The 144,179-nt window shown below is 41.3% G+C and overlaps 1 protein-coding gene and 1 long non-coding RNA gene across 4 annotated transcripts; both read left to right on the top strand.

Annotated features, from left to right (window-relative positions):
* The first annotated feature begins 57,166 nt into the window (after positions 1-57,166).
* LOC126256990 (probable elongation factor 1-delta) lies at positions 57,167-134,995 on the top strand. 3 transcript variants are annotated; one of them, XM_049955526.1, is made up of 10 exons: positions 57,167-57,254; positions 57,852-57,943; positions 76,394-76,741; positions 79,021-79,104; positions 82,411-82,504; positions 101,683-101,852; positions 127,074-127,143; positions 130,479-130,604; positions 131,566-131,681; positions 134,737-134,995. In XM_049955526.1, exons 1-10 carry the CDS (start codon positions 57,215-57,217, stop codon positions 134,773-134,775), a joined length of 1,179 nt encoding a protein of 392 aa, XP_049811483.1. In that variant the 5' UTR covers positions 57,167-57,214; the 3' UTR covers positions 134,776-134,995. The 3 variants fall into 3 exon arrangements, with proteins under 3 accessions (XP_049811483.1, XP_049811484.1, XP_049811485.1); XM_049955527.1 differs by lacking the exon at positions 76,394-76,741 and having other exon boundaries at positions 57,180-57,254; XM_049955528.1 differs by lacking the exons at positions 76,394-76,741; positions 79,021-79,104 and having other exon boundaries at positions 57,180-57,254.
* A 2,188-nt stretch (positions 134,996-137,183) lies between these two features.
* Positions 137,184-139,889, top strand: LOC126257053 (uncharacterized). Its single transcript, XR_007546467.1, has 2 exons — positions 137,184-138,226; positions 139,631-139,889. It is a non-coding gene; the product is annotated as an uncharacterized LOC126257053 (long non-coding RNA).
* Positions 139,890-144,179: the final 4,290 nt, after the last annotated feature.

Genomic DNA, 144,179 nt, shown 5'->3' with positions numbered 1-144,179 from the left:
CAAAATGAACAGTGTAATCAGAGTACGACAGATTTAGTTATTTCCGGTGTAGTGACCAACAATGCACATCCGATTGGCAAACCTTTTTGTAAATTACAGAATAACCAAATGGTTACACAAAACGTGACAATTGCAGGTACGTCATCAAACAGCACAGAGAGTAGAGCCGGCAATATTGACTTGGAACAAATTATGGCAAGATTGCTACAACAACAAAGTGAAAATCTCAAACAACACTTTAATGAAAGACAAGACAACAATCACAAACAACTTAGTGAACAGATCAAACAACTTAATGAAAATCAAGACAACCTTAATGAAAATTTCAAACAACTTAATGAAAAACATGACAACCTTAATGAAAAATTAGACAACAATTCCAGACAGCTTAGTGAACAGATTAGAGTCGTTGCCGTGCAGTGTCATGATACTAAGGTACAATTACATGAGGAAATTGAGACTTGTGCTAGGAAAAGTAGTGAGGAAATTAGATCTGTTGCTCAAGAATTAAGGGATATGCAAACAGCTGCAACAGAAACACTTAGAGACGAAATTAGTGCAGTCGGTAAACAATGCTCTGAGAAGGCAACACAATTACGCGACAAGTTTAAGTTAATGACAGCAGAACTTTCGCGCACAATGGACGCAAAGATAGACGCGAAATTTGAACAACAGAACAGTCAAATTGACGGACGTTTTAATCTTCACCTACAAAACAGTGATACGCGTTTCCGTAAATTTATACAGGAACAAAATAAAGTAAAGCGACAAGTCATGGAAACAATTACTGCACAGAGACAAGAAGATAAACACAAATTGTTTGCGAAAGCAAAAACATACATAGACAACAATATTGCTACAGTATCGGACAAAATTAATACCATTGAACAGTTGAACACCGAATTACGTGATTAAATTTCCGATCTTAGATCAAAAACAGATACACACACAGCAGATTTTCAAACACTGACCGACAGACTCGAACAATTAGAACTAACACAGGATTCCGATGTCATTAAAGCCGACGTTAAAAAATTGAACGAAAACACACGTAAATTACAAAAACAGATTAATGCTTCTGACACTAAAAACGATGATCAAGTAAAAATACTGACTGAAAAATATGATGAATTGGCCAGTCGTATTGACGTTATTGAAAGTAATAATGACAGCAAATCAGACGATACTGCACCGATTTTGTTTAACCAAACACCTGAATTCCAAAATTTACAGCAGACGATCAGTGAGATAGATTCGTCTAATAACACATTACGTAGAAAATTGTCAAGTTTACAGCAAGAGGTAATAGAGATAAAAAATATTTCAGTTAATAACACGTCACAGCAGACGCCACTTTGCGAACATTTATCAGATTCACGCAGCGTGTATAATTTGGGTAATTTACAGAGGGTATGCGACTTAGATTCCGAACAGTCACAGACAAATAGATTTTCATTCAATCCTGAACCGGTTCTGACATACGGAGACGATAATTTTGATTACAAACATTTTCTATCAGTGAGAAAATTTAAAGTATTTAAAAATGACAGAACACAGATTCACCCCCTGGATTGGATACAACAATTTAGCTTTGCTTTTCCACCGACTTGGCCTGTAACACATAAACTTGAATTTATTTGCAGTTTTTTGGAAGCCGAACCGGTAACTCGTATGAGACCGATCGCGAGACAATGTTATTCGGTAGAAGAATTTCAGAATGCTTTTCTGTCAGCGTATTGGTCGAAGACGACACAGCGCGGAATTAAGGATCAACTAATTAGTTTACCAAATTATGAGAACTCAAATTTTCCCAGTGTCACACAATTTTTTGAGCATATGGTCCAACAAAACCAGTACCTAAATGAACCATACAGTGAATCTGCACTTATTCAATTATGTATCTCTAAATTACCACGGTCATTAAGAGTGTCACTTTTAACAGGTCAGCAGAAGGAAAATATTTCGGCATTTAGAGATCTGTTACAGCTTTTGGAAGTGCAGCAATCGGATTATTCCTTTGTAAACAAAAACTTTTAGAATAACAACCAAGGCCAACAAACGCACATTAATTACGACCAGCCACGCAATTACAATAGCAAAGCTAATAGACGCTTCAGGAACGACAACCACCAGAATTCTAATAACAGGCAAAATTTTAATTATCAGTATCGACAAAATTATCAGCAAGAAGAACCACATTTTAGTAACAATAGACGTTTTTCTCCGCAACAGCATCAAAGCCAGCCAGTTAGCATACCTAACCAACAATGTAATGCACAAGGTCAACCAAGCTTTAATGTTTTGCCGCATGCACGAATGGTCTCAGCCCCAACAAATAATAACGCACGGCAGCAAGGAAATAACTACGTACAGAGAACAGAGTATTTCAATTCCTATCGCAATGCACCGTATAGGAATGACTATCACGACAGACGTAAAAATAATGAGCACAATTATCAACATACGTTTAATAACAGTCGGTCTTACCAGCAGCAAAATGATCAGCAACAACATATTATAATGAATGAACCAGATAGTAGGTATCATCCAGAACGTAATACGTCTGGAAGAAGTAACAGAACAGTTCAAATAGTCGAAATGCCACAGCATCTTGCCGAAAATAATAACACGTCAGATAGGATTTGACTAGATACAGTACAGGTCGCATCTTCCAGTAACACAAGCACTACTTTAGACACGCAGAATGTTGTTCACGAAAATGTAATTCCTTTGACGACATCCGAGACACTCTTTTGCAGGAAAGACCAGTTGTTCAGAAAACCATTTCACATCCTGTCATCAAAATTAAAATTGGTTCATCGAAATTTTCAGCAGTAATCGATTCTGGATCACCTATGTCAGTTATAAATGAAGAAACTTTCAACGAGTGTAACAAAGAGAATACCTATCCTACATTACCATTAGGCAAAACGAAAGTGAAATGAGCAGTATCGAGTAAAGGAGTAGACGTTAAATTACAGACACATTTATCATTTTGCATTGCAGGTCACACATTTCACTCAAATTTTTGGATTGTTCCTTTATTAACAACAGACGTTATTTTAGGTACTAATTTTCTGGTACAACACGACGCAGTTATTGATTTTCAAAATTCCTATTTAATGTTGAAGGATGAAAATGTGCAATTGGCTTTAGAATTTCAGCACTCATTATCTGCAGAAGAACAAACAATTAATCGGACAGAGGTCATTTCCGTATCACGTAGCATAGACTGTAATTCCACATTGTTCACAGATACGTACGTACATAACTATAATACTCCAGACGAAGCTGACTATGACATTATGCAAATGATTTCTGATAAAGCTAAACAGAGCAGTGCAAATACAGACGACGAACGCACGCAACTACACAAAATTCTTTTACAGCAAGCTCCAGTTTTCGACAACATTCCTGGTACTACGTACGGTTTTATGTATGAATTTCAAGTCAAACAGCATGACACATTTAAAGCAAAGCATTATCCCATTCCGTCTGTTATACTGAAAAACGTTGAAACACCTAACAAAAATTAAAGAATTAGTAACATTTCCTACATCTCGTCGACTACGACACCATGAAATAATTGGCATTGCGCTGAACAACGTCAAACGTGCCGCAGAACGCCGGAGAAGACAACAAAAACAGGTTTGTATACGCCGTGACTTTCACGTTGGACAGAAGATATTAGTACGTACACACTATTTATCCAACAAAATAAAAGGTACGTGCAGTAAATTTGAACTTCTATACGCAGGTCCATATTGGATTCGCAGCATTCCTCACCCCAATGTTGTACACGTCGAAACTTTGAGAACCAGAAAATCGAAAGGAAACCACCACGTGTCGAACGTCAAACCTTTTATTGAATGAAAATACTTTATGATTTATCACACTGTAATGCCATTTCCTAATTTTTTTATGACCACTTATGCAATTATATTCACATGAACACCTACTGATGATTATCGCATTTTTTGTTGGCAAGTGCCCGGCAAGGTAAGGTTAGCAGGTCGCTTTTCTTGTCGTTGCACATCAGACCGTGCACATTTTCCATTTTTTATGTATGTATGATTGTTTTCCTATTTGTTTGTATGCATTATGAAATAGTTAAGATATAGCTAACACCAGTTGACTTTGACATTTTTGCCCTACGATATCTGAACACTGTGACTGTTTTACATTTTTTGCTGCTGCATTATGATATTCTGTGTACATTTTTGCATCTGAACACTGTCTATATTTTTTGACATATTACGTTTTCTGTCATGCTATGCAGTATGCTTAATTATATCACTATAAACCAGTTTTTATCTAATGGGTATATTAATTAAATGCAAGACATTAATCTTTGTTCATCATTTTCAGAAAGAAATAACGTGTAAAGGAAATAAATTAAACAGAAATGGGAATTTCACCTTCGGAATGAACGAAAGAAGATGCAAAAACCTTATGAGGAAGAGTAAATGGATCAGGATTAATAAGCATTAACAAGAATATATTATACACATCGTAGAATAGCAGTCTTAACTAATTTTTTCTTTCAGAGTACGAAGCGATTGATGCAGGCTGTCAGACAGAACTTCACATCTTAGTTTTAGTGAGGAAATATGCTAGAAATAAGGAATAGTTGTGTAATGAATAATGAAGTGATTTTTTTTGCAGATGATAATGAATGGTGATGAATAATGATGAAGAATATGCAGCTATGAATAATGAAGTTTTTCTTTACAGGTGATGATAATAATGGAGTTATGATAATGAAGTGATGGATAATGAAGTTTTTTCTTTACAGATGAGGATGATGTTGAAGTTTATGTATTTATGCTCTGTAGTTATTTAAGTATTTGTTGCAGTTCGTTTTGACAGTATGTGTTGTATTGCATAGTATGATGACTGAAGGTTTTGGAAAGGACAGCTATGGAACACATTTTATACATATTTCACTACTGTTAATTCGAAGTTCACTACTTTAAAGCATAAAATGCGTTTCTTCTTTCAGTCTAATAATCCATTTTTGTATATTTGGCAGGAGAAATTATTCATGAAATTAATGTACTATAAGCAGTTGTTCATTAAACCCATGTCATTTATGAATGTGATTACATATACCCTACTTGTTTTATAATCTTGATACAGCTGACTCATGACAAATGACGTTACACATCTTCGTTTGCAGCAATAACTCAAAAGCAAATATTGTTATTAATTATCGATCCCAACGCAATGCATTGCTAGCACAAAAAAAATGCTTTGTAACTGGCAAATGAATTCCACTGATTAATGTAATAAGATGAACTATGAGGACAATGTTTACTATAATTAGATTAATTATGCCATTTATTAACTCATTTTCAATGATGACTTCTGATGGTTTGTAATTAGGCAATGAGTGCCAATGTTCTCTGTAAATGACTTCTGATGGTTTGTAACTAGGCAATGAATGCCAATGTTTTCTGTAAATGATTTCTGATGGTAATTAGGCAATGAGTGCCAATATTCTCTGTAAATTACTTCTGATGGTTTGTAATTAGGCAATGAGTGCCAGTGTTCTCTATAAATGACTTCTGATGGTTTGTAATTAGGCAATGAGTGCCAATGTTCTCTGTAAATGATTTCTGATGGTAATTAGGCAATGAGTGCCAATGTTCTCTGTAAATGACTTCTGATGGTTTGTAATTAGGCAATGAGTGCCAACGTTCTCTGTAAAGTTACTCATGAACATTATTCTGTAATACTACGTACATGGTACAGAAATGTTGAATGGCTGGGCAATGAGTGCCACCCATTACTAGTGTAATTCTCAATGAAGACTAGTATGTGACTTAATGTCCTTCACCTTCTAACCTAATTACCTGGAATTACTGCAATATCCGTTTGTCCTGTATATCCTCATGATAATGGAGCACTATATTTGGTTTTTGCACTAATTCTACGTTGCTGTAACAGACAAGAACGTGGTGTTGACACGACATGCTGTCCACCACAATGAGCGATGAGATGCTATTATAGTCCCACTGTTTGGTGTACCTAATGTACTACCAAAAGGATAACATGGAATATTACTACGGCATTTCAGTGTCTTGGCTACGCTGATTAATACTTCTGGGAAAAGAACTTTAGATTGCCTCACTTGGTGTTGTGCTTCTGTAGAAAGATATGGACTTTCAGTACAGCTGCGTGCAACCTAAAGTGCTACAACCATGACGCAATCCTTCCCTTTCCTATCCTAATTCTTGTAACATATTAAAAATCATTTTGTTATCATGATTTGTATTCATGGCCTATACATTTTGTGATTTGCTGGTATGTTCTGAACTACAGCGCATGTGCACTTTTGTCATTTTGTTAACATGTTTTCTACTCATTGCATATACATTTTTTGTGATTTGCTGATATATTCTGTACTTCTGTGCGTGTGCACTTTTGCCATTTGTGAATATGTTTTGTACTCATTGTATATATTTTGCTTTGCCTGATATGTTCTGTACTCAGTGCATGTGCACTATATTTACTTCATGTTCTACACCTATATACACTCCTGGAAATGGAAAAAAGAACACATTGACACCGGTGTGTCAGACCCACCATACTTGCTCCGGACACTGCGAGAGGGCTGTACAAGCAATGATCACACGCACGGCACAGCGGACACACCAGGAACCGCGGTGTTGGCCGTCGAATGGCGCTAGCTGCGCAGCATTTGTGCACCGCCGCCGTCAGTGTCAGCCAGTTTGCCGTGGCATACGGAGCTCCATCGCAGTCTTTAACACTGGTAGCATGCCGCGACAGCGTGGACGTGAACCGTATGTGCAGTTGACGGACTTTGAGCGAGGGCGTATAGTGGGCATGCGGGAGGCCGGGTGGACGTACCGCCGAATTGCTCAACACGTGGGGCGTGAGGTCTCCACAGTACATCGATGTTGTCGCCAGTGGTCGGCGGAAGGTGCACGTGCCCATCGACCTGGGACCGGACCGCAGCGACGCACGGATGCACGCCAAGACCGTAGGATCCTACGCAGTGCCGTAGGGGACCGCACCGCCACTTCCCAGCAAATTAGGGACACTGTTGCTCCTGGGGTATCGGCGAGGACCATTCGCAACCGTCTCCATGAAGCTGGGCTACGGTCCCGCACACCGTTAGGCCGTCTTCCGCTCACGCCCCAACATCGTGCAGCCCGCCTCCAGTGGTGTCGCGACAGGCGTGAATGGAGGGACGAATGGAGACGTGTCGTCTTCAGCGATGAGAGTCGCTTCTGCCTTGGTGCCAATGATGGTCGTATGCGTGTTTGGCGCCGTGCAGGTGAGCGCCACAATCAGGACTGCATATGACCGAGGCACACAGGGCCAACACCCGGCATCATGGTGTGGGGAGCGATCTCCTACGCTGGCCGTACACCACTGGTGATCGTCGAGGGGACACTGAATAGTGCACGGTACATCCAAACCTTCATCGAACCCATCGTTCTACCATTCCTAGACCGGCAAGGGAACTTGCTGTTCCAACAGGACAATGCACGTCCGCATGTATCCCGTGCCACCCAACGTGCTCTAGAAGGTGTAAGTCAACTACCCTGGCCAGCAAGATCTCCGGATCTGTCCCCCATTGAGCATGTTTGGGACTGGATGAAGCGTCGTCTCACGCGGTCTGCACGTCCAGCACGAACGCTGGTCCAACTGAGGCGCCAGGTGGAAATGGCATGGCAAGCCGTTCCACAGGACTACATCCAGCATCTCTACGATCGTCTCCATGGGAGAATAGCAGCCTGCATTGCTGCCAAAGGTGGATATACACTGTACTAGTGCCGACATCGTGCATGCTCTGTTGCCTGTGTCTATGTGCCTGTGGTTCTGTCAGTGTGATCATGTGATGTATCTGACCCCAGGAATGTGTCAATAAAGTTTCCCCTTCCTGGGAAAATGAATTCACGGTGTTCTTATTTCAATTTCCAGGAGTGTATATCTGTATATATTCTGTAATTGTAAAGTTAATTGGTTAAGAAAAAATTTGTTGCTCATGGCAAGTCCAAATGACTCACCATCGCTGCCAAATTTTTGCCACCCCCAGTGGAGGGTTATGAAACGCGTACGTTTCATATCTATTCATTACCAGCGATGGCGAGGCATGACAGAATCTCTGACCAGAGAGTTATTTATCGTTGCTAGTCTGCGCTTGACCGCGCGAGAGTTCCGTTGCGAGTCGTACTCTGTCTGTAGTAGAAGTCGGATACAGTTGCGTGTAGCGAGTGGACGGTTGTACTGTACGGGCGTCGGCATGTGTCGACGGCGTGCTGTTCTTCCGAATCTTGTCAAGATTGTGGTGGACGATGTGTAATATTTTAGAAGGTAATGAAGCAGCATTGCGCTCAGCTAATAATGTATGTTAATTGTAATTAATTTGTTCAAAAAAATGCCCCAATAATAACCTTTTTTAAAGTAACTAATTTAAAGAAAAAGATTCATTTCAATTTAAAGAATATTTCTTATGCATTTCCTCCAAGAATCAAAATTAAATACGGGCCAGCATTGCACGGAGCTGTGCCGAAAAATAAGAGCAGATATAGATGCAGTTTTACTGAGGTAAGAAATTATCAGATTTAATTATTTCACAGGGCCGAAGGTCAGCGCTGCTGCCCTTATAAAATGTATCAGGTTTAATTATTTGTGTTGAGATGTTACATACAGTTCATGGTTCATTATTTAATTAACATTATTGTGGGTTTAATGATCAATTATCATTCCTTAACGTTAATTTTGTGGGGAGTTTACATTTGCGCAATTTTGATTCTTTAATTTTGCAAGGAGGTTACACTTGGCTCATTTTTATTATTCAGTTTTGTGGGAAGACAACATTTCACTTAACATTGACTTTCATATTATTTCTGGGAGGTTACAATTTCACTATTATTGACTTATAAAATTTATTGCGGGGAGGTTACACATGAACAATAAATTATAGTCACATCATTCTTCATCAGCACCTGGAAATGTCTTACAGTTTAAAATCTGATTTCAAAAAACTCTATTCAAAATATGGCTCCTTCTTTCATCATGCTCGTAATGATTAAAGTATGCTCTATGCAAACTTCTATCAGGAGAGTTCATCTTTCATCCCTTCTACTGAGGCCATATTCTCCTATGATGTTGCTATCTTTACTAACCAATCAGTCTCTCATCACGTTTAAAAATTTTGTCTCTCTTAATTACCTGAATAATTTATTTTATCTTATCATAGATTCTTCCACTCTGCTCATCATCTGTGGTACAGGTGGGCATGTAAACTTGTAACACTGTGGTGTGCATGTTGGATTTATGTTTCCCTTGGTTATGATAATGTTAATGTCAGATTAGAGATGGAGCTGAATATTGTAATACTACTTCATTGATTGTTTCAATACCTAACATTCACAGAGTTGTTACAATATATCATCTTAATATAGACAGTACTGAGGATCAACTGCCAGATATTTTCAGTTATAAATAAACGCCCACCTCATAATAGGTAGTGTACTATCATTAATGCAGTAAACTGCATTTAGGTACTGCAATTTGCAACACTAAAGGCTGTTATGAGAGATACAGCAAGTTTTGTTATGTGCCGAACAGTTTTCTAAATGTTCAAAAAGATTTCGGGCTTGCAGCCGGTCGTCGTAAACTTCATTGCACGATATTTCGGCTGGACAACTGCCAGCCATCTTCAGCTGAGCCGAACGAGGACTGACGAAGACCTTCTCCGCTCCAGCTTATGTAGTGCGCTTATAGTACTGCCGTGCATGCGTTGCAATTGCGGAGACAGAAGGGCCACACCGCCTAGCGGCAGCGCCCTCGCTGGTGGAACTGCAGTACTCAGCTGCCGTCGGTATTGTCGCTGGCCGCAGCTGTCGAAGTCTTCTGTCGTCTTCGTCTCGAGCAAATTTCGGAGATGACGGGATTCCACGCGTTCTTCAATTGGTAACCACTGTCACGGTTCATTAGATTTCCCCCAATGCGTATTTCAACTGATTCTTTGATAATGGAGTCCCAAAAAGTTGTTGCAGTGGCCAAAATCGAAGTTTTGTCGTACTCCATTGAATGTCCGTTAGAAATACAATGTTCCGCAACTGCAGACTTACTGGGTTGCAGTAGGCGAGTGCAACGTTGATGTTCTGTGCAACGCTCTTCCACTGTACGCGTTGTCTGCCCTATATAGGCCATACCACACTGACACGGTATTTTGTAAATTCCCGCCTTCCGCAGTAACAAATCATCCTTCACCGATCTCAGCAAAACCGAAATCTTAGAAGGCGGACGAAATACCACTTTCACATTAAAATGATTAAGAATTCTTGCTATCTTGAAGGAGATATTTCCGACAAAGGGAAGAAAAGCTAGGGACTATCTGGCGCGTCCTCTCATCGACGTATCTCCAAAAAATAGTTGGTTTACAGACCGCTGATTCAAGTGCTCTCTCCTCAAAATCCTCCATAAAGAGGTTAGCCACCAGAGGAGACAGAGGGCTGCCATGGCGACACCATCAGACTGTTCAAAATATTCCTGGTTAAACATAAAATGCAACTAAAGCCAGAAACTGGAAAGTGGACAAATGAATTTAAATTTGGTCGGGAGTGCTTAGATGATGATCAGCGCAGTGGCCGGTCAAGATGTGTCAGTACTCCATAAATTATTGAGAAAGTGCACAAAATGGTCATGGATGATCTCCGACTGAAAATGTGTGAAATTGCTCATGCTTGCCAGATGTTATCTGAAAGGGTGCATCACATTTTAACTGAAGAATTAGAAATGAAAAAATTATATGCAAGATGGGTGCCGCGACTCTTGACGCTGGATAAAAAATGCATGTGCCGTCGCCATGGCAAAATTACACGAACTAAGGTATCAGTATAAAATTGTCCCTTTTGGTATTAATACATTTGTTTCGATATTTATCAGGGCTTTAGATTCAGCACTGGAACAGCAACTAATAGCTAGATTCACAATATATGTAGACGACTTATTGATTGCCACAGAAGAGTGGCAAGAGCACTGTGAATTGATAAACAAAGTCTTCCCTGCTCTTGAAGCAGGAGAGATGACATTAAAACTGAAAAAAATTGAATTTGTTAAAAGAGAAATAGAGCCCACAGGACATATCATTACCGCTTCTGGTATTAGTAAGGACCCAGAAAAATTAAATGCTATTGAAAAATGCCCTCCTCCCAGGAACAAAAAGCTACTTAAAACCTTCCTTGGACTTAGCAGATTTTACTGCAATATTTTATTTGGGCTAAAGAAAATCAGGATGACTTCGAAAAATTAAAAAGTGAACTAAGTAGGAATAACGTTTGACACCACCCAGTATTAACGGAAAAGTAGCTATCCATATTGTCTTGAAGCAAAGCAAATGGAGCATTTAAACTTTCTGGTAAACAACTGTAAATCCCGAACAAATTTTAAACAATGATTATGTAAAATATAATATTTTCTCCCTTGTATTAATGTATTATGTGTTCTCTTATATATGTCTCATTATCTTATTGGTATGCTCATTGTTACTCAGCGTTCTATGCAACACAGAATTTCTTCTCTACAGTGAAATATTGTGTAAAATGGAACTAATGTTGTACTTATATGAATGAGATGAAATGATATTCTTTGTCTTTGTATTGCTGCTTATGTAGATTGAATACTGTTGTGATGTATTTGTAAATTTTTCTTTCACCCAACAAAAGATGCAATTACTTCATAACTATTTCAATAGTGGCAACTCCCTATAATTAAACTGACAAAAGTACCTCTTAGCACCTCTTGTACAAGTCGGCAGTGCTCCACCATTAGTAATCATTTACCTATAATTATCATTATTGTACCACTGTAATGAAGAGATCGTAAATGTTATTGTGAGCCAGTTGCTGCACAAAGTATTAATAGACCTCCTGTGTAGTTCAAGTCAAATCAGTGGTACATTACTTGCTAAATTGTGTTGCTCTCTTGTGTCTTATCAGCAAAACGGAAGTTTAGTATCAAGGAAAGTCAGTCCCAATAGATAACATGCTAGTACTTGGTACAAATTTGTCTAATTAGACTGGCTACCATTTTCTTTTACGTAATTACAGTTTACCTGATTACTTATAGAACCTTGGCTCAAGTCACGTTTGTCATGCTACTGCTTCCTTTCAGTAGAAATCTTTAGGGAAACAAAATTAGTCTGATATCTTTCCATTGCGGACTATCACAGTCAAAGAAGTATCTTTTCACAGGAATAACGTTATCGGCATATTATTGATTTAATATTAGCGGGTAGTGTTATAAGGGGAGTTGAAAGGTGAGCTCTATATCGCTTCTGTGTTGTCGGCAAGCATATTACAACCTCTCACATACGTCTCGCAAAGTGACTGCAGTAAGAAAATCAGGACCTGATACGAAGGTTTTTATAGACAGACAATTAGCAGCAGAAGTCCCTTGTTTTGTTTTCTCGATAAATAAGAGACAACATTCTTCCACGAGTTATGTGTGCTCATAAATTGGTGGAATGACGTCTTAACAGGTCGACCAAATTTACATGTAAGTCCATACTTCGCAAGCCATTGTATGGTACGCGACGGAGGGTATCCTGTACCACTACTGGTCATTTCCTTTCCTAATCCACTTGCAAATAGAGCGATGGAAGAAAGACAGTCTACATGCCTCCGCATAAGCGCTAATTTCTCGTATCTTATCTTCATGGTTCTTAGGCAAAATGTATGTTGGCTGCAGTGGAATCCTTCTGCAGTCAGCTTCAAAAGTCGATTCTCTAAATTCCCTCAATAGAGTTCCTCGCAAAGAATATCGCCTTTCCTCAAGTAATTACCATTTGAGTTCTTGAAGCATCCAACCACTAATTTGATGGGAGCCAATAGGAACGATTCTACAGGGCTGTACTCTGAAGGGAACCCCGGTCTTTATGTTTGGTTCAAAAATGGTTCAAATGGCTCTGAGCACTATGGGACTCAACTGCTGTGGTCATCAGTCCCCTAGAACTTAGAACTACTTAAACCTAACTAACCTAAGGACATCACACACATCCATGCCCGAGGCAGGATTCGAACCTGCGACCGTAGCAGTCGCACGGTTCCGGACTGCGCGCCTAGAACCGCGAGACCACCGCGGCCGGCCTTTATGTTTGGGACAGGGTGATTAGCAGACAGGTATTTTGCTGTTGTTCACTGGGTCAGCCTTTTCAGGGTATTTCGAAAACACGTCTCAGAACGTTTGCGTTTGCAGGTGGGTGGAAGGGAAACATATTGTTTGATATCCTGATGTTCACCCCAATTAAATTTAAACGCCCAGTCCTTGTGAGAAGAATAGGACAAATTTTTCGAGTCTGGAATCATTAACAGCTGCCCAGCACGGTGAGCAGTGGCTTGTCGGCTGGGAGTGGTACAGCGCTGACATGGGGGAGGAGGTTCGCGACCTGGGGTATTGGATTAGGGCGGAGATGTCATAGGGGTGGAGAAGAGACGGAAACACTCTACTGCCCCCATAGACTTACACTCTCAGTAGGATTAGTTCGAGAGCAGTATACCAGTAACTTACTTGCACTGGCACAACAAGGCAACCAACAGACTGAATGTAATTAGCGTTCGATGTCTTCGGCTGCCTTACAATAGTTACCGGCCATTTGGTATCAGAGGAAGTGACTACCTAGCCTGTGGGAAATCCCCAGAGACGTCAAAGAAGCGTGACAAGTGTAAACCGACTGCAGGAAAAAAATTACCTACCATGAAAAGAGACATTCATGATCAATTTAATTAATTAGTCAATCAATTTGACATCAATGACGTAACGCTGGGCGGGTAGAAGTAAGGGCGAAAGTGCCACTAATACGATTCGTGAGTTGGAGCGCTAATCAGTTTTCGTTGCGACGAGATCTTTTAACGAAATTTCAATCTCCCACTTGCAGAGGAAGAGATGATTATCATAATAAAATCATTATAAAGTGACGAGTTGTATTAACCTGATATTTACAACTCCTCTGTACTCCCTTTTGACTAGCTTAAGGCCTTTGATTACCTTAAGAGACTTCGATAGTGAGAGGCCATCCTGTGACCGAGGTAGAGCTGGTTTTTAGCACTCTTTTATGAGCCCAAAATGAGTTTAATATTTTAGTCCTGTGATGCAGGACGTTGCAGACATTAAGCTAATAAGAAGAAATTTTTTCACCGAATGAGAGAATACTTAGAGGAAATATAGCCTATGCCATACTTTTGTTCAGGATTTTCAAGCTAAGAACGATACTTTAGCGTGTGAAAAAGCGTGTACCCTCAGATTTCTTCTGTCTTCGACAATAATGCATGTAAAAGGGGGGAGTCTACATTTTGCGTGACAAATTCGAGATGTGTGGACAACAACAACCCTATTTTGGAATGGGTAAAGTGGGTTTTATGAGCTAGGGAATCTATGTCAGTGGGTGGAATTGCAGTTACAACTCCACATCCAAAAGATGTCTGCTTGTCTCGCACTGTCCGAAGCCAGTGGCAAGTGCAGTGACAACGTGTCGACCGGCCGGAAGCCGAATTCCTCTGATCTCAGGGCCCCAAACAATGTATTAGATGGCGGTATCCTTTTGAACTTTGGTACTTGGGAAATTCATGTTTGTGTGGCATATCGGAACACTCGCTAAAGTATCGTTCTTAGTGTGAAAATCCTGGCATAGTCTATATCCACTCTAAGCATTCTCTCGTTCCATAAAGAAAAATCTCTTCTTATCAGCTTAATGCACTGTCTCAGATGGTTACTTCCTGTCATTGACAGCACAGGATGGCGACGTCTCTCTGGAACCTTCCTTTGTACCTGCCGACAATGACTGGAAGTAACCACCTGAGACAGTGCACATGTTCTGAATGCCACACAAACATGAATTTCCCAGGTATCAAATTTCAAAGGGATGCCGCCATCTAATACATTGTTTGGGACCTTGAGATCAGAGGAAGCCGACATCCTCGGCGGGATTAAGTCGTGGGCTGGCCAAGTATGCGTTCACAAAAAATTTAGCTGGGTGCCTGTACTGTCAACTACTACTCAGTATGCAATGGGCTGCCTTCACGTCTGTGTGTGTGGTGTGGGTTATGGTCAGCATGTGAAGGAACGTGCTTTTGTTCTCAAACGTCAGTGCATACTAGACCTCAGATATATTTAGCCCTATAGCGAGTGCTTTATTTTCGAATTTTAATTACTTGATTTCCAAAATGTATGTGTGATTCTCACACATATTTTGCATTATGATCTGTTCTTTACGAGTGGTGTTTTTTTTCACAATTTTAACGTGTAATTAGAGCAGTGAAGCATTTTCTGTCACTTGTGGTAGCGTGTATTGAAGCATGATCTATGTGTTTGAAGCACCAGGACTGTAGGGTAAATGTCAGTTCGGTTTCGAGAGCTATGTGATTTTTTTTAAATTTGTGATCTGCAAGCTTTTCCTGCCACCTACTGGTGGTGAAACCATCTTCAGACATATTGGGAGTGGATTCACCTTCGAGGCCTATTCCAGATATAACACGTGGTGGACCCACCTCTGAACCATATGCTGACCATAACGCATGGTCGATCCACTTTCGAACACTATTCTTGCTGTAACGCGTGGAAGATCCACCTCTGAACCCTATCCGCACCATAACATGTGCCGGATACACCCCTGTCCCTGTCGTAACACGTAGTGGATTCACCTAAGAGATCTATGTGTTTGAAGCACCAGGACTGTAGGGTAAATGTCAGAAGTTCGATCTTCTGTTTTCTCGATAAATAAGAGACAACATTTTTCCATAAGTTTTGTGTGCCTATAAATGGATGGAGTGACATCTTAATAGGTAGACAAAATTTACCTTTACATCTATATGCTTACTTTGCAAGTCATTGAAGGGTGTGTGGCAAAGGGTACCCTGAACCACTACTAGTCATTCCCTTCCTATTCCACTCTCAAATGGAGTGAGGGAATAAGACTACCTATATGCCTCCTTATGAGCGCTAATTGCTTGTATCTTATCATCGCAGTTCCTATGAGAAATCTATGTTGGTGGCAGAAGGAATCCTTTACGGTCCGTTTCAAATGTTGGCTCTCAACAGTGTTTCACAAAGAGAACATTGTCTTCCGTCCAGCGATTCCCATTTGAGCTAATTGGCAAGTGTAATATGTCTGTTGGAAGAAACCACTAGCCACACAAAGTGACTCTTATGATCAATTTATTTAATTAACATATCAATTTGATATTAATGACGTGCCGCCGAACAGGTGGAAGAGACAGCTAGAGTACCACAGATATGATTCGGGAGTTGGAGTAATAATCAGCAGATTTTTTTGCTGTGGCGATATCTTGTAACGAAATTTCAAACTCCCCATCATAATAATAAAATCAGCTATATTACCGAGTTTATAAAGTGATACACAGAGTAAACCTCACATTTACAACTTCTCTGTGCTGTTACCCTAAGAAACTTCGTATGTGAAGAAGTATTTGGTTACTTTACGAGAGGAAGCATTGTAACAGAGGTACATCTTAGCACTCCATAATGAGCCAAAAATGAGTTTAATATTCTAGTCCTGTGATGCAGGACGTAAAAGACATTAAGCTGATTAGAACTTTTTTTTCCTGATGAGAGAATACTGAGGGGACTTATAGCATGTGCCGTAGTGTTGCAGGATTTTCACAACAATTAACGTTACTTTAGCGAAGTGAAAACACTTGTATGCTCCGATTTCTTCTGTCTTCGAAAATGACTCGTATGAAAGGGAGAAATCTACATTTCGCGTGAGAAATTCGTGTGTAGTCGTCAACATCCCTGTCTCATGTTTGGTAAAGTGGACTTTTCAAACTGCGGAGAGTTTATGTAGGGGTGGAACTGCAATAACAACTATACATACAAGCTGTGCCTGCTTGTCTCGCAGTTTGCAGCGTCAGGCGGCACGAGTGGGCACGAGGCTTCGGTCGACTGGATGTCGCGCGTTAGTGAGCCTGTGACGGGTGATTAGTTACTAAGAATGCTGTGACATGTCAGCTCTTGCCCGCGGCTGCGAGGATAAGTCCTGGCGGCGGCGCTCTCTGGATGGCTGACTAGCGAAGTCAGTCACCCTGGACGATTATTCCACCCATTTAAACAGCTCGGTTGGCTGCTTGGTTACATTCTTTCCGATCAGTGAGATTCGCCCATTTTACATTTAACATGGCCAGCGTGTGGTTGCAGGGGACGAAGGAGCAGCTGCCGATGCGTGTGCAAATCTCTCCCGACTGGCGCCCATGCGATGATGCAATGCCTCGGCTGGCGACTAGAGATGGGTAGTTCGCGAACGAACGGGTGCAAACGAACGGTTCACCAAGATGAACGAAAGCACCGAGGAACGAATTCCAAGGAACGATCTGTTCATAGTTCACTTCGGTCGCGGCGGTCTACTTATAGTTCCCGGGAACGAGGAACTATCGGTTCATAGTTCACTTCGGTCGCGGCGGTCTACTTATAGTTCCCGGGAACGAGGAACTATCGGTTCATAGTTCACTTCGGTCGCGGCGGTCTACTTATAGTTCCCGGGAACGAGGAACGATCGGTTCATAGTTCACTAGTTCACTTCGGTCGCGGCTGTCACTTCGGCAGTTCTCGTTCCAGCCTTGGTCGCGTGCTCGTCTGTCTCTGTCTCTCTCGGCCGCACTCGTCGTTCTTCGCATGACCACCTGTCCACTTCCGACTGCTCCTAGTTAGTTCAGTATCCAGTTGTTCGTTTCATTCACTGCGCTCGCCCATTTTACATGTGTTCCAAACTGTTCTTGCACTTTGCTCTGGCTATTCAGCGTCCACGACCGGTAATCAAAAAGTATTTTATAGTTACGTAAATTACATAAAAATTACGTTGTATGTAATAGGTACGTCTTTTCAGGTAACAAAAGGGCATATCAGCTCACTTCATTATATCGATGAACAGCAGAAGACATGCTTATAACAAGGCAAGTTTTTTTTGTTATTCATATATTTTTTGGTTTCATCGACTTGATTTAGCAACTAACTAATTTGCTTAATTTTTAGTGTAAGAAATTTCATATAAAACGATTTTCGTGTCTTTCATACTCTTTCATATACAAAACGTTACGTTTAGGAAGGCTCTAATTATTTTTAAGTTTGGTTGTTTCCAAATTGCATTACCTGCTAGTTTGGTTTCTTTGAAGAAATAAAAAATGGTGTGTTGTGGGTCATTTTGGCTCAGTAGGAAAAGCGGTGCCTCTCCATTTGAAAAGACATAGATTGCCATAAAATCGTATTTACTTATTATCTCAAAAACATTTGTTCACAAGGAGCTTTCAAACCAAAAACTTAATTACTGCGAACTTAATTATTATTATTATTGCTGCATTAACCTTAATATTGCAACATGAAAACCTAATTTTTACTAAGCGTGTGACGCAAGTATGATGAGAAAACCACATTTTATTTTATGCTTCCATGAAGTCTCTACTTCGCCTACGAACTCAGAGACAACGTGAAGTATATATAGGGTGTAAACGATTATTGTTTACAACGTAGCATAGCTATGCAGTGGAAGTCGAAACGAAAAATTTTATACAAGACACTTGTGGTCTATTAAGTTGGGAAACAGCCACCAACAGGTTTACAAGACTACATGAGCCATAGCCCATGCGCGTCGCATGAGATTTGCATGTTCTCTTCTCCAGCTCTCTATACATCGTCATCGATTGTTTCGCAATTGTTGCTTGCATTAGCTTGTTATTTCTTCACTTCCTAAATATTACATGTTTGTCTGTTTGTTGTATCTACTCGTAACGGGCAACACATCGTCCGTAATTGGCGAGCAGTCTGTACTCGGGGCCGGTTTTCCGTGCGCCACCCTATATTATTTCCCTGCGATCAGCCACACAACGCTACAGTTGGCTAAACGAGAGGTTCTGCAGAATCACAGAAATTACATCTAAAAGTGTGTAAGAATACTGTAATGAATAAAAACTCTATACTCCACGGGGGGAGGCAAGTGCCCCCTCTAGGTGCCCTCCATCCTTCAGTCACCTACACTACTAGTTTTCAGTTTTTCATAAGAACCGTATACCAAGCACAAATGAATGGTGAACGAGTAAAAATGAACGGTTCCCTAAAAAGTACGATCAGCAGTGAACTAGTTCCCAAGGATGAACGAGTTCGCCCATCTCGGCCGGCGACGCAGTGAGGCTGGGAGCCTGGCGATGGAGGGTGCTTGGTGCTGCCCAGAGAATGGCGGACATCGCGCTCTGCGTGATCGCGAGTCTATGTGATTGGTAGGATTCATTCACCAGATGTGTTTAGTGGAAACATTGCGGTGGAGAAGGGCGCTTGTGTTTTCGAATGTTCGTGCATACAAGACCTCACAAATATTTAGCGTTACAACCTATTTGTGGTAGCAATTTGATTTCTTGATTTGCATAATGTTTGCATGCGTTACTCAAATGTTGAAAATACGTTTTATTATGAAGAAGGATCATCATAAGGTGGTGATGAGTGTTTTAAGTGATATGTTGCAAATGGACTACTTCCCTCTGTTTTTGATATCGAAACTGCGTCAGCTCTCAGTTAGCCCTCAGAATTAGTCAGCAGAAACGTATTATTCTGAGTAGAGATGAAAACCTCCATCTGTGTGTTTTCAGACATTGGTCACACACAGACAGGAAGTAGCCAGTTGGGAGAGAGAGAGAGAGAGAGAGTGAGAGAGAGAGAGATCAGTATCAAGAGTTGCTGCCATCTGATGCTTTGTTCGACAGAAAGTAATTAACGGAGTGACAGGGAGGGAGGAGTAGATTGGAGGGACAGGGGTGGAGAGGTTGCTTCTTTCTGAACATTCTGCTGGTGTTATTGTGAACTATCTCAGTCAGTATCTGCATAGCAGGGCAAACACATAGAGCAACTGCTTCCATTTACCTGGTATGGAAGGTGTGTATTTGGGAGGAAAACAGGTAATGAAAACGGGTATTTGGGAGGAAAACAGGTAATGAAAACGGGTATTTGGGAGGAAAACAGGTAAGGAAAACAGGGGCACAGATGCCTGATGCTTTGTTCATGAATTGAGTAGCAGGCGACTGGGGCTCCTGCTGACAGTGGCCCTGCACTATCGCTGTCGCTGTCCGGTGTTCAACGTGCATGAGGTCACACGACCCCATCAACAACTGGTTCTCTGCAGAAATTTGTCAATTTGACGAGATATTTCCTGCTAAACATGCAAATGAGCTGTAGTGATGAAACAAGTCAAGCCTATCACTCAAAAGTGTGTCAATATTTGCAGAAGTGGGTGGCGAACTAAGGGGTTGTTGATCAAGCAGTTAAGGATTTTGACCCAATTGCAACAGTATCCACCAATAGGTAAGAATGGATGTACCACAACTGAGCTATTTCTCACCAATTTTTTTATATCAAAAGTGCCACAGTTTTTCCAGGTGGGTAGGGGAGGGGTGGGGAGGGATGTAGGCTAAGGGATTTCACAGAGGGAAAATTGGCTCAGAACTAAATTGTGGAAGGAATGTCAAAAAAAAAATTGTCCTAGGATCAGCATCACATTTCCCAGAGGGGTGTGGGAGGAGGAGTGGGGAAGGGAGGGTTGGCGGTTTCTCAGAAGGATGGGTTATCTGCAGGGAGTCCGCAGAAATAATTTTCCCCTGAATATTTGCTTGCTTGTGGATGGACGCAACCTGCACAAACAAAATGCTCCAGAATCAACATTATGTCACTTCTGTTCACCACTCACACAGTACATGTTAATGGAGAGCTGAATGTGCCAGCGGATGCTCTCCTTCATATTGAAGCAATAACTGACACAGTTGATTTTGAAGCTCTTGCTGCAGCACTTCGAACAGACAACTAGCTGCGACACAACGGCGAAGTCACTGATGACAGTGCCACTAAAGCAGAGTTATTAAACACGGTTTTCCGAAATTCCTTCACCAAAGAAGACGAAGTAAATATTCCCGAATTCCAATCAAGAGTAACTGCCAAGATGAGAAACATAGAAGTAGATATCCTCGGTGTAACAAAGCAGCGTAAATCACTTAATAAAGGCAAGGCCTCCGGTCCAGATTGTATACCAGTCAGGTTCCTCTCAGGGTATGCTGATAAAATACCTCCATATTTAGCAATTATATACAACCACTCGCTCACAGAAAGATACGTACGTAAAGACTGTAAAATTGCTCAAGTCACACCAATACCCAAAAAGGGAAGTAGGAGGTACTATGCCGTCCAACGAGAAAAATAGTGTATTTGCGCGTGGTGTTTACAGCTGTACTACGTTTAAAAGCATTTTTGGAATACGGAGCGAAAAGTGATGTCATGATGGCATGGGCAGAAGTGACATAAAATTGAAAAATAAGGAAAAATGATGGAAAATACGTATAAATTGAGGGAAAATACGCCGAAATGCGGAGAAATTTAGGGAGTAACTGCAGGTTTTCTGCTTGCTACAGGACAACTCTTGTACGTGGCAACGAGTATGCGACAGTAAGAGGAATACGAGAAAAAGTAGGCATGCAAACACTGGGAACCAGGGCAACAGTCATTTTTCGTCGACAGGGATAAGACGGTTGAAATAGATTTATGTATGTTGGACCACAACGTCAGGTGTGACCCCTAAATTATTGACAATTGTCTTATAAATTTTTATAAACTGTCCTTAGCTAAAGAGTGTTGTATTACCAGCTGGAGTGACTGCAATATACAACTACAGAATGGGTCACGTGTTGGACCCTGTGCACGACTGTTTAGGTGTTTGAAACCCTAATAAACAGTAATAACAATGTGCTTCTCAGTACTCTCCGCCAGTCACAACCTTGCAGTCAGCTAAAAAACAATAGCAGTATCGTTTTTTTAACAACATTCTACTGTACGTCTATTGAGGTAATAGTGGTACGTGCAAGTTGACTGCTGTCTTTGATGATTTTCTGGAAAAAAGAGAGCCATCTGCCTCTCAACTTATATGGATCTGCGTAGAAAATAGATTAAGTGATCGGTTGAGAGGGAGACGGGGATGTTGCTGCAGGTCAAGCATTTAACCATTTTGTTTTCATTGTTGTCTCGTCGTGTACCAGTTGTGTGGTATAATCTGCGATTGACTCATATACAATAGCGTGTTCTGTGTGTGATTTACACCACACACTACCTGGAGTCGTTAACAGCAAACCTCTAAATACCACAGTCACCAGAGGACTTCGACCTCATGTATGATGAAACAAATCTTTCGATGGAAAATCTGTTTTGGTACCCTCCTCTAGACGAACGGAGATGTATGCCAAGTAGGCAATTTCTCTGCCACATCTCGGTCGTAAATCTAATCTTGAGTTTCATGTAGATACGAAGTTACTGTTACTATACTCTTCATATTCGTCCTATCCTAAATGCATGCATGTGGATCATCGGGGAGCAGGCAAGTCTTAGGATTTTTTTAATAAGGTGGTGTGTAAGATGCGCAAATATTTTCGTAGACAATCAAACAGCACATAGGTATGTCAGCATCATGGCCATATAACGGCCTGGTGCTTCCTGTCGGAAGATTAAAGTGGCATCTTGGAGACTTTTTCGCTGTTGGCTCAGAAGTCCGATGCAAGGGCCGACTTGGCGCCCACAAGCGAGTCAAATATGTGTCGCTGCAGCAGGAGGGTTAGTCATAAGCTCATGTCTGCACGATCGTTCTGCAGCTAAGTTGTTAAGCCATACGTCGTCGTGCATCTTGCTTCCGTCTGCAGTCGGTTTCCTTCATTTGCTGCGATCGTCAGCGAGGTGCTTCCACTTGTCACTGTCAATATTAAATGCGCACATGTCAAGCTTGACACAATCTCTAAAGCGTAGTGAAGGTCTTCCACGATGTCTCTTTGTTCCTGCTATTTCACTGAGTAACGTGCGCCGGGGCAGACGGGAGTGGACCATACGATGCAGCTGTCCGAACGACCGCAGGCGATGTTGCTTGAGCGTGGCAGTGATACTCTGTTGTTTTGCAGTTTTCAGAACCATATCATTTGTCACATGATCCTTCCATGATATTCCCAAGATGCTCCGTAAGCATCGCAGGTGAAAGGTGCTGAGCTTTCGTCCCTGTTTGGCATACGACGTCCAGGTCTGAGCTCCATACAGGGGAGTACTCAGCACACATGATTGATATACAAGTATTTTTGTCGACTATGTAAGATGCTTGTTGTCCCATGCTCGTGTGCGGAACTTCCTGAAAGTGCTGGCAGCCTTTCCTATTCGTGCATTTATCTCGTCATTCAGGGAGAGATCTTTTGTCATTTTGAACCAATAGAGCAGAATTTATCGACTACCTTCAACAAGGAGCCGTCCAGTTTGATGACAGGAGGATCTATGTATCCTTGTGCCATATCAACCGTTTCCTTACATTTATAGACATGGAGAAGAGCTTGCATCCAGTAGAGAATTTATCCACAAGCTCTTGCAGACCGTCTTAATTATGCACTACAAATAGTCAGCAAATCAAAGGCTATTTACTAGCAAGTCTTCTCGGCAGCGCTTGGATCTGAGTAGAGAAATGTTGTAGAGCTTCCCATCAGCTCTGGTGTGCAGATTAATGCCCAGGTTAGTTTCACCAAAAGCCACTTTGAGGAGTGCTGAGAAAAAAATATTGAACAGAGTGGGAGCCAATACACAGCCTTGGCGAACCCCTCTTTTCACAGCAAACGAGTCGGATGTGATTCCGTCGAAGACCACAGCACGTACCATAGCTTCGTGAAAAGCCTTGATCATCTTTAGAGCATTGGACGACACCCTATCTTCAAAAGTACTGCATACAGTCCTTCTCTGCTGACTGTGTCGAAAGCCTTGTTTAGGTCGATAAAGGCAATGAACAGAGGGGTTATCTGCTCGCGGCCGTTTCCTGAATTTGCCAGAGTGTGAAGATCATATCAACTGTAGATAGTTGGGGACGAAACCCACTTTGTTCCTCAGGGTATATGCGCTCGGCAAGCTTCTGAAGTCTGCCCAGCATCACACGGGCAAATGTTTTTCCAGGTACATTCAGAAGTGAGATTCCACGGTGACAGTTGCAATCGCCGCGATCACCTTACATGTAACTATATTGACATCGCGCATGTCTTGCGGCAGAGTACCCTCAACCCAACATTTCAGTAAGACGTTGAAAAGTTGCGGAAAAAAACTGGCTTAAGTTTTACAATCTCTGTGGAGATGTTGTCTTTGCCAGGGCACTTCCCACATTTGAGATGTGCAATTGCTCTCTGAAGCTCCTCCATAGTAGGCATGACATCCAAGTCGTAGTATGGTGTCATCTGAGGAAATTCATCCATTCCGTTTGGACTAGTGTTCATGGGATGTGAATAGAGGCTGGAATAATGTTCTACCCAACGGTGAAGTTGACGATTTCGATCTGTGATGACTTTTGGCTCAAATGGGTCTGAGCACTATGGGCATCAACATCTGAGGTCATCAGTCACCTAGAACTTAGAACTACTTAAACCTAACTAACCTAAAGACATTACACACAACTATGTCCGAGGCAGGATTCGAACCTGCGACCGTAGCGGTCGCGCGGTTCCAGACTGAAGCGCCTAGAACCGCTTGACCACTCCGGCCGGCTGTGATGACTTTTCCATCTATTTTCTTGAGTGGTACGCTCTTCTTTGGAATGGATCCAATGGCCCGTTTGATGCCCGAGTACACACCACCGATGCCGCCAGCATTCAAACACTCCTGTATGCCAGTGCCCAGTGCAAAGTTGCTCCCAATAGGAATTGATGCAGTTGCGGACAGTGCGTTGAACAGCCGCCTTTACTTTGCTTAGCTCCCTACGTGTAGAACTGCATGTGTTTTTATGCCAGATGTCAGTGGCCTGACGCTTATCCTCAAGGAGAGGTTTCAGCACATCTACGTTCTCAATGAACCAATCCTGGGATTTTGCTTCTAGATTACAGAACACATTTCCAGCCGTAACGCTAAGAAGCGATTTGATTTTCTGCCAGTCTTCAGAAATAGGAGCGGCTGGGTCCCAGGGATCCACCTCTTCTTGTATCTCTTCTACTGCAGCAGTGTTTCTTGTTTGGCGAAGATTAATTTTTGTTTTGCAAGGTATTCTGGAAGAGTGAATTTTTTTAGTCACGAAGCGCACTTTTCTCGCTACTAGTGAATGATCCGTGTCACAGTCTGCACTAAGGAAAGAACGGGTATGAAGAAAGTAATGCAGATCTTGCCTTAGAGTTAGTAGCATGACCATATACATATGGAACTCTGTGAAAAAAATATGGAAGATGACACAAAATTGATAAAATTCGAGAAGATCCTGGTATAAACACGAAAGAATTAATGTGAGATACGTAATCATTGACGGAAAAATAGTTTGAAATAAGTAAAAATCGCAGCAACCTTGTAAAATTATGGAAATTGACGGAGAATACATAAAATTAGAGACAAATACCATGAAAAGAGTACTAAACAAAATCAATGAATCTGCGTCTTCTGGAGGAGGAGAGTGGACTGATAGTACATACACTCCTGGAAATGGAAAAAAAGAACACATTGACACCGGTGTGTCAGACCCACCATACTTGCTCCGGACACTGCGAGAGGGCTGTACAAGCAATGATCACACGCACGGCACAGCGGACACACCAGGAACCGCGGTGTTGGCCGTCGAATGGCGCTAACTGCGCAGCATTTGTGCACCGCCGCCGTCAGTGTCAGCCAGTTTGTCGTGGCATACGGAGCTCCATCGCAGTCTTTAACACTGGTAGCATGCCGCGACAGCGTGGACGTGAACCGTATGTGCAGTTGACGGACTTTGAGCGAGGGCGTATAGTGGGCATGCGGGAGGCCGGGTGGACGTACCGCCGAATTGCTCAACACGTGGGGCGTGAGGTCTCCACAGTACATCGATGTTGTCGCCAGTGGTCGGCGGAAGGTGCACGTGCCCGTCGACCTGGGACCGGACCGCAGCGACGCACGGATGCACGCCAAGACCGTAGGATCCTACGCAGTGCCGTAGGGGACCGCACCGCCACTTCCCAGCAAATTAGGGACACTGTTGCTCCTGGGGTATCGGCGAGGACCATTCGCAACCGTCTCCATGAAGCTGGGCTACGGTCCCGCACACCGTTAGGCCGTCTTCCGCTCACGCCCCAACATCGTGCAGCCCGCCTCCAGTGGTGTCGCGACAGGCGTGAATGGAGGGACGAATGGAGACGTGTCGTCTTCAGCGATGAGAGTCGCTTCTGCCTTGGTGCCAATGATGGTCGTATGCGTGTTTGGCGCCGTGCAGGTGAGCGCCACAATCAGGACTGCATACGACCGAGGCACACAGGGCCAACACCCGGCATCATGGTGTGGGGAGCGATCTCCTACGCTGGCCGTACACCACTGGTGATCGTCGAGGGGACACTGAATAGTGCACGGTACATCCAAACCGTCATCGAACCCATCGTTCTACCATTCCTAGACCGGCAAGGGAACTTGCTGTTCCAACAGGACAATGCACGTCCGCATGTATCCCGTGCCACCCAACGTGCTCTAGAAGGTGTAAGTCAACTACCCTGGCCAGCAAGATCTCCGGATCTGTCCCCCATTGAGCATGTTTGGGACTGGATGAAGCGTCGTCTCACGCGGTCTGCACGTCCAGCACGAACGCTGGTCCAACTGAGGCGCCAGGTGGAAATGGCATGGCAAGCCGTTCCACAGGACTACATCCAGCATCTCTACGATCGTCTCCATGGGAGAATAGCAGCCTGCATTGCTGCGAAAGGTGGATATACACTGTACTAGTGCCGACATTGTGCATGCTCTGTTGCCTGTGTCTATGTGCCTGTGGTTCTGTCAGTGTGATCATGTGATGTATCTGACCCCAGGAATGTGTCAATAAAGTTTCCCCTTCCTGGGACAATGAATTCACGGTGTTCTTATTTCAATTTCCAGGAGTGTATTTACACCTTGATAGTGGAGAGAGGAGGCATTCTAGAGACATGATGTCAAGGCGAAACGGCAATAGTATCCCACACCTGAGCAAGACAGCCTAACATCGGACTATGACTAGTGTGTGCAAGAGGAGGGTTACCAGGGGCGGTGGTAAATTGCGGTGATACTGTTAAATCTCCTATGGTTATTGATCGCACTGTTTATTTCCTTGTAAGATGTTACTGTTCTTCGTGTGCATTTTCGGCCGTCGACGATCTTTTTATAGGGCTGTTACAAACCGTAATCGGACTTGGACTTCGTAAACAGCAGGCGTCATATACTTCTGGAAACCTATGTAGCGTTTGTGTTACAAATAATTGATGTTTTCTTTGGTGTGCAAGTTAGTAGTTTTATCACTTTAAAATTTATCACCCTAGTTTATCGTGGAGAAACTTGCGTAGAGAACGTATGTCATGCGCTGGGTATATATTTCTTACATTGGAATATTAACAGCACTGTAGCCGGCCGGTGTGGCCGTGCGGTTCTAGGCGCTTCAGTCTGGAACCGCGTGACCGCTACGGTCGCAGGTTCGAATCCTGCCTTGGGCATGGATGTGTGTGATGTCCTTAGGTTAGTTAGGTTGAAGTAGTTCTAAGTTCTAGGGGACTGATGACCACAGATGTTAAGTCCCATAGTGCTCAGAACCATTTGAACCATTTGAACAGCACTGTATTCCGCACGAGTAATAGGTCGAAAGCCGCACCGCTCTAACATTATAGCGTGTTTTAAGTGCAGGACCGTATAGCATTACGAATGCATTTGTTTATGTCCCACGATCAGTATCTTCTTAGTACTGCCTCAAGACACTGGAACAATACGTCTGAGTTGTCAGCGCAGTTGTAAAATGATTCCAACTACGTCCGTCTTGGAACTCCATCATGCATAAACGCGTTTCTTCTTCATAACAATCTGTTATATCATCACAACGCTCTAATATCTGCTGTACGCCGATAAGAGTTGCTAACGGCCTCTACATGCGCGCATCATTTGAGATCTTGTACACTCGAATGGGCACCGTGACAGTGTTGCAGGAAGGTTCGTCAAAGACAATGCGGGAAAATCTTTCAATCTCCAACTTTATCCTAAGAATGCGAAAATGTCCTGCGGCTCCCATTCACATAGGGAAAGATCGGCAATCGCAATCGTAAATTGCGCACTATAATGGAAGTGATGGAGGTATTTAGATCGGAATGGGACACTGTCTGCTATACTTAGGTATATACACTCCTGGAAATTGAAATAAGAACACCGTGAATTCATTGTCCCAGGAAGGGGAAACTTTATTGACACATTCCTGGGGTCAGATACATCACATGATCACACTGACAGAACCACAGGCACATAGACACAGGCAACAGAGCATGCACAATGTCGGCACTAGTACAGTGTATATCCACCTTTCGCAGCAATGCAGGCTGCTATTCTCCCATGGAGACGATCGTAGAGATGCTGGATGTAGTCCTGTGGAACGGCTTGCCATGCCATTTCCACCTGGCGCCTCAGTTGGACCAGCGTTCGTGCTGGACGTGCAGACCGCGTGAGACGACACTTCATCCAGTCCCAAACATGCTCAATGGGGGACAGATCCGGAGATCTTGCTGGCCAGGGTAGTTGACTTACACCTTCTAGAGCACGTGGGGTGGCACGGGATACATGCGGACGTGCATTGTCCTGTTGGAACAGCAAGTTCCCTTGCCGGTCTAGGAATGGTAGAACGATGGGTTCGATGACGGTTTGGATGTACCGTGCACTATTCAGTGTCCCCTCGACGATCACCAGTGGTGTACGGCCAGTGTAGGAGATCGCTCCCCACACCATGATGCCGGGTGTTGGCCCTGTGTGCCTCGGTCGTATGCAGTCCTGATTGTGGCGCTCACCTGCACGGCGCCAAACACGCATACGACCATCATTGGCACCAAGGCAGAAGCGACTCTCATCGCTGAAGACGACACGTCTCCATTCGTCCCTCCATTCACGCCTGTCGCGACACCACTGGAGGCGGGCTGCACGATGTTGGGGCGTGAGCGGAAGACGGCCTAACGGTGTGCGGGACCGTAGCCCAGCTTCATGGAGATGGTTGCGAATGGTCCTCGCCGATACCCCAGGAGCAACAGTGTCCCTAATTTGCTGGGAAGTGGCGGTGCGGTCCCCTACGGCACTGCGTAGGATCCTACGGTCTTGGCGTGCATCCGTGCGTCGCTGCGGTCCGGTCCCAGGTCGACGGGCACGTGCACCTTCCGCCGACCACTGGCGACAACATCGATGTACTGTGGAGACCTCACGCCCCACGTGTTGAGCAATTCGGCGGTACGTCCACCCGGCCTCCCGCATGCCCACTATACGCCCTCGCTCAAAGTCCGTCAACTGCACATACGGTTCACGTCCACGCTGTCGCGGCATGCTACCAATGTTAAAGACTGCGATGGAGCTCCGTATGCCACGGCAAACTGGCTGACACTGACGGCGGCGGTGCACAAATGCTGCGCAGCTAGCGCCATTCGACGGCCAACACCGCGGTTCCTGGTGTGTCCGCTGTGCCGTGCGTGTGATCATTGCTTGTACAGCCCTCTCGCAGTGTCCGGAGCAAGTATGGTGGGTCTGACACACCGGTGTCAATGTGTTCTTTTTTCCATTTCCAGGAGTGTATATGTTCTAGAATTAACAATGAATGGACATACTGCACAGTTACATATCTCCATTCGCCGTCTACTATACGGTACTCACAAACTAGTGGAGGTTGGTATAGCGATATATAGAAACTAGGAAGCGTGCTGCCTTGTCATTGACCAGTGTTGAAATTACGAAGAAACTGGTAAAACCGAGCGAGGTGGCGCAGTGGTTAGACACTGGACTCGCATTCGGGAGGACGATGGTTCAATCCCACGTCCGGCCATTCTAATTTAGGTTTTCCGTGATTTCCCTTAATCACTCCAGGCAAATGCCGGGATGGTTCCTCTGAAAGGGCACGGCCGACTTCCTTCCCCATTCTTCCCCAATCCGATGAGACCGATGACCTCGCTGTCTGGTCTCCTTCCCCAAACAACCCAACCGCCAAACTGGTAAAATTGCTAAAATTGATCACACTATCAACTGTTGCTTATTACAGTACATCGATTGTATCTTTCCCATCCCATATGTCCACTGGTATGTTGCTGATTACCACATAATGACTGACAGATATCACGTGTTTGAGTTGGAGCCAGAGTCTTAGAGGGAGCACACCCTCTGAGGATGGCCTGCATCGAAATAGTGATCACGTACATGACTGCAATACGAGGGATCAATCAAAACGGGACACCTAGACATCTGCTACCACGTCACTGTGAAAGATGACCCTAAATGTAGAGGTTATCAATCACCCTCAAACAATTGTTTGTATACGTCCCAAAATACCGCAAAACTCTACCAGTTTCCATATACCACGATATCTTCCACACTTTTTTGTCAATAAGAAACACTGTCACTGTGTGTGTGTGTGTGTGTGTGTGTGTGTGTGTGTGTGTGTGTGTGTGTGTGTGTGGAAGCAGCAGCATAATTTAGACTTTTCGTTGTTCAGTTTTCTGTGAGAGCCGATTAATTGAGATGTGTTTATGTCCTTCGAGCCCCTGACACAGACGTAGAAGTCGTGGTGGAAAAAACAAAATGCTGGCGGAGTATGTAGCTGTTGTCATACGCGGCTCGGATGTGTTACGGTAGAAAGAAAAAAGCAATGTATCAAACAACAAGACAGGGACACTCTCTTGCATGTGATGGTCTGTGGCCTGTGGGATATGGACCTCCTACAGTACAAGTGACGAAGTTTTACACTGGTCTGTGGAAGCGGCTTCAGTCACAAGCCACCTGTTCCAATGAACCAATACCTGTGTGTTTAATAGGGTCACCGCATATGGTCAATTCCGGCATGCAGACGGTATTTGTTTTGGACATATTGGGAAACAGTGATGCAGTAATATCTTATCGAGCTCTCTATCGAATGACGTTACTGAAGTTTTTATAGTTCGTAGTTTATCTCTATTGGATGGTACAAGATCACGATGATAGAGAGAATGTTTGGGTAACAGACGTGAATGCACCCAGGGACGCAGATCTTCTTCGGTCTGCAGTACCTGTATGCAGTTTGGAGATACTTTGCAATGCAGTAACAAAATCCTTGTCTTTCTTCCAGTCCTCATAACTGCCTGTATTGCATTTTTCTACTACCTCGTGTGGCAGCAGAAAGCTTCGTTTGATGTTGCCCTTTAGCATCGTATACTGTTGGCAGAGCTAAGACAGACTGTTCCCATTTCCGCTGAGGGGTCAAAACAGACTGTGCTCTTGCATTAACTCAGCTCACCCTGTTTCTCCAAGGATTACAGAAGGTCTTAGATATAGCGCTCTCCGACTTCCGTTCAGTTGCGACTTAAAATTAGGTAGATTACATGGACGAAGCTACAGGGAGTGCAGGGCAGAGACTGAGGAGCAGTTACAAGATGTGGAGGGACTGTCCAAAAAACCGTGCTGGAGTTTCTTCTGTATTTGATCCTTGGCAGATAGGTTCGAAAAAGGTAACTCTTTTGGAGAGATGAGTATTGCACAAATATGAGTCACCAGTGGCTGTAATGATTAAAAGATGTCTCCATAGGATCCAACGCAAGTATGTGGTTAAATGGAGAGACTTGATTCCAAATCGCAGAGCGTATTTCTACCAGAAAGCATAACGCTATTAGCGACTCTTGTGTGTGCCTATAAAACCAAGACCACTTTTTATGCAGGGTGACAGTAACATAGTCGTTGTGATCGTGTTTTTAATAACGTGGTCTTTACGCGAAATGTAGGCCTATGGCCGGCCGCTGGTGGCCGAGCGGTTCTGGCGCTACAGTCTGGAACCGCGCGACCGCTACGGTCGCAGGTTCGAATCCTGCCTCGGGCATGGATGTGTGTGTTGTCCTTAGGTTAGTTAGGTTTATGTAGTTCTAAGGTCTAGGGGACTTATGACAGCAGTTGAGTCCCATAGTGCTCAGAGCCATTTGAACCATTTGTAGGCCTATGTTGGCGGCGATAGGATCCTTATGCGGTCAGCATCAAATGTCGGTTCTCAATAACGTTCGTCGAAAAGAACATCATCTTTTAATCGCCATGCAAAGTGACTCTCATGATCAGTGTAACTAATTAGCCTATCAATTTCATACCAATGACGTGCCGCCTGGAAGGTGGAAGCCATGGCTAGGGCTCCACGGAAATGGTTCTGAACTTGGAGCAGTAAGCAGCTCTACTTTTTCGTTGCGGCAATATCTTTTAACGATGTGTCAATCTCACACCTATGCGGGGAGAAACAACCATCGTAATAAAATCAGATGTACTACACAATTTACAAAGTGATACATAGTATAAACCTGGTATTTACAACTTCTCTGTGCTGTACCTTAAGAAACTCCATATGGTACTAGACGTTTGAATACCTTATTCCCGCGCCCGGGTTCCCGGGTTCGATTCCCGGCGGGGTCAGAGATTTTCTATGCCTCGTGATGACTGGGTGTTGTGTGATGTCCTTAGGTTAGTTAGGTTTAAGTAGTTCTAAGTTCTAGGGGACTGATGACCATAGATGTTAAGTCCCATAGTGCTCAGAGCCATTTGAACCATTTTTTGAATACCTTAAGAGAGTTCGAAAGCGAGAATGCGTCCTGTGATAGCACTCCATCACGAGCCAAAAATGAGTTTAATATTCTAAACCTGTGATACATTACATAACAGATAAGAAAAGACTTTTTTCTACATGATGAGAAAATACTTAGAGGAAATGTAGCTTTTGCCATACTGTATCAGGAGTATTTCACAACAACTAACGATACATCAGCGATATGAAAAAGCCTGTATGCCTCGGTTTCTTCTCTCTTCGAAAATAACTTGTATAAAAGGAGATAATCTACATTTGACGTGAGAAATTCGAGATGTATTGTCAACAACATCTACATCTACGTGATTACTCTGCTATTCACAATAAAGTGCCTGGCAGAGGGTTCAATAAACCACCTTCATGCTGTCTCTCTACCGATCCACTCTCGAACGGCACGCGGGAAAAACGAACACTTAAATTTTTCTGTGCGAGCCCTGATTTCTCATATTTTATCGTGATGATCATTTCTCCCTATGTAAGTGGGTGCCAAAAGAATGTTTTCGCAATGGGAGGAGAAAACTGGTGACTGAAATTTCATGAGAAGATCCCTTCGGACGAAAAACGCCTTTGTTTTAATGATTGCCACTCCAATTCACGTATCATGTCTGTGACACTATCTCCCCTATTTCGCGATAATACAAAACGAGCTGCCCTTCTCTGCACTTTTTCGATGTCATGCGTCATCATGCGTCATCACCGCACAGCAGTACTCCAGAATGTGGCGGATAAGCGTGGTGTAAGCAGTCTCTTTAGTAGCCCTGTTGCACCTTCTAAGTGTTCTGCCAATGAAACGCAGTCTTTGGTTTGCTCTACCCACAATATTATCTATGTGATCGTTCCAATTTAGGTTATTTGTAATTGTAATCCCTAAGTATTTAGCTGAGTTTACAGTATTCAGATTCGTGAAATCTTCTCGGGTGATCAGCCGAGTAAAGGCGTCGTCTTCTCGCAACGTTTCGAAGGGTTTCGTACCCATCATCTTCAAGCGAAGTGTCGAGATGCTGCTGCTGCTCACATCTATTACTTTCCCCTCTTTGGGGAAGTGTGAGGGGGAGTTTGTAGCCTTGCGGCTTTTACTCCCCTGTGTGCTTGTGTGTGTGATTATTTCTGTACTTTTTGGATGTCCACCTCCATGGTGGAAGAAAACGGAAGCTTGCCCTTCCTTGACATTCTAATCAAGAGGCACCCTGATGGCACCTTGGGTCACGCTGTGTATAGGAAGAAGACACATACGGATTTATACCTTCATGCACAGAGTTGCCACCACCCAGCACAACGCAACTCAGTGCTTAACACACTTGTGCACAGGGCCAAGTCTATCTGTGATGATGACAGCCTACCTGCAGAGTTACAACACCTAAGGAAGACCTTCCGCAGCAACGGTTATAATGAGACGCAAATCTCGCGCGCCCTACACAAGAGCAGGAAGGTAGACACACCAGAAGGAGAAGATGAGACCAGATGCCTGGCATTTCTACCATACGCGGGACCGCCAACAGCCAAGATTGCCCGCATTCTGGAGAAACACAACATTAAGACAATTTTTCATGCCCCAAGTAAAATTAAGGACATACTTGGCTCAGTCAAAGACCACCTAGGACTGCAGACTCCGGGCGTATACAGTATTGAATGTGAATGTGGTACGAAATACATCGGACAAACGCAGCGCTGCATCACGCAGAGGCGCTCGGAACACATTAGAAATGTACGCCTTGGTCAGACAGAAAAATGGCGGTAGCGGAACATAGCCTTAACGAAGGACACACCTTCCTCTTTGAGGGTACGAAGAAGCTGTGTGACGCTAAAGGATTTTGGGATTCAGTTTTCAAAGAGGCTGTAGAAATTCGGCTGAACAGCAACCTGATCAATCGAGACACTGGTTTCCAACTTAGTACAGCGTGGAATCCCGCAATAACTAAAATTAGAAGAGAACGCTCCGGCACGAAGACGGTAGCGGCCACAGACGTTTTAGGAACCGACAGGGACTCGACGCCCGGTCCGCGCCGCGAACCCCCCACCACTGGCGCGGCGGCCGATTCCGCAGGTACCTGATTGGTCGGCGCCCGGAATCAGTCACTGGTCCAGGAGCCTTTATAGGACCGCGCAACACAGCAGGCAAAGGGCGCAAAGGCCGCCCCCCACACACGTAAACAAAACACGACAAACCCAACCAGTCACACAAGAAAACAAAATACAACAACACACACAGACAAGGCCTGGGTAAAACCAAGGCCGGACACACCGAGGGCGACATATGCGGAAGTGGTCTCTCCCCCGAGGAACCATGAAAGCGTGGCCCAATCATCACAACACCAGACACTATCACGAGAACAACACCGGGAAACACACAGCATCAACGACCAGGTCCACCATGATGGAGGAAGCTCTAGGGAACCCCACACACACTCCCCCCCCATGGATCAGTTGTTAGGCGTAATGGTGCAGACCATGAACCTCGTCATGGAAATGATGAAGGAATTCAGGGAAGCCCAGAAGCAGAACACACAGATCCTCGTCGCCCTTCAGGCAACAGTCCAGCAGTCGCTCCCCTCTGCGACTTCCGCAGCAGTTTCAAAACCCCATCATGGATAGACGACCAAACATCCATGGCCTGACAATGTGCGTCTTTAACGCAGACGGCATTGTTAACCAAGAGGTCGAGTTCAGAGAACTCATGAAGGAGTTCTCCATCGACATATGCATGATGGGGGAAACCCACTTAAAACAGGGAACAAAAGCGACAGTCCCCAACTATGTTAGCTATCGCAAAGACAGGCCAACCCATGGCGGTGGAGTGGCCATATACATAAAAAGAGGGATCCCCCACCACCAGGTATTCTTACCAGCTACCAATAAAATCGAAGCAGTGGCAGTGGAAGTAGCCACTGCCACTGGACCCCTAACAATCGTTGCAATCTACCGACCCCCACAAGACCAGATAGATGAGGAAGACATAGCTACTCTAGGGCAAATTGAAGGCAAACTCATAATAGGGGGCGACTTCAATGCCAAACATCCTGATTGGAATTCTAGAGTAACCTCCAGAGCAGGCGCCAGATTGCAACAACTAGCGCGCAACCACCATTTCGAAACATGGGGTCCAGTCGAGCCCACACATTTTCCAAAAAATGGAGGCAGGCCCGACGTGTTAGACATAGCTCTCACTAGGAGGATTACGGGGTTTGTGACCGCGAGGACGATCAACAGAATGTCCTCCGACCACAACCCAGTGATCCTAGAGGTCGACGTGGGAGAATGGGTAGCACTCCCACGGTACCAGACGTCTTACAAACGTACAAACTGGGAGCGATACCGAGAAACTGTCGCCTCTGATATCGCTCGCGCTCCGCCACCTACTGCCGAAACAGTAGAACAAGCGCTACAAGACCTAACAGGTACCATTCTGCAGGCAGCAGAAGAGGCCACCCCCCCACAAAGGGATGGCCCGCCGCCGCAAATACAGCTCCCGGAACACTTGCTAGCTCAAATTCGACATAAGAACAGAGTGGCAAAAGAGTGGAAGATAACCAGAAACCAGGCCACAAGGAGGCTGCTCAATCGTCTACAGAGAGAATTGAAGGTAGCGCTCAATGAGCACAGAAACCAGCAATGGCAAAACCGCCTCACAACCCTCAAAGTAGACGATCACACACTTTGGCAAGCAACCAAACAATTCACAAAAAGACGCGCTAGAATGCCGCCACTGCACGGCGAGCGGGGTATGGCCTACAGCCATGCTGAAAAGGCCAACGCCCTCGCCGACACTTTCGAGAAGCAGTTTCAAGCGGCTGATCCCCAGGATGATGAGCATGAAAGAGTGGTCCGTCGTCAACTGGCTGTCTTCCTCAATGCTGAGGAGGACCCAGAAGACGAACCCACAATTTTTGCCCCTGAAGACGAGGCAAAAGTAATTAGGTCCCTCCCCTCCAAAAGGGCGCCAGGACATGACAAAGTCACCAACCAGTTGGTCAAAAACCTCCCACCCACGGCGATCGAACACCTCGCGAACGTCTTCAACGAGATTACTCGTACCCGCGAGTTCCCAGCTTGCTGGAAACATGCGGAATTGGTCGCAATACACAAACCAGGGAAAGACCCTCTATTCCCGCAGCACTACAGGCCGATTAGCCTCTTGCCAACTCTCAGCAAGATCTATGAGCGCCTCATGCTAAGACCCATACAAGAACATATTACCAGAGAGCAAATTCTGCCGGATTTCCAATTCGGATTCCGGCAGAACCACTCTGCCCCACAACAGATCATGAGAGTGGTTGAAGCGGCCACAGAGGGCTTCAACCACAGAGGCTACTGCGGGATAGTGCTACTAGACGTAGCCAAAGCCTTTGATTCAGTATGGCATAGAGGGCTACTCTACAAGTTGTACACACAAGGGTTTCCCGGGAGTATAGTTCAGCTGATCAAGAGCTACCTCACCAATAGGACTTTCTCCGTCAAAGTAGAAACTGCCACCTCCACCAGAAGGCGTATTCGTGCTGGGGTGCCACAGGGATCGGTCCTGGGGCCCGTATTGTACAGTTTGTACACTGCAGACACTCCAACGGCCCCCCTGGTGCACACTGCACAGTACGCTGACGATACAGCCTTCTACACGAGAAACGCGAACAAGGACCTGGTCATTCGTAGGCTACAAAGGGTTTTAGATGACACAGAAACTTGGGCCCGTCGCTGGCGAATCACCATCAATTCTGAAAAGACGCAGGCAATGCTGATTACCCGTAGGCTCGGAAGGCGCGAACCTCCTCAACGCCCCCCCCCCCCCCCTCCACCTTCACCTAAACGGAACCCAACTCCCCTGGCGCAGAACCGCCAAGTATCTTGGAGTAACCTTGGACTCTCGTCTTACGTGGAAACCCCACATAGACGAGGTCCATAGGAAGGTCTGCGCCAGAATGTCCATCCTGTACCCAATCCTCAACTCATCCAGCTCCCTATCCTGCTCAGTAGGAGTGAACATATACCAGGCCCTGATTCGGCCAGTAATGGAATACGCGTGTCCTGTCTGGGGATACGCGGCGAAGCAGCACCTGGACACTCTCCAGAGGCTGCAGAACCGCGCCCTCAGGAGGGCACTGCGTTTACCCCTTGGATTCCCTATTGACGACTTGCATGCCGCTGCGGAAATCCCACTCCTGAGAGAGCGTTTCCAAGACCTGGCAAGGGCCTTCTATGAAGGTACTTCCAGGTCGGGAAACGCCCTCATCCACTCCCTAGGTCGGTATGACATGTCCCGCGATAAACACAATCGCCCCATGACGATCTTTGACGACTAAGTCGAAGAGAAAAATCCCAATACCCATTCCTAAATCCTGCTCCTACCCCAAATACTACAAATATCTCGCCAAACCTCAGGCAAGTACCAGACTCACACAGAACAAACATCACAATCTCACAGACATCCAAAAAGTACAGAAATAATCACACACACAAGCACACAGGGGAGTAAAAGCCGCAAGGCTACAAACTCCCCCTCACACTTCCCCAAGGAGGGGAAAGTAATAGATGTGAGCAGCAGCATCTCGACACTTCGCTTGAAGATGATGGGTACGAAACCCTTCGAAACGTTGCGAGAAGACGACGCCTTTACTCGGCTGATCACCCGAGAAGATTTCACGAATGGAATACGCCGAGAAAGTCTCAAATCACATTTAGTATTCAGATTTGTGTGACTTATCGCGTAATCGAAATTTAGAGGATTTCTTTTAATACTCATGTGAATAACTCCACACTTTTCTTTATTCAGGGTCAACTGCCACTTTTCGCACCATACAGATATCTTATCTAAATCATTTTGCAAGTCGTTTTGATCATCTGATGACTTTACAAGACGGTAAATGACAGCATAATCTGCAAACAATCTACTGAGATTGTCTGGCCGGCCGAAGTGGCCGTGCGGTTCTAGGCGCTTCAGTCTGGAACCGAGCGACCGCTACGGTCGCAGGTTCGAATCCTGCCTCGGGCATGGATGTGTGTGATGTCCTTAGGTTAGTTAGGTTTATTTAGTTCTAAGTTCTAGGCGACTGATGACCTTAGAAGTTAAGTCGCATAGTACTCAGAGCCATTTGAACCATTTTTTTTGAGATTGTCTCCTATGTTGTTAATATAGATCAGGAGCAATAGAGGGCCTATAACACTTCCTTGGGTACGCCGTATATTACTTTTGTTTTACTCGATGACTTTCGTCTATTTCTACGAACTGTGACCTTTCTGACAGGAAATCACAGATCCAGTCACATAACTGAGGCGATACTCCGTAGGCACGCATTTTGGTTAGAAGATGCTTGTGAGGAACGGTGTCGAAAGCCTTCTGGAAATCTAAAAATATGGAATCAATTTGATATCCCCTGTCAATAGTACTTATTACTTCATGAGTATAAAGAGCTAGTTGTGTTTCACAAGAACGATATTTTCTGAATCCGTGCTGACTATATGTCAATAAATCGTTTTGTTCGAGGTACTACGTAATGTTCGAATACAGTATATGTTCTAAAACCCTACTGCAAATCGACGTTAGTGATATAGGCCTGTAATTCAGCGGATTACTCCTATTTCCCTTTTTGGGTATTGGTGTGACTTGAGCAATTTTACAGTCTTTAGGTATGTATCTTTCTGTGAGAAAATGGTTGTATATAATTGCTAAATAGGGAGCTATTTTATCAGCACACTCTGAGAGGAACCTGACAGGATACCATCTGGACCGGAGGCCTTGCCTTTATTAAGTTATTTAAGTTGCTTTGTTACACCGAGGATATCTACTTCTATGTTTCTCATGTTGGCAGTGGTTCTTGATTGGAATTCAGGAATATTTACTTCGTCTTCTTTGGTGAAGGAATTTCTGAAAACCGTGTTTAATAACTCTGCTTTAGTGGCACTGTCATCAGTGACTTCACCGTTGTTATCGCGCAGTGAAGGTATTGATTGCGTCTTGCCACTGGTGTGCTTTATGTATGACCAGAATCTCTTTGGGTTTTCTGCCAGATTTCGAGACAGAATTTCGTTGTTGATTATTAAAAGCATCTCGCATTGAAGTATGCGCTATATTTCGAACTTCTGTAAAACTTTGCCAATCTTGGGGATTTTGCGTTCTTTTAAATTTGGCATGATTTTTACGTTGCTTCTGCAACAACGATCTGACCCGTTTTGTGCACCGTGGGGGATCAGTACCATCACTTATTAATTTATGTGGTATATATCTCTCAATTGCTGTTGATACTATCTCTTTGAAAACATCCCACAACTTTTCTACACTTACATGATCAGATCGGAAGGAGTGAAGAGTGTCTCTTCAAAAGGCGTCAAGAACATTTTTATCAGCTTTTTTAAATAGATATACTTTGCGTTTCTTTTTGATGGTTGTAGGTGTTACGCTATTCAGCTTAGCAGCAACCGCAAAGCAAACTACAGCTCTCTCTCTCTCTTTCTTTGTATGCAGCGATCTTTTTTAAAGTGTATTTCGAATCAGTCTGCTACTAGCTCTGTGACATAGTCAATTTGTGTGTGTGAAAAAGCTACTGTGTCCGCCTTATATCCCCTACATCACGATCATGTGACCGGAAATTAATTATTTACCCACTTCAGCTGTATTTCTGGATCGATTCCCAGTCACGCATTTGCTTTGTAAGAATGGTGTCTCGCAAGTGCTCGTATCCGACATGTTGGTTCACGCATACATACCACTTGGGATGGCTGTGGACGCCGACAGGAAGTGTATTTTTATTGTGGGAGGGTTTCGCTCGTTGCTACTTGTAGTAGCCAGAAAGGACACCGGCGGTTCCAAGTCCCTGGCGCATAGTAAGCAAGACTGCACTGCTGCCAAGGCCTGCACAGTGAGGCAGCCGACAACTGTCGTGGCTCTTGGGTGTGTGGCTGGGGCAGCCATCATGGGTGGGGAGACGCAAGAAAGTTTTTCAGATATGTGTAAACTATCTGTTATGGTGTAATTACATGTTTCTTTACACGAGTGGAATGAAAAACAAAACGCCACAATTGTTTAAATATTCTACACACTGCAATCTATTTCCCGACAAAGTCTTTAAATAAATTGTACATCAACTTGTGTACCATAAATTATTAAAGAAACAATATTCTACACATTGTCTAAGTTGTTTAAACAATATTACATACACTGCAATTGATCAGTCAATGTTTCCAGAAGGGAGGGGCAAGGAAAACTGAAGGATATCGATATAACTAATAAATTACTTAGTCCATGAATTTGATACAGTCGTAGGGAGGGGTATTCAAATAACCTGAAACGGCTTGTGAATACCGAAAGTGGCGCAACTGAACTATTTCCAGCATTTTTTTCAATCAATTTAATTAATTAATCACTTAATTTGACATCAGAAGTTGTGCTGGGTTTCTGAGAGGACGAGGAGGGGCAGGGGTGCATGGGAAACCACTTATGACCAATAGGTTAATGACCTGTCAATCAATCTGCTTTGGACCTCGAATTCCCCTTTTCTAATGGCCATTTCTTGTTGTTCTGATTTCGAAGAGAACAAGAAAGACTTTCACTTTTCCATGTCTGTTTCGTCTTTTTGCTCTTGAATTTAAATCCCGTGAACTCTGTAGCTGTTTACCTGAACAATAGTTGCAGACTGGTCTTTATCAGTTTCATTTGTTTGATCGTTGTCTGAGTTCTTGTGTACTTCATTTGTTGCTAGTCTCTTCTTCAAGGGTGGGAATCCCTCTTAAGCTAAACTAGGGGATAAGCCAGCGAATTCCATGTGAGTATTCTCGGTGTTGCCCGTTGCACTCGAAGAAATTAGTTCTTGTGCCTCCAATCTTGGCTGTTGTAGCGGATTATTTCGTGGAATAAACAAACGCCAGTTGCAACACTTGATAATGACATAAGGCGGAAACCTAGATCATGTAATAAAGCATATCATACAGTCAGATGGCGGTTATATCATTCCGAAAATTTCACAGATTTAGGCACTCAGGTTGCCACGTAATAGTGACTTACTTAGTTTCGTTATCGTAAAAAGGTCTTTCACACACATGCGCTGATACAAATATTGTAGCACTTTTGCAGCCTCATTATGGAGACAATTGGCTGCTCCACCTGAGGAAAACAATGTAGACGTTCTGGACAGTTTTAACGCAAAAGGATTTGTCTTTAAAACGGAAATTAGATTGCAGATCAATCAGCTATATTTGCATATGCACAGGAGGGCTTTCAACGAAGCGGCAAAGGCCCTTGAAAACAGATGAAAGATTAGTAGTGGCCTGAAAACATTTAGAAAACTATCCTCGTAATTCTTTCAAGGCCGCAATTAATTCTTCAAACCTCGCTGTTTTTTAGCGCCAGTGAGCTTAGAGAACTGACAGTTTTTTTGTAGAATTGGTCCTTCTAGAATGCGATTTTCTTTTTAAATGCCTCCCCAGCGAATCAGAAATAATTTGTTTCTCACCTTGCAAAGTCTAATTGTGGGCAGTAAAGTCAAAATGCAAGGTCTACAGTCCTTTCTGGATGTTTTAATTTTCGTTCCTGCATTCCTTTTCATATTCCAACAGCCTTGCTGCAGTGGTAATACCGGTCCCTGTCAGACCACCGAAGCTCTGTTGGCAAGCGGGGAGCACTCAGCTCTCGTGAAATAAATCGAGGAGCTACTTGTTTGAGAAGTAGCGGCTCCAGTCACGAAAACTGACAACAATTGGGAGAGTAGTGTGCCGATCCTATACCTGTTCACATCCGCATCCAGAGATGTCAATAGGTGACATCTCAGGTCAGTACCGTTAGGATCTTCCAAGACCTGCTCGGGAGTTTAGTTTAGTTTTACTTCTTTTCGTTTACAAATTCGAAAATAGCGGGCCTCAAATCGAAAAATTGTTCTGGGCGTGTCTCTTAACTTAACCAATGTACTTTATAATAATATATTAAGTCTGCATACCCCTCGTTCAGTTACATCGAAAACTGTTGCAACAGACAGTGGAATAATGTGTGCAACTTCAGAAAATTTACCATTCGTACTAGCAATTTCATCACATGCCTCATGCCTGCAAATTTAGCATAAAATGCTTCTTAATATACAGAGCAATGAATATACTCTCTCGATTGTTGTAATTTTTTGCTCTTTCGTTATCAACTAAATCTTTAAATTCGTTCTACATGGTACCATAACGTCATTTCATAGCAAATTTACAGTACCTGTTAATTATGCGACTGCAGTACACTCGTAGATATTGGGCATCCACTCGACCTGTGAATGTCCTTTACATCACGAATAAATAGCGTAGCGTAAACAGCAATTCTCTGTCGAGCTGAACAGAGTTGTGCCGACCAAAAAAATGGCACATCGCAGTAATCAATAAAATGTCTCACTGTACCGTGTAGTAAGAAGAACCACCTAAACCGATACAGGCCGAGCTCTGGCTCCACAGAACACCACATCTCGCATGCAGCTCACACTTCCAGCCCACGCTCGGTCTAGCACGCTGGGACGTCTTGTTCTTGACAGTCATGCTTTATAGAAGCTGTATGAAAGATGACAGGAGCTGTCTAGTGACTTTCGTGATCGTTTTGTACATGTCTCTCTCCCATGTTGAATACATCTCATCTGCGCTTTCTTAGAGTTCGTTTGTTTTGTATTGCTTCACTTTGGTTTGTTCTCTTTTCAACAAGTGTCAATTTGAGGAAATAGTGAAGAAGTGTCTGAAGGATTTCAGTGTCAGCTACAAAGGCCAGTTTTGTGGCATTTTCACATCTCAATATGAAATCGAGGATCTTTCCTCCAAGTTCTGACCACATGAATGTAGAACTTCAACATTTATAAACAACAAAACTTAGAGTTTAATGTATCCTGCAGTAAAGGAAAGGCATAACCGCCAGCTCACTCTGAGACAAATGACAGGACAGTTCACACTAGACGATATGATGTTGCAGTGCCTATGTTGTTCAGAAGTACGATGCAATGTTTCTTCGGACATGCATTCACTGCAGCGACGACATCTATTATGAAATACATGAGCCACCAGACGGTATGTGAATTGGTATAATAATGTCTTCCACTAAGGTCCCAAGGAGTGGCAGTCGTAGTCTGCAGATTGTAGTTCGCGAAGATGCCTGTCCACCGGATGGCTAATAAACATTTAAACGTCAGATAAATTCTAAGGGCAGTTCATCAGGGCCCGGAGACTTATTTGCCGCCCCTGTACTAGTGCTGTCAATCACTTCCTCTTCCGAAACTTCTTACAGCAAAGTCGCGCCTCCTTTGTCGGAGTTGTGGTGCCGTAAATCGTCTGAGAAACATCTGTCAATGCCGTCGGATCATGGTTCTGAACTGAATAAAGCTGGGGATAATGGTCATGGAATGTTGTGTTGTAAGGAGAGGCGACGAACGTCCTCTGTGCCGACTGAGTGTATCAGCACTCTTCAGCGTCGATGACGTTCACGAAGTACAGAACATAGACGGGCGTTCACTTGCTATCCTATATTGCGTCCTTGAGCGATCACCATCCCCATCGCGTGTGAGCGATGATCTGAGCCTTAGCATGGTGAGACGTCGTTTGTTATTCTGGAGATTGCGTCATAGTATCACATTCTCATAGTACTTTTAGTAGAAATCAAGCATATGGCTGCGCCACGCTGCGCGATCTCGACCAGTTAATCAACGTCCGTAGCATGGCCGATTTGGTATAGTCTAACCACCGGCGAGTTGTCATAGTATATGCATGGAGGCGGATTTCACACAATTGCCCGATATCCTCAATGGTTTTGCGACAATTCGGGTAAGCCAGGTGAGCGAAGTTTAACTACCAGTACGCAACTGAAGTAACCCTAGAACATTAAACGGTCGTGGAGGCCTTGGAAGTGCAGCACGACTTCTTCCACATAGAATCGTGAATGTTCACGATGTCTGTCCATACCAGAAGGTGCACAGGAATTGATAAGTCTTATACCCAACCCTGTGAATGCCATTCATCGAACACCAGGAAAATAGTAAATGTCGTCCACCACTATTCCTTCCCATAGAAGTATAGTGACTCCGCTGAGTGTGAGAGAGGCATGGGACATTGTAACCCCTTGTTAAATATGTGGTCTTTCTTGAAACTAAAATGTATTCGAACTGGCCATGAACAATTCTCATATTTCATATAAAATCATGGATTCCCGTTTTAAAGTAGAGAAAATTATATAAAAGAATAATAAGAGCAAATTGAACAGAGTATTATTTGCGAAGTAGCAAGGGGCTTTATTCATAGAGTTTCTAAGGAATGTCCTTTTGCTTACACAACTATTATACAAACCCAATGCATGTAGTGTAAACGTTTTCAGCGTCTGGAAGTCTTTAGTGTTTGGGAGTCTTTGGCATCTGAGAGTCTTTGTATTCGCGATTTGAGTATCTGAGCTCTTAGCGTTTGAGTCCTGAGTATTCGCGACTCTTTAAGTTCATGCGCCACTGTGTGAAATAATGAACTTCGTTGGAAGCCAAGCTAATTAAGAGTAAACCTCTATTCGTTTAATTTATTGTCAAAAGTACGAAAACCGAGATAACATCCACGGAACATCTCAATAAATAAAAGATCGATATCATTAATTCCAGTTTAAGAATACCGCAACTTGACTTTCGATTATAGACCCTGTTTGCAATTTTACTATCGAGCTAAAGTATGACCATTCATAGTAGTGAATTATATCAAAGAAACTGTGTCAGTAAAAACTGAGTTAAGCAAAAAGGATAGTGTCCTACGTTTTCGAACAGAGTATCAGGAGAAGTGAACCATGTATTGGACTATCTCTGGACAATAATAATAATAATAGTTTATTCCGCATTAATATGAAAGGGAATAATTTTCAATGGACATAACATCATGCTGTGTTAAATGAACGCTGCGTCTTTTGAAGGAATTAATTCGGTATACATGTGCTACGCTGCTCAAAGATATCAGATCATTTTGAAAGGCGAATCGGCCGCCTAGTAACTGTTAATGAGCATCTTCGGTGGCAATCGCTGAACAACACAGCTAGCCGATAGTAATAATTTGAATCTAAACTTATTAACGAAAGAGACTCTAAAAGATTTGTGTAGCCCCGAATATAGACTCTGTGCAAAAAGCTATGTTGTCAACAAATATTGACTGCAGTAACAGATAGTGTTGTGTCGCCACACTTTAATGTATCTCAATGAGGTTAAGAGTACTGGTTGTGCATAGGAAAAGGACATTACACTTTTGCTGATTGTGGAGGTGCCAGTAGGCAGCAGTAGGAGGCGTCAAAACATGCTTGTGATATAGCCAAACATGCCTGGGAAGTAATCAACTTTTACTTTCTGGAGAAAGGCTGTATTGATGGTAGCAGCGTTCAGCATGTCCTGAAGCAACAATAACTTAGTGGGCATCTGTATAGTGTTGACGTTGACAGTCACATCATGATAAGTTTGTAGTCTATCCATTGCACCCACGTTGGTCATCAGCACCACCATAGGCAATGTGGGCTCATCACATCAGGGTGTTTCATCGTGGTCACCAATAGTGGAAAGGGATCAATAGGGATCGGGTGAAATTGCTTGCATAGTGTCTCACAGTGGGTGCTGAGCCTTCTTCACAATCGTCTACCCGGCCACCATGAGATACCATTGACTGTTGATGGATTATCTCAGCTGCAGAGACTCTGCCATCACTACAAGCTGATAATCTGCGGCGGGTATCTTCATGCAACATGCATGCAATCACATTTCACGAGGGAACCGACTTTCAATTGAAATGTCTTCCCTGCACAGTACTATAGACACTGGATGTACAAGTGCAGGCTATAGACACACAGTTGGTAACATGTGGGAATTTGGGTCTTACTGTGAAGCATACTCAGATAGCATAATGGTAAGGCAACCCCTCACGATAAGTGGGAAATCAGGGTTTCAATCATGGTCTGGCACAAATTTTCATTAGCGTCATTCCATTAAACAGCAGATAGTTGTTCATATTCACAACTGCAAATACATTTAATGTGTTAACACTAGATATCAGTACTCCAGAACAGACTGTCAAGTCATGCCGTTGGCTAGTGGTGGATGGTTCACACTAGACAGAGCTTCAACACAATGTTAATTCACTTAGCCAGTATCAAACAGTGAAATTGAGGATATGAGGTACCATCCATGATACAAAAAGTTGGAGTATAATATCAGAATTGAAAAAGTAACAATGATAAAGTTTATTAATGGCCAAAGCAAACAACACAAAAGATTTTCTTGATCAGTTTTGCATGGTAAATTGCAGATAAGTGAAATAATATTTCAAAACTAGGGCAGTTATTTGTTAGTGAAAATGTATACATACAAAAACATCAAATAACATTTGTAAGGGAATATATAACGGTTGTTTACCTTATCCACTACGTTTATTTTCGTATGTAGCAAATAACACCATGAACAACTATATTTTTCTCCTTCAATAAAACTGACTTCTTCACTTAATAGTTTGTTACCTAGTGAACATAGCTTCATCAACTTAAGTTCTTATTTATGTGCGGTGTACATATCAGGTCTGTTCTGCTCTCGTACAAACCAAAATGACTTTTTGCTTTCAAATACCTGGCCTTGCTCATGGAAGAACACTCTAAGGAAAAGATGTTCTGACTTAGTGCTACCCCTCCACCCTCTCAGATTAACATCAGCATCTGAATGACATACCAGGATAATTCTAGTAAATTTTCCAGAAGCACTATCTCACTAGTACTTCGTTTTTGATTCATAGTGAAAAAGACAAATCTAACTTTTGGTAAATTTTCAAACTAATCAAATCATACCTCAGTAAAAGACAGCAGTTTGTGTATTCAGGACGTCAGCTGTCAAATACACTTGAGGTCCAGCATGGAGTAACACAGGTGTGACACCCACCCACACATATACACCTCACATGTAGCAATTACCACCCATCCTGTACTCAGATGTAGCAGTGAAAGGATTAAACTGTACTGCTTTAAACTTCAGCAAATAGTTACTTATCACCAGAATTTGTCAAGAGGTTATGGTCCCACACAACACAAGTAGGAAATTGAATATGTAACTATCCACCAGTTTTTGTAAAGGAGCACACAAACAAGTCAGTGACGCATTACAGATCAGCCAACTGTCAGTAGCATCAGTCAGAAAGTTAATGTCAATAAATGAAAGTCACAGAACTATTTTGATAATCATCAGTGATGGTATAGAAGTAATGTAAGTTGTGCTTAACTTCGTGGAGAGTAGATTTTTGTATGTTATTAATAGAGTTGATTAAGTCACAATTAGAACTTCTGTTAGAGAATCAGTTACATTGCTTGGCGATTTAATCTAGACTTAACATTAAAATTTAAAAAGTTTGCCTTCAATAGCAACAATGTAGGAAATTAAATGGACAGCAGGAGAAACTGAACCATGTGTCATGTATTAGATTGAGAAAGATAATAAGGCACAAATTTTATAGATTTGAATATCAGCAGGAAACATAGCTAGAAAAATAGAAAGTTCAAGTCTGCCAGTCAAATGCTTTACAGCTTAGAAACGGTCTATTCTTCATATTTAACAACTGAATGTTTGGAGAGAAATTTCATCAGTTACAAATACAATATGATACTAGGTAGTAAGTTAGCTATTCAAAACTATATGCAGACACAAGAATGGAGAGTTAACAGAAGAAACAGAAGCTGTGAAAGAGAGTTGGATTATGTCACATATTCTTTGGCTGACCACCAAAACACCATCACTTGCATTCTGCATGGGATAATATAACAGTATTCGGCAAAAATTTCGACACATTTTCTGAATGTTTGCGTCTGGATAGGTTAAACGAACTAGAATCGTCAAACATGTTCCTAAACACTTTTATCTCAAAACAAAATATGCTCTTTATTAAAGCAAGTCAGCAGGAAAAATCTCAGTATTTTAAATGTGGCATGTAAAGAAACATTGTAGAAATAAACTTGAGTGTAGCATTTAGCCTATTCTAGAGAAAGTTATTTATCCAACAACTTCAAATAAAAGGGTCATTTTGCCAAAGAATATCCAAATGCAGCAGTAGACAGCAATAAGGATAACGAAAAACCCAACAATAGGGAATCAAAAGGTTTGAAATACAAAGAGAGTAATCACAGTTGGATTATCTATAACCAATATAAAAGAAATGAATTTGCAATCTGATCGAGAAAATGTTTGGTACCAAGATAGTGGTGTCACACAATTCATGACATTCAGAAAGGAGTGGCTAATAAATTAAGCAAAATTAAATCAATGTACAAAAGTGGTGATTGGCGACATTACTGAATTAGAAGGAATGGAGTGGAATACATTAAATTAGAGGCCTTCGATTGGAGAACAGTGATATGATATAGTTCTAGAGAATGTTTCATATCTACCAAATATAAACTTTTATTTTCTATTACTCAGATCTTACATAAAGCCTAGGATCAGATGCGAGTGACAGCTGTGCACAATGTTGTTTAGTAGAAAAGATTCTAATAAATGTATGACAAAAATCTCAATTAAAATATGGCATAAAAGGAAAGCACATCGATGTCACACATGTCAGAGATGTACTAAAAAGAAATAACACTGATTATATTGATGACAAGAATGAGTATATATGTATTGGTTGTATCTATGGCAAACAGTGTCATAAACCTCATGTGACAAATACGAATGTTGCTGAAAATACTTTGGATCTAATACATGTTGATTTGTGTGTAGTGAATCCCTTGTCATTAGGAGGAGTAAGATATTTTTTTGTTTTTTAAAGATGATGTTTCCCATTTCTTATGCCTTCATTTCTGAAGAAAAAATATGAAGCTGTTTCTGAATAAGAAACTATCATGAGAATGGTAGAAAATCAGTTTGGGAAGAAAGCAAAATTTTTAAAGTCAGACGACAGGGCCAAAATCAAGAATACTCCCACTAAAAAGATTCTAGATGAACTGTGTGTTCTCCATATCCAGACCAACACATACACACCTCAACAAAACTGAAAAACCGAAAGAGAAATGCAACAGTTGTTCAGTCAGCACGATCAACAATACATGTACGTAACCTAAATGAGAATCAGTGGGATGAAGCGATATGTTATGCAGTCTTTACGCTAAATCAAGTTGGAAGAAGTTCTGTAAAATGCAGAAGTCCTGATGAACTGTGGTTTGGACGAAAAATAGATCTTACTACATTCAGAAGTTCAGGACTTGACTGCTATGCTCTGAATGGAGATCACAGACGAAGAAAAATTAAAAAGATATCACAAAAAGAAACCTTTGTCAGGTATGATTTGAATTCGTCCTGCTACAGAATCTATTTATTTGATGAAAAGTGCACCTCATCTCTGGTAATACTATATTTAATGAAAGAAGAGAAGATAAAGAAGAAACTGTCATAGTTAAGACTTTCACAAGAGAAAAGAAGAATGAAACTGATGATCCAGAAGAAAGCCAAATATCTGATGAACCACTCTGTGATATCTCTGAAGATTGTCAGGTATGATTTGAATTCATCCTGCTACAGAATCTACTTATTTGATGAAAAGTGCAACTCATCTCTGGTAATACTATATTTAATGAAAGAAGAGAAGATAAAGAAACTGTCATAGTTAAAACTTTCACAAGAGAAAAGAAGAATGAAATTGATGATCCAGAAGAAAGCCAGATATATGATGAACCACTCTGTGATATCTCTGAAGATTGCAGGATGTCATCTGGTTACCTAACACAAAATAGAGACTTAACACTAAACCTATGTGACAGACGATACATTTGGCAGCCTGTCACTTTTACTGACTATGAAATGAATCCTGTGCAACACAATAATGAAGACATTTGTAGTTCTAATTATCTGAAAGACAAAAACTGGTTTAGAGCAATGTCTGATTAATACAAATAGTTAATAAATTTGAAAACTTAGAATCTTGCAGAACTTCTAAAGCATATGAAACCTTAAACCAGGGTATTGTGTAAAAAGCAAGACAGACATTATAAAACCAGACAAGTTGCACCTGGTTTTGAGCAAGAGGAAAGACTAGACTATTCAGAAGCCTTTAGCTCTGTAGCATGGTACGAATCAATTTTCCTTCTTAGTTTCTTCTTAGTCTTGTGGCTACAAATAAAATGAAAATAACAACTTTTGATGTAAAGATATCATTTCCACATAGCCATCTGTCAGTGGAGGTTTACGTGAATCAACCCAATGGATTCACTGCTGGTACGAATAAAGTCCAGAAGCTGAATAGGAGTTTATGTAGCCTAAAAAAGCTCCATAAAAATGGAATGAGGTATTCTGAAATTCTCTGATGATATTAGGGTTTGTTGATAATGACAATGTTTCATGTGTCTATAATAATTATGAAAGAATTGTTATAGTAATGAAGCATGTGCTTTTGTTTCTTTTTAATCTTTATTTTGTTAGTGTGCTTTGTTTTCTTGGCAGTTGCAAATGTTCTGTGGCGACTTGCATACTTTTTTCCATTGAGTGTTATTTCACAAGCTGGATCAGATATTTCTAAGGGGAAAATTATTTAGGTTTTACAATAAATGAAAAGAGCTGATCAAGAAGTTTGCTTTGGCCATCAATTAACTTCACCGTTGTTCGTTTTTCAGTTCAGGTACTACACTTCGACGTTTTGTGCCACAGATGGTGATTCATAATCTCACACACACAATTTATTTATTTATTTCATGTTTCGTAGATCTCGTATTCTGAGCACGTCACATGAGATGTGGAACGAGTCAAACATACAAAACAACAAACACACAAAAAGATACAAAACAGTATTCATTAAATATATAAAAAATGTTCTACATAACTGCATATAGTTAATACAAAGTTTAGAGGAAAAACAGATATTGTACATATAAAAGCAGATTTCTTTGAGTGTTAATACAAGATTTCATGTTTTAATTTGGAGAAAAATTGCAAGCACATTTCTTTGTTAACGAGATGGATAATTTTATCTAAATGCTACTTCCCTTTTTGCTTCATAAAACTCTTCTAATGTATAAACATTCATATTTAACAAATATTCCTTTAGTTTTGCTTTAAAAAGAGATTACTTTTCTCTTAAACATTTTATCTGGTCAGGGAGATGGTTAAAAAATTTTGTTCCTGACCATTTGACACCTCTCTGAAGAACTGTCAGGTTCTTAAGTTCACAATGAGGATTTTCTTTCCCTCTTGTATTATATTTGTGATAGTTCTTATTTGATGGAAATTGTGCAGGGTTCTTAATTACAAACCACATCAGTGAATATATGTACTGGAATACAGTGGTCATTATTTGCAGCTTTTTGAAAAGGTTACGGCATGATGTCCTAGGGGGTACTCTGCACATAATTCGAATAGACCTTTTCTGGGCCACAAAAATTTTCTTTGCCAAAGCTAAATTTCCTCAGAAGATAATTCCATAACACATAACAGAGTGAAAATACCCATAGTATGCGGACTTCATAGTGGTTAAATCTCCAATGGAAGACATCATTCTGATAGCATACACAGCCGAGCTCAATTTTTTTTTTTGGGTCTGTTGTATATGGAAGGACCAGTTCATTTCGCTATCAATATGTACTCCGAGAAATTTAGACACATCCATTCTTTCTATTGGTTGATTTCCACATGTTACATTTATTTCTCTCACTTTTTTTTGTTTTTGTATGGAACTGGATAACATTTTTCTTACTTGAGTTTAGAGAGGGACCATTAACACTGAACCAGTTACTCACTTCAGAGAGTATGAACAACTGACTCCTCGAAATTAACATCTGATTTTCCACTCATGAAGATGGTGGTATCGTCAGCAAAAAGAGTAAATTTGCAATTCAGGCTTGCACACAATGGTAAATCATTTATAAACATCAAAAACAACAGTGGTCCCAGAATTGAGCCTTGAGGCACACCACAACTAATAGAAGTCCATTCAGACTGAGTGGAGGTATCCCTTGACTCACCTGAGCTTTTTAAAATTACTTTCTGTTTTCTTTCCTGAAGATAAGATTGCAGCCAGTTACCTGCGACACCCCTTATTCCAAGCAGTTTGGCTTTCTGCATGAGAATGTGGTGATCTACACAATCAAATGCCTTTGATAAGTCACAGAAAACACCAACTCCTATCATTTTTTGATTTAGACATTCAAGTACTTCATTTGTAAGTGCATACACTGCATCCTCAGTTGAACAGCCCCTTTGAAAGCCAAACTGGCTCTTGTTGATAAGTCTGTTCATTATGAGGTGTTCAGTAATTTTGTTGTGCATTAATTTTTCTAGAATTTTAGAGAAGGCTGTTAACAGTGAAATAGGGCCATAGTTAGTGAGCTCAACTCTATCACCCTTCTTGTGAAGGGGCTTCACAATGGCATACTTGAGTCTTTCAGGAAAAATGCCTTGATGAAATGAAGCATCAAAAATATGGCACAGAATATCACTAATCCATATACATGAAAATTTAAATAAATTATTGGATACATTATCTACTCCTGTAGAGTTCTTAGACTTTAAAGACCATATGACTGTTTGAATTTCCTGTACAGTGATAAGATTAATGTACATTTCTAGTATTATAATGGAGTATGCATCCTGAGATAAAGTCATAGCTTCCTCAACAGAGGGCCTGCAGCCAATTTGTTGGGTTACTGACAGGAAATGTTTGTTAAAAATTTCAGCCACACTTTTTTGATTTTCTATTAAGTTACCCCCATGCCTGATTTTTAGGACATCTGTGTCGCTCGTTTTTGTCTTTGTCTCATTTTTTATAATGTTCCAAATTGTTTTCATTTTATTATTAGATTTATCTGTTTTCTCCTTATAGAAAAGGGCTTTTGACTTCTGTATTACTCTCTTTAAAATTTTGCAGTACAATCTATAATGATTCCATTTTTGTGTATCATTGGTTGTTCTGATTTTAGCATAAATTTCTCTCTTAGTTCTGCATGACTGTTTACTACCTTCTGTGATCCAAGGCTTACTTACGGAATTTGGATTAATGTTTCTGACCCATTTCTTTGGAAAAGATTCTTCGAATAGGGCAGAAAAATCATTTATAAAATAGTTAAATTTGTCATTAGCATTATCAATGTTTTAAATAAAGGACCAGTCCATTAGCTGCAACTTACAGTTGAAGGATTCTTTTGCCTCTTTGTTCATTATTCTTATACATTTCCACTGGGGAGATAGTTTAACAAGAGGGTTAATACTGTAAAGAGTGATTAATTGACCATCATGGTCTGTGAGACCATTTATAACCTGGTTTACATTAGTGTTCTGGTATCTACTTACATTTAAAAATACAGTGTCTGTCATAGTTTGGGAATCTGGTGTGATTCTAGTGGGAAAATTGATTACTGAATTCAGATTATAAGTGGACATCACATTCTGGAAGTTACTTCTATTGTTATTATCAGTCAGACAGTCTACATTGAAATCACCTAAAGCTCCAATATCCTTTGTTTTTGAAAATAAAACTGACAATACCGGTCCATGAGACTAAAAAACATTTTTATATTTCCTGATGGTGCCCTGTAAACAGCCAGGACTATTAATGAATTGAGATTAGTTTTTATTTAACCCTAGGATGCCTGGTGCCGAAAACACACATGAATGCATATGCAGGGCCTCCAAGGCCCTGTCCTAATTTAAAATTTTCCTCTTTTCATATAATCATTCTTTGCACTTAAATTTATTTCTGTCAAATTTATTGTCATATTGAAAGATTCCTAAGATACAGTACCAGGATCTGGTGGGCCTGATTAACATCTTATTAATTTTTTTAAAAAACTCTAAGAGTGAATTTTTCTTAGTTTCATCCATTTACATACAACATATACAAATAATTTTATTAATTCACTTATAAGCCGCAGTTTACATTTTATAACATTTATTACAAGCAATTTCTTCAATTAAAACATACTCATTATTCACAATATTATGTATATAGGCAGTATTTTGACAAAAGATATTATTCATTGCTCACATAAAATTGCATTTTTCTTAGTTTTCAACATGTGACAAACAAGAAGCAGAAAGAACGCCACTATGTTCCTTACAAATGTTGGTTTTACATTTAATGGATGTCATAGCACTTTTCCTGTGTTTATTATATGGACAATAATTGCATCTTCTAATTTTTCCTGAAAAATGGAGTTGGTTCGGCAATATGACATCTTTTTGAACACCACATCTTTGCATGGCATCAATGATTTTATTTGGAAGATTAGGGATCTGAATACGAAGTTCCATTAGTGGTCTTACCATTTCCTCTGCTCAATCTCTTAGGAACAAACGCCTTTTATCACTTCTTCCACTATGGTATGTCAGATGTTGGGTTGAAAATAAAATTTCACTGTTCATTTCTGAGACGTCCATCATATTCATCCATAATGCACATGGATATCTTCTTGTTTGTCTCTTGCAAGTGTAATAACGAATTTTCTGGTCCATTTGATCTACTCCACCCTTCGTAGAGTTATAGAACTTTATTATATATGGTTTCTTTTTTGCATGAGTTTCATCAATGTTTCTGTCATGATGCATTGTGCTAATGAGAACTACAGACTTTTTCTTTTTGGGAACATAACTCACCATTGTAATGTCACCTCTAAATGCAAGCAAAGGGGGAATGAACCGCTCTTGAGGCAGATGGTTTCATCTCATTAGGAATTTCTGGTTTATTTTATTCGATTGTTCCCACCACTGTAATTTGCTTCTGAAGCATCTCTTCTGCCAGCTGCACACTAGTAAAGAAGTTGTCAACAGCAATATTTTTTGATGATCCTTCAATGCTTTTAGCAAGACCTTTCACCACATTCAATCCAAGATTTTTCTGAATAGGTTCATGGGGCTTCCTTCCCGTGTCAACAATTCCGTCTACAGCATATGCAGATGTAGCATCACATAACCAAAATATTTTTGTGCCATACTTGGCTGGTTTAGAGGGCATATACTGTGTGAAGCTGCATCTTCCACGGAATGGGACTAGCTTTTCGTCAACTGTGAGCGAATCATTGGGAATCGTTCTATATCTACACTTGTCAAGAAATAGTTCCCATACATAGCGAACAGCTGCAAGTTTGTCATCTGCAGATCGAGCTTCACAGGTACGCCTGTCATCAAATCTAATCATTCTCCTTATATCTTCGAATCTATTTACTGACATGGTGGCCTTACGTGTAGCATTTGCCTTTTCATCCAAGAATAATTCTCTAATACGGACATCCCAACTCTTCTCAACACCAGAAAGCAGCAAAGGACCAAGAAAACCCTCCATTTCAGCAAGTGAAACGTTTTTCCGCGTTTTACCACGTAAAGCAGCCTCTCGTCTGCCTTCAATATTTGTGCAGTTGGTGATTTCCTCTAGTATTTCCTTGGAGATGAAATAGTCCCAGGCATCCTTAGGTTTACAGGTTTTCAAACCACGGGCTGGACCAGGTGCCTTCTTTACGATATTATGGACAGGCGTACGAAAGGTTGCAGGAGGATCTAATTTCCAAATCGTTCCATTCCAACTAATGTATGTGTGATCTTCTGTACCTTTTTGTCGTGGTTCTTCATTTTCAGACTCTGATGAAATATTATTATCGGAAGGACTGTCATCTGCCTCAATATTCACATCTGCAGGTTCATTGGCTGATTCTTCACTACTTGTATCTTCAAAAATATTTCCTTCCTCGCGAGAATCATCTCCTCAAACCACTGGGCCACAACACTTTCAAAATTAGCTGCATTCGCACGTACTGACTCTCTTGCTTTGCGTGTCGAAGCCATAGCAAAAGGCGTGTCTCTCTAACAGCAGCTTGTGCAGCACTAAACGAGTCATACTCGTAACAATATGGGCCTTGCAGCAACAAACAAACTACAATAACAATGAGGCTGCCAACAGCAGCACATGATAACATTACTATGCAATAATAAAACATTTGATAGCAAAAAGATAAATAATACACCGACATCGCCAATATGTGAAAGTAGTGTGTATTATTTTTTAGTTATACTATTACTACTACAGCTACTGCTGCTGTTGGCAATGTTGTTGCTGGAAATAACACTACAGTTATTGTTGAATTAATAACTGCTCCCAAACAAATGTTGAAGACAATATAGGCTAAAGAACATTTATAAAAGTGTGAGGGCTTCTGAAGCCCTGCTTATGCATTCACTGTGTATGGGTAAACGTATTGAATTATACAAAAAACTTAAAAAGGTATCTCGTTCAGAATTGATAGGAGGAATGCCACAGTGTTAGTGAAAGAGTACTGGAAAGCAGTTTGAAATCAAACAAGAAATTACAGAATTTTTTTAAAAAAATGAAGACATACAAGGGCCTCGGAGGCCCTGTATATGCATCCTAGGTTTAAGTAGCACATGCTTCAAAATGTTGGTCCATACAGTATTTTGTAATGGTACTGGGTTAAGCGAATTAACATGGCTGACGTAAGGGAAGATGGGAAGTAGCCGTTTCGTGACGTGACGTGACGTGACGTACGGGCAGTATGATTTAACTTTAATTGGAATCTGATCGATATTATGGAGAGATTCATGTGCGATTTTCCATTGCCTCTGTGGATGCAGCATATCTTTCGCCTAAGTGGCGTTCACAGTTTTGTAGGAGTGTTCTCTTTGCCCTAAGATCCATGACAACAGCCGGTCTTTGCCGTCAGTGGTCGGACGTATGGTAGTTGTTTCTGGCAACGTGTTGATTGTTAAGAAAGGTATGAGGAGTGAGGAATTTGTTTAATGTTAAATTATGTACACTATGCTACTTGTGTTACTGCTGCTCATTCCGGCAAGAGTTAATTTGGGTGATATGTGCGGAATTCATTTAAGAACCGTCGGTGTTGTTGCATAGTGTTTTTGTCGTTAACATAAGCTTTCTGTCTAAACGAAGTAAAATATTTTCCGGGATCAGAAGTGAAACGAGGTGTCATTTGTGTTCAGAAAATGCAATCGCAGAACAATGAGCTTTCATATCGATGAAACGTGTCGCATATTCAGTGTGTTATTCTGCAGTCCATTTCTGTCACCTGTATTCTGATAAGTTTATTTCATTAGTATAAAGCATTTTAAGTGTTATTTCACGACAAAAGTTTTTCCGCCACATTTTCTCATCTCCAGTGTAGCCGCAGCTTGTAACAAAAGTTGTATCCCTTATTTGTAGACACATTTTTGAAGTCAGTATTTAGCTTAAAGAATGAAGATTGTAAGACCATAATTACCGTAGTTCATATGTCAGTATGAATGACCATTCGATACATTTCACACCTAAAATATTATCAGCATGTTTTAACGCATTATTTTTTATTCACCAGACATGACTTCACCGTTAGTGCACGAGAAAATATGGTTCGAAAAATTCAGATATGACGAAGCAGAGCGACAGTACTTTGAGAAACTGTCAAAGGTAAGCAACCTGTCTTGCATTACAGTAACTAGGACACCACCTCATGTGTAAATAACTGCTCTCACTTTTTCATGAACGTTGTAAGACCAAAAGCAGAAAGATTTTAAAGTATATCCAGTTACTAATCTGTTATGGTGTTTACCTGCCGGCATTGGTGGCCGAGTGGTTCTAGGCGCTACAGTCTGAGACCGCTATGGTCGCAGGTTCGAATCCTGCATCGGGCATGGATGTGTCATGTCCTTAGGTTAGTTAAGTAGTTCTAAGTTTTAGAGGACTGATGACATCAGAAGTTAAGTCCCGTAGTGCTCAGAGCCATTTTTGGTGTTTACTGGGTGGAATGACAGATTCAACAAGACAAATAGTGTTAACCTTCTTACATGCACACTGGTCAGTTTGGAGTGCTGTAAACTGGTCATCAGCTTTTGCCCTTTCTTCATTTCGTGAGTACACTGTGGTCACTTGAACCCTCAGAGATAACATCCATGTTCACAGGACTTGACCAATTTGCAGTTCGTGGTCTAGTGCGTTTTGTTGCTGCCACTGGATCACGGGATCCTGGGTCTGATTCCAGGCCAGGTTGGGGATTTTCTCTGCCCGGGGACTGGGTGTTCGTGTTGTCCTCATTTCCTCATCATTCGTGCCAGTGGCCAGATTGAACTGTGTTCAAAAAATTGGGCTGTGTAAGAATTGGAACTTCGTACATGCACTGATGACCATGCAGTTGAGTGCCCCAGAAACCAAATATCAGGACTTGCTCATCTATGTCTCTAGATTTATGAACACAGTAGTAACATATTGTAACACTCCTGGCGCACTAGATCACCATGTCTTGATGGTGCAGAGACTGTCAACTACATGCAATAGCAGATGTAGCATTCAACAGCTTTGCAGTTCCAAAATATAGTAATCAGTGAGTTTCTGGAATACTTTGGAAGCAATGCATGGACCCTGTCCCTCATTGAATTGAGCCCATTATCAAAGCTGGAAGCGGTGTTAAATGGAATTAGTGTAATGTCTCTTGGGGATGATTAAGCTTTCGGAGGTCTTGAATTATGTATAATAGTACAATGATTTTCCAACATTACTGTTAGATAGCTCAGTACATTGGTAAAACAAAGGGAACTCCTTGTTTCTGAATTTGTGGTGACAACTGTTTACTGGTGTAGTCTTATTGAAGTTGACAATCTTTTTACCAGTACAGCAGAAAATAGTATGGAAATTCCAAGCTTCCATTATCACATTGCTGGAGTATCTGTTTAATGATCTCAGATGGCCTCCTTTCCCAGATAAACATTGGCTACTGTTTTCCCTGCAGTATTTGAAGCAGCAGAGAAAAAAAATTTACAAGTGAATCTTTTTAGTGATATACCATCAACTGACGTACTGTTCTGTGTTTGTTATGGTTAAATATCACGTTTAATCAAAAGATATAATGAAAAGCAGGGTTCCGTATTATTTTTAACAAAGTTAGTACATTTTAAAAATAGTGTGCAAATTCAGGACAAATGAGTAAATCAGCACTTTATAGAATTGCCATCAGTATACTTAACTTTTTCACATAATCTACTGCATAACAGATGAAATGCTAACAGCAGTATTGCATATATGATTGGACTTTAAATATAAACAAAAATTTCACACATATTGCATTGAACATGATGTGGAGATAAGCTCTAAAAGTTTATTTTCATTAAGTGTCAATTTTTACAATTTTATCATTGCCTTAGCTTTTGTTTCTAACTTGTCTGGTTTTTTTCATCTGTATATGTTGTTTCAACAGGTGATTTAGGACCTGGCATGGCTAATGAATTTATTTATTTTACTGACTCAGTTGGTTTCTTATACCAGTCCAACAATTTACCTTCACAGTGTTAAATTACTCAGAAGTACTCATCAGTTATCCCTCATCTGCAATGAAGTTCGTGGCACTAGATTTTACAAGCCTGGTGGTTTTATATTGGGCGACCTACAACACTGGTTAAAGAGGTTCCATAAATGATTCACAAATATATCCAATGCATATATCAAAGAAAGCTATGTTGATGGTGTTAAAATGAACAAGTGTCACTAGTTGCTCACTTTCCAACACTTGTAACTAATTCACACCAGGTGTCTAAAATTGTACAGTTATATATAATCATCTGCAACTTCAAATACAGCTAAGTTTTCTGTTCAGTGCATAGAATAAGTAACTAGCTTTTTTGCTGTAATGGTACTCTTTAATGATAAGATTTTTGAAAAAGAAGTTCTTCATGATGGGTGGGCACTTGTCAGAGGAGAAGTAAGATTTTAGTGTTTGGAAAACATCACTGACTCAACACCTGATAGAAGAGAGAAACATTTAATTTTACAATGACCTAGAAGTTTCATTTAAGAGGATTTCCAGGAAAACAGGGACATTCCAATGAAAATATATTTGAGATCTAGTTGCTAAAATTGGGCAAAATAAAGCTAAAAGTACATATTTTATCATGTAATTATCATTTTACAAAACTTTCAATGTAGAACACGTAAATTTTTCCATTCGTTATTGCCTTTTTTCTCTTGAACAAAAACACTGGAACAGTGCATTATTGCAGCCTTGTTTGTAGTCCAGTGGGCCATTCTTGAGAGCATGACTCAGAAAAGCAAGTCAGAAAGAAGTAGAATTGTGCCAGAATGAGAGCTTCTGTGAAGTCTGGAATGTAGGAGACGAGGTACTGGTGGAAGTAAAGCTGTGGGGATGGGGCGAGAGTCGTGCTTGGGTAGCTCAGATGGTAGAGCACTTGCTTGCGAAAGGCAAAGGTCCAGAGTTCAAGTCTCGGTCTGGCACACAGTTTTAATGTGCCAGGAAGTTTCATATCAGTGTACACTCTGCTGCAGAGTGAAAATATCATTCTGGTAATATGGACTTACTATGCAGAGAAGAAGCAGAAATATTAGACTGAATATGAAACTGTCTACCTGTAATATTTAAGTGAAGGGAGATAACAATTGTGTTGACTAAATAAGTGTTTTCCAGACCGCATATCTAATTGGGCTAGCAAACCTGCTTCAGACCTTAACATGTAAACAGTGCAGTGAACAACAGTTACCACAATTCAGTTTTTGTCTTTCGGAAGATGTCGCATGTATATGTAGTGAGTGAGATTCGTGTGTTAAGAGTTCGGCATCACACACTGCATTCTGTACAATGTCTGATGCTGTCAGAAAATTGGTGGAGAGGGATATTGTTTTAGAATGAAGGTACATGTTTTGGGCACTTATTTTGCCAAATAGCATAATAAGACATTTTTAAAACTAAATTTCAGATAACAATACATAGCAATAAAAGCTTCAAAGACTAGAGTCCAAAAGTTTAAGGAAAAGTTGAACAATGAGGAAACATATCAACTACATTTAGAAAAAGGGAAGTCTGATAAGCCAGTCAGTAGAACAACAAAAGCATTACGTGAGAGACCCAATACAAGAAGGGTTGTGGTGAAGAAGTTATCAGAATAACCAGAAATCGTAGCTTCTTGGTCTTCTTCCAGAATGGAAATACCATTGTACGGGAATACAGTTTATACACTTGTTTCATAAGTCCAAAATTTTTTTCTCTAAAGATGACCTCTCAAGAAATCTTCCAGGAAAGAGATTGTATGGTTGTTGGAGATACAATTACCAAAGAATAAAGTAATGCGCAGAAGAGAATCACGTTGACAATAGTTATGGAAGCATATGAAATTTCAAATGTGTCTTTCTGTATACAGCTGTGGTGAATAAATAAATTTTTTGATCTTAGACCAACTCATGTTTTTCAGACATGTAAAATGCCACATAATGTCTGAATACCGTGCAAATATGGAGTTTCTTGTAAAATGTTTAAGTGATGAATTTCAAGATTTCCCAAATAATATCAACATGTTGGTTCCTAAATTAGTTTGTAGTACAGACAACGAAAAGTGCAGGGCACAAAATTGTGGAAATGTAAGTTCAAGCCAGTGATCCCAGACCTATTAATCTAATAGATGACATTGACATGTATGAGAAAGTACGTGGGAAGGAATGGAAAGGAGTAGTGGTACGGGTTTGTGGGGAAGTCTATAAAGAGAGCTGTCTGGAACAGGGTGAAATTAGTTTCAGTGCACAAATTGCAGAGAATTTTAATGATTGTGCCAGGCACTGCATGAAGTCAAATAGTGCTCTGTTCCCAAGGAAAGAATTGCAGAAAATGTTGAAATGCTGGAACAGAGATTGTCTGCAGTCTGTCCTATTCCGAAATGCAGCCATTACATTATTTTTATTCTGTCAAAGTATGCTTAAAGTTGGGTCAACAGCATAATCAGTTGTCTGTTGTTACTTTTCCAGGATTAAAACAAGAAATTGATAAGGTGAACATCAGTGGAGATTTTGTGTAAGCTGTTCTTCCGGTGACGGACAAAATCTCTTGTGACTGTCATACATGGCAGAAGGCATGTAGATTTTAAAAGTGTGCCGTTACTTTACATGAAAAAAGTTGAAAATTTTTTATTTGGCCTGCAGTGAAGTATGAGTCTATTAAAGACAAGTCTGAACTGAAGAGAGAGTTGTGCTTTGATGAATAACAGGGGACAATCCTCGTTTGACTAGATTTTTCTAAGTCTGTTTGAGTTTACTGTAAGTGCTTATGCTTTCTTCATATTGGAGTGTAGCTTAAATAGTACGTATTTAGTCACACTATGTACTGCTACTTAATATTCTATGTAATTCATACATCACACAATTTTTCCCACCTGGAGCTATGGCAGATCATATATAGTGTCATGCATTGGTGCAACTTAGTAATTTTCTCATAGCTGCATTTTTAATAGAAGAATGTAAGTTCCATTTGGATGTGTTTTGACTGAATTGTGGCCACTAATAGAGCAGAATTATTTTTTGCCATCAGAATTGTTCAGTTTCGTGACAGTTTCTTGTCCCACCAGTAATATTGGTTTTATTATGTTGCAGACAGTTCAATATTCATAACGAAACACTGTATATTTCAGAATTAAGACTTGATTATGTAAAACAGTAACTTTACTTCAAATAACTTATGGTTACTAAATGTAAAATGCAAAAATACTAGTACAAATGTGCTGCCCCCCCCCCCTTCCCAACCCCAAAATGCTGGAATTGCTCATGCCTAATTCAGAGAGATCACAGTATGATTTAAGTTTTTCAACACATGCATCATAAGTATGGAAATGTTCGTAGATTTTACAAATTAAGAGCCGCAAGTCAGTGGGTAAGCCATTTTTGCCAGTTGGGACGGTGTTTTGCACAATACGAGCAAGACGTCCTACACCTATTAAATTGTTTTGTCTCTTCTTCTAACTTTAAATAAAGATCATTTTTACCTTTTCTTTTCTCGATAATTGGTATGTGTTCAGTGGAAATTGCTACAATTTTTCCAATATGTCTAAGACATAATAAAGTCAAATGCTCTACAGTTTTAACACCAAAGTTCACCAATGCTAATACATTCATTATGATGCATTTTTGCTGGCTGGTAAAACCTAATTACTAAAGCAACAAGCTTGAAGTCATTGTTGCTGGAAGAATCTATCACTGAAAGTAGTAGTTCTTTTTTCAGTTCCATCATTGTTCCATAGCAAGTGGTGCAATTATATTCATAATAATGGATTTAGTTTTGTAAGCACGAGAACATCTTGTTGGTCAGTGACTTAATTTTGTCAGTAGCACTCTCCATAGATCTGAAACTCCAGTTGTACATCACTGTGTGGTATGCATATGTTGTTGTGCCAAATGTTACTTATCCCTGTCTGAAACAACCTTTCCAATATAGTTAAACTAAATTGCAACTTTGTTTGTAGGTCTTAATGTGAATTGCTTTATCGATGTGTGTAATGATACTTTTACACCACAAACTATGCTCAGCATTCTCATTTTATCGTTTGATAACTAAAAATTCTTGCTGTATCTTTGTTCAGTTTGCACTTTAATTTTCCCATGATTAATACAGGTAATATCAAGATAAAGTTTATCAAAGATTGCCACAAGCACTGGAAAAGCTAAACTACAGTAAAACACACCAAAGCTAGAATAAATGCAGTTGAAACTTTCTGGCAGATTAAAACTGTGTGCCGGACCAAGACTCGAACTCAGGACCTTTGCCTTTTGCGGGCAAGTGCTCTAACATTTGAGCTACCCAAGCATGACTCACACCCTGTCCTCACAGCTTTACTTCCGCCAGTACCTCGTCTCCTACTTTCCAAACTTCACAGAAGCTCTCCTGCTAACCTTGCAGAACTAGCACTCCTGGAAGAAAGGATATTGTGGAGACATGGCTTAGCCACAGTCTGGGGGATGTTTCCAGAATGAGAGATGAAATAAATGCAGTTGTTTGCAGAATGTGGTATCATTGAGTTTCCGAAAGAACAACTTTATTGTATTGAATTTGACAAACCGTACAGTTCAGTTCTTTGTGCAGATGAAGCATAATGCCAACGTCCCAAAGCTTCAGATGTCAAAATGTATCAGGACAGTTGATTGGTTTAGAAAGAAAAGTCATGCTACATACAACAAATATCTGGAGTATTTTGTTAAAATTAGGACTTTCCCAGAAAAAAATGGGAAACCTACATGGTCATTTTGTTTGTAGTAGGGAAACTGAATTTTCATTTGAGCTTTGAACAAATGTGAAATCTAGTGATTGTCGAATGTATAAGAATGCAACCCACATTTTGCTTTAAGTCGTAGGGTAGCTTTAAGTCGTAGGGTATAAGTAATTTATAATTGAGTGTTGCGCTGATTTTTCCAGAATCCATTAACAGCTGAAATCTTGAGGGGAAGTAAGGAACAAAGGCTGCTACTCTTGTGATTGTGTATTTAATATGTTCAAGTTTATCCATGTTCATATTTCTTTAGTGCCCTGTTGGCATATTGGCTGCCACATGGTGTAAGTCACAAACATTGAAAAATGGACTGGCACCACTTACTAGACTGGTTATCTTTGTACCCAACAAATGGCATGGATCTTAGTCAAGTAGGTTGCTCACACAGAGCAGTGACTCTTAAAACACTGAACAAAACTGCTGAATACATGACAGTTAATCGGTGTACATCCAAGTATTCATGGCAGCCAGGACTGCTAGCCTGATAATGAATAAGTTTGTGGTTTCTGAAATGGAAATCAAACGTTCAGATTCTCTGACAATTAGACTTCCAAGAGTGTGTCATGGAGGGAAGACTGTGGCTGGAAATGAAAGCAACTGGTTGAAAATGTCGTATCAGCTAAGAATTTTTTATAAATAAAATGTGAATGACTAGTTTGAATTCCAGCAGCTTGAGAAAGTCCAGCTTCTGGAAGCAGCGGTGGGCTCCCATCAATGAGCTTTACTCTGCAACTACTTTGAATACCTTACCCCGATAGAATATTTGTTGTAGATGCAAAGACAAAATATGGCAGTCCTATTGAACTTCATGCTTCTTTGCGAGCACAATTTCTTCCTGCATTTACAATGTTCTCAAGTGTACATATCAACCAGTGATGAACAATTTGATGAAACCATAACATCAAAATAATATTGTCCAAATTTTGCTTCTTAGTTTTCATTTTCCTTTTGTATCTCATGACTGTAAGAGCTATGTTTGTGTAGGTAGTTAAGTTTTATTTAAGCTGATTTCCCTTCCCCTTTTTAACATGGTTCTGTAAGTTTTAATTTTGAGTTAATTAAAATATTTCAACATTTACATTTACAAATTATTGCTGTTATACATTTCATGCAAGATATGTATATAATTTAGAATTTACATTGAGCTGCAAGCTTTAAATTCGCTTTCCTGAGAAATTTGATTTCTAGATTTTTCCTCACTTGGCAGTGACAGCCTGTATGTTACTGACACTATCACACTTATTAGAAATGATAGACCTATAGATACGATCTTCTGCGTTGACCCAGGATATTATCTAAATATTTGGACATACACTTCTCATCAAAATCCAATATGCATAAGACTGCTGCAAAACAATAATTATAATTATTCAGTTGACATTATGTTTGTGGCTGAATGACAGTCTACACCATAGTGGCTCAGTGGTAAAGTGCAAGGCTACAGACACTAAAGTCTAGAGTAAGAACCGCACCCAGTCTTAGGATTTTAGTCACTTTTCACTTCTTTAACTTTGGGCAAAGTTTCGTAATGTGAAAAATGCCAATTAGCTCTTTGATTTGGAGCCAGTGTTAAATTGTAGGTCCATCTGTGACTGTATAAGTCAGTTCAAAGGTTGAAGAAAGGCAACAGCATACTATCTCCGTAAAACCATGCCTAGGAAAGCACTGCAATGTTCAAACCAATCATCTGGTCAAAGAACTTCACTTACCTTCTTACTAAAAGCATTACATTTTTTTCTTCATTTCAACTTTCTAATTCATATTGAAGAAACTGGTTGAACAGTACTTGTTTTCATGACATACAGCTGCTATTACAAGAAACTGGTAAGGTATAATTTGTGGCATACAACACTTTTGCTAGAGGAAAAGTTGTTGAATTAGTGAAAAGGGTCATGCCTTTCAGAATATGGAACCACGTTAAGAGGCACATTATAGTTGTAAGGAGGGAAGTAGGAAGACCTTGGCAGATGTGTCAATGAAGTAAGCTAAAATTTGCCTATTTCCATAGACTATACAAGGGGCCATGTCACCAATCACTTTTTACATGGTTTTTATATTTCCATGTTTGATTTCATTAAGAGTTGGTAATGTTGTGCTTTTTCAGAGTCATACCATGATTATTCAGCATTCCATTAAAAATCAATCCCTGCTGGGAGAATTTACAGAAGTAGTGATGTAACTTTTCAGTTACTACCAAAAATGCATTGTTGTAAATAATTTAAAAAATATTGAACTGTATGGTATTGGTGTCAACTTTGGCCCATAATGTCAGAAAAATGGCTAACACAAGTGATTTGTGTAAATATAATATAGTGGCTGACCTGTCCCCCTCCTTCCCCTCCATAATCTCGTGCATACTCACATGAGAAACATGGTGATAAGTTTCCAACAACGGAATTATTCAAAATAATTAAAACTCCAATATCTGACAGGATGCATGTGGGACACTTTCGTTGGAGTGGTGACAAAATGCTGAAATCCACTGTAAAAAAGAAAACTTCTAAATAACATGTATCACTCTTTTCAGTTAACCAAAATAGGTTAACTGAACTCCCTGAGCCCCATAATATAGATACTTATAAGCATCTCAAGAACAACAAATTGTGGCATGTAATTAACGAGTCAAGTGCCAAAAAATGAAAATTTGAGTTAGTTGAAATTCCTCTGTAACTGCCAATGACATATATTCTGATAAAAGTGCCAGAACAGCACAAAACAGTATTTACAGCTGTCACAAGATGGCACTCGTGTCTACCACCAACATTGATGTTCAAATAATGAGTCATGTGCCCTCTGTTCTGTTGTCTTGGTGCATTCTTGTGTAAATTGTTGACAGCTCTGTGGTATGTTTGCAATGATAGGACACTGCTGAAGTAATTATTACAGATACATAATACACAATATTGAAAAATTGAAAGGAAAACTGCACCAAAACAGAGGAAGAGAGGTGAAATAATTTCGCAGTGAAGGAAAGGAGCATACTTGAAAAGATAGCACTGTGGTTCCAGTTAAAGAGGCTCCCAAGCATCAGATAGTCCTTGATTGCTGTTGTAATTTTTTTTGCAAGGGTTGGAATCTGTTTTGTTCCAGTATTTTAATGCATTTAATTTGTTATTGAACAAATTTCATATGGACAAAAATCATTGTTGTTATCGTGATTTTATAGTTAACTACTTCAATGAAATCATTTACTTACCTTCAAATACCTAGGCATGTTGATTGAAACATATTATATATATACTGCTTCACTCTTTCAGGTCTCCTGTAAATGTCAGTTTAACTGCAGGCACCTTCCATATGACCAGAAACTCAAGTTTCAGGAATTCTACTCACTAAACAATAAGTGAAGCAAAATAACTATGCAATGTCTCACATAAATGTTTGCAAAGTGAAGCTGCAGAGGTTAAAAGTAATGAAACTGCTCAGCTGTCTACTGAGAAATGTGCAGGACAACTGGTCATACCAAAGGAAAAAATATGTTACGCATTGCTTGATGGTGAGGGAGATGTAATAAGAGTGTGTAAAAGAAAATTTATTGAGGTTCTCGCTTTGACCAAAAGAATAGTTCAGACATTAACACAGTTGAAGCAAAGTGGTGAGATTGTGTATAAAGAAAAGTGAGGAAATAAGACAAAACACTGGAAATATACAGAAGAAGATGAAAATCTGGTTGTTCATATTAATGCCATACCAAGACAAGAAAGCCAATACCAAAGGGAAAAATTGGGTGGTAAACAATACTTAAGTGAAGACCTCACTGTTTAAGGAATTTCAAAGGAAACATGAAGACACTAACATCACATACCACTTCTAAGCAAAAGTCTTTAAAGACAAATTCCCCAAGCTAGAATTTCATCATTTGTCAAATGACACTTGTTATACAAGTGACCTTCTTAAAGCCAAATTGAGGTGTGATCCCAATAATAAAGGCAATAAACTGCAGCTAAAACGCCATTGCCGAAAACAAAGAAAGCTATGGATTCCATAGAAGCTGACACAATCGAGAGTCAAGGGCCTAACTCGGAAGTATGTACAGCTGCGATGGATTTGCAAAAAGTGATTTCTCTTCCTTCATTAAGGCACAGTGGAAATATACTATTTACGACAGCTCTCAAATTACAGCTTCTGCATTCATGTTAGTGATTATCAAACTGGTCATGTTTCTCTGGCGTGAGGCCGTATGTGGCAGGGGTGGGAATGAAATTGCTTTCTGTATGTGCAAAGATTTTACTTCGACACTTACTTGTAAAACGAAACTAATAATGTGGAGTGTGGGCAGAACAAAAACAAGATGTTTCTGTGGGTTTACCTTAGAGCAAAGTTCTAATTTACAGAAATAGAACCCAAGTTTTTGGTGAAAGGACACACTATGTCTTGTGATCGTTATTTTGCTCACATTGAGAAACAAAAGGCTAACTGTGTGTGAAGTTCCAAAAGATTTAGTTCGCCTCATCACTGAACTACACACACACACACACACACACACACACACACATAGTGACTCTTATGCAAGAAACAGATTTTTATGACTTCAATTCAGCTGCTGAAAAATATATGAATGTCACCAATGTGCGTATTTCAAGAGCACAGTGGGTCAGACTGACTGCTGAATGGCCTGGGGTACTGCAAGTTTGGTCAACTCTTCGTGAAATTGAAGAGTTCAAGGAATATTAAATCTTGAAGAGAAACGTGAAGCCTTCTGATCTTAAAAAAGTGCAGCTGGAAACACTACACCGTGAATGTAGGCTGTCTGAAAAAAAGAGAAGGGATTTAGCTAAAGTGATACCTTTTGTGAGATAGGAGAATAAGTGGTTTTACAAGAAACTTGTGAAATGAGTGAAAATGGACATTATGGAACTTGTATCGTTATTTCTGTTAAACCCATTGCAAACAGAACATGTCATTTTCTTCAAATTTTGTATCATTTTGTTCTTAAATCCACTAACATTGAATAAAAACACACGTGACAAGAAACCTGCATAGTTCTTGTGTTTGTATAGTGATCCCAAACTTTTATACTGCTTTTGTTGAAGTGCCATGCACATTTTGTTGATTATCTCTAAATCAGTTTTGGTGCTTGGCCCATTAATTACTTACATGTCACAATTAAGAAAAGGAGATGTACATTCAGTTCACTTTATGAAAGATGTGTCAGTAACCACTCAGAATTTCTTGTTTGACACAAGATCATTAATAACAATTTCAGCGTAGGAAAAAGTGCAAAAATACTAATTTTGACATGAGGCAAATATGACAATACTTAAGCAAGGCCATTAACAAAATGTGATCAGTGTGTACAGGGTTTACATAAAGTCTGGGAACCCTTTCCATTATTTATTGCACAAGAACCAAACATTGTACAGATATCATACATATGTCATTTTTAAGAGAAACCCTGCAAGTTTTTTCATATATACCGCCACAGTGTAGTTTGGTAATTTGCCGATAGTCAGTGCTAGTCGCAAACATGGCAAATTCAGGTGCAGAGTGAGCTTTCTGTGTGTTGGAGTGTGACAAAAACAAGAGTGCTACAGCTGTTCAACGGATGTTTAGACCCAAGCATGGTAAGAAGCCACCAACAAGGAAGGCTATGTACCACTGGCACAACAAATTTGTAAAGACGGGTTGCTTGTGCCTGGCCAAGAGAAGCGGATGTCTCAGTGTGAGTGAAGTGAATGTGGAGCGCGTACGAAAGATATTTGTAAGGAGTCCAAAGAATTCCTACTTGGACGTGTTGCAGCAATGGGTGATGCTTTAAATGCAGTCGGACTCTCCATTCATCTTTCAGCAGGATGAGGTTCCACTCCATTTTCATCGTGAAGTTCGTGGATACCTGAACACGGTACTACTGCATCGATGGATCGGCCGTGCCACAGAAGGGGATAGCTGTTTCATGAAATGGCCTTCCAAATCACCAGCTCTCACTCCATGTGAATTTTTTCTGTGGGGGCACATTAAAGGTCTGGTGTGTGTACTGCCTCTACCACTTGATGTAGCAGAGCTCTGGGAGAGAATATGGGAAGTAACTGCTACAGTCGATGATGCCATGATGGGATGGGTGTGGCAAGAATTTAGTTGTTAGTCTTACATGGATGTGTACTGATACAAAATTTTGTGAACTAGAGGGTGATGACTGGAAGAAACAAGGAAAATAACCTCCACGCACTAATCTCATAAAAGTGTATGTTGGAATCCCTGTCATGAGCAGTTGTGGAAAGTTAAAGATGGTGGAATAGCTGATTTGTATGGTCAGTGACATACCTATGATTTCATCTCAGCTGTGGGTCCCCCATGAACCATGGAACTTGCCGTTGGTGGGGAGGCTTGCGTGCCTCGGCGATACAGATGGCCGTACCGTAGGTGCAACCACAACGGAGGGGTATCTGTTGAGAGGCCAGACAAACATGTGGTTCCTGAAGAGGGGCAGCAGCCTTTTCAGTAGTTGCAGGGGCAACAGTCTGGATGATTGACTGATCTGGCCTTGTAACATTAACCAAAACGGCCTTGCTGTGCTGGTACTGCGAACGGCTGAAAGCAAGGGGAAACTACAGCCGTAATTTTTCCCGAGGACATGCAGCTTTACTGTATGATTAAATGATGATGGCGTCCTCTTGGGTAAAATATTCCGGAGGTAAAATAGTCCCCCATTCGGATCTCCGGGCGGGGACTACTCAAGAGGACGTCGTTATCAGGAGAAAGAAAACTGGCATTCTACGGATCGGAGCGTGGAATGTCAGATCCCTTAATCGGGCAGGTAGGTTAGAAAATTTAAAAAGGGAAATGGATAGGTTAAAGTTAGATATAGTGGGAATTAGTGAAGTTCGGTGGCAGGAGGAACAAGACTTTTGGTCAGGTGATTACCGGGTTATAAATACAAAATCAAATATGGGTAATGCAGGAGTAGGTTTAATAATGAATTAAAAAAAAATAGGAGTGCGGGTTAGCTACTACAAACAGCATAGTGAACGCATTATTGTGGCCAAGATAGACACAAAGCCCATGCCTACTACAGTAGTACAAGTTTATATGGCAACTAGCTCTGCAGATGATGAAGAAATTGATGAAATGTATGACGAGGTAAAAGAAATTATTCAGGTAGTGAAGGGAGACGAAAATTTAATAGTCATGGGTGACTGGAATTCGTCAGTAGGAAAAGGGAGAGAAGGAAACATAGTAGGTGAATATGGATTGGGGGAAGAAATGAAAGAGGAAGCCGCCTTGTAGAATTTTGCACAGAGCATAACTTACTCATAGCTAACACTTGGTTCAAGAATCATAAAAGAAGGTTGTATACCTGGAACAATCCTGGAGATACTAATAGGTATCAGATAGATTATATAATGGTAAGACAGAGATTTAGGAACCAGGTTTTAAATTGTAAGACATTTCCAGGGGCAGATGTGGATTCTGACCACAATCTATTGGTTATGAACTGCAGATTGAAACTGAAGAAACTGCAAAAAGGTGGGAATTTAAGGAGATGGGACCTGGATAAACTGAAAGAACCAGAGGTTGTAGAGAGTTTCAGGGAGAGCATAAGGGAACAATTGACAGGAATGGGGGAAAGAAATACAGTAGAAGAAGAATGGGTAGCTCTGAGGGATGAAGTAGTGAAGGCAGCAGAGGATCAAGTAGGTAAAAAGACGAGGGCTAATAGAAATCCTTGGGTAACAGAAGAAAGATTGAATTTAATTGATGAAAGGAGAAAATATAAAAATGCTGTAAATGAAGCAGGCAAAAAGGAATACAAACGTCTCAAAAATGTGATCGACAGAAAGTGCAAAATGGCTAAGCAGGGATGGCTAGAGGACAAATGTAAGGAGGTAGAGGCTTGTCTCACTAGGGGTAAGATAGATACTGCCTACAGGAAAATTAAAGAGACCTTCGGAGAGAAGAGAACCACTTGTATGAATATCAAGAGCTCAGATGGCAACCCAGTTCTAAGCAAAGAAGGGAAGGCAGAAAGGTGGAAGGAGTATATAGAGGGTTTATACAAGGGCGATGTACTGGAGGACAGTATTATGGAAATGGAAGAGGATGTAGATGAAGATGAAATGGGAGATAAGATACTGCGTGAAGAGTTTGACAGAGCACTGAAAGACCTGAGTCGAAACAAGGCCCCAGGAGTAGACAACATTCCATTAGAACTACTGATGGCCTTGGGAGAGCCAGTCATGACAAAACTCTACCATCTGGTGAGCAAGATGTATGAGACAGGCGAAATACCCACAGACTTCAAGAAGAATATAATAATTCCAATACCAAAGAAAGCAGGTGTTGACAGATGTGAAAATTACCGAACTATCAGTTTAATAAGTCACAGCTGCAAAATACTAACGCGAATTCTTTACAGACGAATGGAAAAACTGGTAGAAGCGGACCTCGGGGAAGATCAGTTTGGATTCCGTAGAAATGTTGGAACACGTGAGGCAATACTAACCTTACGACTTATCTTAGAAGAAAGGTTAAGAAAAGGCAAACCTATGTTTCTAGCATTTGTAGACTTGGAGAAAGCTTTTGACAATGTTGACTGGAATACTCTCTTTCAAATTCTGAAGGTGGCAGGGGTAAAATACAGGGAGCGAAAGGCTATTTACAATTTGTACAGAAACCAGATGGGAGTTATAAGAGTCGAGGGACATGAAAGGGAAGCAGTGGTTGGGAAAGGAGTGAGACAGGGTTGTAGCCTCTCCCCGATGTTATTCAATCTGTATATTGAGGAAACAAAATAAAAATTCGGAGTAGGTATTAAAATTCATGGAGAAAATGTAAAAACTTTGAGGTTCGCCGATGACATTGTAATTCTGTCAGAGACAGCAAAGGACTTGGAAGAGCAGTTGAACGGAATGGACAGTGTCTCGAAAGGAGGATATAAGATGAACATCAACAAAAGCAAAACGAGGATAATGGAATGTAGTCAAATTAAATCGGGTGATGCTGAGGGGATTAGATTAGGAAATGAGACACTTAAAGTAGTAAAGGAGTTTTGCTATTTAGGGAGTAAAATAACTGATGATGGTTGAAGTAGAGAGGATATAAAATGTAGACTGGCAATGGCAAGGAAATTGTTTCTGAAGAAGAGAAATTTGTAACATCTAGTATAGATTTAAGTGTCAGGAAGTCGTTTCTGAAAGTATTTGTATGGAGTGTAGCCACGTATGGAAGTGAAACATGGACGATAACCAGTTTGGACAAGAAGAGAATAGAAGCTTTCGAAATGTGGTGCTACAGAAGAATGCTGAAGATTAGGTGGGTAGATCATGTAACTAATGAGGAGGTATTGAATAGGATTGGGGAGAAGAGAAGTTTGTGGCACAACTTGACTAGAAGAAGGGATCGGTTGGTAGGACATGTTTTGAGGCATCAAGGGATCACAAATTTAGCATTGGAGGGCAGCGTGGAGGGTAAAAATCGTAGAGGGAGACCAAGAGATGAATACACTAAGCAGATTCAGAAGGATGTAGGTTGCAGTAGGTACTGGGAGATGAAGAAGCTTGCATGGAGAGCTGCATCAAACCAGTCTCAGGACTGAAGACCACAACAACAACAACAACAACAACAACATGGGAGAAATAAGTATTTAACAACATCCAAGGAGCTAGTGTGGCGATACTGAATTTACTGAGAACTAACTTCATTTGCAGGGGCAGATGCACACAACATATAGTAATTTAACAGTGAGTTTTCATTTTATTTTCTGGTGCATTTGGTGTTTTTTGTATGCAAGTAAAAACAATGAAAAATAACTATGAACTGCTCTGCCAATATACATCTCTGGCTATGCTGGAGATCAATGATCAATCTGCCACCACAACCTAGCTTCCACATTTGAGATGCAATCATTAATAATATTTCAACATAGTGGAGTAAAGCAGTAACCGACCAAATGTGGTTTTGAACACCATAATTCTTGTCTAGGCATGGTCTTGTTGGAATTGGTATGCTGTTGCTTCCTCTGACCTCACTGACTTACCCAGCTTGTTATAAGGCTACCTACAGTTTAATGTGGATTCCGAACCACTGTACAGCTCAGCATTTTTCACTGCAACAAATATTGCAAGAGGTGAAAAAATTGATGAGTGACAGATAAATACCAAGATCAAACCCAAGACCTATGGATTTGTAGTCTGCCACTTTACCACCAACCTGCAAGTGCCAAAAGAAGGAAATGATGAAAGGGCCATGCACACAGTGTGAGTAATTCATATTTTGTCACCACAGCTAAGATTCGTATAAACGATATCTTTAATAGCATTTAAACATAAAGTGTGCAGATAGGAGAGCACAATACATATTACAGAAATGTCAGTATTTGATAAAAGTGTACTTTGGAGGAGATGCCATCCACTAAATGTGATCAATCATTATGTTAGATGCATAGACATCCATTGATTCACCCACTGTCTTCCCATATGCTGTCCACAAGTTCACATGAATCACACTGCCAGCATATGCTCTATAGCACAAACAAGTGAAGGATGTTGATGGTTTTTTGTAAAGTTTAGCCAGGTCAGGATAGGAGAAGGAAATGGATTATTTGAAATTTTGGAATTGATGGAGCAAATGATACCTGAAAAAAATGACTGTTTGTAAGGCTATTAAATTTCCAGTGTTAGTCATCTCTTTATACTGCAAAAATATAAGTTTTAATTTCTTAAACTTTCAGTGGTGGTAAAGAAAAATTTGTGTGCGCATTTGACTATGCTAGTTGGTCTTCTTTAACAGTGTATTATTAGTTACGGTGACACACCAACTAATTGTTTATACAACATGGTAACTTGAGAATTGAAGTGTATCCTTATATTATTTTGACTGAAGAAATATATTGTTCACTTCAGTACATGGGATATTTCATATTTGCAGTGTGAGGAAAATGAGTGGAAAAATAAGGAAGTATCTTGTGGAGAAAATATTCTCACCCCCCACCCTCAGGTGGATGTGTTCACCAATATATGAAATATTTTAATTATTTCGTTATTGCTCTTTTAGTGGTGTTCCCATTAGATTTAATGGTGACTAGGTTCATACGTTAGTGAAAATGGTAAAATACAAATATTTAAGAGTTTTATAGGTGTCCTGTCTGTTCAAATCACAATGGTTATCACATACCTGAGTCATTCTCAAGTGATACATGAAATAATTTCATAGTATAATATCCATACATTTTGAGCTCTTCTCAACTGATTATACTTAAATAGTTGTGTGTTAGTTTTTGACAGGTTATGTAATGGTAATGAGAGTAATGGTTTGAAAATGAATGAATACATTCAGAACTAGTCACCAATAACTCGAATGAACAAGTATAAGAAAGAAAAATAATGAAGTCAAAAGTCAGAGGTGTTGCAGTGTTGGGAGGTGGTAATAGGTAGATGCATAACTATTTTTTGTTCATAAATGTGGGCTTATTAGCAGGAGTGCCATAAGAATGTAAAAGTATATGCAGATTGGGTGCTCCATTAATTCTTTTGGGCATGTGATTTCATTAAGCTGTCACTTTGAAAGAAAATTTTTGAAATTTTACACAAAATTCTGCTTGAAATATAGTCAAAAGTGATTAATTTATAAACTGAGTAAGGAATTCATCCTTACTCTCATTTTAGGGCAAAAAATACCGTTGTAAGCTAAGACAGTGCGAAAATTAATACCTCTGACCTGTGTGTGAGGTTGTTTGTTGAGAGCCCTTTTGTCTTTGTGTTTGCCCCACTGATTTTTATACACACACTTGTAGCACTGTCATATGGTTTTTCTTCTGTAATGGGATTGGCATTGTGTGTTGCATTGAAGTAATCATTCTGGAAATATTATTACATGTTGTTTTTTCTATTTTTGCAAGCTGCGTGTAAGTAATGGGATACAAGTAACAGTGTCCATACCTAAAGTCGGGCATGTTCTCTCACATTCACTGCAGAATGTGAAGCCTGCTGAAAATGAGCTTATTAAAGAAGCAAATTTAATTAACAGTATTGTACTGTCCAATGAGAAACTTCGCAAAGGTTGCACTAACATAGAGAATACAACTAATTCATCTATTTCTGGAGAGATTTCTATTGAATGTATTGGTAATGTATCCACCCCACATCAGAACAAAGAGGAGAAAAGATTCAAGCAAAAAGAAACAAAGGAGAAAAGAAATAAATTAGATAAGAAGTCGCGCGAAAGAAGAATATTAAATGATGCAAAGGTAAATTTTATCTTGCTGTCATGTTGCATGCAGTAAAACCTACAATTGAACATAGTTTTCACAAGTGCTGCATGAGGATTTTGTGCAGGAAGCAATTTCACATTTTTCCCGTCTTTTGCACATTTTGAGCAGTTGTAGCACAAAACATTCACTTTTACAAAATAATTTGTTTGGCACTTTCGTATGAGTTTTTAATTAAATTCTTATTTGGCACAAGCCACTTAAGATAGATAGAAAGTTATAGAATGACAAAATTGTAGTATGACTTCTGTTTTATGGGTAGTCAGCTTTTTATGTGATTTCATTTGTCCAACAACTTCTTGTAATATTTTCTTATTTGGCTCTTTGAGAGGCATTTAGTAATTCATTGTCTGCATGTTAGTTTTGTTCTTGATTGCTTACACTCTTTCAGTAGTTAAAGAAGTTAAAAATAATTAAAATCAAATGTAATAAGCAACACTGCAAATTATTTTATATTTGGCTATGTACAAACAACTAATTTTTGTCAAATCTACATTTAATGATATGGGTGGTTAATGTTGCCAGTGTGGCAGATGTCAATCATGAGGACAGAGTTGCACGTTTTCACATGGCGTACTATGCGCTCATTCGACTCAGTGAAACATCAATCACGAATTTATATTAATCAAAGTATAATACAGTACATTGTTCTGCACAGGCCAGGTACTAAATGCTCTTCAGAATTAAATACATATGTAGTAGCATATGTTCTGAAGGAAATCATTGGTTTGGATGGCAGTTTAATAAGTCTAAGGATTTGTATCTGAGGTAAACTAAGAGTTAACAAGAGACTGTATGATTTAGGGGGCAAGTAAGTTCGCATACTTCAGCTCAGCATTTGGGTGTCAGTCTTAAAAATGAAAGGAAGACTGTCATTCAACCCCACAAAGAAAACAATGACCACCATTATACAGTCCCATTTACAAACATCAGTTGGTCGGTTTCTCAAGAGCACACCGGGTTGTGTGTGTGTTTTTGCAATGATGGGAAAGATTCTCAGGTCCCTCTCGTGTTCATTTTTTCATCCCTGTACACCTCAGTTTGAGAGTAGTTGTCACAGGAGATCTTTCGGTTTAATTTTCCTGTCTTTCTGTTGGCATCGTGTTAAACTCTCCCTCACCCTCCTTCCCCATTGCCATGGACAAAAGGATTGCGGGTAAGTTGTCAACAGGAAAACAACTGCATGTGGTTTTTTTGTTATAATGATACTTGTTGAAATATTGTATTACTTTCCATATTTATTACTACTTCTGTTTTAATTTGTTTGGACTTTACTTTATAGATGGTCATGTAACAAAATACCTACTGCTGGAAGCAAGGTGTCCAGTGTTACATGTGAATCCTAAAGTTCATCAGAAATTCAAAGCTTTTTGCATAACTTATCAGGCAGTATTTGGAAAAAACAATGTCTTTATTCATTTGTTTTGGTGATCTAAAGTAGCCATGTTCGTAGACATCATTTCTTTAACTAAAGAGGATAGGTTGTTGTATTTTAATAGCGTTCCTTTCTTCAGTTTTTGTGTAGCTCATTATAAAGGATCTTCAGAACAACAGATATTATACATAAGTCATTTTAAACATGAGTATTTTTATAACAGCCTGTGACAATTTAAAAATTAAATTTAAAATAAAGGTTTCTTCTCTTAAGTGAACAATGAACTCCATAACTAATTAGATACATTATTATGAAAAGGAAAGTTGCTACTCACCATATACTGGAAGTGCTGAGACGCAGATAGGCACAACAAAAAGACTCTTTGTATGGTGAGTAGGAACTATCATTTTCATAATATTGTTACATTTCATCCTGGATTTTTCATTGCTTAATTAAATACACTTCTGCATCATAAATTATCTTCATTAGTATGTGGCTGAGTAGTGACCTACAGGAAAAATGTAGGTTTAAATTAATGCTTCTACACTAAGTTGTTATAAATTTAGGATTCAGTGTGCTGCTATTTATTTTTTAAGTCTGGGTAATTGAATTTAGTTTTGCATGTAATTAATTTATTCTTTTAACGCATTTCTTCAAAATACGTATGTTGAATATATTAGAAATATGCTATTTCATTCTTGTTCTCAGTATTTTGTTTCTGTTTCTTTACATTGATATTGTTAACTGAGAGGTGAGACACTGTCATATGGGTAAATTATAGTGTATAAGTTTGCATGCAACCTAAGATATTTTTACACATAACTATAACATATTGATGACTGGTGTGCTTTTTTTAACACTGTTATTTTCTCTTTTGGTGTAGGGATCTTCTAACACTCCCTTAAAAAGCTCTTTGGCAGGAGAAGTAGCAAAGGCTCGACAGCATATAAAAAATTCTTTAGAATGTGTGAGTAACTTGCATGATATTATCTAGTTCTGTTTTTAATGTCAATTAGTTATTTTTAAGATTATTCATAATACATTCACAGATTATTTATTTGAAAAAATTAATTTTCTTCATTGAATTGTACTTAAAATTTTTTGTGGCTCTACATTTCTTAACTGGAGCGTGTGTTAATGGTACACTGAGTTAATAAACTCATTTCTTACAGACTGTTCTGTGCATTTAGTATCGATATGAAAAGATAGACATGAGTGATACAACTCTTCCAGTTTTTATTTACTTAAATGTAAATGTTATTTTGTAAGAAATCATTTTTAAAAGTTAAATCACTCTTGCACTGCATACTCAGCCTTTAGGTCACAACGTGGATAATATTATTACTGGCTTCAGTTGTGTGTAGCCATCATCTTCTTGATGTTCAAAGATTCATATGTAATGTCAGTTAATAAACAGCATACCTATCCTCTCGCTCACACCAAGCTCTTAGTCAGGCTTCTGCAAAGTCTTTATAAGAGGAGAATGGAAGGATTAAGCCCCACAGAGCCTGTAGAAGGCCACTGTGGAATGAATGTTGCAGGGAAACTAAATCTTCCTACCTAATGATAAAGTGCTGTCACTACACTTTTGTAGCTAGCTTAATTTATAAATAGAAGTAAAGAATGAAAGAATGTTTCGGGAGATCATCTTAATTGTTTGTCATTTGTAACAATTTTGGTTACTTTTACAAATTTCACATCAGTTCTCAAGAGCAGTATATGTGGACATTGTTTGTTGTTCACATTGCTTCACTTCATATTAGAACAAAATTTTTTCATGGATGCTCATTGTAACTTTATTGGCATGGGGAAATAGGTGATGGTCTTGTGAATTATTTAATTGTATTTTTCAGCCTTAGGTTACAGATTGTATCATATCCTGTTTAAACTTATTGCACAAGTCAAAACCAGTGACTCCACTGAGTGAGTGAACCAATGCTGAAAAATAAAATTAAAGAAAGGGGGAAATTGTTTCTTCTGTCAGTTGTTTGTAGGTCCTGTAATATACCTGGAGTTTGCTTAATCACACAGTTTGAAACAACCCTGGTGGCACAATCACATAGCTCACATCATGTGAGATAATATTAAACACAGTCAGGTGTTCTAAAACTGTCAATTAAAACACAAGTAAGACAAGAGGAAATTTAAATAGAATCACAGGGAAATATGATGGATAAATCTGTCATATTGGCAGTGGTTGAACAAAAAACACTAGCAACTGGAGACCCTCAACTTTTGCTGATTCAGAAGTAGAGGGGCCAGTGACAAGAAAAATTTTACAAATAGTAATCGGCTTGGATAAGCATGTGCTATGCTTATGTAGGTAGGGACAGGAGGCTATAGGATTACATATCTGATAATGGGTTCATCTAGTTAACACTGCTCATAATACGGTGTTTTGTTGCATTGTAGACACTAATGAAACAATAACACAATACGTGGAAAGGAACTGCATTCTGCCCCAGCTGATCGTAGTGGATATAGTGTAAATGTTAAGTTTCTCTTGAATTAAATTCAATGTTTCTAATCAATCTGCTTTTTTTTTTTTTTTTTCCTGCTTGTAGTAGATTGCAGCTGTGGTTCAGAAAGAGGTTATTAATGGACAATTGCTTTAAAAGTGTTGCTTGTAAATTATTTAATTCTAAAAATGGGATATAAACTTAAGATTTTTGTAGGTTGATTGAAGATTTTCAATAAAGGGCATTTGTAAGTGCCATTCATAATAAACACTGCAGTCATACAGGTGGGAGTAATTTAGGACCTGATTCAGAAATATGCAACAAATAAGTAAAATTACAGTATTTTCCAATGATTTGTTAAGAGTTTCTATTCATAAAATATGTGTGCATGAACGTGATGTCTAGGCTGAGCATCATTAGGATTAAATTGCAGTGATCTCAACTTACAATCTTAAAGTACTAGTGTGATACACCATTGTGTGATATGATACAACCACTTCATGGTCACAGCTCTGGTGCCATTGCTTTGCATGCACATTAACTGAAGTGTTACATATTGGTTTGCCAACTCTCAACCAACCTAACCTAGACCTCAGGCTAAGTTACAACCAGTCTACATGCCAACAACAAATATAGATGGAAGAGGAATAATATCAGTAGTATGCTCTTTTTGTTCGTATCACACATAATGATTGTATTAAGAGACAAAGCAGACATCCATATTGGTAGCAGAACAAAGGTGCTTTTCCTAGGACTCCATAGTAAGGGCAGTCTCAACCATTCAGAACTATACACGAGGATAGTACCGCACACAATACGTGTCTTAAACTTTCTTACACAGATGCACATGATACCATTTGATCTGTTGAAGGTATTGTGATTTCTGAGAGTAAGGATATAAATAAAAAAAATAATGTACTCTCTGTAGGTCATATTTGACTTTGTCTCCAGTTTGTCATGATTTTTAATGAAACAGAACTTACATGTGTGATAGTGCTTCACAGAATATAGCAACTGGTAAGAATTGCAGAGAATGTTGTTAATTTCATACTATGGCTTTATGGGGGAGACCAAGAATTTGGGAAATAAAAGCTGCAATATCATAAAAGAAAGGAAAATTGCTTAATCTGTAAGGAAATTAAAAACTAATGTCATTGAGAGAAATTGTTTATTAAAAATCTGGGCATAGATTGGAGTGGTTTTCCAAGGTGCTGGGAGTTCGACTTCTGTTTATCACTGTCTGCCTATTTGCTTTTCGTATCATTTGACGCAGCATTTCCATACAATTCCTTCAATTCTCATATTGTCATGATCAGCACTTAATTATAATGTTCAGATGGATCTAACATAAAAATAACATTCCACATGAGACACTGTTCTGAGGATCCATTTCAGTTGGGCATTTTACAGTTTTCAAATAGTGAACTGATAGCTGTGTTTTTCACTTCAGTTCTTCATGCATTGTAAAGAAATGTCTTTTTTTTTTGTTGTTGTTGTTTCTTTAAACTACTGGTGTGGAAAGTGTAAAATGTTGTGAAAATGTATTACGTTCATCTGCTATTGATAAAAATTTTACAGAAAACATTTTTTTTTTTTTTCCTGTCATTGTGCTGTACAATGTCATCACTTCCACACCAGGAGTTGTGGTGTAAGTTCTCTGTAATTAAAATACAAATTAAAATCATTGCATAAAGGTGTTTCTTGATGCTGAAAACAGAATTGGTCGTGTAAATTTGGTTGTAAGGTATTTAATTTTTTATTTATTTGAATTTGATACAATTTATACTGTCATAAACTCGCATCATTCTTTATAGATGGATGGTATAGCGGCCTTGGCAACAAATGTAAATGTTGAACTTGTTAACAGACTGAATTCCTTGGAGAAGAGCAACACTGAACTCAACAGCCGTAAGTGATGTATAGTATATTGTATTAAGTTTGTTAATAAATAGCCTTGTGAACGGACTGTTGCTCTATGGCAATGCAATTGCTAAAGCTTCCAAGCACTAAAGTTTATTAATTATTAAATTATCACCCATTTAGAATGTAAAACATTGTTAGATGGTTGAAATATCATCAGAGACAAATAGCTGCCACCTCTGGCACATTGAACAAAAGGAGCAATCTGCAGGAGGTGGGGAAGGTGAAGGGATGGCAGAATATAGGTGGGTGGGGGAGAGAAGAGTGCTGTCTGGTGGAGTGTGCAGGGACTGGATGGATGCATAAGACTGCCACCAGGTGCAGCATTGAGAGGGCTGTGGGTTAGGGAGGTGGGGGAGGGGGAGGAATGAGGAGCTGAAAACGAGAGGAGTAGGGAAGGGGAAAAGTGACTGAGTATGAAGGCAGAGGATGATACAATGAGGGTAAGGTAAGATGAACAGGAAGGAGGTAGTAAAGGCAAGAACAGAAAGTGTTGGGTGTAATGTGTGGGTACAGTATGTTACCATTGATGCTGGCATAGTTTTTTCAGGCCCCTTCATAAGAACAGATTTCCAGCAGAAAAAAGAACAGCCATACATAACCTCAAAACAAAAGCTGACCTGATGATCCTACCTACAGACAAAGTTGGCGCCACTGTCATTATGAATCAAAATGACTCTGATGGAAGGCTTCTGCCAATTTTCTGACTCCTTCACCCATAAACTCTGCCAGAGTAATCCCATCCCAGAAGACCATCATAACCTCCAGTCCCTGCTTAAAGCCTTAGGCCCTTCCCAGAACCTCATCCCTGAACCCATTTCCCCCCTCAACCATAGCACACCCTGCACACCCACCTTCTGCATGCTCTCTGCAATCCACAAACCCAACAATCCTGGATGTCTGGTTTTTGCGCCCCCATTCAACCCTCATTGACCAACATCTCCCTCCAATTAGCCATTATTTAACCTCTCAAACAAGCTTTCTTTCATAGACTGTCCATCTCTACCTCTTTACCTCCTGCATACCTGCTTGTCATTGTTGATGCCACATCCCTTACGCCCCTGGTCTTGCTGGTATTGAACACTACTTTTCCCAACATCCTTCAGACACCAAATTCACTGCCTCATTCATCATACACCGTACTAATTTTATCCTGACTCACAACTGCTTCTCCTTTGAAGGGGAGGTATACAAACAAATCTGCGGCACAGACATGAGCACCGACATGGCTTTCTTTTATACCAACCTGTTCACAGGCCATCTGGAGGAGACCTTCCTAGCCTCCCAAAATGCCAAACCCCTAGTCTGGTTTAGTTTCATTGATGATATCTTTGTGTTCTGGACTCAGGGCCAAGACATGCTTTCCTCATTCCTTCACAACCTTAATACCTTCACTTCCATCCACTACACTTGGTCCTCCTCAACCCAATGTACCATCTTCCTGGGAATTGATCTTCTGCTATGTAATAGCTCCATCCATATCTCTGTCCACATTAAATCCACCAACCATCAACAGTACTTGCATTTCGACTGCTGCAATAACTTCCACACCTCCCCCTGTGGGTCCGGGGTAAGAATAGGTCCGAGGTATTTCCTGCCTGTCGTAAGAGGCGACTAAAAGGAGTTTAAACTGTTTCGGCCTTCCATGTGATAGTCCCCCTTGGGGTTTGACCTGCATTTTTCAAAATTCTACAGAAGTACGAGCCTTTTGGGGAAGGACGCCTTACGTGGTGTATCACCGGTCCTCCGTGCACTAAGACCTTGGCATTCAGCATTGTAACGGTGTTGTAACCATACCCACTATTCCTCAAATTAGGCCTAAACGCCTGATGGGTTGTACAAGTTACGCCCATAGTGCGTCCCCATCTGCACCTACGATCATGATGGACTTTCCATGGCACCCAAAATCCAGCACGGTAGCCAGCCCGTTGTGGTGGGGTCATCATGTACCCTCTAGGTTGTAGCCCCCTGACAACACAGGGATCGTACTGCCGATACCTGAGCTGCACCCTCCCCACGTCGGCCAAGGAGTAGATGCCAGTCTCCTTAGGGCATCAGGACTCGCGGCAACGGTCATCCTGCCAGGTGGCCCTTGCTGAGGCTGGGTGGCACCCGTGGGGAGAGCCCCTGGTCGGAGTGGGTGGTATTGGGGCGGACGTTTCGCAGATGAAACGTCAACATGTATCAGGTCGCTCTGCGGCCGAGTCTTTTAAAAAGAAAGGTACTGTCTCTGGTTCTGGTTCTCCTGCCCTTTCCCCCTTGGCCACTCCCTGGTAGGAAGGACAGGCCCGCCGGCTTGGGGCGAAGTACTTCCCCCGCTATTTGGTCTGTTCTCGGACCGATGGCGGACGTTCGCCACCTCCAAGCCCATGTTCTTTGTTCAGCACATCGAGGACATCTTCGGGGAAATCGAGGCTCGCAGTAAAATGCATTCGGGGTCCGTTCTTATAAAGACCACCTCCGCCACACAGTCGGTGGCGCTCCAGGCGTGCGACCGACTAGGGGACATCCCAGTGTCCATTGTCCCGCATCTGGCACTGAATAGGACGCAGGGGGTTATTTTTCATCGGGACCTCCTGCTGCAATCTGTTGATGAGCTCAGGGCCAACCTGGAGCGCCGAGGTGTGCATTTCGTCCGGTGAGTCCAGCGCGGCCCCAAAGACCGTCGCATTGACACCGGAGCCTTTATCCTCGCCTTCGAGGGGGACGTTCTCCCGGAGAAGGTAAAGGTGATGTGATACCGGTGCGACGTGCGACCTTACGTCCCGCCTCCTATGAGCTGCTTTCGGTGTTTGCGCTTTGGGCACATGTCGTCACGGTGTGAGGCTGAGCCCCTTTGTGGCGATTGTGGATGTCCTCTTCGTGAGGAACATACATGCACCCCACCACCTCGGTGCGTTAATTGTCCTGGCATCCACTCGCCTAGATCTTTAGACTGCCCCGCGTATCAGAAGGAGAAGAAGATTCAAGAACTCAAAACTTTGGATCGCCTCTCTTATTCTGAGGCCAGGAAGAAGTATGACCGCCTCCATCCCGTGACGTTGACAACTACGTTTGCCTCAGTCGTGTCCACTCCTTCCACAGTATCCTCACCCCTATCCTGTCCCCCCTCCACCTCCTCCCCCCATCTGGGGTCTATGCCTCTGCCTCCCAAATCCCTCCCTTCCAAATCCTCCTCCCCCGCAGCCCCCGCACCTTTGCCCCAGGGGCCACCCTCCCCCCCCATCCCCCCCCCCCTCCGCCTGAGAAGCGATCCTATTGTCAGGCGTCCATCGGGGAAATGTACCGGACCCCGGCTTCCGAGGTCCGGCGTTCCAAAACGGACCCCGCACGTGAGGACCTTCTTCGGGTCCAGCCCACCATTCCTGTGCCTCCTCGGACTTCCAAGAAGGCCTCCAAGAAGAAGTCTCTATCCCCCTCTCCACCCCAGCGCGTTTTGTCTGATGCTCCATCCGTGAGTCGCTGCTCCCGGCCATCCTCAGTTTCGCCGGGACGCTCTGCTGCCAGGCGCTCAGCTGGCCTCTCGTCGGCAAATGATGCTGCCCCTCCTACCCAACCCGGGACAGCGGCCGCAGCTGGCGACGACTTGATGGAACAGGATCTGCCTCCCACCGGTTGTAGCGTTGTTCCCTCGAAACCTGGCCCTCCGCGGCCGTCGAGGTGACCAGCTCTTCCCCTGTCTCGTTCCCCCCTTTTTTCTGACTAGCGATGGCCTTGTTACATTGGAACATAAGAGGTATTCAATCTAATCGGGAGGAATTACAACTGCTCCTCCGCCTGCACTGTCCACTCGTCCTTGGTCTCCAGGAAACCAAGTTGCGCCCAACTGACCGTATTGCCTTTACCCACACTATACCTCGGAGCGGTATGACCTCACCCCTGTGGACGGTATTCCAGCTCATGGTGGGGTCATGTTTCTCGTTCGGGACGATGTCTATTACCATCCCATCCCATTGACCACCCCCACTCCAAGCAATAGCTGTCCGTATTACTCTTTGTGCCTTTACTTTTTCAGTTTGTACCGTCTACACTCCATCGTCATCCGCAGTTAGTCGGGCTGACATGATGCACCTGATTGTTCAGCTTCCTCCGCCATTTTTATTGTTTGGCGACTTCAATGCCCATCATCCCCTTTGGGGCTCTCCTGCATCCTGTCAAAGAGGCTCCCTCTTGGCGGATGTCTTCAACCATCTCAATCTTGTCTGCCTAAATACTGGCGCCCCAACTTTCCTCTCGGACTCTACTCATACCTACTCCCACTTGGACCTTTCGATCTGTTCTACCACTCTTGCCCGTCGGTTCGAGTGGTATGTCCTTTCTGACACCTATTCGAGCGACCACTTCCCCTGTGTCGTTCGTCTCCTGCACCACACCCCATCCCCACGTCCTTCGAGCTGGAACATACCGAAAGCTGACTGGGGACTTTACTCCTCCCTGGCGACCTTTCCGGACCATGATTTTCTCAGTTGTGACAGTCAGGTCGAATACCTCACGGCTGTCATCAATGCTGCCGAACGTTCCATTCCTCATGCTACCTCTTCTTCACGTCGCGTTTCCGTCCCCTGGTGGAATGAGGCTTGTAGAGACGCTATCTGTGCTCGACGACGTGCTTTACGCACCTTTCGCCGCCATCCTACGTTGGCGAATTGTATTGGATACAAACGACTCTGAGTGCAATGCCGTAGAGTCATCAAAGACAGCAAAAAAGCTTGTTGGCCCTATTTCACCAGCTCCTTTAACAGTTTTACTCCCTCTTCTGTCGTTTGGGGTGGCCTGTGCTGGCTGTCGGGCATTAAGGCCCACTCCTCGGTACCTGGCCTGACCTCGGGTAATGAGGTCCTTGTTGATCCTGTGGCTGTCTCCAACACCTTCGGCCGCTTTTTCGCGGAGGTTTCAAGCTCCGCCCATTAGCACCCTGCCTTCCTTCCCAGGAAAGAGGCAGAAGAGGCTTGGCGACTTTCCTTCCACTCGCTGAATCTGGAAACTTATAATGCCCCCTTTACTATGCGGGAACTCGAACGTGCGCTTGCACTGTCCTGGTCCTCTGCTCCGGGGCCAGATGCCATTCACATTCAGATGCTGGCACACCTTTCTCCGGCGGGCAAAAGCTTCCTTCTTCGTACCTACAATCGCGTCTGGACCGAAAGTCAGGTCCCCATGCGTTGGCGTGACGCCGTTGTTGTTCCTATACCCAAACCTGGGAAGGATAGACACCTTCCTTCTAGTTACTGCCCCATTTCTCTTACAAGCTGTGTCTGTAAGGTGATGGAGCGCATGGTTAACGCTAGGTTAGTCTGGATTCTTGAATCTCGACGGCTACTTACCAATGTTCAATGCAGCTTTTGTCGCCACCGCTCCGCTGTTGACCACCTTGTGACCTTGTCGACATTCATCATGAACAACTTTTTGCGAAAGCGCCAAACGGTAGCCGTGTTCTTCGATTTGGAGAAGGCTTATGATACCTGTTGGAGAGGAGGTATCCTCCGCACTCTGCACAGGTGGGGTCTACGCGGTCGCCAGCCCCTTTTTATTGATTCCTTTTTAACAGATCGAAAGTTTAGGGTACGTGTGGGTTCCATATTGTCCGACGTCTTCCTCCAGGAGAACGGAGTGCCTCAGGGCTCCGTCTTGAGCGTAGCCCTTTTTGCCATCGCGATCAATCCAATTATGGATTGCATTCCACCTAATGTCTCAGGCTCTCTCTTTGTTGATGACTTCGCGATCTACTGCAGTGCCCAGAGAACATGCCTCCTGGAGCGCTGCCTTCAGCGTTGTCTAGACAGCCTATACTCATGGAGCGTGGCAAATGGCTTCCGGTTCTCTGAAGAGAAGATGGTTTGTATCAACTTTTGGCGATATAAAGCGTTCCTTCTGCCATCCTTACATCTCGGTCCCGTTGTTCTCCCATTCACGGAAACAACTAAGTTTCTAGGGCTCATATTGGACAGGAAACTTTGTTGGTCTCCGCACGTCTCTTATTTGGCGGCCCGTTGTACACGTTCCCTTAATGTCCTCAGAGTTCTTAGTGGTTCATCTTGGGGAGCAGATCGCACTGTCCTGCTTCTCTTGTATCGGTCCATAGTCCGATCGAAGCTGGATTATGGGAGCTTCGTCTGCTCGGCCATCCCTCTTACGCCGTCTCAACTCCATCCATCATCAGGGGTTACGTCTTGTGACCGGAGCCTTCTACACTAGTCCCGTCGAGAGTCTTTATGCTGAAGCTGCCGAATTACCATTGACCTACCGGCGCGACGTACTGGTGTGTCGGTATGCCTGCCGGCTGTTGTCAATGCCCGACCACCCCTCTTATCAGTCCTTCGCTGATTCTCTCGACCATCAGTACAGGTTGTATGTGTCTGCCCTGCTGCCCCCTGGAGTCCGCTTCCGTCGCCTGCTTCGACAATTGGATTTTGCCCTCCCTACCACCTTCAGAGAGGGTGAGAGCCCGACACCACCTTGGCTCCAGGCTCCAGTTAATATTTATCTCGACCTCAGCTCGCTCCCGAAGGAGGGTACTCCGGCCGCAGTGTATTGCTCACGGTTTGTCAACTTCGTGCGCGACTTGCCAGTCACACCTGATGGCTCCAAAACTGATGATGGTGTCGGCTGTGCCTTTGTCGTCGGGGCAGTCACCTTTAAATACCGGCTCCTCGACCAATGTTCCAGCTTTACGGCCGAGCTTTTTGCTCTCCATCAGGCCGTTCAGTATGCCTGCTGCCACCGCCATTCATCGTATGTACTCTGCTCTGATTCACTCAGTGCTCTTCAGAGCCTTGGAGCTCCCTATCCGGTCCATCCCTTGGTGCAACGGATCCAGCAGTCCCTCCATTCTTCCGCTGATGATGGCTCTCCTGTCAGCTTTCTGTTGGTTCCCGGACATGTAGGAGTGCCTGGGAATGAGGCTGCTGATGCTGCAGCCAAGGCTGCAGTCCTCCTGCCTCGGCCAGCCTCCCATTGTGTCCCGTCATCTGACGTTAGTGGGGTTCTTTGTAAGAGGATTGTGTCGTTGTGGTGGGATACTTGGTCATCCCTTCAAGGAAACAAGCTCCGGGCAGTAAAACCGTTCCCAACTGCTTGGACAACCTCCTCCCGACCATCTCGGCGAGAAGAGGTCCTTCTGACCAGGTTGCGGATTGGGCATTGCCGGTTTAGCCACCGCTACCTGCTCTCCGGTGACCCAGCCCCGCAGTGCCCTTGTGGTCAGGCATTAACAGTGCGCCATGTTTTATTGTCATGTCCCCGCTTTAGTCACTCTCGTGTTGTCCTGTCCCTGCCATCTACTTTACCGGATATTTTAGCTGATGACGCTCGAGCAGCTGCTCGTGTTCTGTGTTTTATAACTTTGACTGGCTTGTCCAAAGACATCTAACTCTTTTACCTATTTTATCTGCATCTTTGTAAGGACTTTCTGGTGTCCCCCCCCCCCTCCCCTTGAGTTTTACTAGATTCTATGTGCTCTAACAATTGTGACTGGGCGCTAATGACCTCAGTAGTTGAGTGCCATTAAACCCAAAAAAAAACTTCCACACCAAAAAATTCCCCTTCAGATGGTGTATCTGCAGTGCCAATAGCTTCCTTGTCCACTATGCTGAAGGTCTCACCAAGGCCCTCATAGACAGGCACTATTCCTCAGATCTAATTTGCAAGCAGATCTCCTGTCCCATCTCCTCACAAACCACAACGCTCACACCACCACCAAGAACCAGCTATTAAGAAGCACCTCCATCTCCAAATACCACCCTGAACTGAAACGACTGCATCCTTCATCAGGGCTTTACCTATCATGTCCTGAAATTAGGGACCTCCTACACAAGATCCTTCCCACCCCTCCTAAAATGGTGTTCCATCATCTGCCCAATCTCCACAACATCCTAGTCCATTCCTGTGCCACTCTGAATACCAACTCCTTGCCATTGGATAACCCAGGTACAAGATCTGCCCAGTACACCCAACCAGTGCCTCCTATTCCAATCCTGTAACAGAGACCAGACTACCCGTGAAAGCAGCTGAGCTGTATACCATCTCTACTGCAATCATCACACAGCATCTTATATTGGTATGACTACCAGCCAGCTGACCACCAGGATGAACAGCTACTGCCAGACTTACGGCCAAAGGCAAAGTAGACCACCCTGTGGCACAACATGCAGCTAAAATGACATGCTTGATATCAGTGGCCGCTCACATCACCGTCTGGATCCTCCCCTCCATGAATAGCTTTTCTGAACTACTTGCCGTATATTCATTCCTGAAATTATCCCCTCAGCTTATGGTAAGTTAAAATCTCCACACCCTTCACCCAACAATTTCTGCCCTGTCATACCACCTCTTCCCTACTAACATCCCTTCAACCTCATTTTATTCCACCCTTTGCCGACAAACCAGCCCTTTTTTCCCCTTCCTTACTCATTACATTTTTAGATCCCCATCCCTCCCCCCCTGCCCCCCCCCCCACTCATTCCCACTTGCCATTTCCCCCTTTGCACCCTATTTCCCCCTCCCCACCTCTCTACCCCTGTGCCCCCCAATACTGCACGTGGTGGCAATCTTGCTGTCTCTCCATCTAGTCCCTGCACACTCCACCAGACTGTGCTATTCTCTGCCCTGCTATCCCTTCCCTGTCCCTTCCAGATCATTCCACTCGTTCAGTCCCCCCTGCGGGTTCGGGGGTTAGAATAGGCCCACGGTATTCCTGCCTGTCGTATGAGGCGACTAAAAGGAGTCTCTCACGTTTCGGCGTTACGTGATGGTCCCCTGTTGGGTTTGACCTCCATCTCTCAAAATTTTCCGAAGAGCGAGCCGATTGGGGAAGGGCGCCTTACTTGATGCATTGTGTCCATCTTGCGATCAGACCTTTCGCCAGCTTATTCGCCGTTGAATTGCAGTCCTGCCCGCTCTCCATCTCTTGGGCATGACTACGTTCCTTCGTGCTGATTACACTTTGCACTGTGCAGTGCCTCTTTCTGCACTGACTGCAACCATGGACCACATGTTACCTAACATCCAGCACGTTAGCCAGTCCGTTGTGGTGGGGCCGCCATGTACCCTGTTGGTTGTAGCCCCCTGACAACACAGGGATTGCTCTACTGATGCCTGCGCCGTTAACTCCCCACGTATGCCAAGGAGTAGATGCCCATCTCCCTTGGGCATCGGGACTCCCGGCAATGGCCATCCTGCCAGGTGGCCTTTGCTGTGGCTGGGTGGCACCCGTGGGGAGGGCCCTTGGTCGGAGTAGGTGGCATCAGGCCGGATGACCCGCAATGAAGCGTGGTACATCGTCTCTCACTGGTGGCCAGCCGCCAGCAGTCTCTAAGTGTTCTCGGGCTCAATTTAACGCTCAGAAGTACGATCCGAAAACGTTCCCTTCCCTGGCCACACCGTGGGAGGAACGTAAGTCTCAGGATGGCAGTAGCAGTTATTCGCCCCGATTCTTAGTTTGTACGAGAGACGATGGGGAGTCTTTTCTCTCCACAAAGCCTCAGTTCTTCGTGGAGCATTTAGAGGACAAGTTTGGGGAGGTGGAGGGCTTGTCCAAAATGCGCTCTGGATCGGACCTGATACAAACGGCATCCTCTGCCCAGTCACAACGGTTACTTGCTTGTGACAAGTTGGGGGATGTTGCTGTTACGATCACACCCCATGAGAGTTTAAATATGGTCCAGGGAGTTATTTACCATAAGGACCTTCTTTTGCAGTCTGATGACAAGCTGCACGCCAACTTAGAGCGCCGAGGTGTACATTTCATCCGGTGCGTTCATCGGGGTCCGAAGGAAAATCAGATTGCTACCGGTGCCTTCATCTTGGCCTTCGAGGGTGATACGTTACCGAAAAAGGTCAAGGTGATGGTCTACCGATGTGATGTCAAGCCCTATATCCCTCCCCCGATGCGGTGCTTCAAGTGCTGGAAGTTCAGCCATATGTCTTCCCGCTGCACTTCCAGCCTCACATGTCGAGATTGCGGACGCTCATCTCATCCCGATACTCCATGTGCCCCGCCTCCCATCTGTGTCAACTGCAGGTAGCACCATTCACCTTGCTCGCCAGACTGCAGAATCTTCCAGAAAGAGCGCAAAATCATGGAATATAAGACCCTGGACCGACTGACCTATACTGAGGCGAAAAGGAAATACGACCGATTACATCCAGTGAGAATGACATCTTCCTACGCTGCTGCTACAACACCTGTGCTAGCCCCATCAGTTTCTTGACTTCCGGCCGGATCGACGAGTAGTACAACTCCTCCTGCCCCCTTGCCAGTGGGGGGGGGCTCTACCCACCGGGTTGCTCCTGCGCCACCTACCTCAGGAGCAAGTCTGGGCACTAATGACCGTTGAAGTTGTGCGCCCTAAAAGCACAAAAAAACAACCTCAGGAGCAACACCATCCCACCCATCGGGGACGTCCGTCCTCTCTTCTAAGCCGGAGAAGTGCCCAACTTCTTCGGCTTCTCACACTCGCGAGGGGTCCCTTGGGTCCCTCCCTTCCCAGGTTTCCACCAGCGGGAAGGGTGAAGACCGACAGTTGCGTAAGTGCCCACAATCCGCTGGTCGTAGAGCTTCACGATCCTCCTCAGTCCCGGAGACTGAATCGGTGAAGCCCTCCCAGCCAGTTAAACCCAAGGAGCAGCGTGAGAAATCCAAGAAGAGGAGGTCTAAGCCCAAGGAACTCGTGGTGGCAGCCACCCCACCGCAACCTTCCAGCTCTGCGTCTGAGGACGAGGTGGAGATTCTGGCGTCCGCTGAGGACCTCGATCTTGCCGGTCCCTCAGACGCCATGGATAGCGCTAGCACCGGTGCTCAATTCGAGGCAGCAGGTGACCCAGCGGAGTAATCTGCCTTCCAAGTCCCGTCAAGCGCCTCTGACATGGACAATACCATCCTCCAGTGGAACTGCAGCAGTTTCTTCCACCATCTAGCTGAGCTCCGACAACTTATCAGCCTGCACCCTTTCTTCTGCATTGCTATTCAGGAAACTTGGTTTCCAGCAATGCGAACCCCCGCCCTCCGTGGCTATCAGGGTTATTATAAGAACCGGGCAGCTTATGAAAGGGTGTCTGGCGGCGTCTGCATATATGTCCTTAACTCTCTTCACAGCAAGTTTGTACCTCTACAAACAGCTTTAGAGGCTGTCGCTGTTCGGGTGTGGACGCCACAGGCTGTTACCGTCTGCAGTCTTCACCTTCCACCGGATGGTGCTGTCTCACAGTATGTCCTGGCTGCTCTGATAGCCCAATTGCCGCCACCTTTCTTGTTACTGGGCGACTTCAACGCCCATAACTCTCTGTGGGGTGGGTCAGTGGCGACAGGTCGAGGCGCCACCATTGAGCATTTAAAAGCACAGCTCGATCTTTCGCTTTTAAATGATAGTTCCTCCACACACTTTAGCGTGGCGCATGGCACGTACTCCGCCATCGACCTTTCGATCTGCAGCCCTAGCCTCTTATCGTCTGTCCAATGGAGAGTGCATGACGACCTGTGTGGTAGCGACCACTTTCCGATCTTTCTGTCACTGCCACAGCGTCAGTCTTCTCTGCGCCCTTGCAGGTGGGCTATGAATAAGGCTGACTGGAACTTATCTTCCTCCACTGCCGCTATTGAGCCTCTCTCTAGTGATGACATTGATGCGGTGGTTCAATCGGTCATTGCCGCCGTATCTGCCATTCCCCGTTCTTCTGGGTCCCCTCGGCGGCGTACTGTGCCTTGGTGGTCACCTGAGATCGCTGCAGCGATTAAAGATCGCCGGTGGGCGCTCCAGTGTCACAAGCGACATCCCTGCATTGAACACCTCATCACCTTCAAATGGCTGCATGCGCGGGCCCGCCGCCTTATCCGCCAAAGCAAGAAGGAGTGCTGGCCTCCATGTCTCTCCATCGCAGGTCTGGGCCAAGATCCGACGCCTCTACAGCTATCTGACCCCTGTCAGCGGCCCTGCGCTCTCACTGAATGGAGCAGTTTGTACATACTCCGACGAAATTGCCAACAGCTTGGCAGAGCATTAAAGAGCGGATGGAACGTCGGAGCCTTTCTTTTCGCACCCACCATTCTGAATCCTACAATGCTCCATTCAGTGAGTGGGAATTTCAGTGCCCTTGCCGCTTGCCCTGATACCGCTCCTGGGCCAGATCGCATCCACTGTCAGATGCTGAAACACCTTTCAGTGGACTGCAAGCGATGTCTCCTCAACGTTTAGAACCGTCTCTGGGTCGAGGGTGAGTTTCCGTCGCAATGGCGGGAAAGCATTGTCATCCCCGTTTTGAAACCAGGCAGGAGCCCTTTGGAGGTGGACAGCTACCACCCCATTAGCCTCACCAATGTTCTTTGCAAGCTTCTCTAATGGATGGTGAGCCGGCGCTTGAGGAGTCTGGGGGCCTTCTGGCTCCGTCTCAGGGTGGGTTCCGGTGGGTTCTGTAAAGGCCGCTCCGCCACCGACAATCTGGTGAGTCTGGAGTCGGCCATCCGTTCTGCCTTTGCCCGCCGTCAGCACCTGGTCGCTGTCTTTTTCGACATGCGGAAGGCATAAGATACAACATGGCGTCATCACATACTTTCTACGCTTCATGGATGGGGTCTTCGGGGCCCTCTGCCGATCTTTATCCGAAATTTTATGTCATATCGTACCTTCCGCGTGCAAGTCGCAGCCTCTCATAGTTCCTCCTGAGTCCAGGAGAACGGGGTACCACAGGGATCTGTCCTCAGTGTCTGTCTGTTTTTAATCGCAAAAAACGGGCTCGCTGCAGCGGTGGGAAATTCTGTCTCCGCTTCCCTGTATGCTGACGGCTTCTGCCTTTACTACAGCTCTACTGGCATTGCAGCTGTTGAACGTCAGCTACAGGGTGTTATCCGCAAGGCGCAGTCTTGGGCTGTAGCGCATGGTTTTCAGTTTTCGGCTGCCAAGACCCGCGTTATGCATTTCTGCCGGCGCCGAACAGTCCATCCTGAGCCGCGGCTTTATCTTGTCGACCAACTCCTTGCTGTGGTGGAGACCCACAGGCTTTTGGGTGTAGTTTTTGATGCCCGGCTGACTTGGCTGCCTCATATTCGGCAGCTTAAACAGGCGTGTTGGGGGCATCTAAATGCTTTGAGATGCTTGAGCCACACCCGCTGGGGCACCGACCGATCTACCCTGATACGGCTCTACCAGGCGTTAATCCAGTCTCGTCTGGATTATGGGAGCCTGGCTTATGGCTCAGCATCCCCATCTGCGCTGTGGGTACTGGACCCAATCCTACACAGCGGCATACGCCTTGCCACTGGTGCTTTTCGGACTAGCCCAGTGGACAGCATACTTGTGGAGGCAGGTGTCTCTCCATTGCGGTTCAGGCGCCAAGCTTTATTGGCTGCTTATGCTGCCCATGTTTTTAGCTTGCCCGGGCATCCAAACTGTCGTCTCCTGTTCCCGCGATCGGTCGTCCATCTGCGAGAATGTTGGCCCCGGTCAGGTTGTACGATCGCGGTCCGCGTCAAGAGAGCTTCTCTCCGGGCTTGGGGCTTTACCTCTTCCACCTCCTTTGCGGGCACCTCTGCGTGCACCCCCATGGTGTGTGCCTCGCCCTCGCCTTCGGCTGGAATTGGCACAGGGCCCCGAAGGACTCAGTCCCTCCTTGCAATGTATCAGGGCTCTGGCATTGCGTACACTGACGGCTCGATGGTTGCTGGTCGTGTCGGTTATGCGCTTACTCTAAGGGACCATTCCGAACAATGTTCATTGCCGGCTGGCTGCAGCTTTTACACTGCTGAGCTGGTCGCCATCTTTCGTACCCTAGAGTATATCCGCTCATGCTCAGGTGAGTCCTTCGTGATCTGTAGTGATTCCCTGAGCGGTTTACGAGCTCTCGACCAGTGTTTTCCTTGTTCTCGTCTGGTGATGGCTATCCAGGAGCCCCTGCATACTCTTGCGCATTGCGGCTGCTCTGTGGTCTTTGTTTGGACCCCGGGCCATGTTGGGATACCCGGAAATAAAAATGTTGACCGCCTGGCGAAAGAGGCCACCAGTACACCATCTCTGGACATTGGCCTCCCGGAGACTGTCCTCCGCCGACACATTTCCTCCCTTTGGGACGCTGAATGGCGCGGTCTGGCCACCCATAACAAACTTCGTGCCGTCAAGGAGACGACGACTGTGTGGCACTCCTCCTCGCGTGTCTCTCGCAAGGAGTCTGTTGTCCTCTGACGACTGCGCATTGGACACACTCAGCTGACGCACGGCCACTTATTGAGCCGTGAGGACCACCTCTGTGTCGCTGCAGCTCCTTTTTATCTGTGGTCCACATTTTATTGGAGTGTCCGGTTTTAGCTGTGCTCAGGCAGACCTTTGCGCTGCCTGATACGCTACCTGCCCTTTTATCTGATGACCCTGCTATGGCTGGCTTAGTTTTACATTTTATTCGGGCAGGGGTTTTTTATCATCTCATCTGAGTGTTTGTTATGTCCTTTTGTGTTGATTCTGGCCTTTGGCCTACGATTTTAGTCTGCGTTTTTAATGTGTTTCCCGGTGGTTGGCTTTTCCTTTTTTGTTTCTATGGTCGGCCAACCACCGTCACACTCTGTGTGATTTTAATTTGTTTTGTCTGATCTGTCGGAGTATTTCTTGTTATGTGTCGTCTGACATCTTTCCTGTTGTTCGTTTTTATTCTCTTTGGGTGGTTTTAATTTTTTTTTTTTTTTTTTGGAAAAAGGGACCGATGACCGTCGCCGTCTGGTCCCTTTAATCCCACAAACCAACCAACCACTCATTCAGTGTGACAGTTGCATTGTGGTTTGGGCTGCCATTTTGTGTATTTTTCTCTGTAAATGTGTAAGTCTTTCCATTGTGCCTGTCAGCAATGGTTCATGTTATATTTGTGGTGCGTAGCAATCTGTTCTTTTCCTTATATTTTTCGTATTCCAACCTAAATATTCCACTGACTGATATTTAGATGTCTTGACAATGTCCATTTCATTATCATTACAATTAGCTACATTTTTCATTGCAGCATAGTTCCTGATACGTTTATTTTCCTGTCTGTTCTAGCAATCTCTCTCCCCCCCCCCCCCCCCCCCACCCTTCTCTCTCTCTCTCTCTCTCTCTCTCTCTCTCTCTCTCTCTCTCTCTCTCTCTGATGTATGCTTGCTGAACAACTGTTTTTGTAGTGATTTTATGTAAAAATCTGTATCTCAGTGCAGTATGTGAGAAATAACACTTCTTTTCAGACACATCAGAAACTTTTTTGAAAACCCTGTTTAGTTGGCTGAAAATATTCCAACCCATTTCTACTCTTACATTTATTTCTTTTTGCTGTCCTCCATCACTGTGTTCAGCTGCCCCAGATTCTACAACTCACTATCTGGATTTCAAGGTTTAAAGTAAGAACTTCTTATACGAGACTTACGTATTTATAACCAGGCAGATGTTACATGCTGCAGGAAGGGGGCAGAGTGCTGCAATCTGCTTGGTTTTCAAGCAAAATTTAGCACTGTATTGAGAATTTCTTGATGCGGAGGAGAGTCATTAACAGGATCAGAAGTAACTTGAGGTGTGTGCTAGGGAAGTGTTTAGGTGCCCTACCATTTGTGTTTGTGACCTGGCAGACAGTACTAATAGTAACCTTTGACTCTTAACAGATAACGCTGTTAATACACATTTTAAAGTACTATTTGGATAGTATTGCACAAATATCCAAAAAAAACTTGATAAGATTTAAGTGGTGCAGAGATAGGGAACTTGCTTTAAATTTTCAGAAAGGCAAAATTTTGCATTACACAAAATTTTAAAAATACGGCATGTGTGACTGCTGTATCTGTCATACTTTGTCAGTCATCTTGGATGTGTGTGGCTGTAACACTCCTTGAGTATATGAAATTGAGTGAACACACAGGTTCAGCTGTAGCTAAAACAGGTTGCAGAGTTTGGGTAATTGGAAGGATACTGGGAAATTAAGATCAGAGTACAAGGAGGTGGTTTGCAAAGTTCTTGTATGAGTCATCCAAGAATACTGCCGAAGTGTGTGGGACTTGTGCCAAATAGACTACATCTACATACATAATCCGCAATCCACCATACGGTGTGTGTCGGAGGGTACCTTGTACCACAACTAGCATCTTCTCTCCCTGTTCCATGCCCAAACAGAAAGAGGGAAAAATGACTGCTTATATGCCTCTATGCAGCCCTAATCTCTCTTATCTTCATGGTCTTTCCACAAAATATAAGTTGGTGGCAGTAAAATTGTACTGCAGTTAGCCTCAAATGCTGGTTCTCTAAATTTCCTCAGTAGCGATTCACGAAAAGAACGCCTCCTTTCCTCTAGAGAATCCCACCAGAGTTCCTGAAGCATTCCCGTAACACTCGCTTGATCATCAAACCTACCAGTAACAAATCTAGCAGCCCGCCTCTGAGTTGATTCTATGTCCCCCCTCAATCCGACCTGATCGGGATCCCAAACGCTCGAGCAGTACTCAAGAATAGGTCATATTAGTGTTTTATAAGTGGTCTCCTTTACAGATGAACCACATCTTCCCAAAATTCTACCAATGAACCAAGACGTCTATCCGCCTTCCCCACAACTGCCATTACATGCTTGTCCCACTTCATATCGCTCTGCAATGTTACGCATAAATATATAATCGACGTGACTGTGTCAAGCGCTACACTACTAATGCAGTATTCAAGTATTATGGGATTCTTTTTCCTATTCATCTGCATTAATTTACATTTATCTATATTTAAAGTTAGCTGCCATTCTTTACACCACTCACAAATCCTGTCCAAGTCATCTTGTATCCTCCTACAGTCACTCAACGACGACACCTTCTTCCCGTACACCACAGCATCAGCAAACAGCTGCACATTGCTATCCACCCTATCCAAAAGATCGTTTATGTAGATAGAAAACAGTGGACCTACCACACTTCCCTGGGGCACTCTAGATGATACCCTCACCTCCGATGAACTCTCACCATCGAGGACAACATACTGGGTTCTATTACTTAAGAAGTCTTAGAGCCACTCACATATTTGAGAACCAATCCCATATGCTCGTACCTTAGTTAAGTCTGCAGTGGGGCACCGCGTCAAACACTTTCCGGAAGTCAAGGAATATGGCATCTGTCTGATACCCTTCATCCATGTTTCGCAAGATATCATGTGAAAAAGGGCGACTTGCATTTCGCAGGAATGATGCTTTCTAAAGCCGTGCTGATGCATGGACAGCAACTTCTGTCTCAAGGAAATTTATTATATTCGAACTGAGAATATGTTTGAGAATCCTGCAACAAACCAATGTTAAGGATATTGGCCTGTAATTTTGAGGATCCGTCCTTCTACCCTTCTTATATACAGGTGTCACCTGCGCTTTTTTCCAGTCGCCCTGGACTTTACGTTGGGCAAGAGATTCGCGGTAAATGCAAGCTAAGTAAGGAGCCAATGCAGTAGAGTACTCTGGAAAACCGAATTGGAATCCCATCAGGACCTGGTGATTTATTTATTTTCAACCCATTCAGCTGCTTCACAACCCTAGGGATGTCTATCACTATGTCCTCCATATGGACAGAAGATACTGAGTGTAAACATAGAAGGGCATCACAAATGATCACAGGTTCTCTCTCTCTCTCTCTCTCTCTCTCTCTCTCTCTCTCTCTCTCACACACACACACACACACACACACACACACACAACCACAAATTATAAAGGTGTGTAAACATACTATTTTGAAGATAAAATTGACACTTGACTTCATTGTACTTGTGCAAACTTAGCTAAAATAAAAGCTCATTGTTATTCCCATTGTCATTGTGCGAAACAGAGGAATTTTCTCATTGCCTTACCTTTTAGTAACAAATAGCAGGGTAATTCTGATAGGATTTACTAAATTAAGCATTAGTGTTTAACAGTAGTTCGTAACAAATTTTCCAAGTGCTGCTGGAGCTCTGTAACTTTGTTGGAACATCCCTCATTTAAAGGTCATCTGATGGCTGTTACTGTTATTCTCTATTCCTTTTCTTAAATGCATTAACTGTTTGATGTCACCAGTTTTTGTATCAGATTCTGAATAATACTTACAGACTGCCCATTACATTAGTATCTTAATAATTGTGTAGTCCCGCATACTTGTGTATTTGGTTTAATATGTTTTCGTCTTTAGTTCTGTGGATACCTACTCATTGATAGTCCCATTAGTTTTATCTGTGGTTTAACGTACTTATTCCTCCCTTTCTGTGACCTCCCATTGATCACATTCCTTTTAGATCTTCAGCTTAGTATTACACCAGTGATATTGTTTGAAGAATCGTTCCTGGACATTCATTTGTGTGATGTGCAGAAGTAAACTTCTTGTTCCCAGAAAGGTAATGTAAGAGTTATTAGAATTATATCTGGTGTCAGTCCTAGATCATCATGCAGAGACCTCTTTAAGAAAGTTGATATTAAACTACTACTTCTCAGTACATACACTCACTGATGTCCTTTGTCATTTCCAACATGTCTAGTTTCACACAAAATAGTGCAAAACGTGATTAAAATACCAGAACCAAAAACAATCTGTATAAGGACTATAAAACCTTAACATTAGTACAAAAAGGAGTCAAATACATAGTTACTCATATTCAGTAACTTACCAGAGCATGTCAAAGGTCGGGTAAGTGATAAAGATCGGTTTCAGAGTGAATTAAAGAACTTCGTTGGCAAACTCCTACTCCATCGATGAATATCTTCACAAGGATTATAGCTCATAACTCCATCTGCATTAAAATTGTACAACATCCATGTATCTGAGAGAGAAAAAAAAAAACAGCCTGTGACTCTGTCCACATCCCAGAGACTCTTCTCCAAGGGATCCAGGGAAAGTGATAAAATGATTAATGTAATGTACAGATCTACTGTGACAGATTACCCTTTTTTTATTTGTGAACTATCTTAAAATTAATCTGAAACTTATAATTCATTCATATTTCATTATTAAACAGTTGATCTCTTGATACGTCATGCTATATTGTGTGATGCAAGTTTAATCATAATTAGTAATATAAATCGTCCACATACTCTAGTTCTTGCTTTGTTTCTGAAGTATACTGGTGTTTAAATTGGGGTAACTATCTCAAATTCAAATTATTATGTAAAACTGTTTTAGTAAGTTGATACATTATTTCATGTCAGGAAATTGAAATTCTGACCTACTAGTGTGATTTTGTCCACAGTTGTGAAAGATCTGCAGGCTGTTATTAAACAACTGGACTCTCGTGTTAAAGTGCTGGAAACAAATTCAAATAAGCCAAGCCAATCGACCACTGTAGCACCAGCTCCTACACAGGAGAAAACAGTAGATGACAATGATGATGGAGTTGACCTTTTTGGATCTGATTCGGAGGTAATTAAAAATATTTTAGTTACTAGTGAGCAATTACTTTATATTGGAAACTGTATGTCCTCCATTCATAGCTTTGTAAGTGGAACACTGATATCACAGTGGTTGCTTGAAAACCATAAAGTTCTGTTCGGAGTTTTGGTTTGGAAGTGCATTCATATTTGATTTCTGTATACATTGATTTCACAACTACATTGAACATAGAGACATTTAGTATCCAGATAAAACTGTTAAGTCAGAGAATGCAGGTGGTATTTGTGATATTGCTGATACTTATATTATGAGCATTTTCCGTGGTCCAAGGCACAATTTTTCTGTCGCCGAAAAGTGTGTGAACATTTGAACACTGGAAAGGATTTACACTCACTGCTTGCCACAGTAGCAGTATATCATATCCCTTGCACTTGACCACAACTTAATTTTTTATGTAAGTGAAAAGATAAATCCAAAAATAAAACAAAAAAGTAATTTGAAATGTTTATAATACATTAGCTGAATATTTATGTAGTGGCACTGAAGTGTGTGTATGGGGGGGGGGGGGGGGTGTGTGCATTTGTGTGTAGTTAACATTTTGCTGCTGCTAATGACCATTGTGCCTTCATATTTTCTATATTGTCAATATGCATCCACTTGTATGTTCCCATAATTAGAAGTTATATGCCAGTTACTCTCAAAGAAACAGTTTCCTTGGAAAGGAATGAAAGAAAAGTGTAATTGACATTAAATGACGCTAGGAAGGCATTAGCATTTCAAGTAATGTTTACAAACATTAGTTAACTTTCTTGACCCCTGGAGTCCTAACAACTGTGCGTGTAACATTGTTCATAGTTATGTTAATGAAGAAAGCTTTGGGTTGGGTGAAACTTCGCTATTAATCCAAATGGCTGGAAAGTTGGCAACAGTGAATAAGAGCTATGGATGATACACGAACTACAGTATAACCCCGCTTTTATGTTCCCAGAATTAACGTTTCCCTGCCGTTCGACTTTTTTATCGTTCCCATCAAATTTCCTATGTCCACAATGCTAATTTGCACCCGATTTTGTGTCAACATATGTCTAATTTTCCCACACCTCACGAGTTACGAAAAATTGTTCATGGAAGGAAAAAATGATGCTGGCGCGATGTTGGCTATCCAGTAGTGTTTACAAATATTACATGGTTAAGTTTCTTGACACCAGGGCACTCTACTCAGCAGATTTGAACCAGTAAACATATGAAAGTTGGCAGAATTTGTGCCGTATCTCCTGCCAGTGCCAAGCTTTACTTCGCGTGGTTGTTGATGAGAGTAACTAGGTTCGTTCGAATGATGGTATCATGACCAATCACAGCCATTTTCAAACTGTCACTACTCTGCAAATGCAGTTCCGTGATTGTCGTGATCAGTGTGACGCATTTGTCAAACCGTATTTAGCGTGTTTTGGCATTCGGCCACTTTTAGCTCTAGTTTACACTGTCATTCACTTTGTGTTGGTCAACTGCTTTTAGCTGAAACACAGCACTGGTACCGTATTTACTCGAATCTAAGCCGCACTCGAATCTAACCCGCACCTGAAAAATGAGACTCGAAATAAAGGAAAAAACAATTTCCCGAATCTAAGCCGCACCTGAAATTTGAGACTCGAAATTCAAGGGGAGAGAAAAGTTTTAGGCCGCACCTCCAAATCGAAACAAAGTTGGTCCATTGTAATATAAGACACAATTTAGGTCGAATGAAAGACGATACAGCTACAGTAGTTTGGTTCGAGTCGTAAGCTTAGCAGTTAAGCTTTACCAGGTAGCCATTGCTATGCGTCAGGCGCTCCGCCCGTATTTATACGGGTCCCCTTCCTTTTTCACGTGCTTCGTCTGGTTTGAATCGATTGCTTATTTTGCTTTGATCTGATAAGTGCCGTTTTCTTTGTTATAGGTGTTTCTCACTCTAAGCTGACAATGCATTACTGTACTGTGTCATGCATTGTTTGTCGCATTTTGATAGTGCGTGTTTACGGCCTGTCGCCGCTCGCGGCATGACTTGCTTTTGTGCGCGCTACCGCCGCTTAAAAAAAAGAGGAATCGTCTCATAAGCGAAACAATGGCAAGAGACTGCTATTTGTTATTACTTACACTGCTGCTTTCTTTGATAATGATCAACAAGAACCAAATAATAGACTGCGTATGATAGAACATGTTCTGAACGAGAGTTTAGCGAAAATTTTTCTCCGTTTGAAAATCTTTGCAGGTGCTTCTTTAGTACATCAAATTCTGCACAGAAATTAGTCATCTTACATTTAAAATCTAGTCAGTTGCCGTGCTTCATTTCTGACTGTATCACTATTAGGCATAAGAATAATACGAATATAAACATGACACGATACGTATATTCTTCCGCGTTTGCTGTTGTCTCACTCTACTTTCGTAGTTTATTAGGCAGACAGGATTTAAATGAGATAGCAGCAAACACGAAAGAATACATGGCAAAATGTTTATATTCATATTATTCTTATGGTGAAGAGAATAGTGCATGTGATTCACATTTCATCAGGTTCCTATTAGCAACCATCTCTTCTCACAGGTAGGAAAAAACTCGGAACGTAGAGTTGGCCATATTGACAAACATCTCTAACAGTCTTGCCAGTCGGATTTTCGTAGTACATTGAAATTCTGCTACATTCGAAGATGAACAATACGGAATTTGTATTTACTTCGTTGGATAATGTATGAAAATGCAGTGGTCGAAACTCGGGGTGGAGAAAAAAAAGCTCGTCTTTTACCCTTTTTTTAAATTTATTTACTGATGCAGAGGTTTTGGTGCCAGTATTTATCTTTGTGCCCACAAAGCACGCTTGTGTAGCGCTACATATATTAGACGGCAGAAGTTAGTTGTTGCGGCACCTACCAACAGTTTTCAGAACTTCCGCTTGCTTTGCACTCGATTCTAAGCCGCAGGCTGTTTTTTGGATTACAAAAACCGGAAAAAAAGTGTGGCTTAGATTAGAGTAAATACGGTAACTTATTTTTTTCAAACAGAGCAAAAAGTGTTTCAAGAATTTAGTCTCATTGTCAAGTGCATTATTTCCGTATGTATTGCTTGTGATATTACACAAACAGTGTGTGTGTGTGTGTGTGTGTGTGTGTGTGTGTGTGTGTGGTTTTCCATGTAACTGAGGAAGCACAGTACCCGATAAGCTAAAAAGAAGACTACAGTGCAAGAGCTGCAGAATAATACATACTGAAACACCACTCAAAATACTTCGGTACATATTTGCACTAGACAATGAGAGAAAATTCTCACAACAGCATGTCAGCATGTCATTCTCAATGGAGAGAAGTCTTCCGAAGTGAGAGTGATTTCAGGTGTGCCACATGGGAGTGTCATAGGACCATTGCTATGCACAATATACATAAATGACATTGTGGATGACATCGGAAGTTCACTGAGGCTTTTTGCAGATGATGCTGTGGTGTATCGAGAGGTTGTAACAATGGAAAATTGTGCTTAAATACAGGAGGATCTGCAGTGAATTGACGCATGGTGCAGGGAATGGCAATTCAATCTCAATGTAGACAAGTGTAATGTGCTGCGAATACATAGAAAGATAGATCACTTGTCATTTAGCTACAATATAGGTCAGCAACTGGAAGCAGTTAACTCCATAAATTATCTGGGAGTACGCATTAGGAGTGATTTAAAATGGAATGATCATATAAAGTTGATCGTCGGTAAAGCAGATGCCAGACTGAGATTCATTGGAAGAATCCTAAGGAAATGCAATCCAAAAACAAAGGAAGTAGGTTACAGTACGCTTGTTCTCCCACTGCTTGAATACTGCTCAGCGGTGTGGGATCCGTACCAGATAGGGTCGATAGAAGAGATAGAGAAGATCCAACGGAGAGCAGCGCGCTTCGTTACAGGATCATTTAGCAATCGCGAAAGCGTTACGGAGATGATAGATAAACTCCAATGGAAGACTCTGCAGGAGAGACGCTCAGTAGCTCGGTACGGGCTTTTGTTAAAGTTTCGAGAACATACCTTCACCGAAGAGTCAAGCAGTATATTGCTCCCTCCTACGTATATCTCGCGAAGAGACCATGAGGATAAAATCAGAGAGATTAGAGCCCACACAGAAGCATACCGACAATCCTTCTTTCCACGAACAATACGAGACTGGAATAGAAGGGAGAACCGATAGAGGAACTCACGGTACCCTCCGCCACCAACTGTCAGGTGGCTTGCGGAGTATGGATGTAGATGTAGATGCAATGTGTGAAAAAATACATAAATAGTACAGTATTTCATTGTTTAAATAGTGACGGCTGCAGAATTTCAAAAACATTGATTATGACAGTCACATTCCTACTTCCCAGACAGTTATCAGTTCGTTACATCAGCAATTTTTATTAGATAATAAACCTTTATTAGATAATAAACAAGTCCCTGACAGGTCTTTTGATGCCTGTTATGTGCATATATCATATGTAAACTGTGAAAATGCAAGGGGGTACCCAATATGTGACTTTCATAGCTTAAAACAGTATTTCTCACATATTACATTTTCCCTCATTTTACATCATTTTTTTTAAGTGAAAAGTGTAAGACTGGGGTTTCACTGTAGTTACAAATTGGTGCAGTTAAGGTGCATCTCATGACAAACGTCTGAACCAGGAGTGCCTGCAGGTTTTCATGTCACTAGGAGAAAAATATTTTACCCCTTGTGTGTGCTTTAAAAATTTTGAGGACATCACTCACTATTCCCCCCCCGGAATTTTACACAGAGCACAAACTAATCATAGCTAACACTAGGTTCAAGAATCATGAAAGAAGGTTGTATACATGGAAGAAGCCTGGAGATACTGACAGGTTTCAGATAGATTATGTAATGGTAAGACAGAGATTTAGGAACCAGGTTTTAAATTGGAAGACGTTTCTAGGGGCAGATGTGGACTCTGGCCACAATCTATTGGTTATGAACTGTAGATTAAAACTGAAGAAACTGCAAAAAGGTGGGAATTTCAGGAGATGGGACCTGGATAAACTGAAAGACCCAGAGGTTGTACAGAGTTTCAGGGGGGGCATAAGGGAACAATTGACAGGAATGAGGGAAAGAAATACAGTAGAAGAAGAATGGGTAGCTTTGAGGGATGAAATTGTGAAGGCAGCAGAGGATCAAATAAGTAGAAAAACGAGGGCTAGTAGAAACCCTTGGGTAACAGAAGAAATATTGAATTTAATTGATAAAAGGAGAAAATATAAAAATGCTGTAAATGAAGCAGGCAAAAAGGAATACAAACGTCTCAAAAATGAGATCGACAGGAAGTGCAAAATGGCTAAGCAGGGATGGCTAGAGGACAAATGTAAGGATGTAGAGGCTTGTCTCACCAGGGGTAAGATAGATACTGCCTACAGGAAAATGAAAGATACCTTTGGAGAAAAGAGAACCACTTGTATGAATATCAAGAGCTCAGATGGCAACCCAGTTCTAAGCAAAGAAGGGAAAGCAGAAAGGTGGAAGGAGTATATAGAGGGTCTATACAAGGGCGATGTACTTGAGGACAATATTATGGAAATGGAAGAGGATCTAGATGAAGATGAAATGGGAGATTTGATACTGCGTGAAGAGTTTGACAGAGCACTGAGAGACCTGAGTTGAAACAAGGGCCCAGGAGTAGACAACATTCCATTAAAGTACTGACAGCCTTGGGAGAGCCAGTCCTGACAACTCTACCATCTGGTGAGCAAGATGTATGAGACAGGCGAAATACCCTCAGACTTCAAGAAGAATATAATAATTCCAATACCAAAGAAAGCAGATGTTGACAGATGTGAAAATTACCGAACTATCAGTTTAATAAGTCACGGCTGCAAAATACTAATAAGAATTCTTTACAGATGAATGGAAAAATGAGTAGAAGCTGACCTCTAGGAAGATAAATTTGGATTTCGTAGAAATATAGGAACACGTGAGGCAATATTGACGCTACGACTTATCTTAGATGCTAGTTTAAGGAAAGGCAAACCTACATTTCTAGCATTTGTAGACTTAGAGAAAGCTTTTGACGATGTTGACTGGAATACTCTTTCAAATTCTGAAGGTGGCAGGGGTAAAATACAGGGAGCGAAAGGCTATTTACAATTTGTACAGAAACCAGATGGCAGTTATAAGAGTCGAGGGGCATGAAAGGGAAGCAGTGGTTGGGAAAGGAGTGAGACAGGGTTGTAGCCTCTCCCCGATGTTATTCAATCTGTATATTGTGCAAGCAGTAAGGGAAACAAAATAAAAATTCGGAGTAGGTATTAAAATCCATGGAGAAGAAGTAAAAACTTTAAGGTTCGCCGATGACATTGTAATTTTGTCAGACAGCAAAGGACTTGGAAGAGCAGTTGAACGGAATGGATAGTGTCTTGAGAGGAGGATATAAGATGAACATCAACAAAAGTAAAACGAGGATAATGGAATGTAGTCGAATTAAGTTGGGTGATGCTGAGGGAATTAGATTAGGAAATGAGACACTTAAAGTAGTAAAGGAGTTTTGCTATTTGGGGAGCAAAATAAGTGATGATGGTCGAAATAGAGAGGATATAAAATGTAGACTGGCAATGGGAAGGAAAGCGTGTCTGAAGAAGAGAAATTTGTTAACATAGAGTATAGATTTAAATGTCAGGAAGTCGTTTCTGAAAGTATTTGTATGGAGTGTAACGATGTATGGAAGTGAAACATGGACAATAACTAGTTTGGACAAGAAGAGAATAGGAGCTTTTGAAATGTGGTGCGACAGAAGAATGCTGAAGATTAGATGGGTAGATCACATAACTAATGAGAAGGTATTGAATAGGATTGGGGAGAAGAGAAATTTGTGGCACAACTTGACTAGTAGAAGGGATTGGTTGGTAGGACATGTTCTGAGGCATCAAGGGATCGCCAATGTAGTATTGGAGGGCAGCGTGGAGGGTAAAAATCGTAGAGGGAGACCAAGAGATGAATACACTAAGCAGATTCAGAAGGATTTAGGTTGCAGTAGTTACTGGGAGATGAAGCAGCTTGCACAGTATAGAGTAGCATGGAGAGCTGCGTCAAACCAGTCTCAGGACTGGAGACCACAACAACAATATTTCTCCTATTGGTTTTTACAGTGCATTTAGTACCTCCTCATAGTTGTATACAAGCTAACAGTATAATTGTAATAATACCTGGTTTTACATCTCCAGATTTCACTTTTCTTGTCATTTACATCATAAGCCGTATTTTCTCAGTTAATTGTTTAGCTGCCATTAAAAATTCCACATTTCCCATATTTTGTGCTGTCGAACCACTACCAAAAGGCATCAGTATTGACTTTCAAATCAAATTATATGGAAACTATAGTGCTCTTACTCATCTCAATCTGTAGGACAATGTGTGACAAACTGTACACTTCTATGAAAAGGATAGAGTGCTTTGTTTGAAACTGTACAGTTCATGACCTGAATTATTTAGTGTTGTATGAGAAACACAGGTGACATGTTTAGGAGTATTTTAAAATGTATATGTATGTTTTGTCACCTTACTGTACTCTGAACAGCAATAAATCCTCAAAAATAGGATTTGAAGTTGTTTTTTTCTCTTAAAGGCAAATCATGTAATTCATCAAACAGTATGGAAGAAATGATTGATTTCAACTAGTTTGTACTAATTTTGAAATATTCTCATTGAGTAGAGTGATTCATCTACATTCTAAGTTTTGGTCATCATGGTATTAATGAAATTACTTGAGTTCACAAATGCATCTTTATGCCATCCAGAATATGTATAGCTAACTAATTTTTGCAGATTTATGAAACTTTAATTGGTGAATGCACAGTTTATGAATTCACTGCCATGACCGCCAACCTTTATACGATACATGGCTGAAAAGCTCACTCAACTTAGAAAGAGCACCTTTAACTGCTTTAGAATAAAAGAATCATGGATGTTCAGTCCAATCCAAATATTCTCTTTATGCCATATGTGTTATTTCTGAAGTTATAATATTTTTCAAGTTGCCATCGATTTTATTAAATCTTCTACCTTAGGGCAGGGATGGTGAACCAGTGGTGCACGTTCCTCTACATTTGAAGTCATAGTACCAAAGTTTGTTTTGAATGGGATATTGGTGCCAAGGTGTCATCAAAGTTATGGATGACAGATCTTCACTCATGCTCACTCCCTTCATGTCACAATGTATTCGAATGATTTAGTAATATTACAGCATCATCCACAGTTAGATCACATAAATCGGCAGCTGTTCTAACGATGCTGACTTCTGACCTCTGCTGACGAGTACTGTACAGCTAAATTGTTATAGCAAAATAATGTTTACCTGTTTTTGCATATTGTACACACTTATGTCAGGTACTAAAATTTCACGTAGTTAGTATCATTTCTAAAACTGAAAGTATTTATTTATTCAACATGGCTAGTTTAGTAAAGAAACAAAAGAGCAAGAAAAGTGTAATAGAATTCCAAAATTGGTGGACTAAGAAATATATTCCGGGGCAATGGTTTTTAGAACTTTGCCTGTAAAACAATACTATGAAACAAATCACAATACTTCACAGAAAAATCGAATCAAAGTAAAAAGGAATCAATGTATTATGAAACTTGCTGGCAGATTAAAACTGTGTGCCGGACCGAGACTCGAACTCGGGATCTTTGCCTTTTGGGGGCAAGTGCTCTACCGCTTGCCCGTGAAAGGCAATGGTCTCGAGTTCGAGTCTCAGTCCGGCACGCAGTTTTAATCTGCCAGCAAGTTTCATATCAGTGCACACTCCACTGCAGAGTGAAAATCTCATTCTGGGAAATCTCATTCTGGGAATATGTGTTATGACGATGGGAATAGTCGATGTATGTGATTAAGTAATTTAGCAAGGACTGTCATTCCAGAGCTGCAAGTTTCTTGGCTGCTGATGTCATTTTAGAGCATAGTAAAGCTATTGCCGATACGTAATTTTTGAAGAAAGTCTGGTTGGCAAGTGCCCAATCACGTTTTGAAAATAAAGGTAAGATCAGTTAGCGCATCAAAGATACTCCTATATCTAGAAACACAATGGGACAGAATCGTAAAACTGGTGCAAATGTAAAACAGCAACAAAAATGTGATGTAAAGTCCTCTACTTATATATCACAGTGTCTTGATGAAAGTACAGATGTAACTAAATCTGCCCATTTAGCTGTGTTTTTTCGATATTATGCAGTAAATGACATCAAAAAAGAATTGTGTGGTGATAATGATGCCAGCAACTACTAAGGGCACAGATAGTTGTTCGGCTGTTCATAACTTGCTTACTAAAAACGAAATATATTTAACCAAATTTGTTTCAATAACTACTGATGGTGCTCCCAATATGGTGGGCAAAAAAATGGTTTTATTAGTGTATGTGAAGCACACAGGGGCCATTCGATCCTTGAATTCTGTTGCACCATACATTGACAAGCTTTGTATGCAAAAGATGGTTTTGGTTCCCTTGATAATATAATGGCCATAGTCACAAAAATAGTGGAACTCATATTGTCCTTGGGTGCTAATAAAAGGGCAAAGCAGTGTTAGATGGAGTCAAATCAGTGTACAATGGCTTACTGATGTATAATAATGATTGACTGAGCCTTGGCAGCATACTTCAAAGATTTGGCTGACAGGAAAATTGTGCAATATTCACAGTTAATGGGTGTTAAGTGCCTTACAATATGTTTGTTGTTGACATGTGCCAGCGTTTCAATGATTTGAACATAAAGCTTCGAGGCACCTTATTTGCACTTTTCAGGTTTGCAAGTTTGTGATAATTTTTCCAAAAACTGTTTACCATATTTCAAAAAAACATTGCTAGTAATCTGGATTTATACAGAAAGTCACTGATGAATTTTCTTTAGTAATATATTGTTCCATTGAAGCATTTTCATAGATTTTCTCAGTTCAGTTGTCAGAAACAATATTTGAACTTTTCTAAATTTGATTGGTTTGAAATTCAAGAAATAGAAATGCAGTTGATTGATGTGGACTCAAAAACTGATCAAAACAAGAAGAGAATTGGAAGTAAAAGAATTAGAAAGTCTGTCCGCAGTATAAGCAAAAATGGTTACATTGAATTTGTGCAAGTGTGGAATTCTATTCCATAAATGCATAACTGTATAAAGAAGCTGGCATTTGCTACCTTAACAATATTTTCATCTACCCAGGTCTGCGAGTCATTATTTTTTGAAATAACATCAGACTTGCTGAGAGACTTAAAGGACTAGAGTTCAGCTTGCATTCTGTAGCATATTGTTAGAAAATATGTACCTAATATAAATTATTTGGCATCAAATTTGCAGAAGCAGAAATCGCATTTTTCTTTCATTCAGATAAACAAAAAATATTTTTTACAATTTCCATATAAATGCACTATTTCTGGTTGCTAATAAATTGAAGTACTTTTTTCAGTGGAGCTGAGATGCCTATGCAATCAAATTTTAAAATATGCATGTATTCATGCACTGTCAAATGCCTAAACATGTACAAAATAAGCGACAAAAAATTACTTTTAAGATTAGTTTTATGGCATGCCATAGACATATTAAATATTTCTTTGGGAAAAATGGCTTGTGTATTCATGAATGTTTGCCATTTTTGTGCCTTAGGGAATAATCAGTTGCCTCCCTCCCTTCTGCTAAACATAATTTCCAGCATCATAAATATTGACCAGGAGACTACTATCTTTCCCATCAAAGCACTTGAAATCAGCAGAGGTAATGGCTGGGTCTGCATTTTGTCCAGCAATAAAATATGGGAATTAATAGTAAATAGTGTTTGGCTCACCATTTCCTTGTTCCATTGCAGGTAGTATATTTTTAAATTCCCTCACTTTTGTTTTCAGTTTTCATTTGTTTATGGAGTACAAAATATGGACATCAGTCATTTTATTACTACATTCACTACGCTTGAATACTTCAGTGCACAAAATTCTAAGTAAACCACATTCACTCACCATAGCTCGCTCACAACTCATTGTTGACTTCGGAAAACAGAGAGAGAACTTCATTCACTGCCAACGCCACTCTTTGGCTGTACCGATCAGCTGGGTTTCATGAAAGCACATTATAGAGATTTCATGCTCAAATTTGTTGCTTATTTGCGGTAGTGGTTCTGAAATTACATTAATGAAGACTGTTTAAATGCAATTAATTGAGTGCCAGTATCACATACATTGGCAGTAGTTCTTTACTACTACTACTACTACTACTACTACTACTACTACTACTACCAGTACTGCCGCCGCTGCCACCAACTTCTACCAAGAAGTACTGGTCAGTGGCCACACTGTACAAATGAACACCCCCATCAACAAATGAGAAGAAAATAACACATTATGGTACTTAAAATAAGCAGCTAACAGTGTCAACCATTACTTCAATTTTTAATGTTGCAAGTTTTATGATTTGAGTTAATTCACTGATGTACAGAAAGAGCTAATCAACCAGTAATTTCATTTCTAGTATTATTTCTAAAGACACATTAGCAAGCTTCACAGTTGCTGTTGTGAATGGCTGAATCAATATGTGATCGCACAGACAATTTCATGCATGTACCATTAGGTTTCAGTTCACTGTTTACAATTACAAACACAATATTTCCTGAATGGGCAAGGAATTCTGGAAGCTAGAGAGGAAGAAATTGCTCAATAACTCACCTCCCACAATTTTTGGTAGGATAATTACAATGTCGGTCATTATTTTAAAATTTTTGATTTATCAAAGAACTGAAGAAAGTATGAAAAATGTTTCTTGAAACTTGGTCCTTTTCAGTACATACTCTTTGATGTATATCAATTACAAATGTGCCAGTAATGTTTTAAATGATAACATAAATGGCTGGTCTCCTTGGCTAAATATTCCTCTAAGTGGCCAGTCCTCGAAGTGTTACACACAGTGCAACTACGCATTTTTAATATTAACAAATTGATGCTCCAGATATAAAAAAGAATCCTTGGATTATTTAACATACGGCATCCAAAAGTCACATGTAAAAAGATATTACAAAACAAATTGTATTATAAAAAATCAATATGTAACCGTATTAAGAACTGGTAAAAAGGAGAAACTGGAGGAATATTTAAAACTGGAAGAATATTTACGAAAATAAACTGGAGTTATATTAACACAAAATATATCGAGTATTCCGAAATGGAAGCTGGTTCACAGTTGAAAAGTGTATTGGTAAATGAAATTTTAGAGCTCCATGTTAGTATCTAAAAGCCAATTCTTTTATATAGTTTCTGGGACAAAAATGTGAAGGAAGCAATCATCATTAAATTTTATGTGCTAAGAATATCCTAACACTGATAAGGCCATCAATGATTGGGAAAGAAAACACAATCCTTTACTAACTATGCTCACTAAGGTGCAGATGTAGGCATTTAAGATGCTGCCTTGATAAATTCCACTCTCATTAATGACGTGAAATAGTGGAGTGAATCAATTTGCACTCTTCTAATAAATAGCCAAATCTGTCCCAATTTTCCAAAATGATGTGAAGATCTTTGCTGATGGGGATTGCATTTGAAACTATATATCTAGTTACAGGCAATATCAGTGATTCTACCAAAAGAAAAGTTACATCTTAATGCAAATGGAGACCTCAAAATTTGTTGTAGCAAAATGGTAAACAGCTGTTTCAATATGGTCTAATGTATGCTAAACATTATTCTAGTATATACATGTCTCATTTGTCAGAGCATGTACAGCAAACCATTTGGCAGCCATCTCACAGTCAAACGGAAACTTCTCAGAGTCTCTTCTGGCTAAAATATGACTGCTACAATGGAGGTCACAAGAGTTTCACTTTCAATATGTAAATGCTGTCATGAAAATGAATATGGAAATGTAAATGCTGGATGAAACACTTGAGTGTCACATTTGCTCTGTGTTTAACATACCAATATACTCACGTAAAATGAACCTGCAAATTTTGGAAGTTAAATCAATACCTCCCTTTGCAGTTTCATATCTTTTGCAAATGAAATGATTATAGAAGCTTTTTAATAAGCACATACTTCATTAACTGTATTGAAGTCAATGTGCTTATGTTGTGCAATAGATTATATAGGGGACATCTTAGAATTGCAGATGAAGCTCTAGCAATTGAAATTGCAAGCAAATTTATTTTGAAAATTCTGAAAGGTTGGAGGAGCAATAGGGACACCAACTTGGGTGAGAGAGTACTAATGTGGGGGAGGGAGTGGCGAGCTGCCAGCAAATTTTGTTGTAATCTCAACCATGAAATGTATACTGCTTACCTTGGCTTTTTATGGGCATCTATTAAACAGCAGTTTGCGTGAACCAATTTGTAGTCTAAACTGAATTCAGATGGACAAATACTCCACAATAGTACATATTTCAGCAGGAGATGGTATAGCCTAGATAGGGGCCAGTGGTGTAACTACATGTTTCATGCAGCAGTGTCGTCAAGAGGTGTGTCAGCTGCTGGTTCAACACAGCCAATGAGAGGACAGCAGGCACACATGTGGGCACAAATGTTTGGAAGCAAGAGACAAAGGAGTACTGCCACATTCTCATGTTACTATAGATGCGAAATCCACTGTCTGTTTGAAAAAAGAGATGTGTTCTCAGGATCCAACACAACCACATCCTCTGAAATCTCAATGTATTCAGAAGAAACATCCAAATATTTGTGACAGTCAAGATTAAAAAGTTTATTGATGCCCTGTCAACTCACAGCAATTAAGCATCTTCATGTTTTTGCAGCACAATGACTGCTGCATTAAATTTCTAGTGTGCAGCCACATAAATTGAGCTGCTTCTAATACTTTGGATGTATATCGTTCAGCCATCTTCAGAGTGAGCCAAAACACTGACGCTCAAGCACTCGTTTCAACCTCTTGAACTTGCGACAAACACAAACATACACACAATTCTAGCTTTCACAGCCAATGGTTGCTTCGTCAGGAAAGAGGGAAGGAGAGGGAAAGACGAAAGGATGTGGGTTTTAAGGGAGAGGGTAAGGAGTCATTCCAATCCTGGGAGCGGAAAGACTTACCTTAGGGGGGAAAAAAGGACGGGTATACACTCTCTCGCATGCGCCCGCGCGCGCGCGCGCGCGCGCGCGCGCGCGCCCACACACACACACACACACACACACACACACACACACACACACAAGCAGACATTTGTAAAGGCAAAGAGTTTCGGCAGAGATGTCAGTCGAGGCGGAAGTACAGAGGCAAAGATGTTGTTTAAAGACAGGTGAGGTACGAGCGGCGGCAAATTGAAATTAGCGGAGATTGAGGCCTCGCGGATAACGAGAAGAGATATACTGAAGGGCAAGTTCCCATGTTCCCATCTCCGTAGTTCTGACAGGTTGGTGTTAGTGGGAAGTATCCAGATAACCCGGACGGTGTAACACTGTGCCAAGATGTCCTGGCCGTGCACCAAGGCATGTTTAGCCACAGGGTGATCCTCATTACCAACACACACTGTCTGCCTGTGTCCATTCATGCGAATGGACAGTTTGTTGCTGGTCATTCCCACATAGAAAGCTTCACAGTGTAGGCAGGTCAGTTGGTAAATCACGTGGGTGCTTTCACACGTGGCTCTGCCTTTGATCGTGTACACCTTCCGGGTTACAGGACTGGAGTAGGTGGTGGTGGGAGGATGCATGGGACAGGTTTTACACCGGGGGCGGTTACAAGGGTAGGAGCCAGAGGGTAGGGAAGGTGGTTTGGGGATTTCATAGGGATGAACTAAGAGGTTACGAAGGTTAGGTGGACGGCGGAAAGACACTCTTGGTGGAGTGGGGAGGATTTCATGAAGGGTGGATCTCATTTCAGGGCAGGATTTCAGGAAGTCATGTCCCTGCTGGAGAGCCACATTCAGAGTCTGATCCAGTCCCGGAAAGTATCCTGTCACAAGTGGGGCACTTTTGGGGTTCTGCTGTGGGAGGTTCTGGGTTTGAGGAGATGAGGAAGTGGCTCTGGTTATTTGCTTCTGTACCAGGTCGGGAGGGTAGTTGCGGGATGCGAAAGCTGTTTTCAGGTTGTTGGTGTAATGGTTCAGGGATTCCGGACTGGAGCAGATTGGTTTGCCATGAAGACCTAGGCTGTAGGGAAGGGACTGTTTGATGTGGAATGGGTGGCAGCTGTCATAATGGAGGTACTGTTGCTTGTTGGTGGGTTTGATGTGGACGGACGTGTGAAACTGGCCATTGGACAGGTGGAGGTCAACGTCAAGGAAAGTGGCATGGGATTTGGAGTAGGACCAGGTGAATCTGATGGAACCAAAGGAGTTAAGGTTGGAGAGGAAATTCTGGAGTTCTTCTTCACTGTCAGTCCAAATCATGAAGATGTCATCAATAAATCTGTACCAAACTTTGGGTTGGCAGGCCTGGGTAACCAAGAAGGCTTCCTCTAAGCGACCCATGAATAGGTTGGCGTACGAGGGGGCCATCCTGGTACCCATGGCTGTTCCCTTTAATTGTTGGTATGTCTGGCCTTCGAAAGTGAAGAAGTTGTGTCAGGATGAAGCTGGCTAAGGTAATGAGGAAAGAGGTTTTCGGTAGGGTGGCAGGTGATCGGCGTGAAAGGAAGTGCTCCATCGCAGCGAGGCCCTGGACGTGCGGAATATTTGTGTATAAGGAAGTGGCATCAATGGTTACAAGGATGGTTTCCGGGGGTAACAGACTGATTTACCAACTGACCTGCCTACACTGTGAAGCTTTCTATGTGGGAATGACCAGCAACAAACTGTCCATTCGCATGAATGGACACAGGCAGACAGTGTTTGTTGGTAATGAGGATCACCCTGTGGCTAAACATGCCTTGGTGCACGGCCAGCACATCTTGGCACAGTGTTACACCGTCCGGGTTATCTGGATACTTCCCACTAACACCAACCTGTCAGAACTACGGAGATGGGAACATGGGAACTTGCTCTTCAGTATATCCTCTCTTCTCGTTATCCGCGAGGCCTCAATCTCCGCTAATTTCAATTTGCCGCTGCTCATACCTCACCTGTCTTTCAACAACATCTTTGCCTCTGTACTTCCGCCTCGACTGACATCTCTGCCCAAACTCTTTGCCTTTACAAATGTCTGCTTGTGTCTGTGTATGTGCGGATGGATATGTATGTGTGTGTACGAGTGTATACCCGTCCTTTTTACCCCTAAGGTAAGTCTTTCCGCTCCCGGGATTGGAATGACTCCTTACCCTCTCCCTTAAAACCCACATCCTTTCGTCTTTCCCTCTCCTTCCCTCTTTCCTGATGAGGCAACAGTTTGTTGCGAAAGCTTGAATTTTGTGTGTATGTTTGTGTTCGTTTGTGTGTCTGTCGACCTGCCAGCACTTTCATTTGGTAAGTCACATCATCTTTGTTTTTAGATATATTTTTCCTACGTGGAATGTTTCCCTCTATTATAACCATATATATATATATATATATATATATATATATATATATATATATATATATATATATCTAAAAAGAAAGATGATGAGACTTACCAAACAAAAGCGCTGGCAGGTCGATAGACACACAAACAAACACAAATATACACACAAAATTCAAGCTTTCGCAACAAACTGTTGCCTCATCAGGAAAGAGGGAAGGAGAGGGAAAGACGAAAGGATGTGGGTTTTAAGGGAGAGGGTAAGGAGTCATTCCAATCCCGGGAGCGGAAAGACTTACCTTAGGGGGAAAAAAGGACAGGTATACACTCGCACACACACACATATCCATCCACACATACAGACACAAGCAGACATATTTAAAGACAAAGAGTTTGGGCAGAGATGTCAGTCGAGGTGGAAGAGTAGAGGCAAAGAAGTTGTTGAGAGACAGGTGAGGTATGAGTGGCGGCAACTGGAAATTAGCGGAGATTGAGGCCTGGCGGATAACGAGAAGAGAGGATATACTGAAGGGCAAGTTCCCATCTCCGGAGTTCGGATAGGTTGGTGTTGGTAGGAAGTATCCAGATAACCCGGACGGTGTAACACTGTGCCAAGATGTGCTGGCTGTGCACCAAGGCATGTTTAGCCACAGGGTGATCCTCATTACCAACAAACACTGTCTGCCTGTGTCCATTCATGCGAATGGACAGTTTGTTGCTGGTCATTCCCACATAGAATGCATCACAGTGTAGGCAGGTCAGTTGGTAAATCACGTGGGTGCTTTCACACGTGGCTCTGCCTTTGATCGTGTACACCTTCCGGGTTACAGGACTGGAGTAGGTGGTGGTGGGAGGGTGCATGGGACAGGTTTTGCACCGGGGGCGGTTACAAGGATAGGAGCCAGAGGGTAGGGAAGGTGGTTTGGGGATTTCATAGGGATGAACTAACAGGTTACGAAGGTTAGGTGGACGGCGGAAAGACACTCTTGGCGGAGTGGGGAGGATTTCATGAAGGATGGATCTCATTTCAGGGCAGGATTTGAGGAAGTCGTATCCCTGCTGGAGAGCCACATTCAGAGTCTGGTCCAGTCCCGGAAAGTATCCTGTCACAAGTGGGGCACTTTTGTGGTTCTTCTGTGGGGGATTCTGGGTTTGAGGGGATGAGGAAGTGGCTCTGGTTATTTGCTTCTGTACCAGGCCGGGAGGGTAGTTGCGGGATGCGAAAGCTGTTGTCAGGTTGTTGGTGTAATGTTTCAGGGATTCCGGACTGGAGCAGATTCGTTTGCCACGAAGACCTAGGCTGTAGGGAAGGGACCGTTTGATGTGGAATGGGTGGCAGCTGTCATAATGGAGGTACTGTTGCTTGTTGGTGGGTTTGATGTGGACGGACGTGTGAAGTTGGCCATTGGACAGGTGGAGGTCAACGTCAAGGAAAGTGGCATGGGATTTGGAGTAGGACCAGGTGAATCTGATGGAACCAAAGGAGTTGAGGTTGGAGAGGAAATTCTGGAGTTCTTCTTCACTGTGAGTCCAGATCATGAAGATGTCATCAATAAATCTGTACCAAACTTTGGGTTGGCAGACCTGGGTAACCAAGAAGGCTTCCTCTAAGCGACCCATGAATAGGTTGGCGTACGAGGGGGCCATCCTGGTACCCATGGCTGTTCCCTTTAATTGTTGGTATGTCTGGCCTTCAAAAGTGAAGAAGTTGTGAGTCAGGATGAAGCTTCCTCATTACCTTAGCCAGCTTCATCCTGACTCACAACTTCTTCACTTTTGAAGGCCAGACATACCAACAATTAAAGGGAACAGCCATGGGTACCAGGATGGCCCCCTCGTACGCCAACCTATTCATGGGTCGCTTAGAGGAAGCCTTCTTGGTTACCCAGGTCTGCCAACCCAAAGTTTGGTACAGATTTATTGATGACATCTTCATGATCTGGACTCACAGTGAAGAAGAACTCCAGAATTTCCTCTCCAACCTCAACTCCTTTGGTTCCATCAGATTCACCTGGTCCTACTCCAAATCCCATGCCACTTTCCTTGACGTTGACCTCCACCTGTCCAATGGCCAACTTCACACGTCCGTCCACATCAAACCCACCAACAAGCAACAGTACCTCCATTATGACAGCTGCCACCCATTCCACATCAAACGGTCCCTTCCCTACAGCCTAGGTCTTCGTGGCAAACGAATCTGCTCCAGTCCGGAATCCCTGAAACATTACACCAACAACCTGACAACAGCTTTCGCATCCCGCAACTACCCTCCCGGCCTGGTACAGAAGCAAATAACCAGAGCCACTTCCTCATCCCCTCAAACCCAGAATCCCCCACAGAAGAACCACAAAAGTGCCCCACTTGTGACAGGATACTTTCCGGGACTGGACCAGACTCTGAATGTGGCTCTCCAGCAGGGATACGACTTCCTCAAATCCTGCCCTGAAATGAGATCCATCCTTCATGAAATCCTCCCCACTCCGCCAAGAGTGTCTTTCCGCCGTCCACCTAACCTTCGTAACCTGTTAGTTCATCCCTATGAAATCCCCAAACCACCTTCCCTACCCTCTGGCTCCTATCCTTGTAACCGCCCCCGGTGCAAAACCTGTCCCATGCACCCTCCCACCACCACCTACTCCAGTCCTGTAACCCGGAAGGTGTACACGATCAAAGGCAGAGCCACGTGTGAAAGCACCCACGTGATTTACCAACTGACCTGCCTACACTGTGATGCATTCTATGTGGGAATGACCAGCAACAAACTGTCCATTCGCATGAATGGACACAGGCAGACAGTGTTTGTTGGTAATGAGGATCACCCTGTGGCTAAACATGCCTTGGTGCACAGCCAGCACATCTTGGCACAGTGTTACACCGTCCGGGTTATCTGGATACTTCCCACCAACACCAACCTATCCGAACTCCGGAGATGGGAACTTGCCCTTCAGTATATCCTCTCTTCTCGTTATCCGCCAGGCCTCAATCTCCGCTAATTTCCAGTTGCCGCCACTCATACCTCACCTGTCTCTCAACAACTTCTTTGCCTCTACTCTTCCACCTCGACTGACATCTCTGCCCAAACTCTTTGTCTTTAAATATGTCTGCTTGTGTCTGTATGTGTGGATGGATATGTGTGTGTGTGCGAGTGTATACCTGTCCTTTTTTCCCCCTAAGGTAAGTCTTTCCGCTCCCGGGATTGGAATGACTCCTTACCCTCTCCCTTAAAACCCACATCCTTTCGTCTTTCCCTCTCCTTCCCTCTTTCCTGATGAGGCAACAGTTTGTTGCGAAAGCTTGAATTTTGTGTGTATATTTGTGTTTGTTTGTGTGTCTATCGACCTGCCAGCGCTTTTGTTTGGTAAGTCTCATCATCTTTCTTTTTAGATATATTTTTTCCACGTGGAATGTTTCCCTCTGTTATATATATATATATATATATATATATATATATATATATATATATATACACAAGCAGACATTTTGTCTGCTTGTGTCTGTGTATGTGCGGAAATGAAGGGAAAAGACTCCTGGATTTGTGCCAGAGGAATGGAATGAAAATAGCAAACAGCTGGTTTATGAAGAGAGAGTCATGTTATCACCAGATACAGTTGGGATGGAAGAACGAAGAGTGTAATTGATTATATTCTAGTAGGTAGGGAATGGGGAGAGAAAGTAACAAATGTGAAGGTAATTCCAAGTGTGAGTGCAGATGGAAACCATAGATTACTGGTGGGACAATGGAAAATGATTCAGTGTGTGAAAAATAGAAAACAGAAGAAAGTGATGAGGATACGGGATTGGAAATTGAAGGAGAGTGAATGTGCTGAGAAGTACAGAGAATTAATAACACAAAAATTTCCAAAAGTAGTTTTCTGCGATGTAGAAAAAGAATGGAGTTTATTCAAAGACACTTTAGTCGAAGCAGCACAAAAAGTATGTGGCAGAACATCTGGAAAGGAAAAATAAGACAGACAAGTTCGTGGGATGATACCACAATCCAAGCAGTTAGAAGAAAAAATGGAGCATGGAAAAAATGGTGGAAAACTAAAAATGACAAAGACCATAAAAGATATATAGAGGAAAAGAAGTAGTGCAAAGAAATAGTGGAAACAGCAAAGAAAAAGGCATGGGAAGAGTTTACAAAAAAACTTGAAGATGTGAAGAGCAATAAGAAAATGTTCCATAAAATGATGAAAAATAAAAGGAAGGCTTCTGAAGTACCAGTAAAGATGGAAACAGAGGACGGTACCATTATTGAAGATCCAGGGAATATAAAAGATCTCTGGAAAGAACATTTTAAGAAGCTGTTAAACGCTGAGGAGCAGGTACATGAGGAAACAACCAATAATGGAGAAATTGAGAGAAGTTGGGAAGCAGAATTAGGACAAATTACATGGGAAGAAATGGAAAAAGCTGCGAAGAAGATGAATGGGGGGAAAGCCTCAGGACCTGATGAAGTATCAGTGGACATAAGAGCAGCAGGTCCAGTGGGAATGCAGTGGCTATATAGAGTACTATCAAGCGTGTGGAGAAATAGTAAAATACCTGACGACTGGAGAACAGGAGACATTGTTCCCATCTTCAAGAAAGGCAATAAAAGACTTTGTAAAAACTACAGAGGAATAACCCTTATGAGTCATACAGCCAAGATTTTTGAAAGAATTTTACTAAATCGAATAAGTGAAAAAATAGAAAAGGAGCTGAGTGAAGAACAGCATGGGTTTAGGAAAGGAAGGAGCACGATTGACCTGATATTTTCTATCCGTCAACTGATGGAAAAAAGTTGGGAGTATAACAAAAGGGTGATAATGGTTTTTATAGACACAGAAAAGGCATATGACTCAGTTGACAGGGAAAGACTCTGGGAAGAACTGAAGAAGATAGATATAGAAGATGGATACATTAATGTTATAAAGACAATGTACAGAGGCCACAATTGTAGAATTAGAACACCATTGGGGAACTCTTAATACTTCGAAATAAGACAAGGACTTAAGCAAGGAAGTATTCTATCTCCTGCGCTTTTTAATGTTGTGATGGAGGAATGAATAGGGCAGTTAAAGGTATAGTAAAAGAAAAAGACAAAAAGATTATTTTTGCAGATGATATGGTAATATGGGGTGATAAAGAGGTAGATGTACAGTCACAGCTTGATGCGTGGAAGGAAATAATGAAAAGGTATGGATTAAAAATAAATAAAGATAAGAGTGAAGTAATGGTATTTGGAAGAGAGAAAGGAATCAACGGAAATATTACCTTGAATGGAGAACCCCTCAAAGTGGTAGAAAGTTTCACTTATTTAGGGAGTGAAATATCTAGGGATGGAAGAATAACTAACGAAATTAATAGGAGGTTACAGAAGGGAGGCAATTTCTACCAAACAATAAAACATCTGATTTGGAATAATGAAGTTTCAGAAAGAGCAAAACTCCTTATGTATAAGAATTATTACATCCCTATTGTCACCCATGGTGGAGAAACGTGGACAATGACACAAAGGGACTAGAGCAGACTGCAAGCAGGGGAAATGAAATTTCTCAGAGCAGTTAAGGGAAAAAAAAGAATGGACAGAGTAAGGAATGTAGAGATTAGAAAGGACCTCAAACAAGAAAGTATGAGAGAAGAAATTGAAAGAAAGAGATTAAGATGGTATGGGCATGTTAAGAGGATGCATGGGCAGAGACTCCCCAAAATTATGGAAGAACTAAAGATGGATGGGAAAAGACCTCGAGGGCACCCAAGAACACAGTGGAAAATGGGAGTGAGAATATATGTTGAAAGGAGAGGTGTGACCCGGCAGTAGCTGGAGCGGGATTATATATATATATATATATATATATATATATATATATATATATATATAATGTGTGTGTGTGTGTGAGTGAGATAAATTCCACTGCTTATCCAAGCTGAAGTCGCTATCCGTTAATTAAATTTAATGCCAAGGTAATTTCAATCGCCTCTTTCCACTGAGTCCCACAAAGATGGAGGAGATTAAAATTTTGACAACAGTGTGGCCAGTATCAATACAGTGTTCTGCCACAGCTGATTTATTTAGCTGTAAGAGGTGGGTGTACCTGCTGTGTTCCATACATCGTTCACGGACTGTACAAATCATATGTCCAGTGTACGAGAAGCCACATTTGTAGGGGACCTTTTCAACTCCAACCTTTTGGAGCATCAAACCCTCTTTAATAGAATCTGAGAGTGCTGTTGTCTTTGTTGGAGGACGAAAAACCACTTTCACCTTTTGCTTGCTGAGCTTCCATACTATTTTTGACAACAATCTTCCCATATATGACAGTAAGGCCATGGATTTAGATCTGTCTGGGTCATCTTCTGCACTGCTTAGTCACCTTTGGTTTCATTCGTAGTGCCTTACATATCTGCTGTGGAGAATAACCATTGGTGTCAGAAACTGTGTAGGAGCTCATCCTGCTCTCGTCAGCAGTGATGTATGCTCTGTGAACTGAACCTCAAGTTTTGTGAACACTGTCTGCGAAGGATGATGGCAGTTACTTGCAAGTAAATATAAATCTCTTTCATATATTTCAGATATAGTGTATGTTCCAAAGGTACCATCATTTTTGCACCACACCAAAACCAAAAACCGAAGGCTTCGCTCCTTTCAATTTTCATTGTAAACTGAATTTTTCTGTAGATGTGTGACAACATGCACTATATCATTTAAGAGATACAGAAGTGAGCGAGTATGCCAGAACTTACCCCAGTTCACTGCTACTTGCACCATGTCATCTTAATGCTCCTGTGCACAGCATACAAAGTATTGCATCACAATTTAAGGATGAAATTAAAAATGAAAGTATATTAATGTTAAAATTGTTACTTTCAGAATGATCAGACAGAAAATTTTGATTACAGCACTTGATTACATCCACTAAATAATACAGCTATAACAAGTTTCAAGACTTTAATGTAAATAACAATCAACACCAGGACTCTCAAAGTAGTTAAGAAATAATGTTGTACTACCAATTCCATTCTAAAAATTCTAGCTGGAAAAGTTTAAATGCAGTTGAACTGAAACTTTTTCTGTGATTAACTACTAGCCAATGATAAAGAGGTATTGGAGTGTTGGGTAGAGTATTTCAGTGAACTGTTAGATGCTTCAGAGTCCCCTATTGAATATATCCCAGTCCCACTAGATGACGCCATAATGCCTCCCCCTTCCCAAGGAGAAGTGTACAAAGCAGTTGCCTGATTGAAGAACAGTAAAGCACCAGGGACTGACAATGTAACATCTGAACTATTGAAAGCTGAACGAGTTGAGCTAAATCGTAGGATCTAAAAGGTGTGCCTCATGTGGGAAAAGGAAGAGGTAGAGTTGCCAGAAGAATGGAATGTAGGTATAGTGTGTCTGGTGCATAAGAAAGGAGATCTAGTTGAATGCAGCAACTACAGAGGCATAGCACTTGTAAATATTACATATAAAGTACTATCAAATATCCTCTTTTTTAGACTTTCACCTATACCTGTTAAGGGAAAGGTAGCCTGTAGATAGTTGTGATGCGAAAGGAGTCCAAATTGTGGCCCATGTTACTCAGGTGTGGTCTTCTGAACACAGTGATGTGGTATAAGCTGTGCTCGGGCTCAGTCTGTCAAGTATTACCAGCCCATATCAAATTGTAGGTCCTCCTAAATAAAACTGGCCAGGAAAGTTTGTTCAAAGGTTGGAGGAAGGCAAAGGCATACTGCCACTATCGTCAGGGCCATATTAAGTTGAGCACTGCAGTGTTTAAACCAACCTGAGTTGATAGCTTGCAGGCTTTCTAATAATAAATGATGTGGTGGGGTGTGGCCGTCAGCTACGTGCCCCTTGACTCAGAGCTGAAATATTAAAAGTTTGGGCTGGTTTTGTTTAGGGGCTGGGATACATAGTTGCTGCATTACAGGCCAAATACTGCAGAGTCTACAGTATACGATAAGAATACACACACATCGACTGGTCCAAGGTTTCTATCGCTCGACAATTGCGAATTATGAATGTAACATATAAATTTATAAATGAAAGATTGCAATTAGATGAAATCTGCAGGTACTATCTGAACAACTTTAAATGATGAGTACGATAGTAGAAGTACTTTTGAGAGTGTGGTATATTTCTGCAAAACATTTATTGGTGTCAATGGTCCAGCAATTAAATAAAATATAAGTTGAATAACAGGGAACAATAGATTCCTACTTCATGTAATTAGTTATGAACAACAACATAGCTTGCGAGATACTCACTTCTGAACGCATATGACTTCATTGCAGAAGCCATGGAAATCACACAAGAGCACAGGTCAGCACTTCTAAATATTTCTATCTGCAGCGACCACATGCAAACCACTCCTCTCAAAGTCCTTCCCGCAACTGTGCATCTGTCGCATCCAGCACTTCTCGTGTCCTGTCGTACTGTCCAGATCTGCACTCCTCATCTGAACTCGCATCCATCCAGTCTCCCCATTCATGAGTGCTGTGATCGGCTAGAGCGCTCGCGCCATGTCTTTATGCCAGTGCACCCACTCAGACATAATGAAACACATTCAGAGTACTGGATTTACATTTAAATAACTTCAAATTATATAAATATTCCTGCAGCTGGACCATAAACTTGCTCTCACACATGCGCACACACAGATGTGGAGTTACTTTTCATCATTTTCGGTTGTTTTTTCAGCCATGGAATTTTTGTTACATAAGGTAAACGTCACCCTCTGTACCACATAGTTTGCGTGAATATGTACGCCGTCTGCTGTTAAACTGTGCATTTATGGGCTCCTCTGTAGGCTTTATTAAAGTGTCTCCAATAATTTCAATAAAAATTAACCACAAACACAATTTTGTTTGCAGGAAGAAAGTGAAGAAGCTAAGAAAATAAAAGAACAGAGGTTAGCAGAGTATGCAGCAAAGAAATCAAAAAGTAAGTACACTCTGAAGACACCACTCAGTGGTACAGATTTTATTAGCTTTTACTGAAATATCTGACTATTTTAAAGGCATGTCTATTTTTTTATTATTCAAATTAGTTTTAAAAATTGCATTTAAATTTTTGTCATACAGTTCTCTTAATTAATTTTTATTGGGCTAATGTACAGGGTGGCACAGAGAAATGGAAATATGTGATATAATTACAAAAAATTTCACTGTACACATTAAATTGATTCTGAAAATTTTGCACAGCGTGGCGCAATGTGTTCTCTAAGATGTTGGTGGTGGTCTCTTCAGTGTGTTTAGCTGGGCAAGATTTGGTGGTGTAGTCAGATACACAATTCTCGCCAGATGTCCCCCATAAAATGTAGCCGCATACTGAGAGGTCTGAAGGTTGATGCAATCAATCAATGTCAGCATTTTTGAAATTATGTGGTCCCCAAACACATTTACTGCAGGCATAAGCAGTTGAGCAGATTGTCTGGTGGTTCCATCATGTTGAAACAAGGTGTGCTGAATGTTAAGATTTGGAAGAGAATGGAATCAAAAATGTCCTTTGTTGATGTAATGTTGACGTATAGACAGCAGTGTCTCCTCCATATTGGAAACAGTATAAGCATTTCAGCCCGTGACACAACACTGCACACCATATTGTCACCTTAGTGCTGTGTGACACTCACCAGTGAAGTACAGCAGGATTTATTTGTGTCGAGTAATGCGTGTTCTGCTTATTCATGTATCCACTTAGATGAAAATGGGCTTCTTCTGCCATCCAAAAATTTTCAGCAAAGTTTAAGCATCCTCGTTGATTTTGGCCAACAGATTTTCACAAAAGTATATGAGCAATAAAGAATCAATAGTTTTCAGTTGTTGAATAAGTTTGTAAGAACAAAATTCAAATCTGTGGAGTAGTCTCTCTTTGGTCAGACTTCGATCCAACGATAGTGATTTTTTTGTGACTCCTTACCACGGCACCTAGCCCAGCACCAGTGTTTTTTGGGATTCATGCAGACAATTCATGCCCACTAGTATATCCTCCCCAATGCCAAACCAATCTCTTCAAAGTTAAAAACTGACATTTTGATTGCATGTGAAGGAAGGAACTTGATCACAACGTAGGACCTTATAGTGGCACCAAAATACTGTGCAGTGATGACAATGTCGGTAATCTGCGCTCTGTGAGAACATGCTCCACACTGCTCCATTGCAACTAATGTCTGTTACTACCTCCCCCCACCCCCACTCCACTTCATGAACATCTGCAGGACGGCCCACATCAACTTTAGTGGTTACTATTTCTCTGTGCAACCCTGCATAATTAAATCATGATTCAAAAAAGGAGTAAAAACTCCATTTCAAACATACTAAGACTACATTTCTTAGTGGTAACTAGAATGTATAGGATATCAGAAAAATATTATTGAAAATACATTTATTTTTTGTGAAACAGTATTCAAATTCTAGTGAAGCTGTGACTTCTTTACATGTACTATATTGTTGAATGTTAAACACAGAAGAAAACCAGATTAGTAATTTCTTATCACAGCTAGTAAAGTCCCGTCTATTACAATCTTAAAGGAACTGATATTTGTCCCATACACGAGTTTGGTTTTGAGTATTACTGATCTTAAGAACGCATAACAAAGAATTGGAATTGGCGCTCTCTCCTGGAACTGACTTTAGTAAACTTGTTAAAATGCACATTAAAAAAATACTCTTCTCTGATTCACAAGATGTATTGATCCTAAGGCATAATGTTAAGTAGTAGTAGTAGTAGTAGTAGTAGTAGTAGTAGTAGTAGTAGTAGTAGTAAAAGGGGGGGGGGGAGATCCGGCATAAATAGACAAGACGTTACAAAAACTAGACGGCAAATTTTTTGTTCGGTAAAATGTTTCATTTCTCTGGTTAGTAAACCTGAATCGAATGGACAGACTGTGATAGTAGATACATATTTCTCGAAGTCTGTAATTTCTTGGTTTGTGTTTGAAAATACATTTATTATTGTAAAGTTTAAAATAATCTTTTGTTTGTGTAAAAGAAGCATCTTTCCCTCAGTAGTACAATATTAATATTAGTGGACTATCCCCATTGTTGTCCAGATTCAGAGTGCATAATATTAATTTTGTTAGACACTGCTCAGAGAGGTGATAATAGTCAAAAGAATTTTCACATTTTGCTTCAACTTTACTCGTACCAGCTTGTGTATGCTTCATATGTTACCTGATAGCAGCTGGAATGGGAAATTTTACATAATATTAAGTGAATGATATTCAGTTACCTTAACCAATTAAAATGTGTATTGTCTACATATACATCAAACCAGATACCTCGGATAAATAATAGAGCTCATATTTTCAAGGTTGTGTGTAGGGCCCTGGTGTGAATAGAGCTCATATTTCAAAGATTGTGTGTAGGGCCCTGGTGTGAGAAAAAGGACTGCATGTTGTATGTCTGCTTCTCCCTCACACACACACACACACACACACACACACACACACACACACAAAAGCAGTACTGCCTAGAAGTCACTTTACAGATGTAGATAACTTACACAACAGATATCCATGTACTTGTAGCACATATTGAAGTGCATGAAAGAGCTAAATGGTTCCACCACATAAAGCTCTGTAACATTTAGAACCAAAGCATATGCATGCGGCTCATCAAATGATGCCGACAGGTTAATTTTTGCTGTGTAAAAATGTTTATGGGGGAATAATTTATACAAGTCTTTGATTTGTATGTGTTTTATAACACTTCCTTGTTACTTTTCACAACTAGTTTTTTGTGTCTCCCCATGGAAGTGTGAACAATGTTATCTATTGGTGTTGTAAAATTTTAACATCGTATAGCTCTAAACAAAGGTATAAACAAATATTTTTCTGCTTAGGGATTAGCATTGTTTGAGAATAGTACCATTTCAAATATATAGCCCTGTGGCCAAATTGTGTTACTAGTGTCCCAATTACTGCAGATCTTGAAACAATGTACTTCAGTGATCAGAATTGTTCCTCATTAAGGAAGAAACCTGAGTTTTGACAACAGTCTTCAATAAATCTGAAAAAAAGCAAGTGTTACTGGCAGTTGTATTGAAGAATAATTTTCCATGTCTGAAGCATCTCCCATAAATTTGTAGGAGAAATACTGTTTGAATGTGTGATTCTGTATTGACAGGTTTTGAAGAACTTTGTAATAAAGCCTCAGTTTTATTCTGTTTTACACGAAACTTGCTAATACTTTTTAAGTGTTATGAAAATGGCATGAGAAGGTCATAGAGAAAAATACATAGTCTAACAAATTGTTATATGTATTCTGTATGATTTTCAGAACCAGCACTAATTGCAAAGTCAAATATTATTCTGGATGTGAAACCATGGGACGATGAAACTGACATGAAATTGTTGGAAGCTGAAGTACGCAAAATATCAATGGATGGTCTTCTTTGGGGTGCATGTAAGTAATATTTTGTCTGTTGAAGGTCAGATGTGTCAATTTAATAAATTGCAATGCTGATACTTTTGTGTCTACTCAAGAATTTATTAAAATAAATGTAGAGAAGTTTGTCCAACAATTTCATTATATAGTTTGCAGTCACACAGGTACCAGCACATACTACTCCGTAAATAGCTAACAAACAAGATCGAGTTTTACACTTGCAATGTAAAGCATTACCAGTTTTATTAAATGTTAATTTTTATGTAAGTCAAATCTTCACTGTGCTTAGTTCAGTTACTAGTCTTTTTGAGAAATTGCTACTATAACATAGTGAGACAAATAGAGTGGTTCCTTTCAAAAGAACAACTCTGATATCCTCCCAGATCTTTATCTACACTGCTGAAGCTTGTGTTTAATATTTGAAAGGCCTTGTTGAAAGATGTTAAACCCTGATCTTTCATCCTTCTCTTAGGGGGAGAAAGTCTAAACCAGACCATCTTTCACACCAATAATTGGCTTCTATTACACTGAATCATTGACTGCTAATGCAGTTCAGTTGTTGTCAGTGTATACACAATGGTTTACTGCTTGTAAATTAAAGTGTACTTACTTCCTTTGTTCCGGGAGTGCATATCTTCAAAGATGTGAATGATCTGTGCATGTTAAAGAAATATGTACAGTATATGATTCGTTTGTGCTTTGCTATTGACTGTGAATACGGATTGTATGTCTGTTTTAGAATCCCCATGAAGCAGTGATATTCAGTAGTGTTACATGTGATATCTCATGGGTGGTTGGTGGGACAGGATCTTTGGAAATAATTTAAACATTTAAGAAAAATATGCCTACTTCCCTTGACTCTCTCCTGTAGGAATCAAAACCTGTGCATAAATCTGAAATTGTCTTCCATTTAAAATTGATGTTGCTATGAAATTTTAATTTATTTATTTTGACCACAATTCTTTTCCTCTAATTGCAGCAAAACTTGTACCTCTTGCTTATGGAATACATAAACTTCAGATTTCATGTGTTGTGGAAGATGACAAAGTATCTGTTGATGTACTTCAAGAAGCAATAGAAGCTATTGAGGATTATGTAAGTAGTCCTAAATTACTTTTCAGTTTGATAGTTTAGTCTGCTCAATGACAGATTTAAAGCAGTTTGCTATGTTAGTATTTTCTTGTAGTGTCTGTACGTGGGCAGTGCATGTGTAAAAAGTGTTAGGTTTCAGGTGTGCTTGTAGACAGTTGACTACAAAATATGAAATTGAAAGTCTGACATAACATAAATGCTGTCATTACTGTAGTATCACAATCTAATACATAAAGAGTGATAAGTGTGCATAATAAAAAATGACAAAAAGAAACTGAGTGACAGTCTCAGTACTCACTGTACCCAAAAATGCACTGTGGCTTTAGAGACTTACTTGCTGATTACTTTTTATTGTATGACTGTCCTGTAAGTTCTCATTCGGCTGTCATTGTGCACATTTTCTCCGGTACTGAATAAATCAATCCTAGAAAGACAGAAAATAAAAAAGATATTATGCTCACACACACTCAACATTTTTCATTGTGTCTCTTGAGTAACAGGCACTTAACATAAATGTACATAAATTGTCCATTGATAGCCCTGTAGCACTGACTGCTTTTGATGACCTTCTTTGTGCTAGCAGTAATTCTAGTAATGGGCACAATATGTAAGCTGAGAAATGAGAAGTGTCATTGGTTTGAACAGAGCTGTAAGTGTGGGGTGGGGGGTCGGGGTGCATGTGTGCCCATGATTATTACAGGATAGTTGCAACTAAGAAAATGGAAAATTGAGGTTTGCATCTACATTATTCAGAGATTCTTGTGTTGGGCAGTGTTAGGATCCAGATGGTCCAAGTTATGAAGTTGCCATTGAAGTTGAACATGTATTCAGCAGCATGTCTGCCACTCTCTCCAACTCTGCTCTTGGCTGCAGTTTAGTGGTGGCCATTCATTCAGGCAGACAGCTGGTATATGATACTATTTTAGCTTGTAGCCCTGCATTTGACAAGATAGGTCAGTCCCACGATAGTAGAAGAGTAGGATGTGCTGGGTGGGTGCATCACAGGTCCTGAACGTGCGGGTTCCACAGAACTATGACCCATGTGGCAAGGGTCTGTACTGTTAAATTATATTAATTTTATCATAATTTTTCATAGAATAAATTTGTTTCAGTAAAAGCAACTTTTCTGTAAGTTAAACATGTTTGTTCATCCTTCCGGGTAGGCCAAATGTAATGATTTTGCCTCCTTTGTAAGTGAAATATTTACTATATTGCCTTGAATATAAACTCTACTTTTTCTCCAGAAGTTGAGCATGAAGAATTAGGATGTGGCTTACCTGCACGACCCTTCAACGAAACCGGTTTATTTTCACATTATAGAATCTTTAGCTGTAGTGCTCGTTCCTTAGCTTCAAATGGAGTTCACAGTTGTTTCGTGTAGCTATTGACTGTCATGCATACAAATGAATTATTTTATTAAACAGAACAGGTAGTTATTCAGTAGGTACAGAGTAGGGTTTAGTTTTCGTCAGTGAGTGGTAATGTTGAAAGAAAATCAACGATAAACTTGGGAATTTGTTGTAGTTATGATTTAACTTCTGTACTCAGCCTTCCATTACATGAGAACTGCATCTAATGTATGGCTTTGGATCATGTTGAAGAGTAAGCTGCACATGGCTGTTCTATCAAGGAAATAAACAGAGGGCCAAACAGTGGGAAGTATCCTGAACTTGAAACTAGGTTTCTTCCTTTTGTATATGACGAAAGGAAAGGTGAGGTACATACCTCATGACAAATAATACCATTGAAGGCCTTCGAAATTATGATAACCTCAGATATCCTGCGGACGGAATACTATGGGAGTATCAGTTGGTACCATAATTTTGTGTGTAGAAGTGGCCACTTTATCAGATAAATTGTGTCATTGCCACAGAGAGAGCGTGAAAAATTTACTGATATACTTTAAACTTCCAGAGGAATCAAAATGCAGCAGTGGCAATCATACGTTCGGCACCAGATTGGCAACACTGAGAAGACTCTTGCCTTTCAGTTCATTTCGAGCAGTATAACATTCTACTATAAAGGGCAAATAGTATGTCAACTATAATGAAAAACGAAGAATTACTGTGATGATATCAGTTATTGGGAGGGGGAGGGGGGGAGAGAGAGAGAGGGGGGGGTCCTCTTTTTGTTAGTCTAAAGTGTAAAATATCGTCCAAAGACAATTGCCTTAATAAGTTAGGATACATTGCCAAGAAAAGGGCTTGATAACAACAGTATTAATGATAGGCTGGCTGGCTACAATTTGGAACTGCAGACTCAGTTTGCTTCTCAGTAAGAGCTATGCTTGTGTTGGTCACCTCACACCTGAAGTAATGAATAACATTGCTACAATGAAGATAGTTGTTGTACCAGGAGCTATATCTCAAAGCTGCAAGTACTTGATATAATAAGCAAACCATTTAGACAGTTTCCAAAAACTCTATTCTCATAGTCTTGGACTGCGTGTCCAGTCTCTGGATTGTAGCAAGGACAACTTACTTTCAAAAGAGTGGTGAAACTGATAGTAATGACACTCACCATACAGAGGAAACATTGAGTCGGACAGGCACAACAGAAAGAAATCAACTTCCGAGCAAAAGGCCTTCTAAAGTAGCGCGTGCATGCCGGTGACTCAACATCATCTCCTTATGGGGAGTTGGAATCTTTTCATTTCCATAATATTGACGTGATTCGATCCTGGATTTTCCATTGGTTTGATAGTAATGATACACACTTGATAATGAAGTTAAGTGGTAACAGTAAAGCTTTAGCTACTTGTAAAAAAAAAAAAAAAAAAAAAAACAAAAATGTGATTGACTATGTTGTGAGAAATTTTTGTAAATGAGTAACGCAACACATTTTTATCTGAGTTTCTCTCTTGTTTCATCCCTCAGAATTGAGGGAGGGCTTATATTCATGTCAGTGTAGTATTTTAGCGATGTCTTTGTGCTTGACATATTCATGCATATTTTTATAAGGGAATGGCTACACTCAGAAATATGGCAACTATCTGTATGTGTCATAAAATAAGCCTGCTATCATACTATATTTCTAATAACATTGCATTTATTTTCAGGTCCAAAGTGTGGATATTGCTGCTTTCAACAAGGTTTAACCCCTTCAGAAAAAGTGCCAACCCAAGATCATTCCATGTGATTTTAATGATGTGAGAATTTGTACCAGTTTGATAGGATTCAATTTATGGGTTTCCTTACATAATACATCCATCATTGTTGTGAAACTTTTGTAGTACCAAATGTCCTAATTCCATACCACTTATTTGTTACTGCAGTTTTGTTATACAGCACTAAAAAGTAAATAATCTGAACACATTATTGTCATGTACTAAACTTCCAACCATAATTATTCCTGATATCTTTGTTGTTGTTTAATACCAGTCAGTTTATTTTATGTGCTGGGAAATGTTTTTCTTAAAATAGGCTTACTGCAAGTATGATAACGTGGCTACATGTGCATTTGCAGTTGTCGTCTTTGTAGTCACTGTCTTCAGTCCAAAGGCTGGTTTGATGCTCCTCTCCATCATAGTCTATCCTGTGCAGTCCTCTTCATCTCCAAATAACTACTGCAACCCACATCCTTTTGAAGCTGCTTGCTGTATTCATCCCTTGAACTCCCTCTACAATTTTTACTCCACTCCCTCACTCCCATCTTTGGAATAGAAATAATTACTTTCTTAATAAAGTCTGAAGATATTTTACGTTTCATAATTCTGAGGAAACATTTTCTACTCCATGAGCATTGTTCCAATATACACACTTCAGGGCTTTCTTCTTCCATATCATCTTCATCCTCTTCTGTTTCTATAACATTGTGTTAGTTTTTCTCTTACATTGAGCATCTATATATTTCTTCTATCTGTTGGCCTCTCTTTATTTAATATAGTCTTGCCATTTAAGCTCTTAATATTTATACAGATACTTTCCTTTCCTTCAAAGATTTCTTTAATTTTCCTATAGGTGGCATGTATCATTCCCCTATTTATGCATGCTTATACACCCTTGCATTTCTTGTTTAGCCAGTCCTGTTACGCTATTTTGCACTTCCGATCAATCTCATTTTTTAAGAAATCTTTATTTCCTATTACCTGCTTTGTTCGCTGCATTTTGTATTTTCTAATTTCTTCAGTTAAACTGGATCTCTATTGTTCTCCAAGGATTTCTGCTGGGCCTTGTCTTTTGACACATTTGACCTTCTGCTGCTGATACTACACTCCTGGAAATTGAAATAAGAACACCGTGAATTCATTGTCCCGGGAAGGGGAAACTTTATTGACACATTCCTGTGGTCAGATACATCACATGATCACACTGACAGAACCACAGGCACATAGACACAGGCAACAGAGCATGCACAATGTCGGCACTAGTACAGTGTATATCCACCTTTCGCAGCAATGCAGGCTGCTATTCTCCCATGGAGACAATCGTAGAGATGCTGGATGTAGTCCTGTGGAACGGCTTGCCATGCCATTTCCACCTGGCGCCTCAGTTGGACCAGCGTTCGTGCTGGACGTGCAGACCGCGTGAGACGACGCTTCATCCAGTCCCAAACATGCTCAATGGGGGACAGATCCGGAGATCTTGCTGGCCAGGGTAGTTGACTTACACCTTCTAGAGCACGTTGGGTGGCACGGGATACATGCGGACGTGCATTGTCCTGTTGGAACAGCAAGTTCCCTTGCCGGTCTAGGAATGGTAGAACGATGGGTTCGATGACGGTTTGGATGTACCGTGCACTATTCAGTGTCCCCTTGACGATCACCAGTGGTGTACGGCCAGTGTAGGAGATCGCTCCCCACACCATGATGCCGGGTGTTGGCCCTGTGTGCCTCGGTCGTATGCAGTCCTGATTGTGGCGCTCACCTGCACGGCGCCAAACGCGCATACGACCATCATTGGCACCAAGGCAGAAGCGACTCTCATCGCTGAAGACAACACGTCTCCATTCGTCCCTCCATTCACGCCTGTCGCGACACCACTGGAGGCGGGCTGCACGATGTTGGGGCGTGAGCGGAAGACGGCCTAACGGTGTGCGGGACCGTAGCCCAGCTTCATGGAGACGGTTGCGAATGGTCCTCGCCGATACCCCAGGAGCAACAGTGTCCCTAATTTGCTGGGAAGTGGCGGTGCGGTCCCCTACGGCACTGCGTAGGATCCTACGGTCTTGGCGTGCATCCGTGCGTCGCTGCGGTCCGGTCCCAGGTCGACGGGCACGTGCACCTTCCGCCGACCACTGGCGACGACATCGATGTACTGTGGAGACCTCACGCCCCACGTGTTGAGCAATTCGGCGGTACGTCCACCCGGCCTCCCGCATGCCCACTATACGCCCTCGCTCAAAGTCCGTCAACTGCACATACGGTTCACGTCCACGCTGTCGCGGCATGCTACCAGTGTTAAAGACTGCGATGGAGCTCCATATGCCACGGCAAACTGGCTGACACTGACGGCGGCGGTGCACAAATGCTGCGCAGCTAGCGCCATTCGACGGCCAACACCGCGGTTCCTGGTGTGTCCGCTGTGCCGTGCGTGTGATCATTGCTTGTACAGCCCTCTCGCAGTGTCCGGAGCAAGTATGGTGGGTCTGACACACCGGTGTCAATGTGTTCTTTTTTCCATTTCCAGGAGTGTATTTCATCTTTTAAAGTTACCCATTCATCATCTTCTATTTCTACATTCCTCTTTCCTAACTACACGACGAGGTTTTTTTCCCAAAATTGCCATTCTAAAAACACAAAGTTGTCTTACGTTTCCAGATTGAAGCTTTGGCAATTGAGGTTTTGTACATATTTGTTTGGAAGACTTCTGAAGGGTAGAGGTTGGGAAACAATACTTTCATTTGATTAGGCTCAGTATGCAGAAGTGCTTGATACAGTATCAAACTTGCTTGATCAGTCATGCTACATTTGACTTGCAGCACTAGTACAAAGGATAGATATGTGAGAAACTATGAACTAGGCAGTACTACAATCTAATGTTTTGCTTACTAAACTGACACTTTTATGAAATCCTATAGCGTCAACTCACAAATTGCTATTGTTTGTGAATAGGTTGTATGGCTATGTGTACATACATTTATGTGGCTTTTAAAGTAAAGGTTACATTCAAAGGTGAAAATTTTGTCCTTCAAAAACCATTACACAGTTCTGAACCAAAGTCAGTATTTTATTTGGTTATGAGAAACTAATGATTTATGAAGTGCGTTGCAAATGAAAATTCGGTAGCTGTTCTCATATTAGAATACCAGGGAAAACGATACCAGTTTCTAATCAGCTTTAGAGCAAGATAGTGACACCCACATGAAATGATAGAGAAAATTAATCCAGAATTAAATTCTAACAAATGAAACAAATTCCATTAAACTGAGTGCAACTGTTACCTGAAGTGAGGGCGGCTGAAGTAGCTGCTCTTGCTACATTCACCTGTAACACTACTAATTCTAATTGATGTCTTGTAAAGTAATGACCACAGAAGACAATATTTCACCCCATTTCCTGTTAATAGCAGCAGTTCTGGAATCTTCTTCTGTGGCCTTCCTGTTTCTGGGTAAGTAAATTTCTTCTGAGCACAAAGCATTGTCTATGTGATATAAAAATTTCGTAGTGGGAATCTTAACTAAATCCCACTCCAGACTTGTCATAAACACTGTATTGAATACTTTGAGACAAGTTTACATTTTTTCATTTGCACAAAACATTGTACTGTGAAAGTGTCCAAAACATGAGAAGTGATTAATAAAACTGTTAACAAATAAACATTAAAAAATTGAAATTAACTGAGATAAAATTGATTATGTAGCACATATTGTATAATCTTGTTAGGTTTATCTTTCTATAAATCATGATTAAGAGACTCAGTTAAAAAAAAGTTTAGTCTTTCATGTATCCCAGTTTCGGTGCACTGCAACTGCCCCTCTGCTATATAGTGGCACTATCCAGACTTTACTGAACAATAATATACAGTAGTGATGCACTTTTGATTGTTTAGGGTTTTTTATTTGCTGCTCGGAATGGAAGTTACATTACAATTTCTATACCGAGTCCTTTGCCTGGAATCGGTCAGTACCCTTTATTGTTTGGCGGTTATTGTGTGTGTCAACATGGACAAATGCAATGAATATGGATGATACGATACTCTATGGTATTCTGCGGTTTGAATTGCACAAGAATTCCACCTGACATAGTGTAATAATGTTGACTGTAAGTTGTGTTCATATCACTAAAATTACAGATAGTACATCAGAGCTTTTATAGTTTTTGTCTTCGATGGATTTAATTATTCTTAGCAAATTGATCATGAAAAGGAACCACAGAATACCATCCGCACACAACACTGACGTATGCTACCAGAAATATTTTTCTCAGTGATTCGTGCGTAGTTTAATTTTGGCCTCATCCATCAGCAATGAAATCTTGTTCAACAATAAATACCATCAGCACTGTTCTTAGAAAATGCAGTCTGATTCGATTAATTTTTTTTATAAATAGAGTTCAGTACCACTGGTGCACATTTATTTCTTACACATCGGAATATTGTTTGCAGTTTAAAGTAATTTAAATTTGCCGCTGTGATAAAAGTTAAGATGGCAGCCAACAAAAGATAGAGGATTTCTTTTTTAATTAAGATTTTCCTTTGCTCAATAAATAAACATTTACATTGATGCCACCAATAAAAAAAATTATTAATTTTTTTTGCAAATTAGTTTAACACAAACCCATGCTATTTTTCAACTAGAAGTACAGATGAAGTTGCTATGTAATCACAACTAACAATGGCTGCACTTCTTGCAGCTATGATAAAACAATTAATAGAAAATTATAATTAAAAGAGGAAGTTAATTTTCAATAATTAATCATAAATAGTTTTAACGCATTTGGCTCTATTTGTTTTTACCAGCAAATGAACATAAAAGTACAATAATTTTACATTAAATTTTTTTTCATTCAACAGACCTCAAATCGATTCGAATCTTGCATCGGCGACGTACAGCAGAAGAAGACGACAAAAGGGTACAAAACAAAAGAAAAGAATGACATAGATTAACAAAGAATGTGGAACAAATATTGTCTCTGTTTTACATAATTATCATCTTTTCAAGAAATAATTACATAATGGAATGAATATTATTGAGTTACGTAATTTTCCACACGTTTTGTATTCCACTCGTAATAAAAAATATATATATCGTGGATGTCATACCACGCTTAAGTAGTTTATTTTTTTCTTTAAGTACTCCCATGTGTGTCAGCTTCTTTTCCCTTTTTCTAGCTTGTTATTTAATATTCATTTTACAAAATTCTTCTATACAGTAATATTATTTCCAATATTTAATTACCTTTTTTTCATTTTCCCCTTGTCTATGCACTCCTTACTTCAGTTTGTATTTTCTTGTGTATTGTCCCTGCATTTGGCGTATTGATTATTTAAGTTCAGTTTCCATTCCCTATTGTTAGTGTGTAACAGTCACGCAGTGTTGGGGCCAATCAGTGTGCCCATGTAGTATCGTTTCCTTGTATGACTCTCATTTCTGCCAAACCCAAAATGAAGGAACCATGCAAGCTCCTGTCCACTAGTTCACAGACTATGACAAAACCTACATTGCTGCAAAGTCTGAGGAAGCCACTTCGTCCAATCGACACCTTGACAAGGTAAATTTGTTACCTTTACTCCTTTCATCACGTCTCTCCTATAGCCACGCCACACCCTGTACTGTTGCGCCATTGTAGGTTTATTAAAGTTTTATGCGTGCTGTAGGCAATGCTGTATTCGAGGTAGTAAACTATCCTTATCACCTTTTGCACTTCACACAGTTCAGGTTTGTCGTGCATCACTATTATCTTTATGTAATACACAGAAAATATTACATAGAATTAAAAGTTTATATACAAGTATCTCAGGTTTTGTATTAGAAATTAACTTCATTTTTCTTAACATTCTTCAGCTGACACATGTAATTTTTTTTTTTTATTTTAAATACAGGAAAGTCAGCTATTTTTCATTTACTTAAATATCCTCTTTTAATTACAGGCGTCAGAAAAAGAAAATTGAAATATTCTATAGCCCTTGCATCTTCCAACATAGACAGGACACACATACTCAGTGACATCTCTATCCAACTCTGCAGGAAAGAAATCTACTGTCTACAGGGAACTGTGGCATTTGAACGAAGGAAAAAAAACTGGATTCTCTGCCCAAACTTAACAGAAATTCATATCATCATCATCAAGCACACATTCAGTTTTACCTGATGCTTTTATGTATTTTGTTAACTATTGACAATTCTTCTTTAAAGGTATGTAGTCTCCTAGCTCACAAGTTCCATTGTGTGTATTTTTACTCGTCCCCTCGTACTTTGGTGATGAAGGCGGCTCCATTTCCATCTTGTGTTCCTCATATTGTTGTTTTCGCTGGAATTAGTTTCTTAATTCTTGTACCTTCTGAATATTTTACCAATCATTAATTTTGGTACCAAACTGCTAAGTTGTGATTGTATTTACAATGATCAGTGTACATAACCAGAGAGCCACATTCCATAGGTAGGCATGTTCACTTGTACAATTTGCCATTTAAAATGCTGTTTGATACACCATGTCATTTGCCTTCTAGTAAATTACCCTTTAACTCATACATTATGGTAGATCTTTCCTTTACCTCATAAATTCACACACACACACACACACACACACACACACACACACACACACACACACACTCTCTCTCTCTCTCTCTCTCTCTCTCTCTCTCTCTTGCAGTATGATGAGGCCCATCTTCAAAAGTACCTACCACTCTAACATTCCTCTATTTAGTTGGGATGTGGCTTTTCATCATTCTCTAGAGAATATTCTCATCACTAATTAAATTACTAAGTACATAACTGCCTAGGCCAGCTTGCATCACGTTCATCCTTTAAATTACTTACTCATATTGGCTCACTATGTGGGAGCATTCTCTTTATGTACTTTCACACTCAGCAGAGTTAAATTCTTCAAATATTCTTATCTTCTAAGCTTTGTGTTGGTGAGCAAACATTTTATTTTTGACACGAGCACAAATACCATTATTCTAGCCCCCCCCCCCCAACTTATCTACTGCTTTTTCTGTTTGTCAGATGCATTATGTAAATGACTTAAAGTGTAACATTTTGTTATCTAATGCATAGCACAACTAAGCCAGTAGTTATTCTTTTAATGTATGGTACCCAGTTTTCAATTCTTTCCAAATAGTAGCTTTCCTTTACCTTACCTTATAGTAGCTTTGTTAAAATACTGTAGCTAGCTTATACAATAAATAACCCAAACTTTAACTTGCAGTACTTACAATGAATCTTAGTATAGTTCAGTTAGGTTTAGTATGTGTTGAATTTACTTCCTTTTGTTATTCTGTAGATATTATTAGTTCAGTTACCCTTTCATCTAATGGTATGTATTTTATTTCTGCTTTACATTTTTGTCAGTTCCCTGTTCCTTGTGAATACTCTTTCATTGAGGTATAGTCAAATGAAGCCTGGTCAGTGTGTCTACCTTTACCTTACACATAAGGTGGCACCACGTAACTGCAGATATGGTGGCGCTGTCTATTGGTAAAGAGACTGATGCATGCACACAGTTTGCTGTTACATAGTGCCAGTGTGGTTTCACTCCGAAGAGGTGGTGGTCACACAAGTTATCGTCCACTTTCTGAACATGCAGGCGAGTAAGCAGCAATGGGGAACCACCTTCAATGCCCAGTGTTATAATGCCACTTTGCAGAACCTTAGATGAGCCCTAAGTCGAAACGCTGAGGCATGTTGTCCTATGGTATTATCCTCCTGCATGATATTGCCCATCCATACACGGAAAGTGCGGTGAAGACGACATTACAGCAGTTTCGGTGGGAAACGCTGGAACATCCACCGTCGAGTCCCGGCCTTTCACCGTGTCTTTCATGTGTTTGGACCCCTAAAACAAGCTATTCATGGACATCGATTCACAACGAGCGATGAAGTGTGTGATGATGGGTCTGGAATTGGATCTGACAGCAGCCTGCTAGCTTCAAGGACGGAACTGACTGGCCAGTGTTGCAATGGGATAAATGTGCAAACAGTTTTGGCGACTATTTTTGAGTATGCCTACTGTGTATAACTACATTTTTAAGTTAATAAAATCGTTATCCTTACTTTAGACTTGTGACCAGGTTTCATTTGAATGCCCCTTATAAATTACCTTTCTCCCTTTTTATGCATACATATTATTTTTTAAATTTAATTTCTGTGCTGATGTCAATATCATTGCTTATTCTACAGGGTTTTGGTATGCACGTGGTATTATGTTAAGCCATATTGTTCTGCATGTGCATCAAGTTTCCTTGTGTGCACCGTAGTGTTTGTAGTGTCTGTGCGTCTCCCACCAGTATTCATAAGCATCAGAATTGCGTGTCACCACCATGGCAATCATGTACCGTAGGTCAGAATGCGTCTGTCACTTGTTAACTCTTTTGTGGTCTCGTATTACACAACTCCAAATGACTTGACCAGTTGCTGTTTATTTAATGGTCACTTGTTAACTATGTTGTTAACCATCCTTCAATCTTTGTATTGCCTTGCACTTGCCTAAATCTTACATAGTGATCTTACTGCTCTGATTGGGGTTTAAAACACAATACATCCGTAAAGTACAATTACGATGTCTCCTCATACATATGGTGTATGATTTGTGTGCTGTCAAATCAATATGTGTTGTTCCATTTCCTCCATCTGCTTAATTTGTATACTAATTATATTGATTTCTGCTAATGAACAAATTCTTTCAGGTCTTTGTGGGTACAATCCCTTCCCACTGTTTGGGTATGCTAGTTAGTAACATGATGTGGAAAACTGAGTTTTATAAATGGTCCAGTGTATAATTGTTACTACTTGTGATTGAGTTTCTTTTATTTTGCCAATTTTTGATGGGATCGCATCAACACTTCCCGAGCCACTTGAAATTTAATTATATATGTCCTAACCTATTATCATAGGATTTTTTTCTACCTTCTCCTCCAAGGTTACAAGAGCTTTTCTTAACTTCTCCTCCATAGTCTTTTCTTTTCTAGGTATCTTTGTAATCATTTTTCCCATTCATCTTCTGTAACTTTGTTGTACATTAACTCTGTGGGTGTGAAAGCAGTAGATGTGTGTGGTAATTATTTACAATCTGCTGGAATGGTGATATAAATTCAATCCACTTAATGTGTTTCTGTGGGGTACATGTATGGATGATTTGGTTAAATGTTCTGAATACTCTCTATATGGGGGCTGACCTCTGGGTGAAAACAGGATACTAGTATCATGTGTTTGATGATTTATTTGAGAAATTATTTCCATTTCTTACTGATAAAATATGACGCAGTGTCAGTCAAGATTATCCTCTGCTTTCCTACTTGTGAGAAGCAATTTTCCACTATTCCCTTCATGATTGGGCCTGAAGTTAGTGACCTTTAGCATATCATCTGAAGTATTTAGAAAAGACATTGTACATTACTA

Source organism: Schistocerca nitens, chromosome 1 (genome assembly GCF_023898315.1).
Source record: "Schistocerca nitens isolate TAMUIC-IGC-003100 chromosome 1, iqSchNite1.1, whole genome shotgun sequence".
Taxonomy (NCBI): Eukaryota; Metazoa; Arthropoda; class Insecta; order Orthoptera; family Acrididae; genus Schistocerca; species Schistocerca nitens.
This window is presented reverse-complemented; position numbering and strand designations above follow the sequence as displayed.

What these genes read in the sequence shown, in the direction of transcription:
- LOC126256990 (XM_049955526.1), top strand. Translation starts at nt 57,215, where the DNA reads ATGGTAGTTGTTTCTGGCAACGTGTTGATTGTTAAGAAAG. An exon ending in TTTTTGGATCTGATTCGGAG is followed by an intron (nt 101,853 to 127,073) that starts GTAATTAAAAAT and finishes TTTTGTTTGCAG; the next exon opens with GAAGAAAGTGAAGAAGCTAA. An exon ending in TGGTCTTCTTTGGGGTGCAT is followed by an intron (nt 130,605 to 131,565) that starts GTAAGTAATATT and finishes CTCTAATTGCAG; the next exon opens with CAAAACTTGTACCTCTTGCT.